General features: G+C 58.3%; 6 protein-coding genes and 1 long non-coding RNA gene across 10 annotated transcripts in view; 4 read left to right on the top strand and 3 right to left on the bottom strand.

Moving 5' to 3' along the window:
• Positions 1-4,556, bottom strand: part of ABCA13 (ATP binding cassette subfamily A member 13) — a 141,273-nt gene extending 136,717 nt beyond the window's left edge. Inside the window, exon 1 of the mRNA XM_054726600.1 lies at positions 4,488-4,556. Within this exon, the coding sequence (XP_054582575.1) occupies positions 4,488-4,556 (69 nt within the window). The remainder of the gene's footprint in view (positions 1-4,487) is intronic.
• Positions 4,557-9,531: 4,975 nt separating this feature from the next.
• On the bottom strand, positions 9,532-22,040 carry UPP1 (uridine phosphorylase 1). Of its 3 annotated transcripts, none has more exons than XM_054726567.1 (8): positions 21,814-22,040; positions 16,673-16,737; positions 13,424-13,541; positions 12,144-12,296; positions 11,667-11,781; positions 11,082-11,291; positions 10,724-10,870; positions 9,532-9,886 (listed from the first exon to the last, which is right to left on the bottom strand). In XM_054726567.1, the coding sequence occupies exons 2-8, from the start codon at positions 16,714-16,716 to the stop codon at positions 9,717-9,719; spliced, it is 957 nt and encodes a 318-aa protein (XP_054582542.1). In that variant the 5' UTR covers positions 16,717-16,737; positions 21,814-22,040; the 3' UTR covers positions 9,532-9,716. The 3 variants fall into 3 exon arrangements, with proteins under 3 accessions (XP_054582542.1, XP_028010017.2, XP_054582543.1); XM_028154216.2 differs by having other exon boundaries at positions 12,138-12,296; positions 21,814-22,033; XM_054726568.1 differs by lacking the exons at positions 12,144-12,296; positions 13,424-13,541; positions 21,814-22,040 and having other exon boundaries at positions 16,673-16,715.
• On the top strand, positions 21,079-23,738 carry LOC129151483 (uncharacterized). 2 transcript variants are annotated; one of them, XR_008558171.1, is made up of 3 exons: positions 21,079-21,366; positions 22,478-22,524; positions 23,539-23,738. It is a non-coding gene; the product is annotated as an uncharacterized LOC129151483 (long non-coding RNA). The 2 variants fall into 2 exon arrangements; XR_008558170.1 differs by lacking the exon at positions 21,079-21,366 and adding an exon at positions 22,032-22,240.
• Positions 23,739-23,835: 97 nt separating this feature from the next.
• Positions 23,836-36,373, bottom strand: C14H7orf57 (chromosome 14 C7orf57 homolog). Its single transcript, XM_028154205.2, has 9 exons — positions 36,315-36,373; positions 35,967-36,182; positions 33,672-33,857; positions 29,824-29,935; positions 29,238-29,391; positions 26,122-26,219; positions 25,519-25,724; positions 25,158-25,172; positions 23,836-23,999 (listed from the first exon to the last, which is right to left on the bottom strand). The coding sequence occupies exons 2-9, from the start codon at positions 36,019-36,021 to the stop codon at positions 23,953-23,955; spliced, it is 873 nt and encodes a 290-aa protein (XP_028010006.2). The 5' UTR covers positions 36,022-36,182; positions 36,315-36,373; the 3' UTR covers positions 23,836-23,952.
• A 3,521-nt stretch (positions 36,374-39,894) lies between these two features.
• SUN3 (Sad1 and UNC84 domain containing 3) lies at positions 39,895-55,582 on the top strand. The gene is made up of 10 exons (XM_054726566.1): positions 39,895-40,152; positions 42,464-42,525; positions 44,346-44,446; positions 45,367-45,407; positions 46,272-46,443; positions 46,862-46,946; positions 48,026-48,141; positions 50,420-50,587; positions 53,029-53,121; positions 55,320-55,582. Exons 1-10 carry the CDS (start codon positions 40,034-40,036, stop codon positions 55,437-55,439), a joined length of 1,077 nt encoding a protein of 358 aa, XP_054582541.1. The 5' UTR covers positions 39,895-40,033; the 3' UTR covers positions 55,440-55,582.
• A 1,071-nt stretch (positions 55,583-56,653) lies between these two features.
• HUS1 (HUS1 checkpoint clamp component) lies at positions 56,654-64,309 on the top strand. Its single transcript, XM_008147108.3, has 8 exons — positions 56,654-56,774; positions 57,814-57,941; positions 58,025-58,201; positions 58,435-58,542; positions 59,431-59,505; positions 61,057-61,156; positions 62,298-62,417; positions 64,030-64,309. Exons 1-8 carry the CDS (start codon positions 56,723-56,725, stop codon positions 64,110-64,112), a joined length of 843 nt encoding a protein of 280 aa, XP_008145330.1. The 5' UTR covers positions 56,654-56,722; the 3' UTR covers positions 64,113-64,309.
• A 7,617-nt stretch (positions 64,310-71,926) lies between these two features.
• Positions 71,927-129,563, top strand: PKD1L1 (polycystin 1 like 1, transient receptor potential channel interacting). Its single transcript, XM_054726599.1, has 50 exons — positions 71,927-72,011; positions 74,612-74,729; positions 75,375-75,495; positions 75,902-76,110; positions 76,507-76,796; positions 78,284-78,457; positions 79,035-79,154; positions 79,489-79,657; positions 80,143-80,382; positions 80,959-81,091; positions 82,895-83,101; positions 83,571-83,752; positions 84,200-84,421; positions 85,158-85,315; positions 87,859-87,924; positions 88,173-88,187; positions 90,658-90,813; positions 91,620-91,697; positions 92,470-92,612; positions 93,088-93,208; positions 93,931-94,042; positions 96,551-96,746; positions 97,728-97,784; positions 98,180-98,392; positions 99,256-99,480; positions 100,562-100,672; positions 100,783-100,940; positions 101,584-101,684; positions 101,851-102,040; positions 103,178-103,261; positions 104,418-104,625; positions 106,826-106,932; positions 107,527-107,746; positions 108,177-108,350; positions 109,500-109,632; positions 110,712-110,850; positions 111,672-111,756; positions 112,083-112,247; positions 113,100-113,218; positions 115,343-115,453; positions 116,675-116,783; positions 118,568-118,651; positions 119,193-119,359; positions 119,878-119,995; positions 121,412-121,516; positions 121,693-121,833; positions 122,869-123,003; positions 125,669-125,830; positions 126,599-126,775; positions 129,387-129,563. Exons 1-50 carry the CDS (start codon positions 71,927-71,929, stop codon positions 129,561-129,563), a joined length of 7,290 nt encoding a protein of 2,429 aa, XP_054582574.1.
• Positions 129,564-132,824: the final 3,261 nt, after the last annotated feature.

Here is a 132,824-nt window from a genome sequence, read left to right as displayed (position 1 = left end):
ATCTGCCGCTGTAACAATCTGTTTTCACATGAAAGGAATTCTGTTTTCTCCGTTGTTAGAGCACTGGCCCACAGACTGCTGGGTTGCGGGTTCAATTCCCAGTCAAGGGCACATACCTTGGTTGCGGGCTCAATCCCCGTTCCCAGTCGGGGTGTGAACAGGAGGCAACTAATCGATGTGTCTCTCTCACATCAATGCTTCTCTCCCTCCACTCTCCCTATTTAAAAAAAAAAAAATGGAAAAAATACTCTTGGGTGAGGATTTAAAAAAAAGACTGTGTTTTCCCCAAATAGTTGAGGAAAACTGAGTGTCAGAAACAAAAATAAGGAGCAATTAGGACACAGACACACACAGGGAAGACCGTGAGAACTCACCGGAGGCTCAGGAGGAACCCAGCCCCCCACCTGGACTGAACTCTCCTCCACGCGGCACTGAGACAGAAGCATGTGCTGAAGGCGGCCTTGGTATTTGTTACCGCCGCGCTGACTGATACCCTCTCCACGGGGGCAGGGGGCTGCCCGCCGACGGCCTTGCCGGGCCGCGGAGAGCCATGTGTTGGCTTACCAGGACTCCCGTGAAAGGTTTTGGTGAACGAGCCTCAGTCACCCCTTTCCGCACCAGATTCCATGTCAGCGACTTCATTTTTAACCTTTTTCAGTATAAAACCACTGACAGGTCATCATTCCTTTAACCCTGCCCCAACGCGTCCAACCCCACTCTGTCATTGCTTAGCCTTCCTGTTTCTCCCTCATGTGAAGCTGTTCTGTTTTTTAAAAATGCACAACTACTGCCCGCTTGGGTCCCTCCCGCAGCAGGGAGCTTTTCTGTAACGGAACTTTGCTTTCGCTCAAAAAAAAACACAACAACAACATACACAACTATAGCATCTCGTCAGCAAACACCCTTCCATCTTTTTCCCAACCTGCCTATCGGAGAGCTCAGGCTCCTGACCTCTGACCCTGGTTCCTGCTCACACCCTTGGACCTTCCTAGCAAATCAAAAACAAATAATTGATGACTTGTGCTGATACAAAACCAGCAAAAATTTACCTCTAAGACCTACACTGCCGGAAACTGATCCGTCAACAACCTTCATGGCTCTGAAAGGTCAGAGCTAGTTCGCTCACTGCTGAGTGGAGACACTGTTGGCTGAAGCAGCCTCCACCTGTTTGTCTCATGTAGATTTCTGTTATTGGCGTTTCCTGCCCAAGGGCTACGGGTGATCCCACAGTCTCAATAAAAGGGATAGCCAGGCCAGAGCAGCGGGTAGTCCTCCCACTGGAGGTGGGCTCCCGCCTGGCCCCCAATATTCCCAAACTAATACTTTTCCAGTCTCTTTTCTTTTTTTTTTTCTTTTTTAAATATATTTTATTTATTTTTTACAGGGAGGAAGGGAGAAGGAGAGTTAGAAACATCAATGGGAGAGACACATCAATCAGCTGCCTCCTGCACACCCCCCACTGGGGATGTACCCACAACCAAGGTACATGCCCTTGACCGGAATCGAACCTGGGACCCTTCAGTCCGCAGGCCGACGCTCTATCCACTGAGCCAAACCAGTTTCGGCTCTAGTCTCTTTTCATTTGTGTGCGGCCTTCTCCAGAACCCGAACCCTGAACCGGAACCCTGAACCACACGGAACGTGAAAGGGGTTCCCACGCTAAACCATTTTTTTTATATATAAGTTACTTAACTTCCGGGGCTGGATATGTCATTTTCTGCAATTTCAGAAAATACAGAAACTGTGAGCAACGTGTTAACTGCCTCCAAAGGAAACTATTCTTTAACATCAAGGTAGGCTTTTAGCACCTGAATCGAGGGGTGGACAAAAACTTCAAAGAAATGTGAGGGTTTGTTTTATAAAAGGAGACACACACACACACACACACACACACACACACACACACACACGTTCTGAGGTGGGAGGTCCTTGGAGCTCAGGCTGAGGATTTTAGAGAAAACAAGTGGCTTCCCAGTCGTGCTGTGAGGACCAGGCCCTGAGGCAGGAGGCAGATACAAAGCCTTCCCTGGGGTTCTCTAACAGGAGGGGGTGTGGCTTGAACTTGGCTTTGTGCTGAGTGGAGAGCCCCCCAGCGTGGAGCCAAGAACCTCTGGGGCTTCCTGGGAGCCAGGGAAGAAGCCCAGGGGAAGGAGAAGCCTAGGGGGTTAGGAGAAGCCCGGGGTTAGGAGAAGCCTAGGGGGTTAGGAGAAGCCCGGGGTTAGGAGAAGCCTAGGGGGGGAGGAGAAGCCCGGGGTTAGGAGAAGCCTGGGGGGAAGGAGAAGCCTGGGGGGAAGGAGAAGCCCGGGGTTAGGAGAAGCCTGGGGGGAAGGAGAAGCCTAGGGGGGAAGGAGAAGCCTAGGGGGGAAGGAGAAGCCTAGGGGGGAAGGAGAAGCCCGGGGTTAGGAGAAGCCTAGGAGGGAAGGAGAAGCCCAGGGGAAGGAGAAGCCTAGGGGGGAAGGAGAAGCCCGGGGTTAGGAGAAGCCCGGGGTTAGGAGAAGCCCAGGGGAAGGAGAAGCCCAGGGGAAGGAGAAGCCTAGGGGGGAAGGAGAAGCCCAGGGGGGGAAGGAGAAGCCCGGGGTTAGGAGAAGCCCAGGGGAAGGAGAAGCCTGGGGTTAGGAGAAGCCTAGGGGGGAGGAGAAGCCTAGGGGGAAAGGAGAAGCCCAGGGGAAGGAGAAGCCTAGGGGGGAAGGAGAAGCCCAGGGGAAGGAGAAGCCCAGGGGAAGGAGAAGCCCAGGATTAGGAGAAGCCTAGGGGGGAAGGAGAAGCCTAGGGGGGAAGGAGAAGCCTGGGGTTAGGAGAAGCCCGGTGAAGGTACCATCATTTGCATCTGTGTCTAAGAGGAAGTGGCCCTGAAAGCAGGAATCCAGTGGTTCGTGTGGAGAGGGACGAGGTGTGAGCAGTGTGTTCCTAGTCAGACTCGGCCAGCAGTGTTTTATTATTCTGTCAGCCCCTCGGACCCACAGTCGGAAGAGGACCACGCATTTTTAGGACAAGACGTCCTTGCATTAAACTCGGCTCCGGCCCCTGCACTGGCCCAAGTCCTCAGACGTTCACCAAACCCAAAGGCCGGCTCCGGGTCTCGTTTGTGGGAGGAGGAATCTGAGCCCGTCTGACGGGGGTGGGGCCAGGGCAGTCACAGGCCAGACGCAGAGCAGACGGGAGAGGTCCCTGCGCCCGGGAACAGTCACCGCTCGGTGCTGTGACGGGCAGGCTGGGGCTGAGCCAGCCGCCGTGGTCAGCTTCTCTCTTCCACATCAAACCCCCAAGACTGCAGAACTAGGAGGACTCTGAGCAGCAGGCATTATTTTATAGTTTCTTTTATGTTATTTCTTGTTATTAATTTGTTAAATTTAAAAATATGCTTTTTATTTTTTCTCTTACGACATTTTTTCTTTTTGTTGTTGTCAGGAAATTGTTCAAACGAGAAAGAACGCGTCAGACTGATGTCCAGTCAGACTGGAATATCAAGGGGATACGCTACGCGTTCCTGCAGACGTAGGGCCGGGGCCCCCCGCCCCCAGCAAACCCTGCCAATGCTGACGAGGTTGCTCAGACACGGCCATGCGGACGCTCCTGGGGGCCCCTCAACGGGCATCGACCTGCCCCGATACAGGTGTCCTCACCTGCCACCAGAAACCAGCTCCAGGAAATCCGTTCCTGAGAAACCGCCCAGGAGAAGGGCACGGTCACCGCAGTAGGACCAGGGGGGCCTCAGGCCGGCCTACGCAAGGCTGTGCGGACCACGCACGGGTCCCTGATGGGCGGGCAGGGAATGGAGCCGGCACCCAGGCCGACCACGGCACCTGCTATATGCTGGGCTTCACCCTGGCTGGTGCGGCTGGATGGTTAGAGTGTCGGCCCGCGGAGGGTCTCGGGTTTGATTCCCAGTCAAGGGCGGGTACCTCAGTTGCAGGCTCCTGGTTGGGGCAGGTGCGGGAGGCAACCTCTCGATGTGTCTCTCTCTGTCTCTCCCCCTCCCTTCCACGTCTAGAAATCCGGGAGGGGAAATATCCTTGGTGAGGAATAGCAAAAACAAGTGCGGCCTGAGCGATCCCATCACCTGGATTCCGTCCCAAAGGAGGCGCGTCCACACTCACGATCCGGCAGGAGCGGGTACCCCCGCCCGCCTGGCGCCCCTCCCGGGACCTGGACGCAGCCTAGAGCTCTGTGGGGAGAGGCAGTGCCCATGGACCAAAGTCCACCTGTCCCTCCGGCCAGAGGCCTCACGGGCTCGGGTTTACAAGAAGCAAAGCCATAGGCGACGCTGACATTCCGCCTTTTTTAAATTTTTTTTATAATTTTAGAGTTCTTCCACGCCACCCTTTTCTGACGAGATGCCGAGGCCCAGGTTCAGCCACTGTGGCCCCGAGGGCAGGTCCCCACTCGCACTGACCGAGCCTCCTGGTTCCCTGCAGGGAGGGGGCAGCCCCACCGGCCCCAGGGCCCCCCCAGGGGACCCGACCCGGGAGCGGGCGGCCCTCACTCACCCGGTGCCTGCACCTGACCAGCCAGTTCTTCCAGACCAGGGCTCCGAGCTGGCGCCCCGCCGGCCACATGCCGCTGTCTGGGCGGGAGGCTCCGTCGTCCTCTGGGCGGGGAGCCCGCAGCCCGGTTTATACCCGCGGGCCCAGCCCAGGCGAGAGCTCATTAGTCAGCATTAGTCAGTGCCAGAAAAGGAGGGTGATGCAAGCGGGATTACTGCCCCCCCAGCTGGCATCGGATGTCCCTCCTGCTGTGCGTCTGTTGAGAAATCTCACCTTCCCCCGCCTTCCCGGGCAGGGACACCTCTCGGGAGGGAGCGCACACTGGGCCGAGCCCCCTCCTTGGGGCTGCCTGGAGGGATCACTCCTCCCAGAAGAGGTGGAAGGGTCTGGCTCTGGAGAACATGGGGGCGATGGTTCAACGTCAGAGGCGCTGCCCCGTCGCACCCTCCCACACCCCGTCCTCACCATTTGCCCCAAAGGCTGGGACCCCCGTGCAGCCGGGAGGTGCGCAGGCGCAGCAGGGCCCTGAGTCGCGCAGCCCAGCCCGGCCCCTCCCTCTGCAGCTCGTGGGGGGAAGGACCAGTGAACCCAGGTGGTTCCCGCCTTTTCATCAGGAGGCGGCTCCGCGCAGCTGTTGCACCACGTCCCAGGCCGGGCGCCTGGGCTGCTGGGGCCCCGCTGGGGTAGGAGGATCCTCGGGCAACCGGAGTGTGTGGTCACCATTTCATAAAGCGCTCCCCCCGCCCTGAGGTCCCGCCATGGCTTTGCCACAGGAAACGGCCCCGGCCTCGCAGAGGGACGGCCGTGTCCTGCAGGCCTGCTTCCAGGCGGGGCTCACCTGCTACTCCACTGCGGCCCCATTTCCCCGCTGGCGCGAGGGCCACGGCCTGGCGGGGGGCCGGGCATGCACGGCGCACAGACTCGGGTTTGCTGTTGCCTGCGCCCCGTCTCCCTGGCCTCACCTCCTCCAGGCCCGTCCTGTCCTCTGAGTGTTGCTACCTGGTTCCCTTTGCAGGTAACACCCAGTCCTTGTCAGGTCACACACCTGGTCCTTGTCAGGTAACATGAACAGCACTTCCCATCACGGGAGACTGTCATTATTTCTAAAAACCAGGATTAGGGAAATCCCCAGTCATGGGGTGCTCCCATTTCGGTCTATACCAGCCAGTTTGCATGCATGTACATGATTGCATCCATCAGAACCAGCTTCAGGACTGTGGGAACGTAGATGTCCTGTTGACCTCCACCTGCAGGCAGGACTGGGTCATGCCCACCCCAGGGACCAATTCTCGCAGCTGACAAAGGAGACCCCAGCTGCTCAGCTGGCCCGTGTGCACCTGCAGGCGAGGCCGACTGGGAGGCTGAGGCTGGGCCTGCACCTTCCCCAGGTCCGGAGGAAACTCGGAGCAGGCAGACAGGTGTTGGTCTGAAAGGATCCTGAGAATGGAACCTCCTGGGGACCCGCTCTGACGCGGAGGCTGCCCCCCAAGGAGAGCTGGTCACTCGACGTCGGGTCCCCGGTGCTCTGTGCCGGGCAGGTGTCAGCACCCCAGACCCTGGCCTGTGCACCAGGACCTCTCCTGTGGGCTTACAGGGATCACAGGACTAGCCCCGCGTCCGCTCCTTGCTGCCCTCCCCACCCCATCCCTTCTCTCCTGCCACTCAACTAGATCCTTTCCATTGAGGTTGGAGTCCGTGGAGAGGTGGCCAGGAGGCCAGCACACAGCGGAGAGAACAGGCTAAATCCAGGACAGCAAGACCTGCCGGCCAGGGTTGCTCAGGGGCTGAATGTCGTCCCATCACCGAGAGGCGGCCAGTTCACTTCCCAGTCAGGGCACATGCCCAGTAGGGGCCCTGCAGGAGGCAGCCCATAGATGTTCCTTTCTCATCAGTGTTTCTGTCTCTCCCTTCCTCTCCCTGAAATCAATTTTAAAAAGAACAGGAAGGGCTGAGGACCTCCGAGTCTCCTTCCCTCCGCACTCATCTAGCCCTGCTTGGACACACCGCTTCAGACCCACCCAACCTGCCGGGTCAGAGCTGACTAGCTCCCCGGATGAGCATGCCCCACCTTGGATGTAGGAGATTAACATACACACACTCGGCTGGTCCCTCTGAAAGGTTATGCTAATGCAGTTTAAAAATTAAAGTGTAAATTATTCAGCAATTTCAGGTAAAATGGCCTCTTTGTCTCTGTTTAAAAGCTTGATTAAAATTAGGGGCAAAAAGCAATTAGAAGTTTTAGAGTTGAAAGAACTTGCATGACCCAAATGTTTCTTATTTAATTGTAATTTAAAAATCCTGAAAAAATAAATAACCTCTTGGGTGATTTAAATAACTCATTTTCTCTGACACTGAAATTCCATCCAGCTAATTTCAATAACTTCTCATGAATCTGAATTAGTCTGTCTCCTCGCTCTAATAGAAAACCATAATTCCAACTTGTAGCAAAAGCGTATTTGTTCCAAAGACAACAAATGGATGGAAACACGAGGTTTCATCTCATACTATCTGGTGCCCTCTGAGCTAAGAAAACTAAAGGAACCCTCATCAGTCCACTGGGAATGTTGAGAGGGAGGTCACCCACACCCGAGTGGGCAGGTAGGAGGGCAGTGAGGAGGGTTCCCGTCTGTCCCTCTGGACAATGAGGCCTAAATCACACTCTCCCACCTTCCATTTGCGCCGAGTTGTATTTCTCCGGGTGAAAACACCTGAACACCTTGCCCCAGTTCCACCTACACCTGGACACCTCGCCCCGGGCCCCCCTCCCCCCGATTACAAGGTGCGAGACAACCATTAGGCTGGGGCGTTCTGGGCACTGCCTTCGCTGCAGGACGGACCGGAGGACAAGGTGCCTGAGACACCACTCAGCTTCCCAGATCCGACCTGACTAGTTCCATCAGAACAAACCCAATATTGTCCCCAATTCTCTCTGGCCCGCCAGGCGGCGAGAGATAGTCACGGTCACCTGACCCTGCTCAGAGGGGCCACTCTCATCACTGGGGAGGGAGGGAGACGGGACCAGGCCAGGACGCCGTGCACTGAGGGACGGGCCCTCTTGGGGGAGGAATCCAGGTAACACGTGTTTGAGGGCGTTTTCAAGGTCACCTCGAGTCACCTTAGTAACCAAACTAAATTCCGAGTCCAGTTGTCAGGGTAGAAGTGTCACTATCCCATCAGAACAAGCTCCTTTGTTCACAGGTGCTCCCTGCGCTGGGCACGGTCCGGCCCCAAGAGGTCATCTCGCAGCCTCACGCCGGACATAACACAGCAGCAGCACCTGGGGGTGACATGCCGTCCCACCCGTGGCCAGCAGAGGGCAGTGCAGGCCGGGCTTCGAGCCTCAGGTCCTCCATGGGGGCCCTGGTCCCCGACCCCGCCCCTCAGGGGGGCCTTAGCTCCAGGTTCTGGGAGGACGCACCTGAGACCCAGCCCTCCGGCTGGGAGCAGCCTCCTTCAGCTTAAATGCTGCCAGCTGCCCAGTGTCTGTGCCCCCTCTGCTGGCCAGGCGTGCTCCCAGGAAGTGGCCAGGTTCCTAGGCCACATGTGCCTGGGCAGGGTGGGAGGGGCCCCCACAGGCCAGGTGAGCCCCCCACCCCTCCCAGGCAAGACAACCCACACAGAAGCGAGCCTGGTCCACGGCACACCGGCTCCGGGGCCACTCTCGACAGGGCTGAGGTCTGACGGGCAACACCCAGCTGAGTGTGGGGCACTTGGGAGTGGGGACAGGTGGGAGAATGGGACAGGAGCCTGGGGCCGAGAGGACAGAGTCCGGGCCCTGCGCCTCGGGCTGGGGTTGGAGGGGACAGGCTCCCCGGGGGCTCTGGACGGCCCCGGCCCTCCAGGGCGCGTCCTCCTGGTCAGCCTCCTGGCCGGGTGCAGCGGAGCCACTGCAGGGAGGCGAGGGAATCCCACTGCTTCTCCACAGCACAGCCTCCCGGCTCGAGGAGGGCGGGGCTCCTCCTCAGAGGGTCCGGGCGGGTGAATCTGACCCTCTGACCCTCGGCTGGGAGTGACTCTGAGCCCCAGGGAAGGGCCTTCTATAGAATCATGGACCACACACACAGCAACACCCATGGGTCTGACACTGCCCTGCTCGCCCCCCCATCACATAGCTGACCGCCAGAGCAGAGCCAGACAAGGCGGGGGAGCAGGACAGGGTGGGGTGAGGGGGCCTCGGGCACAGCCAGGAACCACCCCTCCTCCGGTGCTCACCACAGGACCCAATGCCAGAGTGGCCACTCTGATGTGGATTCCACGAGCCACGGCTGACTCCCCGCGGGGACCATTCCCACCCACAGGCCCAAGGGCCCAGCTCCGTCGGCCGGCGTGTGGAGCAGGCCCCTATGGCAGCGTCGTCAGGCTGACACCCGGTTTCCGGAAACGTGGCTGTGTGCGAGGAGCGAGCTGTGTGTATAGGCAGTGGATGGGAAGCACACCGGTTAGGGGCGCCCACCTCCCGCGCGGTGGACAGTCTCCGTGTAACTACAGCCGGCCCTCCACACAGCCCCCGCCGCCAGTCACCCCCACAATGTGGGTGTGGCCTGCACAGGCCACGGGCTGTGGGCCAAGAAAAAGCCCGCGTCTGGCCCTGGCCGGCTGCTCAGCTGGTTCGAGCGTCACCCCAGCACCCCAAGGTGGCAGGTTCGATCCCCCGTCAGGGAGTGTACTGGAGGCATGTTTCTCTCTAAAACCAACTAAAAACAAAAACACATCCTCAGGTGAGGAGTTCAGAAAGGAAGCGTGAATAAGTGCGTGAATAAGTGGAACAACTCGGAGTTTCTCTCTCTCCCTCTCGATCTCCCTAAAAACCAGTTTTTTAAAAATCCTCTAGAAAAGAAAAACTCCCTGTCTGAGGGGACCTGCGCAGCTCAAACCCATGTCGCTCGGGGTCCGCCTGACACGCGTGTCCGTGTGCTCCTGGGCATTCCCTCCTCAGCCTCCTGGGCTGCCTCTGGGTGTTCGCGGCTCTCGCTACCGCCGGCTGGACAGCTACACCAGGAAGTGAGTGTTCGGGCCCCAGAATCAGACTTGCTTAGCGATGTGAAATCAGACAACCATGAGCGTTTAAAAGTCTGAAGTTTCCCCCCGGAAACATTTCCATTTTCAGGGGAACGTTCGTACAGAAAACCCAAATCAGGCCGATCCGCGTGAGCGCGCGCCCTGGAGCCGGAGGAGGGGACCCGGGGCGCAGCCGCTCCCTCATCGCGCGGCCGCAGACAGCGGACCTCGGTCTCATTGGCATCGTCTCCGGGAGGCAGGGACGGCAGCCCCCGCCAGGCTCTGCTTGATGAAGTGGCCGACCAGCCGCTGCGGCCGCTGCTGGTACTCGGCCAGCACGTCGTGGGGAGCGCAGATCTGGTCCCCCCGCAGGCGGTCGAGGAGGGTGACGCACACCACGGCCGCTGCGGGGAGCAAAGGTCACGTCAGCGGGGAGGGCGGGACTTCCAGCTCAGCCTGCGACACAAGGTGCCGCCCTGCCCTCCCTCAGGGGGACGCACAGGCATGTTGACAGGGGGCGAGCGCAGAGGGCCTGGGGCCTCCTCCTGCCCCGCCCTCTCCTCCTCCCTCCGCCTTCGCTTCCCACCGAGTCCCAGGCACATCCCCGGACTGAGCTGGCCCTGCAGGGTGGCCGGGAACGTGGGGAGGATACACCCCGATGCAGGGTGGCCGGGAACGTGGGGGGAATACACCCCGATGCAGGGTGGCTGGGAACGTGGGGAGGATACACCCCGATGCAGGGTGGCCGGGAACGTGGGGGGGATACACCCCGATGCAGGGTGGCCGGGAACGTGGGGAGCATACACCCCGATGCAGGGTGGCCGGGAACGTGGGGAGGATACACCCCGATGCAGGGTGGCCGGGAACGTGGGGGGGATACACCCCGATGCAGGGTGGCCGGGAACGTGGGGGGGATACACCCCGATGCAGGGTGGCCGGGAACGTGGGGAGCATACTCCCCGATGCAAATCCCAGTCTGAAAGCCAGACCCAGCGCAGGGCTGGTGCTGTCTGTTGCCCGGAAAACCTGAGGGAGCCGGTGGCCACCGTCCTCAGCCCACCTGGTGGCCCGGGACTCCCAGATACTGAGACCCTGCCCTCGGCCACGTGACCGTCACAGCCGGCACCCCGTCCAGCGCAGGCCTCAGGGACAGGGTGGGCGGGAGGCAGACGCTGGGGTGGGGACCCGGGAGGGTGGACCGGGCGGGAGAAGGGAGCGGTGGCGGCTGAGTGCCCGCCTACCTGGGAGGCCGCAGGCGCTGCACATGGCGGCGAAGACGGACGACTCCATCTCGATGTTGCGGACGCCGGCCGCGTGGGCCGCCCGCAGGTACTCCTGCTTGTCCTGCTCCGTGTAGGAGCACAGGGCCCCGTCCAGACGGCCCTGCCCTGCGGACACGAGGAGAGGGCCACGCTGCGGGGGGGGGGGGGGGGGGCTCCCGCCGGGGCGCAGGGATGCTCTGACCCCCCGCCCACCTGCCCTGGAGCCCACACCGCCTCTCCAGCAGGCGTGGCGCCCGACGTGGACAGCACGCCGGTGAGACGGAGACGGGCCCCCCCTCCCTCCATCCCTCCCTCCATCCATCCCTCCCTCCCGCACCTTCGTAGAAGTCCAGCGTGCACATGGTGTTGCCCACGACCGTGGGGAACTCGTCCAGGTCCGCGGAGCACTGCGCCAGCTCCCGCACCAGCCGCGCGTCCAGGCCGGTGCCGCGGACCACCCGCCTCCCCAGCACCAGCTGCTCGAACTCGGGCTTGAAGCAGGCGTCCACCGCCTGCCGGGTGATCACCACGGAGCCGGGCTCCAGACCTGAGGACAGAAGCGGTGTCACCGCCGCTGGGGGGCGGACGGCGCGGCCAAGCACACGCAGGAGACCGGCCCATCGGCACCCCAAACGCTGAGGCACTGGTAACATTCTATTTTTTCTTAAATATATGTTTTCATTGATTTCAGAGAGGACGGGAGAGGGAGGTAGAAACATCCATGATGAGAGAGAATCATGGACCGGCTGCCTCCTGCACGCCCCACACTGGGGATGGAGCCTGCAACCCGGGCCTGTGCCCTGACCGGGAACTGAACCCTGACCTCCTGGGTCATAGGTCGACACTCCACCACTGAACCACACCAGCCGGGCTCACCAGTAACATTCTAAGAACAGGTAAGGCCCGGCCCCCGGCCACTCACCTATGCCGCCCGACGTGCCGATGCGGATGGCGGTGACGCCCGAGCAGCGGGCGTGGTACAGCAGCTTGAGCAGCTCGTGCAGCATGATGGCGATGGAGGGGATGCCCATGCCGTGCTGGGCGGGAGGGAGGGGCGTCAGGCTCCGCGGCCCGTGTGCTGCCGCACCCCCACCCTCACCCCCGGCAGCCACAGAGCACGCACCTCAGCACAGAAACCAAAGGCCGCGCGACTCGGGAGGCGGGAGGCGGCACAGGGCGGTCCCCCGGGACCCACGCCGCCCTGGGCGACAGCCAGCCCCGCACAGCCCGCCCACACCTGCAGGCGTTCCTCCCGCGCCCTGCTCCCGCACCGACCGCCGGCCGCAGCCCACGGCGCCTCCTCGGTCTGTCCCATCCGCCCAGCCCGACAGGCCTGTGGGTGGAGGCCGGGGGCCCGCAGAGCCCAGGACGGCGCCCGGGGACAGGCACTCACGCTGACCGACAGCACGGGCCCCGCCTTGAACATGGCGTAGCGGTCCGTCCCCGCGCAGATGTTGGGGTAGTCCTCGCCCGGCCGGCCCAGGCCCAGCTCCGAGGCCACGTACTTGATGAAGGCACTCATCCGGGAGGGGCTGCCCCCCACACACACGAACTGCGGCAGAGGACAGAGCCGTCGGCGCAGGGCCCGCACCCCCCCACGACCCTGCGCCTCCTGGAACTTGCTAGAAATGCAGCTCCCTGGCCCCAGCGAGCAGACTGCCTGGGCGCCTCCTGGTGACTCGGGGGGCCTGGCTGGGGGGGTCTCACTCAGCAAAGCCACGGCTCGCCGGAGGGGGCCCAGACCTGCTTCTCCGGGGGCGGGTGGGGCCCTGCCTGCGGCCTCTGAGCAGCACGTGGACAGCAGCTCACAGTCTGGGGAGCCGGCTCCTCGCTGAGCGGCCCAGGCCCCACAGCCCATCTGTAAAGTGGGCTTCTGGCCCCGGCCGGCGTGGCTCAGTGGTTGAGCATCGACCTATGAACCAGAGGTCAGGGTTCAATTCCCGGTCAGGGCACAGGCCTGGGTTGTGGGCTCCATCCCCAGTAGGGGGCGTGCAGGAGGCAGCCAGTCAGTGATTCTCTCTCACCATGGATGTTTCTCTCTCTCTCCCTTCCCCTCTCTGACATCAATAAAAACATATTTAAAAAAATGAAAATTAAAAAAAATAACAAAATAAAACGGGCTTCTGTCTACGACCTCTCACCACCACCCAAGCAGCACGTGGCCAACGCGTGGGACGCGCCCGGGGCTGGCGGGGGCACGGGAAGTGGCCATGGAGCGGCGGGACTCGGAGAACTGAAGGCCGTCACCCACGTGTGTAAGAACTCCCTTTTCCTCTTGTTTTACACAAGAAAAGCCAGGAAGCAGGCCAGCTAAGGGGGTTGATGGTCAAGGAACTAAGTCTCTGAAGAGGAAACAGCCACTGAGGCGGGTGAAGGGACGCAGCGCCGTGTGAGCGTGTTCCTTAGGAACCACACGCAGCGCGGTGCTCTGCCTGTCCTGCCCCGGCCACGCCGTGTCCCCTGGCCCCTGAGACGCACTAGGAACCCCCGTGTGGGCCCAGCACACCCCGGATGAGCAAGCAGCGGGGCCAACGGGCCGTCCCGGACCGTTTTCTGCTGCCCGCGGGCTGGTACACACGACAAGGGACAATTCGCAAGAACCCGACAGCCTGTGGCTCGGCGAACGGCCGCGGTGGGGGCGGCTGGCGGAGACGGATCGGGGCGGGCCCCGCGCCTCACCTTCACGTCCCCGAACATGGCCGGCAGGTCGTGCGAGCTGGTGCTGAGGCCGAAGTGGTAGAGGATGTCCTCCTTCATCGTGGCGATGTTCGGGTTGCAGAGCTGGAGGAGGCGGTCGCTGCTCCCCACCAGGAGGGCGGCGGTCAGCCGAGCACCCGGTCCCGTGGCCAGTGCGTGGCCCCTGGGGGGAAGGACAGGCCCCCCCCACGCCAGGCCCCGCCTCCTGCCTACCCTCTCCCCCCCCTCTCTCCCTTCCCCTCCCCACACCCAGGGCCCGGTCTGGAGAGTGGATTCGAAACAACCCAAGGAGCCTAAAGTGGCCAAGATCAAAAGGTCTGCCCGACCAGTGCGGCTCAGTGGTTGAGCATCAACCCATCAACCAGGAGGTCACGGCTGAATTGGTTCGATTCCCGGTCAGGGCACAGGCCCGGGTTGTGGGCTCAATAACCAGTAGGGGGTTGCAGGAGGCGGCCCATTGGTGAATCTCTCTCAATATATCAAAAGGCTCAATCACAGGCCCTGGCCAGTGTGGCTCAGCGGTGGAGCATCAGCCCAGGCACAGAAGGTGGGTGTGATTCCTAGTCGAGGGCACGTCCCTGAGTTGCAGGTTCGACCCCTGGCCCCAGCTGGGTGGGTGTGGGAGACAACCAATCCATGTAACTCTCTCACATCGATGTTTCTCTCTCTCTCTCTCCCTCCTCCCCTCCCTCCCAGTCTCTCTGAAAATCAATGGAAAAATATCCTTGGGTGAGGATTAACAAAATTTAAAAAAAGGCTCAATCACATATAAAAGGTACAGCCAGTTGCTACCCAACTCAAGTTCACGTCACACATAAACTTGACCTTATTTTTAAAATGTTACATTCACCATGGACAGGAGCAGAAGGAAGAAATGGCCAGACACCAAGTGGTTTTGGTCTGCAAGCCGCCTGAGCTCTGCCATCGTCCCACGGCAGGGAGCAGAGGCCACACGGGGACGGAAACCACTGTAAACCACCCTTTACTCAGGGAGTGTGGGTGTTCCGACAGGACCTCACTCACAAAAAGGGGCGCCAGGCCGCCTTACCTGTCCCTGTACCCCGTCCTTCTGCCTCATCCATCACTGTCTCCTCTTGCTCCGTCCTCTACCATCTTACCTGGCCTCCACCTGGCTTGGGCATCAGCCGTCCACAACTGGGCTCCCACCCAAATGCCCCCTCCTCCCATTTCCCTACGATGGCGTCCCAATCAACGCACACCTGAACCTTTCGAAAGGCTGACGCGGGAAAGCCGGACACGGAATGTTAAAGAGACAGGAAGATCTCTCTACAAAAGGGGACGCGCTGGCCGGCTGCCGCGGGCGGGTGTTAGACCTCTGGGCTCCGCTCGGTCACCACAGACCCCCGTCGCCACGGACGCCCAGACCACACCTGTCTGCCGGCCCCGCCCGGTCCCGACCAGGCTCCCTCGGTCTCCAGGCTCAGGGTGAGTCTCGCTCCCCTGGGGCAGGGAGGCCACGCCCCAGGGACCCAGCCCAGGCTTCTGTGGAACCAGGGCCCCCGCCGACCTGAGGGCCAAGCAGACCTCCGGCTTCACACCCGGCATCTGAGCTCCTAGCGCCCCGGGTCCGTGATGAGCCCTCAGGGTGCTGTGCCCGCAGGTGCCCGCAGAAGGCCACTGCCTTCCTTCCGCTCTGGTTCTGGGAGAGGACGCGCACCAGGGCGTCCCTGAGGGCCAGCAATGACTTTAAAACAGACGGAGCGGACAGGCTCCGAGACGGGCTGGACCGTGCTCACACTGGCCTTGAGGGGCTTTACAAGGACACGTCAAGGGCGCGTTGTTGGAAAACGGTGTCTCCAGCCCACGCCCAGGGAAGCGGCTTCACTCTGCTCTGCTCCGTCGCTTCATTCAAGGAACAAGCATGTGCTGATGTGAGGCACGGGCCAGCAGGGAGGGACCGGCCGTGTCAGGGCAGGCGGGACCCGGGGACCCGGGAGCAGGGCTGGGGGAGCTGGGAGGCCTCGGGGACCGCGCTGCGTGTAAGGCCGGCCTCACGGCAGGCCCTGCGCTGCGTGTACGAAACACCGGGCAGTCAGGCGGGAGGCATTCGACTCTGTGGTGAGGAGTCACTAGTCCCGGTACCTAGTCACTCCGTGACCCCCATGCCCAAGGCGCGGGGTCACATCTTCAGCAGAGGCTGCGCATGGGGCCTCGCCAGGCCTGGCCCCTCGACAGACAGGTGGCCATAAGACCGAGGGAGGGTAAGTGAGGGAGGGTAAGTGAGGGAGGGTAAGTGAGGGAGGGTAAGTGAGGGAGGGTAAGTGAGGGAGGGTAAGTGAGGGAGGGTAGGTGAGGGAGGGTAAGTGAGGGAGGGTAAGTGAGGGAGGGTAAGTGAGGGAGGGTAACTGCGGGAGGAGGGAGGGGGGAAGGGGTGACCCTGTGGAGTCACGCACGTGGCACTGGAGCCCGGCTCTCCTTCTGCAACTTCGTTTCAACCACTTCCCCTCCCAGCCCCGGTCCTCACCCAAGGGGGCTCCGAACCCGGGACAGGGCATCCTTGGTTGTCAGCCACCGAAAGCAGCAGGGACTCTACCGTTCAAAAAACCGTCACCTCCGCAGGTAACGCTCACAAGGCCGCCTCCACGTGAAAACGGAGCTGAGCGCCCACAGGGACGGAGGTGGGGCCGGTGTGCGTGTGGAGTTACACCTGGACATGTGACCAGCGTGCGAGGCCTCGGAGTCACAGAGGAGCTCCTGAGAATCCCCCCAAGTGGGGGCTCCCAGAGGCTCAAGGTCAGAGGTCACGGGGACCTGGAGGCCACTGCGGCAGGGCAGGGTCTCCCAGGTCACCCCAGGTCAGCCGGCAGAGGTGGGGCAGTGAGTGTCCAGGAAACAAGAAAAGTTAGTGGACGTGAAGTCCACACGGGAATCGGGACTAACAGAAGAAATCCGTGCTTTTCCAACAAATAAACACAAAAGGTGCCATGAGAACGACCAAGGGAAACTGAAATCAGGAAAGCACTTAAGACTCAGGACCGAGAGGGAGCTGGGAGAACAGGGGCTGAGTTCCAGAAGCGTGTCCAGGTGCCCGGTAAACCCCGCGGGATGCAGAGCTGAGCACTAAACACGGGGTTCGCAGAGCCCAGGCCGGGCCGGACCGCGCCTCCACCCAGCTCTGCGCCCCCATCTCAGTCCCCAGCCCATCCTGAGCGTCCGCCGGCACAGGCCCCTCTGAGTCAGCACCACCCAGAACCCCGCCCAGGGCCTCACCTGTGGGGCTCAGGCTCCTCTGCGCCACCTCCCGGGAGGGCCATCCCGGCAGCCACGGCAGGAACCTGGGGGCGACAGGGAGCCGTGTGAACCGGACACTGAGCCGCAAGAACGCTGTGGGTGTCTGAGCACAGATGAAGTCAACGGGAAGTGGTGCGAGCCCAGCCCCGGGGAGCCTGGGTGGGGACGACAGGGGACGAGAGGGGACGAGAGGGGACGAGAGGGGACGAGAGGAGGCTGGGCGGGGGCTCCTGAGGGGCTCTGCTCCCAGCTGCGGACTGGCTGTCCTTCATGGCCTCATCTGGGGACTTGAGGCACTGCCCGGCTCGGCTTGCTGAGGGCATCAGAGCAGAGCCCCTCAGTCTAGGGGCCCCTGTTGAACTGATTGAACTACAGTGACCCCTGGTAGGGTCCAAGGTCACGGGACCGCCAGTGAAGCCGTGTAACCTGCAGACAGTGACAGGAGGTCTCGACCCAGCAGACCCCGCTGCCTGAGCTCCCAGCACGCTCCCTGTCCTCCTCCGGCCTCAAGCACCGCTCCGAGAGGAAGGGCTGCTCAGGCCCAGCTCCCAGGGACCTGCCCCGGGAGGAGGAGGACTGAGGCTGGTGCGTGGGTCCTCTGCCCCGCCTCCACCCCAAGCCCGGGAGGGAACAACCCCATAGACTTTGGGGCACCAAACATGACCTAGGACAGGTCTCCGCAGGGAGGAGAGCTGAGCCACAGCGCGCAGGGGACTCAGCTGACACGGCAGGTCCCTGAGCACCTGGCCTGGCACCTGGGCGGCTCCAGGTTCCCCCAGCCTGTCGCCTGGCGGGGACACCGAGCTTAGAGCTGAGCGGAGTGAGGCCGGGCCACCCAATGCCCAGGCAGGAAACGGGGTGAGTGGAGTCACCAAGAGCAGCCAGGCCCGTCCAGGCCGGGCAGGTTCCCAACCAGGTATCTCCCCAGACACCTGTCAGAAACCGGGGCCACCTGGCTAACACCCCACAGGTGCCTGTGGAGGAAGGGCTGGGTAACTGTAATTACCAGCTAAACTCGGCCGTCTCAGCCAGTCCTGAAAGCGGAGAAAATGCCGCCAGCTGGGCCTGGAGCTGAGGCTGGGCCTGGAGTTGAGGGGGCCTGGAGCTGAGGGGGTCCTGGAGCTGAGGCTGGGCCTGGAGCTGAGGCTAGGCCTGGAGCTGAGGGGGTCCTGGAGCTGAGGTGGGGCCTGGAGTTGAGGGGGGCCTGGAGCTGAGGGGGTCCTGGAGCTGAGGCTAGGCCTGGAGTTGAGGGGGCCTGGAGCTGAGGGGGTCCTGGAGCTGAGGGGGGCCTGGAGCTGGGTCTGGGTCTGGGCCTGGAGCTGAGGCTTCCCTGTGGTTTCCTCTCCTCCCCTGGCTTGTCCCCCGACATCTACACGACACTTCTCTGCAGACGCCAGCCTCGGGCCCAGTGAAGGGAGCTGAGGAGGCCAGCGAGTCCTGAGGGGCAGCAGCCCGAGCCCCGAGCCCTCACCGGGATTACAAACACACCTGGTCTTCCTCCCATCCCTGACAGAGCTCCTAAGCCCTCACCACGTCCTGTGCTGAGATGGGAACGGTGGTGTTTTTTTTCTTTTATTGATTAAGGTATTACATATGTGTCTTTATCCCCCCATTGCCCCTCCACCTCCACCCCCGCCCCCGCCACTTATGCCCTCACCCCCCTGGTGTCTGTGTCCATTGGTTAGGCTTATATGCATGCATACAAGTCCTCTGGTTGATCTCTCCCCTTTACCCCCACCCTCCCCTACCTTCCCTCTGAGGTTTAATGGTCTGTTGTATGTTTCTCTGTCTCTGGATCTGTTTTTGTTCATCAGTGTACAGTGTTCATTATATTCCACAAATGAGTGAGATCATGTGATATTTATCTTTCTGTGCCTGGCTTATTTCACTTAGCATAATGCTCTCCAGGTCCATCCATGCTGTTGCAAATGTAGGAGATCCTTCCTTTTTACAGCAGCTGAGTATTCCATTGTGTAGATGTTCCACAGTTTTCTAATCCACTCATCTGCTGATGGGCACTCTCATCTGCTGATGGGCACTTAGGCTGTTTCCAGATCTTAGCTATGGTGAATTGTGCTGCTATGAACGGTGTCTTTTGTTATTTGACGAAGTGACCTTAGGACCACACCTGAGGACCCAGCTGGTTGCCAGAACCAAGCAAGTGATGGGAGGACTGGAACCCTCAGCCACCCCCACCTTGGGGAGGGGAGAGGGATTCTAAGTTGAATCAGTGGCCAGAGTTCAACAATCATGCTCGAGCAAGAGTCTCCGCAGAAAGTCAAAAGGACAGGGTTTGGCCCGGACGGCGTGGCTCAGTGGTTGAGCCTCAACCTATGAACCAGGAGGTCACAGTTCGGTGCCCAGTCAGGGCACATGCTCGGGTTGTGGGCTCGTCGCCAGTGTGGGGCATGCAGGAGGCCGCCGATCCCTGATTCTCTCTCATCACTGATGTTTCTCTCTCTCTCCCTCTCCCTTCCTCTCTGAAGTCAATAAAAACGTATTTTTGTAAAGTCTGCTCCGAGAGCACAAGGGCGCTGGCTGCGGCTGAGACACTGGGTGTGCCCTTTGTCCTGAGAGACACCTTCCCGGAGGACTGACAGCTTGGCCCAGGCCCAGCCTCCTGCTCAGCGGGTGAGGCTGGACCCTGGCACCGAGGGCAATGCTGGCTGCAGCAGTTTTAGGGAACATTTCTCCCAACACCGTACACGATGCTCAGACTTCTCGCCGCGGGCAGGATCGCCCGTGTCCTGAGACAGGCCTGCCCTCCGCAGCAGGGCTGGGCTCTCCCTGCAGCAGGAGGGGGTCCCGGACTCCCGGCCAGGATGCCGCGTGCCAGGTTCTGCTCTGAGCCCGGTGGACAGAGGGCCCACATGCCAACCTGACTACCCCTCAGAGACCTAACGTAACCACAGAGGGCGGTCTGACGTTAAAATGTTAGTGAAGAAGCCGTCTGCGGCGGGCAGTCACATCCTAGGCTGGCATCGTCCCTGACACAAATCAACTATGATCTTAACTGAGCCTGTTGTTCTTGCATCTATGGTAACAAAACTCTGGAATGTCTGGGTAACTCGCAACCTCCCTTTTTTGCTAGCGATGGCGTCATAAACCCTTTATTTTAAAAGGGGGAGTTAAACCAGGAGGTCACGGTTCAATTACCAACCAGGGAGGGCACGTGCCCGGGATGCAGGCTTGATCCCCCGTGTGGGGTGTGCAGGAGGCAGCCAATCAATGACTCTCTCTCATCATTGATGTTTCTCTCTCTCTCTCCCTCTCCCTTCCACTCTGAAAGCAATAAAAATAAATTTAAATAAATAAATAAGAAGGGAGTTAACATTTGTTGTGTAACATCGCCCGTTAAAGTACAAGCCAGACAGGCACGCTACTTTGTGTAAGTAGCTCACGTCCGCCGACGGGAGAATGCCCAGCCTGAGAACGAGCCTCCCACGAGTTTAGGAGCCAAACTAAGGACAACTGCCGGGAAGCAGCACCGAGGGCCTGGGAGGCGCTCCGAGGCGGGCAGCTCCAGCGTGTTCTGTACAGAGGCCCGCGCTTCCTTAGGATTACGGTCACGCCATCCTCTGGGGTTGCGTGGCCGCTGAGCTTGTAGGGCCACCAGGCAGGCCTCCCCAGAGCTTGTCAGGTGTACAGGGGCCCCTTTCCATCCACGGTATGCAGATGTTTACAGGATTCTGAATGAACACAGTTCATATTTCAACTGTGGGGGGGCGGGCGAGGGTTCGCCTTCAGGTAGTAGAAGAAGCTGGAGGTGTCACTTTGTTATTTACTATTTTTTTTTTTTACAATGAGTATTAACTTCACAATCAGGAAAGACAAAAACAGTCCACTTGGACAGAAACCACAGTAAAGAAAAATTAATGTATCCGTTTGAACTGAAATGCGCTACATGAACGGGAACCTAGACTATACTCTGTGCCCAATGAGCCGCGCTGAGTGAAAGCCCACAATGGGGCGCACGGAAGGAGGGGGGCGGGTGCCGTAAGGAGGGGAAGTCCGAGAGGAAATCCCTGGAGACTGCCGGGGCCCTGGACCCCCAGAGCGGGGCTCCGGGAGGATGCAGGGCATTGTTTCCATTCGAGGAAATGGCCCATCTCCTCACCAATGAATGGAACCAAAGGTCTCTGGCCGCAGGCAGACAGCAGGACGCGGAGTGTGAGCCAAAGCGCATCCGCGCGGAGGGCGGGGTGCGGCGGGTGGGTGTGTGCGGACTTCCGCACGGGCAGTGGGGCGTGTCCAGGGTCAGGGTCGCCTGAGTCCACCGGAAAACGCAGGGCCGGCGGGAAGCATTTCACACGGGGTTTCTCTGGGAGCGCCCCCGAGGGGCAGGGGCCTGGCGAGGCGCCGACCTCAGGCCAGGGAGGCGGTGGTCCAGGGAGGGGCCGCCGCGGTCCCGGGAGGTACCGGCCCGAGCCGCGCTCCAGGGAGGCCGTGAGTCAGCTGGCCAAGCCCTGACTAGGAAGGAGGACCTGGGGACCCAGTGCCGCCCCCGGGCCCAAGGCCCGCCTCCCGCCGAGGGGAGCTGTGAAAGGACCGCTCCCTCCGCGCAGGGAGCCGCGGGTCCCAGAACCAGGGCCGTCGAGTCTCTGCGCCGCCAGGACTGCACGGGGCCCATCTGCTCACCGGGCGGCGCCTCCCGGAGCCCCTTGGACTCTCAGGTCTGCCAAGCCGCCTTGTCCGAGACGCAACTGCACTCCCCGCGGGAAAGGGGGGGAGGGCGCCTAGGGGTTCCCGAGCCCCTTCCCGCCGGGTTTGGAAAGCGTGGGCTGGGGGAGGGGGACTCTCTGCGGGGGCCACCTGCCGACTCCGCCTCCAACAGGTGGAACCTGGCCGGGGACCCACACCCCGCTGCGCCCCGGGTGCCGAGGGCACGGGAGAGGCCGCTGTGGGTGGACGCGAGCAAGCCCACCCTCCCCGCGGGCCCCTCCCCGCGGGCCCCCCTCCCCGCCGGCCCCCCTCCTGAGCATCCCTTCCGGGCGCCCTCTTTCTCCCCGCCCCGCGCCCCACGCATCCTCCCAGCAAATGGCCGAGGTCTTCGCGAGCCCGAGCCCCCTCCCGGCAAGTCCGTGGCTCCCGAAAGCGGGGCCGGGCCGAGGACCACTCACCGCGCGGAGCTGCTGCACGGGCCGCGCCAGCCTGGAGCGCCGCCGGCGACACACACTCGCGGGGGCGGGGGCACCGGGGGTCTGGGGGGACACGCGGGGCCGGAGGCTGCGCGCCCGACCGGAACCGGGAGGTGACCCGGAGCAAAGGGAATTTCGGATCTGAGTCCGCGGCCCGCCCGCCCCGCCCCCGGGCCGCGCCCCCGGCCTCCCCGCCCTTTCCGCCGCTGGTTTCCTCCCGGAGCGCGGGTGGGACCGGCCCGCCCTCCCGAGTCACCCCGCCACCTGCGGGCCTGCCGGGAGCTGCTCTCCGCCCCGTCCGGCCGGACGCTCTGGGGGAGCTTCCCCGCCGCGGCCACCGCCGGGGCAGGAGCGCAGGGCGGACGGGAGAGGCCCCGCCCCCCGCGGGGAGGACGCGCGGAGGGAAAAGGTGCGGAGCGGCCCCGGCCTGCGTCCCGCCGGGGACCTTCCCAGCCGGGAGCCCCGCTCGGGGCACGGCCGGGGCCGCGGGCGCAGAGGAAGTGACTCAGCCGCCGGCGGGGACGCACCACTGCCGGATCCGGCCACCTGCTCCCCCGCACGTACCCTCCCGGGCCGCGGGGAGGGGCGGGGACGGCGGTGGCCTGGCGCCTCCGGGGCATCTGGACTCGTGTCTTTCATTTCCAAGAGGCTGCCCGGGAACCGGAAAATCTAACACTGAAGACGCCTTGTCAGGTGAGAGCCTGGTCACTGTGGGCCTGGCAGGTGTGGCTCAGTGGAGAGAGCATCGGACTGAAGGGCCCGGGTTCGATTCCCTGCAGGGCCCGTGCCCAGGAGCCGACTCCGATCCCCAGCGGGGCGTGCAGGAGGCAGCCCATCAATGATTCTCTCATCATCGATGTTTCTAGATCTCGCTCCCTCTCCCTTCCTGTCTCTCTAAAAAAAACACACAACACAATAAGAACACTTTTTTTAAATAAAGCCCTTATGTATGAACTTTATGTCCCCAAACCTCCAGCATATGGGTATGAGGTTGACTATTATTTTTTTAAAAGACAGTTGTGTGTTACTGATATCTGTTCCCCAGTAATTTTCTTCGGGTGGGGATGTTTGAGAATGAGGTTGGAACTGAGGGAGAGGGGGGAGGAGGAGGAGGAAGAAAAGAGGGAAAATAGGAGTCTGTTATAATGCTACATTCTTTCTATTCCATCGCACAGCCACCAGCACTCGTATATTCCCCAGGGACATCGGTTTGATCAAACAATGTAGACACATGAGCTCACTTAATATCGCATTTAAAAAACTAATTTGAAGCTTCTAATCAGGTGAGCGAGGGCATGATACATTACTCCAGGAAGGAAGCTAAAATATTTGTGACCTTATTTGTCTTCCTGGCAATCTTTCATTGGGAAATGATTATTTTACTAATGAATGAAATGTACAAAATATAAAAAATGCTCATTACATAAAAACAGCAGCAACATTTATAAAACAAGAGAAGCCAGTCTACTGAAGAATTTTTGCTAAGACTACTAAGTTAAATACTGAAATTAAAGACATTTTTACTTGAAGGACAAAATGTATGTTTAATAGTATAGATCCCAGTTTATTGAAAAATTAGCAAACATTTAAAACTTGCAAATGCTCCAGTGCTTCTACATTAAATGTTTAAAACTTTGAGGTGTAATAAATTAATCCTTTTCTCGATATAAAGTACATCCCAATATTCTGGAATTAATTTTTTAACAGAAAAATGACCTCTGCAGAGATTACAGGAACCAATCAAGGGGGTGTCTGAGTTTCTTCCAGCTAAAGTCTGAACAACAGCCTTCAATGAAAATGTCACCGCCACGGGTACCCACGGCGGGGTGATGTCAGCTGGTGATGGGGAGGAAGTGGGTCCCAGACACTGGGGCTTCCCGGGGTGGCCGGGGGGAGGCATGGCGCCCCAAAGGCCGCCTCCTTAGCATCCCAGAGAAATGCACGGAGCAAAACCCCACCCTCGCGCCGCCTGCACAACAGTGACGTCAAATCCGCTTGAACAAGTTATTTCATGAGAATCTATATTGGTAACGTAGAGCCGGAGCCTTATAAACACAGACGTGACACGGTCAGCTCATATCTAGCCTTCGGAACGTGATCCCCCCACATCCTGGGCTCCGGTTACTTGAGCTCTGTGGGCGTCCCTGTGGCCGGAGGGGAGCCTGGACCTGCAACACAGAGCGCAGCGGTGAGCTGACGGGAAGTGGAACAATGTAGCCAATAATCCTGTATAATAAAGAGGTAATGTGCAAACTGACCCTCACACCCTCACAAGATGGCTGGCCAGCAGGGGGGTTAGTGAGGGACAACCAAACAACTGAACAAGCAGGTTGTGTGGGGTGACCAGGCTGGCGGGGGGATGGAGGGGCAGTTGAAGAGGCGATCAGGCCGGGGGGTGGGGGGGCAGTTAGGGGTGACCAGGAATGCAGGCAGGTGAGCAATTGGGAGCCAGCGGTCCAGGATTGTGAGAGGGATGTCTGACTGCTGGTTTAGGTCCGATCCCTGGGATCGGGCCTAAAACAACAGTCGGACATCCCCCAAGGGGTCCCAGATTGGAGAGGGTGCAGGCTGGGCTGAGGGGACCCCCACCCCCCTGTGCACGAATTTCGTGCACCAGGCCTCTAGTTTTAAATAAAGGAAAGCCAGCCCAGCTGGGGGCTCAGTGGTTGAGCATCGACCTATGAACCAGGAGGTCAGGGTTTGATTCCCATTCAGAGCACATGCCCCGCCCGGGTTGCGGGCTCAATCCCCAGTAGGGGGTATGCAGGAGGCAGCCCATCCATGATTCTCTCTCATCATTGATGTTTCTATCTCTCTCTCCCTCTCCCTTCCTCTTGGACATCAATAAAAAAATTATTTTAAAGAAAGTGTATAAGCTTACACGATGTTAAATGATAGTTCTTGACGAGGTCATATATTTTGTCAGTGACGAAGTAATTCTATATAAACTGTGCACAAAAGTGATGCTAAAACCCTGACTACCCACGCAGGTGAGGCCTGGGCCCCTGCCTTTCCTTATTGCAGCCCTCACGCCTCACGTGGTGTGGGACACAGTGGACATCTCTGAACTAAACTGTGTTTTATTTGTGTGATATGCATAAAAACAAAACAAAATATTCTTGTTGTAATAGTGCACGTGCTTCTTCTCTCGCTGCCCCAAACCACTTGTGTAGGACTTGGATGTTTGGCCAGCGTCGCCCTTGGAGTGCGTGCCAGGTGGGGAGGGACGTCCCGGGCGGCCTCGGCTGCAGGTTGAAGAACTTCCTTGATTTCTGTGCCCAACAGCTGTTGTATTTCTATGCAAACGCCGTTCTACAAACACTCACTTGTTGGAGAAGACTCTGGAATAAAGAAGCACGTTTGTTGTTCAATGTAGTGAAGCAGACCAGTTTTAAAAGAACCAGTGCTTCTAATAATGACTGAAAAACTCGCCGAAGGCTGCATTACTGACAACGATACGGCACAGGAACGACGGCCATTGTAAAGCTCAAAAGTGCACTTTTTACAGCAGCTGGTGGGAACCGCTCACGGACCCACCAGACAGTGGAGAGAGGGTGGGTGGGCAACAGAACTGGCCGGCCACGTGGGGTCCCGTGGGGTCCTGTGGGGCCAGGGCCCGGCGGGCGCCAGGACAACACCCCTTCCTCGGGGGCGGCCCCGGGCACACGGCTGGCTGGGTGCACTCACCTTGAGCCTCCGCAGAGCCTTCCGGAGCCTCTGGGTCCGGGAGCTGCTCGGCATCCTGCCCCTCGGGGTCCTTCGGGGACTCAGGTGCTGGGGGCGGCTGCGGGGTGCTCTTGTCCGCGTCGGCTCGCTGCAGCAGCCACTCATCCCGGTACCCGTTGCTGATGAGTTTGGAGAAGTTGGTGGGGGAGCTGGTTTTGTGACCAGGCCTGCGAGTGGGAGAGGTTAATGGTAATTCTGAGTTCTCGGCAAACATCCGACGATAAATTAGATGCTTATTGTTCCTTAAAACGTCACGGACTCTCTCTCTCTCTCTCTCTCTCTCTCTCTCTCTCTCTCTCTCTCAAGAATTAGACACTGCCCATCAGTTGCAGCACAATTTGAGGGAAGTGAAGAGGCACTTCCTGTGAGGGAAGCGGAGCAGCAGGCAGCAGCCAGGGCTGGGAAGCTGCGGCCTCAGAGCCATGTTCCCCGCGTGGTGGGAGCCGCTGTCCTGGGCCACGGGAGCCAGCGTGTGGCTGCCCCTCAGTCACTGGTCACGTGGACCAATGACCAACCCCCCCCCCCCCCCCCCGAGCCGACAGCGCGGGCCGCCCCAGCACTTACATGGGAGGGAAGGAGAGCCTACTTCCTGCAGGATCTCGGGGGCCCAGCGGGGTCCCCGCTTTGCTGGGGGACCTGGAGGTAATGGCGGGGAGCCTCACCTGGGAGAGAAACACACAAACCCTGGTTCAGTGAAAAGCGCTCAGCAGCCCGGCGCCTAGGGAGAAGGCGGCTCGCAGCAGGCACAGCGTGTCTCCCTCTCTCTCTCTCTCTCTTTCTCTCTCTCTCTCTCTCTCTCTCTCACTCTCTCTCTCACACACACCCACACACACACACACACACACACACACACACGAGCCACAATGCCACGCAGTGCGGCAGCCCCGTCAACACCGCGGTGACCGAGAGCACGGTGCTCACAGCGCTGCTGGAGGGAGACGGGAGCAGCTCACGGCGGGAGGACCGGGCCCTCCAGGGGCTCCGAGAGGGCGGGTCCCAGCTCGGAGGGGGCAGCCCCAGCTGGGGTCCAGGGTCTCCTGGAGCCGTCGAGGGGGAGGCAGAGCGGACCGGGCTGAAGTGGCTCTTCGCCGCCCGGCCAGGGCCAAGAGGGACCTGTTTGTGCGTCACTGCACAGCCCAGCCCCCACGGCACCGAGCACGCGTGGCTGACGGAGAGGACTGGATCCAGCCCAGCAACTCCAGGGCGGCTGTGGCACGGGGAAGGCAGCAGGTGAGGAGCAGGCGGTCCTGGTGGAGCGGAGGTGGGCTCAGAGGAGACACGCTCTCGCGGCAGGACCTGGGCCGAGGACCAGGGCAGCCGGGGCCGAGGAGGGTGGGGCTGACGTTCAGAAATAGGACCAGGGACCCGGCCAGTGACAGGCACGAGGGGCGAGGGGAAGGGTGCTCCCGAAGTAAAAGCTGGGACGTGCTGGGAAGAAGGGCGGCTGCTGGGGGAGGGGGAGGGGAGCTATGACACTTTTAGTCAAAGTCCCAGGGAAAGATCAGACAGAGATGTCATAGATAGAAAGTCAAACATGGAAAACACACATGAATCAGACTTCATCCAAATCAAGAACTTCTGTTCTTCCACAGACAGTGCTAAGAGGAGGAAGAGACACGCCACCGGTGGGGACGAGATGCAGGCCGGGCTCAGGCCTGGGAAAGGGCGTCTCCAGACCACACAGGGCTCTCAGCCTCCATGACACAAGCTTGATCTTAAAACGGCCAAACCGGCCGGTGTGGCTCAGCGGTTGGGCATCGACCTATGAGCCAGGAGGTCACGGTTAGGTTCCGGGTCAGGGCACGTGCCCAGGTTGCGGGCTTGATCCCCAGTGGGGGCGCATGCAGGAGGCAGCCGATCCATAATTCTCTCTCATCGTTGATGTTTCCATCTCTCTCTCCCTTCCTCTCTGAAATCAATTTTTTAAAATTAATTAATTTAATGAATAAGTAAACATTAAAACGGGTGAGATGAGGACAGATGCTTTCCCGACGAAGATGTTGGGGGAGGGGGAGCACAGGAAAAGATGCAGGGGCATCACCAGTCCCAGGAGATGCCATTTAAGCACCGTGGGAGGCACCGCCAGAATGGATCAAACCCAGACAAGGTCAAGGGCGTGAGGCTGTGGAGCACCCAGCTGCCCTTGCCGCGGGGAGTGGGGCCCAGAACATGATGCGGCCGCGGTGGAGGCGACTTCTCGTGAAGGTCAACATGCCCGTGCCATGACCCAGCTGGTTGGTGTTTACCCAACTGACGTGCAGTGAAAACCTGCCTCCACACGGCCCGTCTGCACCCATATGGCCTCCCTGTCCACACAGCCTGTCCATACGGCCTGTCCATACGGCCTGCCCGCATCCACACAGCCTGCTGGTATCCATATGGCCTGCCTGCATCCATATGGCCTGCCTGTGTCCATATGGCCTGCCTGTGTCCATATAGCCTCTGACTGCGTCCATATGGCCTGACTGCGTCCATATGGCCTGCCTGTGTCCATATGGCCTGCCTGTGTCCATATAGCCTCTGACTGCGTCCATATGGCCTGACTGCGTCCATATGGCCTGCCTGTGTCCACACGGCCTGCCTGTGTCCATATGGCCTGCCTGCATCCATATGGCCTGCCTGCGTCCATATGGCCTGACTGCATCCATATAGCTAGCCTGCCCGTGTCCATATGGCCTGCCTCTGTCCATATGGCCTGCCCGCGTCCATATGGCCTGCCCGTGTCCATATGGCCTGCCTGTGTCCATATGGCCTGCCTGTGTCCATATGGCCTGGCTGTGTCCATATGGCCTGCCTGCGTCCATATGGCCTGGCTGTGTCCACACGGCCTGCCCGCGTCCATATAGCCTGCCTGTGTCCATATGGCCTGGCTGTGTCCACACGGCCTGCCCGCGTCCATATAGCCTGCCTGTGTCCATATGGCCTGCCCGCGTCCATATGGCCTGCCCGTGTCCATATGGCCTGCCCGTGTCCATATGGCCTGCCCGTGTCCATATGGCCTGACTGAGTCCATATGGCCTGCCTGTGTCCACACGGCCTGCCCGTGTCCATATGGCCTGCCTGTGTCCACACGGCCTGCCCGCATCCACACAGCCTGCCCGCGTCCACACGGCCTGCCCGTGTCCATATGGCCTGCCTATGTCCATATGTCCTGCCCGCGTCCATATGGCCTGGCTGTGTCCATATGGCCTGGCTGTGTCCATATGGCCTGCCTGTGTCCATATGGCCTGGCTGTGTCCATATGGCCTGCCTGTGTCCACATGGCCTGCCTGTGTCCATATGGCCTGCCCGTGTCCATATGGCCTGCCTGTGTCCACATGGCCTGCCTGTGTCCACACGGCCTGGCTGCGAAGGTTGGCAGTGGCTTCATGACGGTCACCAAGATGGGAAACAAGCGAAAGGCCAGATGAGCCATGAGCGACCAGGGGTCTGCACCGCACCCTGGCTCTCGCTGCCTGTGCCGCAGGGGTGCCGGCTACCAAGCTGACTTCCCGGGAGGAAGAGGTAATGCCGGAAACGCAGTGCCTGCCGAGGGCGGGGCGGCCCCTCGCCCCTCGGGAGGTCCCAGGGTAAAGTTCAGAGCTGTGATGTCACGGACAACAGGGGACGCACCAGCGGCACCAGCCCACCCCTCTTCAGGGGCCACGCCCGCCCGGAGGCATCTGTGAGGGCGCCCTCACCTTTTTCTTCTTGTCCAGCTCCTCGGCCTCTCTCTGCCAGATGGTCTTCACGTCGAAGTCGAACGGCCCCCTTCGGGACTCGTAATTCCCGTTGGCCAGGTCGGGGTTAAACTCTTTGTGAACCATGTAATCGGGCATGTAGGCAGCAAGCCCCCTGCAGAGACCCAGGGAGACCCCGTCAGCTGCCCGCTGCTTCCTGATCTCCCCCTCTTACCTTGTATCTCCCATCCACCCTCCTTCTGCCCCTCCACTTCCCCCCTCCCCCACTCCCTCCCCCTCTCTCCCGCCCCCTCCCACCTCCCCTCCCCGCTCCCCCCCCTCCCCCTCCATCTTCTCTCCCACCTCCCCCTCCCCCTCCATCTGCCCCTCCCCCTCCCTCTGCCTGTCTTCAGGTAGCACCACCCTTTCTCCTTCCCCAGGCCTCCAGCCCTTCCCTCCAGGTTCTGTGAATGAACACATCGCCCTCCTCCAGGGCCGGCTCCCCAGAATCCCGAGGTCAGGCCAGAAATCACAGGTGTTTTCTACAAACCAGTTCAACCCCTTTCTCCTGTGAGGATGAAGGACCGCCCCACATGCAGGTACTCACCGCCTCTGGCTGGCCGCGGGCGGCTGGCTGTGGTGGACGTACCAGTCGGGCATGGAGTAGGCGACGGGCGAGCCCTTCCTGGACCCGGGCGGCACCAAGTGCATCAGCAGATCTCAAAACCAAAGGAGGCACGTGAGCGGCTCCACCCACCGGGCACGCCCACGGCCAGCGGGGCGGGCACCGGGTACTCGGTGCTGACTTCTCCGGTTGTAGGAACCCGGCGGCCTGGTCCTCCGCCCCCTGTGCACATGCTGAGGCGGGCCTGCCTGGTGCTGAGGAGGGACATCCCCATGCTCGCCCCTCCCCCCTCCCCCACCCCCACCCCCGCATCTAAGCAGGCATCTGTGCCGCCAGCACCCACCCCTTCCCGCGGGTGGGTGGTCGCTCCGGGCGGCTATCTGAGTGGGGCAGAACTCCTCAGGCCTCCCCGGGGCTGCTGGTGGCCGCCCGCTCCACTGCCTCCACGCCCTCCCTGCAGCCCGGTCAGTCCGGTCTCCTCGGCCTCTGAGGGGCTGTCCCTGACCCCACAGCAGTTTAGGGAGAAGTCGTCCGGGCCAGGCCATCCCCCTGCCTCCTCTCGGGTTGCTCTGGCCTTCGCTGCCCGTCCTCCCCACCCCCACCCAAGGGCTTTCCCATAGCTGGGGGCCAGGCGGGGTCAAGGGTTGGTTTCAGACAGCAAAGGGGTGGTAAGAACCGGGGAACAAAGGCAGCAGCCAACTCTTACTGACTTCTGACCATCAGTCAGAAAAGTTTAACTTGTGATTTTTAAACATTTCTGACTCTGAGAATAGTTGCAAGAATAGTCTCAGTTCTGCTGTAGGCTTCAGCCAGATCCCCAGCTCACCTTCACCCTCCCTCCTGCCTTCTCCTCTCCCCCTGCTCTGCCAGCATCACACAACCCCACCTGCACCTCCGCCTGCACCTCTCTCTCTAGCTCCACCCCGGCCTCTCTCTCTGTCGGCCTCTCTCTAGCTCATCTCTGTCCCCGTTAGTACCCTCACTGCCATTGCTGGAGATTACGGCGGACATATCCTCTGATCTAATCTCAGACCTCAATCTGATTTGCCGGCTGACCCCTCCTGTCCTCTAACCCGGCCGGAGCGAGGCGGCCTGCGCTGGGTGCTTCCTGCCGATGAACCTGAGGGCTTGCTCTGGCCCTTTAACATCGCAGCCCAGATGCTGTCACTTTGGTTTCCATTCCCCATGACAACCTCCTGGGGGTCGTGGCAGCCAGAAAACGGTGGTCAGCACCCTCAGTGCCGCCTGTGAGGAGGGCAGTGAGGGCAGCCCCCTCCCCCGGTCAGCGACCTCTGTTAGCCAGCCCGGGAGTGCTCTCTCCTGTACATCCCAGCCGGGCTCCCCGGTCCCACTGCTCGGGACAGTGAGGCTCGGGACAAGAGCAACCGCGGGGACGGCTCCGCAGGCCGGTCTGCACGGCCAGGGAACGCTGCCCGGGCGGTTTCCTGAGGCTCTGCCGCTAACCGTGCGACGGCGAATCGGGCAAAGGTGGAGGCAAGTCCCCCAGGGCCGACGCCGGGAAGCCCGATGGAGCCTAACTTCTCAGAGAGCAGCCCGCCCCTGGGGAGAGACACACACCCTTCCCCATTACCTCCATCTCCAACGGCCTGACCCACCCCCACCTGCCCCATGACCTCATCTCCAACGCCTGACCCACCCCCACCTGCCCCATAACCTCCATCTCCAATGCCTGACCCACCCCCACCTGCCCCATAACCTCCATCTCCAACGCCTGACCCACCCCCACCTGCCCCATGACCTCCATCTCCATCGGCCTGCCCCACCCCCACCTGCCCCATAACCTCCATCTCCAACGGCCTGACCCACCCCCACCTGCCCCATAACCTCATCTCCAACGGCCTGACCCACCCCCACCTGCCCCATAACCTCATCTCCAACGGCCTGACCCACCCCACCTGCCCCATAAACTCCATCTCCATCGGACTGACACCCCCCACCTGCCCCATAACCTCCATCTCCAACGGCCTGACCCCCCCCCACCTGCCCCATAACCTCATCTCCAACGCCTGACACCCCCCACCTGCCCCATGACCTCCATCTCCAACGGCCTGACCCACCCCCACCTGCCCCATAACCTCATCTCCATCGGCCTGACCCACCCCCACCTGCCCCATGACCTCCATCTCCAACGGCCTGACCCACCCCCACCTGCCCCATAACCTCCATCTCCAACGCCTGACACACCCCCACCTGCCCCATAACCTCATCTCCAACGGCCTGACCCACCCCCACCTGCCCCATAACCTCATCTCCAATGGCCTGACCCACCCCCACCTTCCCCATAACCTCCATCTCCAACGGCCTGACCCACCCCCACCTGCCCCATAACCTCCATCTCCAACGGCCTGACCCACCCCCACCTGCCCCATAACCTCATCTCCAATGTCTGACCCACCCCCACCTGCCCCATAACCTCATCTCCAACGGCCTGACCCACCCCCACCTGCCCCATAACCTCCATCTCCAACGCCTGACCCACCCCCACCTGCCCCATAACCTCATCTCCAACGCCTGACCCACCCCCACCTGCCCCATAACCTCATCTCCATCGGCCTGACCCACCCCCCCCTTCCCCATAACCTCCATCTCCAACGCCTGACACCCCCCACCTGCCCCATAACCTCCATCTCCAACGCCTGACACCCCCCCACCTGCCCCATAACCTCCATCTCCATCGGCCTGACCCACCCCCACCTGCCCCATAACCTCATCTCCATCGGCCTGACCCACCCCCACCTGCCCCATAACCTCCATCTCCATCGGCCTGACCCACCCCCACCTGCCCCATAACCTCATCTCCATCGGCCTGACCCACCCCCACCTGCCCCATAACCTCCATCTCCAACGGCCTGACCCACCCCCACCTGCCCCATAACCTCATCTCCAACGGCCTGACCTACCCCCACCTGCCCCATAACCTCCATCTCCAACGGCCTGACCTACCCCCACCTGCCCCATAACCTCATCTCCAACGGCCTGCCCCACCCTCACCTGCCCCATAACCTCATCTCCATCGGCCTGACACCCCCCCACCTGCCCCATAACCTCCATCTCCAACGGCCTGCCCCACCCCCACCTGCCCCATAACCTCATCTCCAACGGCCTGACACCCCCCCACCTGCCCCATAACCTCCATCTCCATCGGCCTGACCCACCCCCACCTGCCCCATAACCTCCATCTCCAACGGCCTGACGCACCCCCCACCTGCCCCATGACCTCATCTCCAACGGCCTGACCCACCTCCCACCTGCCCCATAACCTCATCTCCAACGGCCTGACCCACCCCCCACCTGCCCCATAACCTCCATCTCCAACGGCCTGACCCACCCCCACCTGCCCCATTACCTCCATCTCCAACGGCCTGACACCCCCCACCTGCCCCATAACCTCCATCTCCAACGGCCTGACCCACCCCCACCTGCCCCATAACCTCATCTCCAACGGCCTGCCCCACCCCCACCTGCCCCATAACCTCATCTCCATCGGCCTGACCCACCCCCCACCTGCCCCATAACCTCCATCTCCAACGGCCTGACCTACCCCCACCTGCCCCATAACCTCCATCTCCAACGGCCTGACCCACCCCCACCTGCCCCATAACCTCATCTCCAACGGCCTGACCCACCCCCACCTGCCCCATAACCTCCATCTCCAACGGCCTGACCCACCCCCACCTGCCCCATAACCTCATCTCCAACAGCCTGGGCCCAACCAGCTTCGGTCAGGGAGACTTTCACTGGGAGGGATGATGGCAGGCGGCCCCACCGCTGTCCCCACAGGACAGAGAGCCCGAGCTCCGGGTGCTTACCGGGGTGGCCGCCTTGCTTGGCCAGCTTCACGTACTCTGAGTCCGTGTCTTTGATCCAGTACCTCCGAGTCCCAAGCAGGTGCCTGCTGGGGGTGTCCCGGAGCTCGCTGAGGCCTGGGATCTGGGACATGGGCGGGGCGTCCACAGCCTTCTCAGACCGCTTCACAGGAAGGTGGTAATACCAGTCTAGGGAGAGGAGGCGGCTAGGGTGGGTCATGGCGGGAGGTTCAGGTAGGTTTGGTCCCCTGCCTGGAAGAAGGCTATGCCGGGAAGGTCGCATTGTCCCTGGGACCACGGGATGGACATGCTGGGAAGGTGAGAGTGACACTTAGATCTCCAGACTCTGAGAAAAGCAGGTCACCCTCCACATTGTGGGTGGGCCACACCTAATCAGTTCAAGGACGTAGGAGGAAGACTGAGGTCCCAGGAGGATGGAATTCAGCTTCCAGCTCCCTTCAGACCCAGGACTGCAGAATCAGCTCTTTGGGGCCCTGACCCTGCAGGTATCGGACCTGCCTGCTTCACAACTGTGTAAGCTCGTTCTTAAACTCTCTCTCTCTCTCTCTCTCTCTCTCTCTCTTCTCTCTCTCTCTCTCTCTCTCACACTCACACACACACACACACACACACACACACACATTCTGTTGGTTCTGTGGCTCTGGAGAGCCCTGCCTGTACAGGAGGCACACAGGAAAACGGTCTGAACTGACCGATTTGCATCAGCAGACAGGGACTCCATGAGCAAGAAGTCACGGTCCTCCAGTGCAAGGCTCAGACATGCCATTTCTCCTTAGAGCCGGAGCCGGGTTCGCCGCCTGCACGTGAATGTTTAACACGGACGTCTTGCCGATGGCCGAAGGGCAGTAATTAGCTGCCTCGCCACCGCAGCTGTGAAAGGGGGGCCACTGGGGAGGTGTGAGGAGCTGTGGAAAGCTCCCTGGGAACCACACTGAGAATCGCGCTTAGGAGCGTCATACGCACGCAGCTCGTACTCTGGCCGAATCCTTTCTCTCTCAGAGGGAAGGCGCTCAGTTCTTGCTGTATTCTCCCTCTCTGTGTTTTGATTACTAATTAATCCACAGGGAACACGGAGTCCCATTCTTCTCATTACTGGAAGCTGTGGGTCCGCCATTTATAACCGGGTGCAAAGGAGCTCAGGGGGCCAGGGCCCTACCCACTGGGCCCCACGGTCACCACCACACACGACCACAGGGGACAAGAATCATCTTGCAGCTTCTGTCACTCAAAAGTTATGAGTACGTGTATGGCCCCAGGTCACTGACTCTGGTGGGTTTCTATGACCACCTCCTGTACCAGTAAGGAGACCGCCGAGAGAAAGATCGAGAGGACCCACGCCGGCAGCTCTCCCGTCCCCAAGCACAGAGCTGCGTGGCACAGCCACACCCCGCCGGGGCTCCCAGAGACACCGCGGCCCTTGTTTTGGCCAGCAAGGCCTCGGAGAACAGGGGTCAGAGCTGGGCAGAGGGCCCCCTGTGAGGGGTGGGGCCCCCTGTGAGGGGTGCGATCTCCGGCAGCATCCCCAGACTCTGTGCCTCAGTTTCCTCACCTATAAACCAGGTTAATGCTACCGCGTCGTGCTGTTTTGAGGTTAGATGCTAGTGTATTAAAGTGCTTATTTCAGCGCTACTTCGTACAGGCGAGGCTGCTCACGGAGGCCCCAGAGGTCACACGCAGGCTGAGAGCCTGGGGCAGAGAGGGGAGACCCCATGCTTCCTGTACCCCTGCGCCACCCCCCAGGGGTCACAGTCAGAGCTCCAGACTGGAAGGGTTACTAGATCACATGACGGCCAAGCTCTGTCCCACTTCTGAGCAGGAGGCTGGGGCCCGCGGGCCGCCCCACCCTGCCGCTGGCAGCCAGCCCCTGGATCGCCTCCTCCCCCTCTCCAGACCTTCCCGGGATGGGGAGCAACCAAGGAAAGGCAAAACAGCCCTGGGCACCAGGCCTCCGCCTCCCCTCCGCCCAGCTTCAAACCCTGCTCAGTGCAAAGCCACAGCCTGCAGGGGACCCCGTTTCTGGGTCCAGCCACTCCCAGCAGGGGACATAGTGAGCTCGGTTTTCTGTTTCGTTTTGTTTCTGAAAATGAGAAAAAAAGGACTCTCCCGCCCCGCCCCCCACATCTCCCTTTCAGCCTCGCTTTGACACGGGGGCACGGAGCATACATGGTGCCCCTTTCTTTGGGGGTATCACGTGTTCGTCTGTCCACACGCACGCGGGATGCTGGGCGCGGAGCTGTCCAGCAGCAGAGGCTGGCCGCCCGGTGGCTGGGCACTCACCGCAGGGGGCGTAGCGGCTGGTGGCGCCGGGCAGCTCCTTGCTCGCGTTCCTCATGCCGGAGACGCGCCGGGCCGGTGTTGGCGGTGGGCAGGGAAGAAGGGAATCCGGAGACGCGCCGGGCAGGTGTTCGCGATGAGCCGGGAAGCAGAGCACGGCGCCGGGCTGAGCCGCAGAGGCCAGGTCCGCGCCCGCTCTGCCGGTCCGTCCGCCTCCGCCTGACCCACATGCGGGCGTGTCACCGCTCAGGACGGGCGTGCACGTCCCAACAGGTGTACGGCCGAGGACAGCGGGTCCCCAGGTGGCCCCGCCCCGCCCCGCCCAGCCCCCTGGCCGCCCGCCCCGCTCACCTGCTCGCCTCGGGTCCCGGGGGGTACCTCCCGCGGCGCCAAAGGCCAAAGTCCACCGGGCGGGCGGCGCGGCCAATCACGAACTCCCGGCGCGGCGCGGAACCACAACAACTCGCGTCGCCCGGGCAACGGCCGGGTGGCCAACCGGCGGGCGCGGCTGGAGTTCCGACAGCCAATCGGGGCAGCCTGTGGGGCCGCAGCAGGCCAATCAGGGACGGGGGCGGAGCGCGGGCCCTGCCAGTCAACCGCCCGGGACCCGAGTGGGTGGGGCCGCAGAAGGGGGCGGGGCGGGGCCGGTCTCCGAGTCCTCCTCCCACCCGCTACCTGCCCGCCCCGCGTTTCCCCAAAGCGGTCCCGGGAAATTCCCATTTATTTAGTGCATTTGGAAAAGGGGACGGATACAGGGCCTCAGCAAACAGACTGTGCACCAGCTGTAAAATTATCCTGTAAATGACTTTTCTCGAACCTTCATTTTTCACGACTATTTCTGGTCTGTGAGCTGAGACACAAAAAACCTTTGGCCCCGTTTCTACGGAGCAGCGCGAAGGTTTGGCAGGGCGGGACTCGGGGTCCGCGCAGGTAGAGGGCTGGGCGTGCATCCTGCTCCCCAGACCGGACATCATTCATCTCTGCATACGGCGCAGGGCCGCCCAGCGGCCGCCGCAGCCACTGCCGTTTTGTAGGGAGAGCTCCCTCCCGCCCTGGCTCCGACCGGAGAGAAGACCCCGGGTGGGCCTGGCGGGAGCCGGACCAGGTGAGCGCTGGGAGCTGTCGGAGGAGCACAGGAAGAGCTTCGGTCTTGCTGAAAATGGTTTTTAAATCAGCACAGTTTAAGGGCGCTCGCTTGGCAACTTCAGTGGAGCAGGTGTTGCTTTAATTAAACCGGGAAAGCCTAGAAGTCGAGCAGAAGGCAGGGGACCTAGGAACGGTGATGAGAAGAAAACTGTGGCGGGAACTCGCCATAACTCTGTGGTCCACGCAGCTCTCCCAGAATATTACCGTGAATTTTCAGGGTCTACAGCTGGCCCCTCTCGTGGGCAGCCAACACTTCCCACGGCCACGTCCACTGCTTGTCCCGCTGTGGCAGAGCGTTCTTTTGCACAGGTCACAGCATCCTCCACTGGGAGCTGCGCCCTCCGGGGAGGGTCACAGGAGCCGGAGCCCCGGGCTACAGGGTCTCTCTATTCTGAGCCGGGTTCACAGGAGAGCGCAGAGCGAAGCCCGCTGACAACCCCCCTTGCCAATCAAAGTCGAATTCCGAGTTCTAGTAAGAGCACTCCGCCCCTAGGAGAAAGGATGTTTTGACCTTTGGGTATGATTGAAACTCCAAACATTTGCAGATGCCAGATCACATGAGACGCCAGGGAAGGTGCCGGCCAGTGGGGAGGTGAACGAGAACAAGCTATTTAGAACGAGAATAGCTCCGTGTCTTTATGGCCTACATTTTGCCACGTGTGCACTTTCTGTCATGTAACGGTTCTCCGTGTTTAGAAGGGTCCAACGTCTCCTCATGTCTGACCTCACCTTGTGCACAATTTTATTCAGTTTTGTTTGTAGACGTTTCGAAATGTCTTATATGCCTATCTACATGTAGATGTCTATATATACTGTGTACATTTTAGAATATCTGATATATCTATAAGATGTTGATATATAGAGACGTAGCCAGATTATTATGACCACCTGACGTTTGTAGGCAAATTAGCCATACACTGCATCGTATGGGATATGGAAGCCGAAGGCCTGTTCGAACACCTTTGCTGTCTGCAGTCACCAAGATAAAACGTCTCCATTTCGCACAGGAACACAAGGATCGGACAGTCAAGCATTGGGAAAAAGTCATGTGGTCCGATGAATCACGTTTCCAGTTGCATCATGCAGATGGCAGAGTGAGAATTTCGCGGAAACAGCATGAAAGCATGCACCCCACATGCAGGAGTACAACCCTTCAAGCTGGTGGGGGCAGTGTTACAGTTTGGGGCATGTTTTCCTGGCATGATTTGGGCCCTTTAATTCATGTGGAACAATGTCTGAATAGCACAACATACCTAAGTATCGTTGCTGATCAAGTTCATCCTGTCATGTTGATGGCGTATCCCAATGGAGATGGCTTCTTCCAACAAGACAATGCGCCATGCCATGGTGCTCGTATTGTGCAGGAGTGGTTTCAAGAACATGAGGGAGACTTTACCCTGCTTAGGTGGCCCCCACAATCACCAGATCTCAATCCGATTGAGCATTTGTGGGACGAAGTTAAAAGAGCCATCAGGCAGCTGGTTCCACAACCATCCAATCTCACAGAACTGGACAGTGCTATTCATCAGGCCTGGTGTCAGATTCCTCGCATCACCTTTCAACATCTCGTGGAGTCAATGCCAAGAAGAATCGCCGCAGTATTGAAGGCAAAAGGTGACCCAACGAAGTACTGATGGGGTGGTCATAATAATCTGGCCACTCAGTGTATCTTATGTGGATGTCTCCTGTTTGTGACTATTTTGAGAAGAGAAAAAATGTTTTTGAGTAAAATTTCGATTTTTCAGAGCCCTCGACCCTCCCTGCGGCCTAGTCTCTCTCGTGGCCCTGTTGTTGACGGACTTGGATTTATGTAAACCCCCGTCACTTTCTGCTCTGCTCACCCTGTGACACATGCCAACCCAAGCAGCCAAGAGGCCATCACCCCAGGCCCACTCCTTCCCCCACTGGGCACGGAGCCCGCGACCCAGGCATGTGCCCTGACTGGGAACCAAACCCTGACCTCTTGCTTCATAGGTCAACACTCAGCCACTGAGCCACGCTCCTCAGACCCGGCTCTCGCATACCCAAGGGACTTCAACACGTGGTGTTTTCTCTTTGAAATAATCTAAAATACGGGAGGACAAGCTTCCAGTTGGAGAAACGGTTATGGGTGTCGGTACTCTGTAGCCTTTTGGGCTTTCAGCCTCGTAGGGAAAACAAGGCACAGAGGGGGCGGGGTTTCTCTACGTCCCTGCCAACACCGTCTACAGGAAATGTAAGAACCCTGGGCACCACGGGAGGCGATACACACGAGGGGCAGGAGTGGCAGTGGAAGTGGGAGACCCCCCTCAGAGCCAGCCTGCCGCCCGACACCCCAGGCAGCCGAGGACCCCGCCCAGGGAGGACGGTGCCTCACCAGGAAGCGAATGGTTTCCAGGCGGAGTTTTTTTATTTCTTATTTTTAATATACTTTTATAGATTTCAGAGAGGAAGGCGAGGGAGAGAGAAACATCAGTGATGAGAGAGAATCATGGATCGGCATGTGCCCTGACTGGGATTTGAACTGTGACCTCCTGGTTCATAGTCAATGCTCAACCACTGAGCCGCCCCAGCTGGGCAGGAAGAGAAATTATAAAAATCCCATTTTCATTTCACCCTTGTACCCCATCAGGTTCTGGGGCCTTCACAGTATGTGGCAGGTTGGGCAGGTGCTGCAGTAACCCCCCCCCTCAAGGTCGTCAGGGCGTGACAGAGAATGGAGGGAGGCCCTGCACCCCGACAGCCATTGTGACACATCACAGAGGGTGACACAACAGAGGACGCAGGCACCAGGGTCCGCTCACTCCAGTGTCCCCCTCGGCGGAGAAACACTGCGGAGCCTGACAGAGAGCCAGCCCTGCCCACCCTGTGCAGCCTCCCGGCTTCCATGCGATAAGGACAGAAAGCAAGCGGGGCGCTCCCTCCTGCCGGCCGCCTGCCCCGGGATGAGCGGGAGGCCGGAGCCAGCGCAGGGCCTGGCGGGAGAAGCCGGCGGCAGCAGCAGCGGCAGCGCCAGCGTCCAGGCTTTGGTCCAGGGGCGCGAGGGCCCCGCCGCCCGCAGCAGGTGCGTAACTGAGCACAACGAGTCCCACGGGATCGGCATTCCTGGAAAGAACGGAGCTTTTCTCCTTTTCCGAGAAGATCACTTCCAAACGTTGGCTCTCACAGCTTCTCTTGACCACAGACCTCGCTGTGGTGGGCCGTCTGTCTAGGCCAGTGGTCGGCAAACTGCGGCTCGCGAGCCACATGCGGCTCTTTGGCCCCTTGAGTGTGGCTCTTCCACAAAATACCACGGCCTGGGTGAGTCTATGTTGAAGAAGTGGCGTTAGAAGAAGTTTAAGTGTAAAAAATTTGGCTCTCAAAAGAAATTTCAGTCGTCGTACTGTTGGTATTTGGCTCTGTTGACGAATGAGTTTGCCGACCACTGGTCTAGGCCAGACGTCCGGATGGATTACGGCGGCTGGGACGGGGGCTACGGAGGAGAAGGCCCCGTTTAAGAGAAGGAACCTCTTGTCCTTCTCTGACTGGCTCATTTCACTCAGCGTAATAGCAGGACCACAGTCTAGGAACAGACTCCCGGAGAACAGACTGACGCTGTCCGAGGGGAGCGGGTTGGGGCTGCATGAAAAAGGCGAAGGGGTTAAGCAGGCAGGCACCTGGGTGATGGCCGGAGAGCCACAGAAGCCGATGGCAGCCCAGGGAACTCGGTCCCTGACGTGAGATGGTTGTATCGCAAGTCAGCGAGCTGGACAAGACGCCTTAATCAGCCAGTTAGTTAGGAGTCATCTGTATTGCGCGCGGGTTCAGAGCAGATGACCTCTGTCCAATTCTGAACAAACACAGGAGGGAGTGTTTCCTTTTTCTATCCTTCTAGGTCTTTGTGTCAGACAGCTTGCCGCCTTGACTATCATATCTAACAGACACCTGTCATATCTACACAGACAACTTGTCACTTCCAGGGCATATCATATCTCTATAGACACCTGTAACCGTGGATGAACCCACCCGTGGCAGAATATGGGAATTATTATCAGTATCTGTGTATCAGCCCCTTTAGGTGGCTAGCTTGCAAGGTCAGACAGTTAAGTGTACCTTTTCTATTATTCAAGCTAAAAACAAAGTTATTTGACAGTCTAAAAATAGCACAGTCGACCCACAGAACGGGAGACGAAGAATAACAGCGAGTTCAGACAGCAGTTTCTCCAAAGGAGGGACCACTCTGCTTCACGATGGCTGTGGGGCCGGTGGGGTGAAGCAGGCCGCTCTGGAGCCGCGGTTTGCTGCCCTCCTGAAACCGACCGGGACCCACAGTGCATGTGAACGTCACGGAAGGATACACATAGCACCAGCCCCGCGGCCGTGACGAGAGGCCTCTGGCCGCTCACACGCGAGGTCTGCAGTGCTCAGCGGGCGAGCGCGGGACTCCCGACGCGGTGGGGCTTCCCACGTCCCTGCGTGGGACTTGACCGCGCCGTGTTAAAGGCCACAGCTTGAGCCAACAGCTGTGGCTTGGCTCATGGGAGCAGGTGTGCAATCACCTGCCAGGAGGCAGCAGGGGGGCCCTGTGCACCTGGGTGGGCTGGGCCTCCTCCCCGCAGCCCCTCCCCCCACCCGCCCTGTGCTGCTGCTGGGAAAGCCAACACGGGAAAGAACAAAGGAACCACCCCCACCCCCCTCAACCCCACCTCTACCCCCCAACCGCCCCCCCCCAACCCCAAGCCCTGCCAGAAGCGCCTGAAGTCAGAGGAGTGAGTGCTGCCAGCTGCTGTGAGGAGCAGTGTGGGTCACCACCCACGGAGGGAGGCTGAGTCCCCGCAGGGGGGCCCCACGGGGGCTTTGCAAAGCCCAGCCTGCCCAGGGTTTGCTCAGAAACTCAGTGAGCCTCGGCCCAGCCTCGGGGGCTCAGTGGCTGAGCGTCGACCTAGGAACCGGGAGGTCATGGTTCTGCTCCCGGTCAGGGCCCAGGCCCAGGCTGTGGGCTCGATCCCCAGTGGGGGGCGTGCAGGAGGCCAGCGATCAGTGATTCTCTCTCATCATGGATGTTTCATTCTCTCCCTCCCTCTCCCTTCTTCTCTGAAATCAATAAAAATATATTTTTTTTTAAAAAAAGAAGCAGCTTAATGAATCTTTGGTGGCTACGGTCCCGTGGGAATTTTCATCTGACTCAGCCCAGGGGGAGGGCTCTCTGGGCTGCCGTGGCCGTTGGACACCATCCTGGGAACGATTTTCTCTCAATCCCCAAGATAACGGGTCAGGAATTAATTCACAAAGGCAGCCCAGCACGAGTGCCTCTGCTGACGGGTGTGGGTTCAGACACACGCGTGTGGGGTGGGGGGCACCTTGTGGAATTCCTTCTGTTGTGTTTATTCTTCCAGGCTGCCGCAGTCATGGAAGATCGTCCTAAGTGTGGTGTTGGCCTTGACCGTCCTCCTTGTCGGTAAGTCCCCCAAGCCATGATCCTTCAGGCCACTTCAGGGATGTCTGTGTGAGGGGTCGCAGCGGGATGACACGGAAGTCGCCGGAAGTGGCTGCGCATGCCTGACGCTTTATTTTATTTCTAATTGTGGAAGCAGACTTTTCTTTTCTTTAATATATCTTCATTGATTTCAGAGAGGAAGGGAGAGAGAGAGAAACATCAATGATGAGAGAGAATCATCGATCGGCTGCCTCCTGCACGCCCCCTCCTGGGGATCGATCCCAGGTATGTGCCCTTGACCGGAATCGAACCCGAGACCCTTCAATCTGCAGGCCAACGCTCTATCCACTGAGCCAACCCGGCTAGGGCACAGCAGACTTCTTTACTGGAAACTGAGAAAGCACTTTTCCCCCTTAAGATCGTGTTTTAAAAACAGAAGTTGCTTTAACATTTAAACTTAAAGTTTGTGTTGCAGACACATAGCACTGACCTTTTCTAACCCGAGGGACTCAGCTTGGAGGGTTCTGACCCCCAAAGACTCTATCACTTGTCACAGGATTTTGGATGAAATGGCCGAACGAAGGGCGAGCAGTTTCCTGCGTGTCCGTGTCATACACCCCCACCCCCACCCCCCTTCTATCCCACCCACCCCCCCTTCTATCCCACCCCACCCCCCTTCTATCCCACCCCACCCCCCTTCTATCCCACCCACCCCCCCTTCTATCCCACCCACCCCCTTCTATCCCACCCACGCCCCCTTCTATCCCACCCACCCTTCTATCCCACCCCACCCCCCCTTCTATCCCACCCCACCCCCCCTTCTATCCCACCCCACCGCACACACTGGGAACTCGCTCTTCAGTTGATGGACCAGGGGCAGATCGGGTGCCCATGGAAACCGAGGCTTCAGCCCAGTTACGCCAGGAAATGCCCCGGTACCTGGGCAGCACTCGAGTGCTGTTTGCTGGGACTGCCAGCACGGGGGTCTCTGGGGTCTTTTCTGAGCACGCGCATGGCACCCCTTTTCCTTCCCACGCCCTCCGCCTCCTCCCTCCAAGCCCTTGTGTCTGTCTGCCACGGGCCTCCGTCTCTGTCCCCTGCCCGGTGGGCATAGCCAGTTTATGACTCGAAATCTTTCGACAGCCACTGCGGCCTCCCGGGAAGCCATTCTGGACCCAGGGAGTGGGTACAGCAGAGGCCACCTCTGACCGCTGGCCGGGGCACTGCGAGCCCCAGCTCAGTCACCCCGTTTAAGAACAAGGTCTGGCCGGCCGGGTGGCTCAGGGGCTGAGCGTCAGCCTAGGAACCAGGAGGTCAGGGTTGATTCCCGGTCAGGGCACATGTCCGGGCTGCGGGCTCCATCCCCAGTGTGGGGCTGCAGGAGGCAGCCAATTCTCTCTCATCATTGATGGTTCTCTCTCTCCCTCCCCCTCCCTTCCTCTCAAATCAATACAAATATATTTAAAACCAAGCAAAACAAGGTCTGTTACCTGCTGACGCCAGCAGCTGTACCCCGCGGCCCCGGCCGCCACGTGGTGTATGGGAGGAGGCAGGCGGGCGAGCAGAGGCCCTCACGCTCTCCCCAAAGAGAGCCTGCTCTTTCCTCAGTCCTGGGTGCGCCGTGACGTTTGGATTCGACTTCAGAATCCCCAAAGCGTCCATCCTGGTCCCCTTGGCCAGCGTGCGGCTGTTTGCAGGGAGGACCGGCTTTTTCAGCACCTCGTGTTGTCCGTCACCCAAGGTCTGGCTACCCTCTGGACCGAGAGAGAGTCCCGTTAGTGCGTGTAAGCGCCGTGCCCGTGCTCCCCGCACACCCCCACCGCCTTGGTCTTCCCGCCCAGGGTTCCGAAGCCACGTGTGGCCCAGAGGACGCTCTCCCCAGACGCCCCGGCAGCTCTACACCGTGATCGCGGAATACGGCTCCCGGCTCTCCAACTACCAGGTGATGGTGCTTACATCCTGGCGTGCGCTCACTGAGACCGACTTACTGCCAGGAGTGGAGGTGCCATGGCCTCTGTTTGCACGCGCCCAGCTCATGGACCAGCGTTCTGTTCAGTGTCCCCCCCCAGGCCGGTGCCTCTCGGGAGGATGGGTCCCTCTGGCCCGTCACTCCTGAGCGCTGTGGGTGCCCTCCCCCAGGCTGATGCTGGCTGTTTCTATGGACGCTTCATCCATGCAGGCAAAGGCGCCTTTTGTGGCTAGTTTTCACTCAATTGACGGTGGATTGTAAACACGCTCCCTGCCCTTAGGTATTATTTTGTAGCAGCGTTTTATGGCTGACTAATAGCACAATAAATGATGTATTCTGCTCTGGCTAGTGTGGCTGAATGGTTAGATCCGTGGTCGTCAAACGCGGCTCGCAATCCACATGCGGCTCTTTGGCCCCTTGAGTGTGGCTCTTCCACACAATACCACGGCCTGGGCGAGTCTGTGTTGAAGAAGTGGCGTTAGAAGGAGTTTAAGTTTAAAAAATGTGGCTCTCAAGAGAAATTTCAATCGCTGTGCTGTTGATATTTGGCTCTGCTGACGAATGAGTTTGCCGACCGCTCTAACCGCTAAGGGTATTGGCCTGCGCACTGAGGGGTCATGGTTCAATCCCCTGTCAAGGCCGAGCACCTGGGTTGCAGGTTCAATCCCGGCCCTGTTGGGTGCACGCAGGAAGCAACCAGTAGATGTGTGTCTCTCATGTCCACGTCTGTCTCCCTCTCTCTCCCCGTCACCCCGTCCTTCCCACTGTCTCTAAAAATCAATGGGAAAAATACCCTTGGGTGGGGATTAACTAACCAACCAACCAACCAACCAGAGAGAGGCCTGGGCGTTGTGTGAGGAACAGGCAGGGTTCAGATGGGTTTCTCTTCCCAGGCCCAGCGCCGGATGCCAAAGGAGCAGCGGGAGCTCTTCAAGTGAGTGAGGCTCTCGGACCCGTGGGCCGTGTTTTTGTAAAAGTATGAAACGCTCATCATTCCTACGCCCACAGATAATCGTGCCACAATGGGAGGTGCTTTCAGTATCGCTCATGATTCAAACCGTGGGAAGATGAGAAACCCAGCGGGTGGGGGATGTGTGACAGCGCACCCAGACCCAGGAGTCATGGAGCCGTGGGAATCATCTGAAAGAGACGATGACTGGGAGGCACAGTGGGACCCACAATTATAACGCTGGTCTCTCTGTTGTTGCATAGGATAAAATTTGCACGCACACTAAAACGCAACCATGTTTATCTCTCCGAAGGTTTTGTATTTTCCAAATTGCGAACATGGGTTGTTTCACAAATTGGAAAAATAATAGATTTGTGTTTACCTTTTCTCAACAAGAGAAATACTATTGGCTTGACATGACCAGTCATTTTCAGACTAAAGGTAGCAGAACCCCTTTGCTAGAGGAAAACCTGGGCCCTCCGGCACCCCTCGCCTGAGGCTGGCCGAGGCCCCCCGGCTGCGCTGGGCCGCACTCCGTGCCGGTGCTCCGTCGGAGGCGTGGGTGTGGGCACGTTGCCAGCCTCAGGCCAGGGCAACAGAGCTCCCGAGAGACAGGAACGTGCGGTTGGCTGAGCCCACTCCCTGATCCGAGCACCCCAGGCCCTCGGCCCCCCGGGAAAGCCTCCCCAAGTCCTTGCTTGCATGGGTCCTGAGATGCAGTGTCCCCCCGGGCTCCCTCCCCTCGGGTTATCTTTCTGCTCGTTGACCCACCCCCACCCCCGCCCAGCACCCACCGGAAGCCCTCCTCTCCCTCTTCTCACATGGGCGTGGGGGGGTCTCCATTCACAGGAAGGAGAGCCAGACTTTGGAAAGCAACTTGCGTGAAATTCTACTCCTAATGGAACAAATCGATGTTCTGAAGGCGTTGCTGAGAGACACGCGGGCCGGTCTGCACAATTACAGCTGGAGCCCGGACAGCGACCCCGTGGAGGCCCCGGGCCAGGCGGAGGTCATGGACAAGGTGAGCAATTTCTAACGTGAGCAGTGACACACTTTATGTCACTAACTCACCTCCTAAAGGGCTATAGCACGTTCCGGTCTTCATTAGCGAGCAGAGACAGCGGTGAAGGCGGGGCCCAACAGGTCCCACAGACAGTGTCATCTCGCTGGCTGGTCAGGAGGGCCCTGGAGGGGCCTGAGGTCCGGCCGTGCTCTGCGACCTTGGGGAAGGAGGGGGCACAGCTCAGCCGCCTGGGACGCGCTGAGCCGCCGGCTGTGCCGGTGAGACTGTGCAGGGCCCGCCCCCGTGCAGCTGGTCAGCGCGCCCATCGCTGTTCTGCAGGCTAGGGGACTTGGGCCACAGCACAATGAGGAGTCACAGCTTCAGCGGTCTGTCGGCAGGGACTGTTAGCAGAAAACGGTTTTCTAAATTTGCACAGGAAATGTCGAACTTGGTAAATTATGTGCTTAAGAAGCTGAGAGAAGACCAAGTGCAGATGGCGGATTATGCCCTGAAGTCAGCAGGTGAGTGAGCAGGGAAAATACTTCCATCGCGTCTCTGTTCTCTCTCTCTCTCTCTCTCTCTCTCTCTCTCTCTCTCTCTCTCTCTCTCTCATCTCTCTCTCTCTCTCTCTCTCATTTTGTTATTGGTTTCCAAGAGGAAGGGAGAGGGAGAGAGATAGAAACATCAATGATGAGAGAGAATCATTGACCAGCTGCCTCCTGCACGCCCCACACTGGGGCTGGAGCCCACAACCTGGGCATGTGCCCTGACTGGAAATCGAACCCTGACCTCCTGGGTCATAGGTCGACACTCAACCCCTGAGCCACACCAGCAGGACTCTCTCTGTTTCCTTATTAGGAAAACATATGTACGATCTGGTCATGTGGGAGGAAGAGAAATGAACACATCCAGACAAGAAAGGAGGGTAGAAATGGTTGTTGATTGCTCCGAGTTGGTGCAAATCTCAGAGCAAAAGCGGAGTGGCTTCGTTAGTGTGGAACAGGCCGCAGAGAAAGCTGGGTTCCACGGCGCCGCGGGGCAGCGCGCAGGCTCACGTCACGGGCAGCATAACCCTTCACACTTGCTGCACTAAAATCACCAAAAAATCTACTAGCGCTAATCAGTACGGTTAAGTTAAATTCTCTGTATACAATTTTCAGATATTGCTCATAAAAGACTGGAAAAAGAAAAATTAAAAACAGTACTCTTGGGAGGAAGAGGGTAAAGGCGGGGATGGGAGATGTCTGTAATACTGGCAACAGTAAAAAATATTTTTAAAAAGAAAAAACAATACTTTTCACAACAGTTACTAAAAAAAGACACAGCACATAAAATACTTGGGCATAAAGCCTCACCTGCCACGTGAGCTGTTAAAAGGGGGTCTGTGTGGCTGTGGGTGACAGCCAGCCACACAATAGTCCCATCTCTAAAGCCGTGGCCTCGGAGGTCAGTGTTTGATCACAGTAGCAGTTTCCAAAACGTTGTGAAACTACACAATACGCATGGCCCAGCCATCATTTCCCAACGACATTATTAAAACCCACACAAGGTGCTTTGAGTTTTTTAACTTTTTACTTTAAAAACTATTTGATAATTTTAGGAGCCTCCATCATTGAAGCCGGGACCTCGGAAAGTTATAAAAGTGATAAAGCAAAACTGTACTGGCATGGGATCGGGTTCTTAAATTATGAAATGCCTCCAGATAGCATCCTTCAGGTAAGAGCTAGACTACGAGTAACCTGTTCATATTTTAGAATTTTGTTCATATTTTTATCATTAAAACATTAATGTCTAAAATGGGAGCAACTCTGAACTTGTCACAGAACCTGAACCTACCTCCTTGTATATTCATAGTCATCAGATTACATGAATTTGTTCCTATTTATGGTCAGTAAACTATGATTGATTAATTACTAATGTATTATTTGATGATCAGTGAATTAGATTATGTACTTCTCACACAGGGCAGACACAGTCCGCCTCTTTACGTGGCTCCCGTGGCTCCCTTTCCATCAACACGTTCAGTGGCAGCACACTTTTGTTGAGGGTCTGTGCCCCGAAGTGCGGTGCTGACCTACGAGCTTTCAGGCCAGCACATTCTTAGGAAGCCAATAGTAACAGGAGGACTTTCCAGATAGAACTCCACGAACACTTCACTTCCAAAGGCACTAGACAGCAACAGGTGGTAGAGCTCTCTTACGAGAGCATACACACCTGGAGGTAGTTTCCAATACGTAACACTGCAGGGCAAGCCTGTGAGTCTCATCCCAGAACAGTCTAGAGCTAGGAAATGGGACATCTTTTATTTCCCTTACCACCAGGACCAGCACCATTCTCACTATCACCACCATTAACATCTCCATCACCACCACCCTCACCACCACCACCACCACCACCACCACCACCCTCACCATCCCCATCCTCCCCATCCTCACCACCACCACCACCCTCAACACCCTCACCACCATCACCATCACCACCACCACCATCACCATCACCACCACCACCATCACCACCACCACCACCCTCAACACCCTCACCACCCTCACCACCACCACCCTCACCACCACCACCATCACCACCACCACCACCATCACCACCACCCTCACCATCCCCATCCTCCCCATCCTCACCACCACCACCACCCTCAACACCCTCACCACCATCACCATCACCACCACCACCATCACGATCACCACCACCACCCTCAACACCCTCACCACCCTCAACACCACCACCATCACCACCACCACCACCATCACCATCACCACCACCATCACCACCACCACCACCCACCACCACCACCACCACCCTCACCATCCCCATCCTCCCCATCCTCACCACCACCACCACCCTCAACACCCTCACCACCATCACCATCACCACCACCACCATCACGATCACCACCACCACCCTCAACACCCTCACCACCCTCAACACCACCACCATCACCACCACCACCACCATCACCATCACCACCACCATCACCACCACCACCCTCACCACCATCACCACCACCACCACCACCCTCACCATCCCCATCCTCACCACCACCACCACCCTCAACACCCTCACCACCACCACAACCACTACCACCACCACCATCACCACCACCACCCTCACCACCACCACCACCCTCAATACCCTCACCACCACCACAACCACCACCACAACCACCACCCTCACCACCACCACCACCACCCTCACCATCACCATCACTACCCTCACCATCACCATCACCATCACCATCACCATCACCATCACCATCACCATCACCACCCTCACCACCACCACCACCCTCACCACCACTACTACCATCATCACCTCCATAATCACCACCACCATCACCACTACCACCACCACCATCACCACTACCATCACCACCACCACCACCACCCTCACCACTACCACCACCCTCTCCATCACCACTACCACCCTCACCACCACCACCACCCTCTCCATCACCACTACCACCCTCACCACCACCCTCTTCATCACCACCACCACCCTTACCACCACCACCACCACCACCATCATCTCCATAACCACCATAATCACCATCACCTCCATCACCATCACAGTGATCACTACCACCACTATCACTATCTCCTCCACCCTCAGCACCCCAGCACTCCATCACCACTCATACCAACTAACTGCCTTCTAGTAGCTTCTAGTCCAGTTCGAACACTGAAAGAAAAGATTCTCACATAACAAAGGGCTCTAACAGAAGCATAACGTGAGCGGGAAGGACAACCAACCCTGCAGGTGTCCAAAGTTCTCCTGTTTGACACGCATCCCATGCAGGGCCTTTAGAACAGCGGTCGCCAACCTTTTGGACCTCATGGACCACCAGTGGTCCGCAGGCCGCCGGTTGGCGACGGCTGCTGTAGAGTATCGGCGCAAGCGAGACCTGTGGTCAATAGCGATCAGCTGCCAGTCTTGTGGGTGGATTTCTGAACCAGGTAAGAGAGGAGCTCTGTCTTTTTTCCAGCCGGATGTTCACCCCGGAAGGTGCTGGGCCTTTCCCGGTTCCCAGGGCCACGCCCTGATCAAGCTCGCCGGGAAGATCATCCCCACCGCCGTGACCATGGAGCACATCTCCGAGAAGGTGTCTCCCTCGGGAAGCATCTCCAGCGCCCCCAAGGAATTTTCTGTCCACGTGAGACTCTTCTCGAATCTCCGTTCGGAGAGGGCTAGGGTAGAGGCAGGTGGGCCAGGAAGCAGGAGCCGGGTCTGAGCTGTGCAGCTGACCATTTGTATCACTGTGACCAAGTCCCTTCTTTCCCACGCTCCACTTTGTCATCGCAGCGAGAGGGTCGGACCAGGTGGTTTCTGTCACCTAACTTTACTCTCATCAGTCAGACATGTATCATGAAAGCATCGCCATTTCCACGTGTTTATAACAAAGCACAGTGTGTCCTTGTCCCACTTCTTCTGCCCCCGACTTTTACTCTCTGGAAGCTTCCACTTGCAACTGTTTTAGCTGAAAATGATTATTTAGGTTCTTGCCTTCATCTTTGCTTTTACTAATTTCTTGACTTTTCAGGTTTGGTTATTGTCTACTGAGGTTCTCTGATGGGAAATGGTTAACTCTCTTCCATGGCTCCCCAGCCTCAATGTTTGTGTCTTTATTACTGAGACATAATTCACACGCACGTCATTCACCCATTTAAAATGTACACATCAGCGGCTTTTGGTATATGCACAGATGTAGATATCCATCGCCATAATCAATTCAAGCATATTTTTATCACTCCACAAAGAAACCCTGTACCTCATAGCTACAACCTCCCACCACCCCCTCCCTCTGTCCCCCAGCCCTGGGCAGCCACCAATCTACTGTGTCTCCATAGACTGGCCTTCTGGACACGTCATATAAATGGAATCACCTGTGTGGTCTCTTGTGAATGGCTTCTTTCACTTGGTATCATGTTTTCAAGGTTCTCCTATGTCAGTGGTCGGCAAACTGTGGCTCGTGAGCCACATGCGGCTCTTTGGCCCCTTGAGTGCGGCTCTTCCACAAAATACCACGTGTGGGCGCGCACGTACAGTGCGATTGAAACTTCATGGCCCATGCACAGAAGTCGGTTTTCGGCTCTCAAAAGAAATTTCAATCGTCGTACTCTTGACATTCGGCTCTGTTGACTAATGAGTTTGCCGACCACTGACATATCCTACCTAATAAAAGAGTAATATGCAAATTGACCCTAACTCCACTACACCCACAAGCCACGCCCACAAGCCATGCCCACTAGCCAATCAGGAGCAAATATGCAAATAAACCCAACCAAGATGGCTACAGCCACAGAGAGCAGGAGGGAGGCTTGGGTTTCCCCAGTAACAAAGGAAGCCAAGCTTTCCATGTACAGTTGCAGGCCTAAGCCTCCACTCAAGGCTACAAAGTTTCAATTATAGAAGGTAAACAAATCTAAATAGAAATGGCAGCAGCCACTGAGCTGGAAAGTGTGGGAGGCTTGGGTTGCCCCTGGCAATGGAGGAAGCAAAGCTTCTTCAGCCCTGGCTGGCCTAGGCCTCCGCTCCAGGCTACAAAGTTTCAATTATAGAAGATATACACAAACCCCAAAAGAAATGGCTGCCAGGCACAGAGCGAGCAGGAGGCTGGGCTCTGCTCCAGGCTACAAAATTTCAATTGTAGAAGGTAAATAAATTCCAGATACCAGGGCCTTTGCTTGGGTCACCAGGGGGCGTGGCTGGCCTGCAAACCACCACAGGCTGCCCCACACCCCAAGAGAACCCCCACCCTGATCTGGGACATTCTTCAGGGCAAACCAGCCGGCCCCCACCTGTGCACCAGGCCTTTATCCTATCTAATAAAAGAGTAATATGCAGATTGACCATCACTCCAACATACAAGATTGCTGCACCCATGTGGTCAAAGATCCTGCCCCCATGTGGACACAAGATGGCCATCACAAGATGGCCAGCAGGGGAGGGAAGTTAGGAGGGACCAGGCCTGCAAGGAAGGGCAGTTAGGGGTGACCAGGCCTGCAGAGGAGGGAAGTTGGGGGTGACCGGACCTGCAGGGAAGGGCAGTTGGGTGGGACCCAGGCCTGCAGGGGAGAGCAGTTGGGAGGGACCAGGCCTGCAGGGGAGGGCAGTTAGGGGGGACCAGGCCTAAAGGGGAGGGCAGTTAGGGGCAAACACGCTGGCAGGGGAGCAGTTAGGCATCAATCAGGCTGGCAGGGGAGTGGTTAGGGGGTGATCAGGCTGGCAGGCAGAAGCGGTTAGGGGCAATCAGGAAGGCAGGCAGGCGAGCAGTTGGGAGCCAGCAGTCCTGGATTGTGAGAGGGATCCCCTATTGGAGAGGGTGCAGGCTGGCCTGAGGGACACCCCCCCATGCACGAATTTCGTGCACCGGGCCTCTAATGTTATATAACGTGCCAATATTTTGCTTTTAAAATTGCATCTTATTTATCCGTTCATCATTTGATGGGCCTCTGCGCGGTCTCCACGTGTTTGGCTCGTTGCACAGTGCTGTTGGCCCTGGAGAAGGGTTGCTACTTGACCACACAGCTGCTCCGTGTACGGGGATGGAGACTCCACGCCTTGCAGCCTCCGTGTCTGTCCCTCTCTCTGCAGGGCATCTCGGAAGAGTGTGAAGGAGAAGAGATCTCCCTAGGTCGGTTTGTGTATAACAAAACAGGAACCACCGTGCAGACATTCGAGCTGCAGGTAAGGAGCACCCGGATTAGGCTGTATGTGGCTCTGTCCCTGGAAGGGGGGTGGGGGTTGCAGGATGCAAAGTGGTGACAACTGTGACCAAAGCGGGAGGTAAGCAGGCGCACCTGACCTCGGTGCTCAGCTCTAGATGCTTTCGTGCATTGTAATGCAGAAGACAGGCAAATGCCAAACTGGGTTCTAAGCCTACTTCTCCTCATTTGCTACCACTTTAAACACACACACACACACACACACACGCACACGTACACACACACACACACACACACACACACACACACACACACACACACACTAGGGGCCCAGTGCACGAATTCGTGCACATTGAAAGGAACTGTAGGCCGTGAGGCTGTGGTGGGCACAGGGGTGGGTCTCGGCCCATCCTCCACACCCCCCCTGCCCCTCCGGCCATAGCCCCTGGTCCCTTCTCTGCTGGCAGCCCGCTTCCACCGCCACCGCTCCCACCTGCTGATGGTGCTGAGTGATGGGGCCAGCACGGGGCACCAGCATGGGTGCAAGTGGGGCCACTGCTGGCAGCAGGTGCGAGCACTGGGCCGGACCGCAGCACACGGGAGCAAAGAATTTTCAGTAACCACCAGAGGCTCGCCCCAATGACAATGACTGGTGCCCCGCCTTGGTCTGGGGCCCCTGCTCACCTGCTCCACCATCCCACCACGGCTGACACCCGCCATGTTCCACGCTCTGCCGCCTGCTGCTGATGCCCACCATGTTCCACCCACGCCCCCTGGTGGTCAGCGCACGTCATAGTGACCAATTGGTCGGTTGTTTGGTTGTTCTGCCCTTCGGTCTATTTGCATATTAGGGTTTTATGTGTATAGATGTATATCCACCTTCTCCGCCCTTACCTTACCTGTTTGGTTCTCTTGAAACTATTAGGTTAGATAGTCACTGTCTCACCTTCCGTGTGATGTGTTAGAGGCAAAAAGGAAGTCAGAGGGAGAGAGAATAAATACTTAATACCAGATAAGACAGGTAAACTTCTCTTCCTCACCCAATGGGAAAAAATACCAGCTGTTATGCCTGGCCGGCATGGCTCAATGACTGAGTGGTGACCTCTGGAACAGGAGGTCACGGTCTGATTCCTGGTCAGGCACATGCCCGGGTTGTGGGCTAGATCCCCAGTGTGAGGCGTGCAGGAGGCAGCCGATCCATGATTCTCTCTAAACATGGATGTTTCTATCTCTCTCTTTCCTTCTCCCTTCCTCTCTGATATCAATAAAAATATATTTTTAAAAAGAAAGAAAAATACCAGCTGTTAACCTGTAACCCTCCTGAAGGTCTTTAAGGCATCCTATATAATAAAACCCTAACATTGCAAATTGACTGAACAGTGGAAGGACCTGAGGAACGACTGGTCGCTATGATGCCCACTGACCACAAGGGGGCAGATGCTTAACACAGGAGCTGCCCCTAGTGGTTAATGCCCTCAGGCAGGGGGAGCACCACTCAACAGTGGTGGTGGCGGGAGCCTCTCCTGCCTCCACTGCAGGTAGGCAGTAAGGAGCAAGGGGTCTCGGACTGTGAGAGCCCTGGACTGCGAGAGGAATGTCTGACTGCCAGCTTAGGCCCCGGGGATTGGGCCTAAGCTGACAGGCAGACATCTCCTGAGGGGTCCCAGCCTGGGAGAGGGCGCAGGCCGGGCTGAGGCACATCTCCACCAGCCCACCCCCCACCCCCTCCCCCCAGTGCATGAATTTTGTGCACTGGGCCTCTAGTATGAAATAAAATCTCAATGCTTCTCATCAGCCACAGGGAGTAATGAGATGGAGAGGGCATCTCCCACCATATAAAACAAGGTTTTTAGGACACTGCTTGGCCAATGGGGAGGAAGCAACGTTAGAAATGAATGTACCTGTGGAGTTTCATATTTGATTGAATATCTGTGTCTCTCCCTCCCACCGTGGGGTGGCCAGCAGGCAGCACTGTGGGGTGTGACAGTGGCCGTGGCAGTGGGAGCCCGTGGCTGTCCAGGCCACCTTGTCATCTCCTCGCCCTGCACTTGTCCTCTAAGGAGCTCTTTATTCGCAGAGGCTCACTTCTCATCCATTAGAGCCTGTGTGGTTACACTTAAGGCAGGAAGGAGTTCCTTGCTCATTACAACCGGATTCCTTAGGACCCTTTGAGATGGGTTTCTTAATAAGGCATTAATTTTCTCTCTTCTTTTTTTCCAGCATTTAGTTTCTGAGCCCTTATTATGTGTGAAACTTACAATCCTCAGCAACTGGGGACATACGAAGTACACGTGTTTATACAGATTCAGGGTCCACGGCAGCCCTGCGGGCCACAGCTAGAAGGTCAGCCACGACCACGGGTCCGGAATACTCGTGTTCGTCTTCCTTAGACTTACTGCACTTGTAGGAATCGAATAGTGGGTTCACACTTGCCAGTAAAAAATGAAAGAATTTTACTAATAAAAACTGTCAGAGTGGTTCAATCTCCTTGTGATGGTTTAGTTTTTGAGGATGAATCATGTTGGAACATTAACAAATGACTTTGTCTAGAAAAAGATGTATTATTCAATGGTCTTTCTTTTTTTTTTTTTTGTTAATCCTCATCCGAGGATATTTTTCCATTGAATTTTACTTAATTTTTTTCCTCCATAGAATTTCAGAGAGTGGAAGGGAGAGGGGAGAGACAGAGAGGAACATCCATGAGAGAGAGACACATTGATTGGTTGCCTCTCACACACGCCCCAACCAGGGCTGGGGATGAGCCTGCAACCAAGGTACGTGCCCTGGACCAGAATCGAACCCTTCAGTCCACAGGCAAATATTCTATTCCCTGAGCCAAACCCGCTGGGGCTTGTTTTATTTTTAAAGTCTACATCATTTCTATTACTTATGCTGTAAGAATTTTAACAAGATCCAGTGAAATTCATCACGAGACAAATGGCAGAATTATCACTTAACATCACTGTTCTTTAAAATTCTGTGTTTGCCACCCTTGAAATCTTAAATTTAAAACCCTAATCCAGGGTGGCTACAGGGCTGAGTGGGATCTAAAGCTGCCCTGCAACAGATGTGTGCACCTGAGCCTTCTATTGAATCCTTTACAAACGAACCATTGGTTTTATTTTTGACGTTTTAATAAAAGTGTCAATAGGCCCAGCTGGTGTGGCTCGGTAGTTGAGCGTCGACCTAGGAACCAGGAGGTCAGGGTTCCATTCCTGGTCGGGGCACAGGCCCGGGTTGCAGGCTCCATCCCCAGTGCGGGGCGTGCAGGAGGCAGCTGACCCATGATTCTCATCATGGATGTTTCTCTCTCTTCCTCCCTGCCTCCCTGAAGTCAATAAAAACATATTTAAAAAAGAAGTGGCAGTCGGTGTCAACGTTCTTTATCTAAAAAAGAACCACTTCTCACACCTGGGGCTGAGGATCCCGCATTCTAAAGCGGGAGCCCCTCCCCTGGGGCCTGACCCGGCCGGCCTCCCCCAGGGCGGAACCAAGGGGCGCGGGCGGCGTTTCCGGGGGGACGCTGACGGAGGGACGCTGAGGGCCGGAAGCTGAGGGCCGGACGCCGAAGGCGGGATTCCAGTCCGCCGCTGGCCGGTCTCCCAGACCGGTTCTGTCCCGCCATGAAGTTTCGCGCTAAGATTGCGGACGCAGCCTGTCTGAACCACTTCACGCGTGAGCGGGTCGCGGCCGCCCGGGGGTGTGGAGGGAGCGAGGGGAGGGCGGGCCGACGGCGGAGGGGCGCGCGGAGGGCTTCCCTGGAGCTGAGGGGACCGGGGCTGAGGGGGGCACGGGGCTGAGGGGACCGGGGCTGAGGGGGGCACGGGGCTGAGGGGGGCACGGGGCTGAGGGGACCGGGGCTGAGGGGCTGAGGGGCGCGCGGAGGGCTTCCCTGGAGCTGAGAGGCTCGGGGCTGAGGGGACCGGGGCTGAGGGGACCGGGGCTGAGGGGGCCGGGGCTGAGGGGCACCGGGGCTGAGGGGACCGGGGCGGAGGGGGGGCGGGGCTGAGGGGGGCTCGGGGCTGAGGGGGCCGGGGCTGAGGGGGGCCCGGGGCTGGGGAAGGGGGCAGGGGGCGGCCGGGCTGAGGGGGGGTGGGGGCACCGGGGCTGAGGGGACTCGGGGGCTGAGGGGGGACCGGGGGCTGAGGGAGGGCTCGGGGCGTGAGGGGGGCAACGGGCTGAGGGGGGCACCGGGGGCTGAGGTGGCGGGGCTGAGGGGGACCGGGGCTTGAGGGGACGGGTGGGGGACTGGATGGGGACCGAGGCTGGAGGTGGGGCTCGGGCTGAGGGGCGGGGCTGAGGGGCGGGGGCTGAGGGGCTGAGGGGGCGGCCTGGGGCTGAGGGGGACCGGGGCTGAGGGGGACCGGGGCTGAGGGGGCCGGGGGCTGAGGGGGCCGGGGCTGAGGGGGGAGGGGAGGAGGGGGGCTCGGCGCTGAGGGGCGGGGCCGTGGGCAGTGCTGCCCCCAGGGTGGTTTGGGACCCTGACTGCCCCCCCCAGGCGGCCCTAACCCGGCACAGGCGGTTTCTGGAGGCCGAGCTGCTGCCCAGGGGGAGCGAGCGGAGGCTCCACGTGACCCGGGAGCCTGGGTGTCCTCACCCCACACCGCACATGCGCCTGTTGCCCGGTGACCAGGGGGCCGGCCTGACCCAGCGGTCCCCGCGCTGGCCTTCAGGTCCCGCACAGCGACCCGCAGTGACCCGCGCTCCCCCGCAGGCGTCAGCTGCATGGTGGCCAAGCTCGCCCGCACCTGCTCCCTGCGCATCCGCCCGCACACGCTCAACTTCATCCTGGCCGACTCGGCGGCGGGCGGCGGGGTCAGCATGTGGTGCGAGCTGCCCCAGGTGAGCGAGCCGCCCTCCCGCCCCGCCTCCCGCCCAGAGGGCACCGGTGGCCCCCTGACCCCGCGGCCCGTGCCCACCCGCAGGAGAACTTCTTCAGCGAGTTCCAGATGGAAGGGGTCTCCGAGGAGAACAATGAGATTTACGTAGAGCTCACGGCGGAGAACCTCTCTCGGGCCTTGAAAACCGCGCAGAATGCCAGGGCCTTGAAGGTCAAGCTGACCAACAAGCACTTCCCCTGCCTGACGGTCTCCATAGAGCTGGTGAGGGGGGTCCCCAGCCCCGGCGGCAGTGGCTGCAGCAGGGCCTCTGGGGTTGCAGCCCGCGGGAAGGGATGGTTTCATGGCAGCCCAGGGCCAGCCGGGCACGTGTGCCCCTCATGACCTTGAGCACACACTGCGTGTGCGACGGGTTTCCGTGAGGAACTGGGGACGCCCACGTAGACCTGGTGTGTTAGCTTTCTTGTCGCCCGTCAGTTCCGCTTGTTCCTTGGCAGGTGTCTGTGTCGAGCAGCAGTCGCATGGTGACCCACGACATCCCTGTAAAGGTTATTCCCAGGAAACTGTGGAAGAATTTACAGGAACCGACAGTCCCAGACTCTGATGTGAGTGATGTCGCAGTCATTTGAATTCCCCGATTTAGCTACGGGCTTTGCAGTCCGTTTTATTTGAAAGTGATACTCATTTTTGAAGGCTGCTCCAGGAGAATGGAACATGTGCCTTTGGTTGTTTCCGTAAAGACCCTAAAACAGCACGGCATGTGGCAGGGATGCCAAATGCTGCCGGTGGAGAGGGAATGTCCGCCCAGTGACGGCACGTACAGCTAGACTGCACTGAGCAAGCCCTTGGCGTTTCTGTCAGGAGTGGTGGCCTCAGGCACCAGTTTGGGTTTCACAGAGGGGATGTTTCCATGTCGCGTGAGGAGTGATGTCCGGGCTGTGACAGCAGCTGGGAGGCTCCTTCAGCTCCGCTGACGGAGTCCCAGGGCAGGGAAATAGGGTGATGCCCCAGGGTCCTTGGCCTCCTGCTCACAACTTACTGAAGGAGCGATGATGGAAATGGAATTCTACTAGAGGGCGCCCACCCTCCTGGGAAGCAACCAGTGCACCAGGCACGGGGGGAGCCGTCTGACGCTGGTGCCGGCACTTTCCTCCTTGCTTTCTTGAGTGGGAAGGCCTGAGTCTTGGGCATCCCTCAGAGGACCGCCGTTTCCCTGGGCGCATGAGGCCTCTGGCTGCAGGCGGCAGTCCTGGAACCAGAAGTGCCACAGGGACCTGGTCGCCGAGGTAACCAGAGGCAGGAATGAGTTAGTGAAACTCTGATTATTTTTATTTTCATATTTTAAAAAGAACTTTACTCAGACAGTTTAAAAACCCAGGATACTGGCGCTTTTAAGCTTACACGCATTCCAAACCTAGGTAGTGAGCAGGCCACCTGCCAGCACTTGGCTCCACTGACATTCTCATGCTGTGGTTTTCTCATTGGGCTTGTAGGTTAGCATTTATCTGCCGGTCTTGAAGACTATGAAGAGCGTTGTGGAAAAAATGAAAAATATCAGCAATCAACTTGTAAGTAACAACTTCTTTAGACAAGAGCTCTGAAGTGTTTGTGTGGGCTGCATGCCTGCCCTGGCACTCGGCACGCGGGGTCCCCTCATCGCCGGTGGCTGAGAGCTACAGCTTCCCGGGTGCCCTGGGAAACCTGCCCGCGTGCTCTCCAGTGGCTCCCGGGAGAGTGTTCACATCTGCCCTCGGGCCTGTGTTTATACTTAGAGTAAAGTCAGCATGTTCAGCCGCTCTGGCTCCCTTCCCTACGCTAGGAAAGAACATGGCACATCTGCGAATGTCTGTGCGTATGAGGTGCTGATTTTGGCAGTGAGCTGAGTGTCCCGTGAGTCCAGGCCAAACGTTCACTCTAATCACTCTCATGCCAAGTAGGTGGCACGTTGCTGTTCTGTTGGTCTTTGTGGTCCACTGCGGCGGCGGGACTTGGCACCGCGTGGGGCGGCGGGGCATGTGTGGAGGAGCCTCAGTGTCAGCTGGTTCACCAGAGCACCTGTCACATGTCCCTGAAGCTTTAAAACGGCTGTCCACCTAATGAAGCATAAGCTTTTGATCTTCATCCTCTGCCAGTCCTCATCCTTGTCACATGGCCACACCCTCCCTGCAGGACCAGCTCTTTCCCGGTTCTGTCTCCCCATATCGCCCTGGAAAGCACCTTTTCCCGTTGCCAGGAGTCCTTCAGACCCTCCTCTGAGCCGCTCGGTGCTACCCGCTAAGTTCCCTGCTGGTGTCTCAGGACCCTGCTGACCTGCTGGCTCCTGGGAAAGGGAAACAGCGTCTCTGCGTCCAGCCACCTGTGGGACTCACTCAGTGGGCTGTTCACGAGCTGGCCAGGTCCTGGAGTGAAAGTTGGCTTTTAGAGGTCTTTGGAATTGCAGAGGTTTTCTGAAGCCTAGAAAATGCTTATGGACCATTTCATCTACAGTTGTGTCCACTTAAGGGTAATTTTCTCTCATGGCTTAGTCTCAGCTCATTTTAATTTACAGTTGGCTTCGGGCGAAGCAGTGAGAGCCGTGCTGACGTGCTCCCATGCCTGCCTACTGTCCGGCTGTTGTCAGGCTGCAGGCTTCCTCTGGGGACGCCCTGGGGACCTCAGGAGAGCTTCCGAGCCTGAGAGAGGCAGGGCAGCCATCTGAGGACCGATGGTTCTCTGTGTGCAGGGCTGAGCCAGCAGGGCCGGGATAGAGGCCCTGAGCACTCGGAGCCTCCCCTGCGGGACCTCTGAGCCCGCTCCCTCGTTCCCTCCTCTCATAACCCAGTGTGCCGTCCCCTTCAGTGTGGTTTCTCCTGTGAGGGAGCCAGCCTCCCAGGCCTGTTCACCTGTCCCTGCCGAGTTCTCCGCTCTGAGGGCTCCTCCCTACGGGGTTTTCCGAGTCCCGGATCCTCTGGCCTGTCTCCTCTCTGTTGCCAATGTCCCGGTGCTATCTGGAGGAGGGTGCTGGGGTCTGTAGGCTCCCTCGTCACCTGGTATGGAAGCTGATGTTTGTGGTGGATTTTTACTTTATTTTTTTGCTTTCCTTTTCTTTTTTAAGACTTTGTGAAATACTCCACTTGCAGATTATTGAAGCAAACCTCAATGGAGACTTGAACTTGAAAATAGAAACGGAACTAGTGTGCGTTACAACTCATTTTAAAGATCTTGGGAATCCGCCATCAGGTAGGTTTTCTGGTAGATCGTGTTTTGCTTCTGAAAAATTGTTTCACACCTTATCGAGGCCTCTGAATAAATGGGAAGAGTTTAAATTCGGGTAACTTTTATGCTTGGGGACACAGGCGACAGCTTGGCTTACTTGCTGCTGTGATGGACGGTGCATGGAGAGATGGGCCTCCTGGGCATGAGTGTGCCTGGCTGGAGGGTGGGCTCAGGGTCTGGAAACCTGGAGCCATCCCAGCTCTGAAATCCCTGTTTCTGCTACTAAAGATTGCAAGTTCCCACCTGGAGCACAGTTGGAAAGGTAGATGGCATTTCTCCTTTTCTCCTACTTGGGTCTCTCTAACTTACAGAATTAGATTGGCAAATGCAGACTTTCCTCAGGCGCGCGGACTGCCTGTCTCAGGCGAGGTGATAGGGACCGCTGAATCAGTGCAGTGAGGGTGAACAACGGCTGATGCCTGGATTGGAGCCTGTGCTGCAGTCACCATGTGGGTGGGGCGGGTGGAGGGAGAGAGGGCCAAGGACCTGGGGGATGCGTTTGCTAGTGACCTGAAGCCCTTCAGTCACGCATGTGTCCCAAACAGTTATGCTAGGCCCTGCCTCTCTCAGAATGGGCATGTGTCACCCCAGGGTTGCTATGCACATTCTAGCATTGCTGTGGGGCTGGGCCTTCACAGTGGAGGGGTGCTCTGGGGAGAGTGAGGCCCATGTGGTCAACGCTTTGGTAATGCTGAGGGAGAGGACTTTGGTCTGACTCATTTTGTTTGTTTTAATAAACAAGAAAGAGGGTTTTCTTACCGTGATGCTTTTCCATAGTTGAAAGGACTTTCTTCCCATTCTGGAAGGAGAGGCCTTGATTAACCATACGTAAGCGTAGAAAGCATTAACTATACATGTGTACTAAGGGATGTCGTCTCCTTTGACCTAAAGGGGGAGATTGGGTCATGTTTTAAGGCCCTGGAAATGAAGATTTCCTGGAAATTGACATAGTATTTCAGAGTCAGTATTTAATAAATTCTTGCTTAACAAAGGGTCCTATCTCCATCTTGCACACTACTTGTCCAGTACGCTAACATAAGGTAACGCAGCTCATTTATTTAAGCAAACAGTCCTCTTTTACATCTAGACGTTCCTGTCATTTTAGCCTCTGAAAATGAGTCTGAGGACCGCAGCCCAGAGCAGATGGCGGAGGTGCAGGTGGACATCAGGAAGTTCCTGCAGTTCCTTGCTGGACAACAAGTGAACCCCACAAGGGGCGTCTGCAGTGAGTGTGCATGTAATGGTTTCCACATTTCACATGCTCGAGTCACCTGTGGCCTCGCAGCTGGTTTGTGGTCTCGTAAATGCAGGGCAGCTTGGTCACGGGGCCTCTGATTTTCCAGGGCTGGCAGATGATTGGGATTCCCCGGGTTCAGAGGTGACAGAGGTGGGTCTGTGCTGTCTCACTGGGCGTCAGCGTGGTCTCTGCGCCCAGAGAGGGGCTGCAGAAGAATGTGCTGACCGTCCTCTGTTAATCTGACCTGACACCTGACCTGACATATGCGGAGCCCTGACACCATCTGGCTTGATTTAGGTTCCTCTCACGACACCTCTGTTTCTTCCTGTGTCTCAACCTGACGCCTGTGTCCTCTCGACCCCTCCCTTGGCTCTGGTTGGCCCATCCTCAGCAGCACCCTGCCTCAGCAGCATGCTCATTCCCTGTACCTGAGCAGTATGCTCATTCCCTGTACCTGAGCAGCATGCGCATTCCCTGTCCCTGAGCAGCATGCTCATTCCCTGTACCTGAGCAGCATGCGCATTCCCTGTAACGGAGCAGCATGCACATTCCCTGTACCTCAGCAGCATGCTCATTCCCTGTACCTGAGCAGCATGCACATTCCCTGTACCTGAGCAGCATGCGCATTCCCTGTACCTGAGCAGCATGCGCATTCCCTGTACCTGAGCAGCATGCTCATTCCCTGTACCTGAACAGCATGCTCATTCCCTGTACCTGAGCAGCATGCGCATTCCCTGTACCTGAGCAGCATGCGCATTCCCTGTACCTCAGCAGCATGCGCATTCCCTGTACCGGAGCAGCATGCGCATTCCCTGTAACGGAGCAGCATGCGCATTCCCTGTACCTGAGCAGCATGCGCATTCCCTGTACCTGAGCAGCATGCTCATTCCCTGTACCTGAACAGCATGCTCATTCCCTGTACCTGAGCAGCATGCGCATTCCCTGTACCTGAGCAGCATGCGCATTCACTGTACCTGAGCAGCATGCGCATTCCCTGTACCTGAGCAGCATGCGCATTCCCTGTACCTCAGCAGCATGCTCATTCCCTGTACCTGAGCAGCATGCGCATTCCCTGTACCTCAGCAGCATGCGCATTCCCTGTACCTGAACAGCATGCTCATTCCCTGTACCTGAGCAGCATGCGCATTCACTGTACCTGAGCAGCATGCGCATTCCCTGTACCTGAGCAGCATGCGCATTCCCTGTACCTCAGCAGCATGCGCATTCCCTGTACCTGAGCAGCATGCGCATTCCCTGTACCCGAGGAAGGGCTGACTTGTCTCCTTGCTGCTGATAACACAGCCCCTGAAAGGACACGTACCTTGCTTGGAAGTGCTTCTGTCTCCCACGTCTTGTGGTCATGGGTCCTGGCTGCTGGGTTCTGTCGCTCTGCCATCACTCCTTCTCTGGGGCGCTCCATCTGCCTTGTGCCTCTGCGTGGAGTTTGCCCTTCGCCTGGCGGTGCCTGACCTTGCCTTCGTAGACCATCCCTGTGGGGGCTGGGCGTTCCTGGAGCAGACTTCACCTTCAGTAGGTCCAGGATTCAGGGAGCAGCCCTGTGCATGGAGGCTCCATAGTGACAGGTGTCTTCTGTCCCCAGATGTCGTGAGTCACAAGATGGTGCACTTTGACCTGCTCCACGAGGATGTGTCCCTGCAGTACTTCATCCCAGCCATGTCCTAGCACTGCTAACTGCATGGAGCCCGGAGACCATTGCCATGACCCGGAGAGGCACGGGGTGATGTGCTCATCATTTGTCAATGTGTCCTCACAGCAGCACAAATTCTGTACATTTCCCTTATTTTTTCCTCTATGATAGTTTAACTAGAAATTAAATTAATGAAATAGTTGAATAAACATGTTACTTCATATTACTGTAACTGGGCAATCAATGGGTCTTCACTACCTGTCACTACTTGAGCCAATTAAGCAGAGACAGGGTTGAATCATATGTGAGCATTTATTCCAGTACTGCTGACAGTATGGGAGAGCAACAGGTCATCCACAAAAATAGCTCTACCCCCACCATAAGTCAGCTGCTTATATTGGGTAGAAGGATGAAGATTACATGGGGAAGTAGGCAAAAGGGTATGCCAAATGGGCAGTGTACAGGTAATGCAGGCTGGAGGTTTGCAAAGGCCTGCGGGTATGCAAAGGGCTCTGGTTTCTGCAACAGGGCTGTTCATCTTTCCATGATAATAGGCAGCTCTGGGATGGGGAGGATGGGCCGCTTTTCCAGGTGAGCTCCCAGGTACCGAGTGCAACTCCCAGCCAGGTTAGAATGTGCCATCTTTAATCAGAACAAGACAATCACAGTTAACAGAGCATGACTAATATTTCTTAAAATTATAGCTGGTCCCCAGTATTCTATTTCTGTCCCTGTCATTTCCTCACTGCTATTTTTATCATCTCATATCTATGAGATTTGTTTGAGATGAAAAATCTCATCCTGCCAAACTGCATTTGCTTCTGCCTTGATAGCAATTCTTGGGGATGGAATACAGCGAATGCAGGATCTCAAAATAGGAAGAGATTGAATACAGCAATAAGCTATCAGACTACGAAAAATAAACAGGAGAAAAATTTAAGAGAATTCCCACATCCCAGACAGGTTAGGTAGCCAGGAAGTTAGGTTGGTTAAGTCAAATCCATAAAAAACACAAAACCTTGTATTTTACCTTGGAGATGGTTTCCCTAATTTGTTGAATGTTGTTTTCTATCTAGAATTGTCAGAAAGATTAAGACAGCACATTCCTTTAAATTCCTCACAATCATGGTTATGCTGCAACAGTAAGTAATCTATTGCTGCCCGATTCTCTAGAACTGTGTCCCTCACCTGGCTCAGCTCTTGATTTATCCCATGTGTAGCCCTGGAAGTGGCATTCAGAGCTTTCACCAGGCTACAAGCCAGTCAGGTCACTTCTGCATTAAGGGGGCCTACCATTACTGGCATAACAAAGATGGTTAAAGCAATATAGTCAGCAGGGCTCCACGGGGGAGATGGTCGTTGCAGTCTGGTGCCACGGCGTGAGAAAGTCTCGTCTGGTTTGGACCCTGTTATGTTTCTGGGGCATGAAGACTGTCAGTCGTGCTAAGGAACAAGGCCCCTTGGTGTTGTTGGCAGGGATATATGAATAAATAGTTCCCCACATACCAGAAACCAACAGGCCAGCAGCTTAGTATGTCCCTTTCTATAAGGGAGAGTGAAATTATCAGAGCAATTATATTGTAGTTATTAGATACTGAAAGACAATAACTAGAACACCCAGTAAAAGACATTCCACACAGGAAGCCACTGCAACTTTTAAAGAAAGCATCCCTGCATCCTATTCCCAGACAGTGGGTCCCAACGTATAAAAGTCCCCATATGTGACTTTCTTCCCAAAATGAATAGAATAATTTTTACATATTAGCAGTAGTTGTCCCACTAGGCTAAATGTAAAGGTCCATTCTGCATAGGTTCCTCCACTGTCAGCGTCAGAGCAGTTGGAGTAGTGAGAAGCTTGTTTCATGGTCCCGTCCATTTCTCCTTTGGTTGGCCCATCGTCCTTGCTCTGCTCATGTCTGTCTAACTGCCTACCAATCTTCCCCTCAAGGATCTTGGCTCTGAATTCTTTCATGGAAAAGGGGCATAGGGTCTCTCCTGAAACTGCTTCATGCTGAGGAGGGACAAAGTTTTCTTTCAGGAGATCCTTGCTCTCTGTCAGAGGGACAGTGAGGCCTGGGCACAAAAAGAGGTGGCAGTGGTGTCTAGAGGTGGTTTCCTTGAGTACATGTAGGGCTTGTAATCTGGTGGAGATGAACTGGGTTATAAAATTTAGTATTATTGGGCAAAAGTTAGAATAGCAAGAATTACAACAAATAGTCTTGTGAAAGGAAAAAACATTTCAGTTCTAATAATTACCCATTGAAACACATTTTTTCACCCTAAAGTCACCCTCATTTTTATTAAAGAGCTAAATTAAGACCAATTTATTTACTGTATTAAGTCTAGTTACAATTTAGCTTGATTGTTTGCATGAACACAGTAAAAATAACTATTGATCATATAGACTTAAAAAAAAAAAATGCTTTGTTGGAATCTCATGATCAAGCTTAGCCCTAAAAGGCAAAGAAGCTGAGCCACCTAGCTGCCATCAGTTTTGCCTGCAGTACCTGTGGACTTGGGTGGATTCCTCAAGTTGAGGTCTCAGGAAAGCAACCTTTGTTCTTACCTGGAAAGACTGCCGTGAACCAGGTGACCAAGCAAGGGACCAAGCTTTCTCCAAGGGCTCTTACTAGCTTCATTCCTTAAAGCTTTCTGGGGACATCCAGAGTCCAGGCATGTTAGATATGACATTTCAAAGTCTTTGTTAATAAAACCACAATTGGAAACTGGTCTTATTGAATTCATGCAAAGAAACGTATTGCTATGGCTTACTCATTAAGAATTGCCAAATTCTGTAGGGATAAGGTAGGGAGAAAAATATATAATTTACCAAATTGTTTTCAAAATGCTTCCTTATATCTGAAACACAAATTTAAGAATCAGCAATACTTTCAACAAAAGTTACAAAAACTATATAATTATTTTTAGTTCATTCAGTCCCATAATCAATTTTTCTTTCTCCTGATTTTTATTGCCAGTACTTCTGTAAATCCAGATATGCTATAGAGCAAGCAAAGTATATCAGTAACCAAAGTTACAGATAGACAAGAACCCTCACTAGCTAAGAGTTTCCAGCGGCTGATGCCTTGAGAGGGAGAGCAAGGAGGGTCCCCAAGGTTAAGAACTCTCAGCAGCTGCTGGGAAGTTCCTGTAATCCTTGCCATGGGTTCAGCCTGCCACAAGCAGCTGGGCCCCCCCAGAGTGGGCTGTGTCCCATCTTTAAACAAACCAAACAACAAAAGACACAAAACAGCAATCAACAGAGACACTGTTATGTACAATATTAGGTGCACCGGTTAATAAGGTGGATTTTTTTCAATAGATGGAGCTACACATATGTTTATATATGCGATTTGATATGTATGCTATTTTGTATTGACAACAAGCTTCAAAACTTCATATGTCAAATTTGCTGATGGTGTTAACATCATAGATATTTTTACACTTAAAAATGTCAAATTTCGTGCCAAAAAAAGAGATTTGCGGGAAGTTTTAATTCATTACTTTATTTTGAAGAAAAGTGCTACTGAATACTTCGGGAAGCTTATGGTGAACATGCTCCATCTCAAGATACCTGTGAATGCTGGTTTAAACGCTTTAAAAGTGATGATTTCGATGTGAAAGACAAAGAATGTCCAGGTCAACCAAAAAAGTTTGAAGACCAACAATGACAAGCATTATTGGATGAAGATGCATGTCAAACTAAAAAGCAACTTGCAGAAAGATTAAACGTTGCTCAGCAAACAATTTCCGATCGTTTACAAGCAATGGGAAAGATTTTAAAGGAAGGAAAATGGGTGCCACATCAACTGAACAAAAGACAAATGGAAAACCGACAGGTCATCAGTAAAACGTTGCTTCAACAGCACGAAAGAAAGTCTTCTTTGCATCGAATTGTGACTGGCGATGAAAAGTGGATTTATTTTGAGAATCCCAAATGCACAAAATCATGGATTGATCCAGGTCAACCATCAACATCGAATTGCAAGGCCAAATGGCTTTGGAAAGAAGACAATGCTCTGCATTTGGTGGGATCAGGAATGTGTGGTGTATTATGAGCTTCTAAAACCAGGTGAAACCCTTAATACTGATCACTACCAACAACAAATAATCAATTTGAACCACACTTTGATCGTGAAACGACCAGAATGTTCCAGAAGACATGGCAAAGCAATTTTGCTTCATGATGACGCATCATCACACACTTCAAAACCAGTTAAAGACACGTTAAAAGATCTTGCCTGGGAAGTATGAACCCACCCGCCGTATTCACCAGACCTTGCTCCTTCAGATGATCACTTGTTCCGATCGATGGCACACGCACTTTCTGAGCAATACTTCAAAACATATAAAGAAGTGGAAAATTGGGTCTCTGAATGGTTTGCCTCAAAAGAAGAAAAGTTCTATTGGGATGGTATCCACAAATTACCTGAAAGATGGGGGGAATGTGTAGCTAGTGATGGACATTACTTTGAATAAAGCACTTTTGATGTTTCTCTTGAAATTATCGTGTTTTCTTTGATTACAAAATCCGCCATTATTAACCGGCGCATCTAGTATTTACAGGCGTGCACAACCTACAGACAAGAGCTTCACACCATGCTCCTTGTCTGTCCAGCCACAGACACCTCAGGATGCCCTGCATAAAAACAACCACTGAAGCAGAGCAATGTCTCTCATCCCAGAGTGGATCAGACTAAGGGCTCGGAGACCAGGCAAGGACCACTGGAGGTCTCTTGCCACACAGCTGATCAGGCTCGCCCAGACGAGAAGCAGTAAAATGCCTTCGGCACCATACACAGTGCATACTTCCTTACAAAGAAGCCCAGAGAGGGGCAGAAAATACTTCTGCTGTACAAACACGCTTGATTCCTCCTCCTGTCATACAAAAACGCTTGATCCAATTTAGGTCTCAGGTGATTGCTGAGGCTGCGGCTGGGACTCAAACAGGACAATTCCTGGCAGCACTGCAAATAAGAGTCCAGGCCTCAGCCCCAGGAACCCCCAGTCCAGGCAGCAAGCGGGATCCCCAGTACTCACCCCAGAGGAGTCCCTTGCTTATGTCCCTTCGTGGTTGCCAGAATATGTAACCAGACAATCAATGGATCCACACTGCCTGTCAAGACTTGAGCCAATTCAGCAGAGACAGGGTTGAGTCATAGGAGCGTTTATCCCAATCCTGCTGGCAGAGGGAGAGCAGCAGGTCACCCACACACATCTGCTCTGCCCCCACAGAAGCCAGCTGCTTGTATTGGGTAGAAGGACGAAGATTACACGGAGAAGCAGGCAAAAGGTATGCCAAATGGGCAGTGTGCAGGTAATGCAGGCTGGGGATTTGCAAAGGTCTGCGGGTATGCAAAGGGCTGTCTGGCTCTAGTTTCTGCAACAAGGTTGTTCATCTTTCCATGATAACAGGCAGCTCCCAGATGAGGCAGATGGGCCGCATTTCCAGGTGAGCTCCCAGGTACCGAGTGCAACTCCCAGCAGGTTAGAATGTGCCCTCTTTAATCAGAATAAAACTACCACGGTTAACGGAGCATGGCTAATACTTCTTACAATTATAGCTGGTCCCCAGTGTTCAATTTCTGCCCCTATCATTACTTCTTTGTTCTCATGTCTGTTTTGTTTTGTTGTTAAGAAATTGAAAGGGAATTATTCATCCAGACTTTACACAGGCCTTTTACTGGAGCTGTGAGCCCTCCTGTACTTAGAATTGCTGACATGGCGCTTCTTCCCCAGGTATCGTCTCCAGCTCAGTGAGGTGTGGCCACAGGCCCTGCAGGACCAACCTGGAGCACTTCTGCGCCTGGGCTCACCTGTCTGCTGGCCTCTGTCCCTGGGAGCCCATGGCGGCCCTCTGCCCCAGGTTGCTGCCTAAGGTGCGTTAACAGTGGGAGAGCCCCTGTTCACCTGCATCACACAGAGCGGCCCTTCTGGTCTTCCCTCGAGAACTAACGTGTCTCCGTCCACTGCCGTCCCGAGGAGGACAGGCAGGCAGCGCAGCCTCTCGGGGTTTGCCCTGTGGCTCCTTTACTTGGCTAGTCCGTTAAGGGACATGCCCGGCCAGTGGCAGGGATGGGATTAGAACCCAGAATTCTGTCTCATTTATAGCCCTTTCTCGCACTGTGGCTAAGTGGCCGAGATAATGAGTAATACATGTCAAAGTTAACATCCACCAATCATTTTAGGAACCTGGAAAGAGCGTCTTAGTTTCAAATCTGTTGTGGTGAAGTTAGTTTCCATGCAATTTTTACAACGTCGTAAGCCAGCTGTAATTCCCCTCCACTCCGCATGCTGTCGACTAAGTGATACCCATCTTGGGATCTCAGGGATGGCAGCCCAGAGGTGGGCAGGAGGAGCAGCAGGAGGTGATGGCTGTGCCTGGCTCCCCACCCTATGTGCCCCCCCCTCACCCCCCCCGCCAGCCCTGGTGCCACTGCGCCAGCATCTACAGCACACGGTCCTGTGAGTCAGGAATGTGAGGTCAGTGTCTGGTGACTCTCCTCCTTGAGGACATGGGACCCTCCATTTTGGATTTGTGGGACCCAGGGGTGGCTCCAGCTTGGCCCTGAGGGTGTCGAGGGGCCATCTGTGGACGCAGGCTGGTCTTGAACCCCACACAGCAGACACTGTGTTGGACTCACATCACGTGGTCGAGATGACCCAGATGGCAAAGACTTCCAGAGGGACCTGTCCTAGTTCATGACATCAGGTATTGCTACTGAATAATGTTTGTTTTTTAAAATATATTTTTATTGATTTCATAGAGAAAGGAAGAAGGAGGAAGAGATAGAAACATCAATGATGAGAGAGAATCATTGATTGGTTGCCTCCTACATGCCCCCCACCGGGGATGAAGCCCGCAACGCAGGCATGTGCCTCAACCAGGAATTAAACCGTGACCTCCTGTTTTATAGCTCAACACTCAGCCACTGAGCCACGCTGGCTGGGCTGAATAATGTTTTTATCCCCTGTGGCTTTAGGGGAACGTGCTCCCAAGAAGAGGACGAAGGATGAGAGCCAGGCTGGAGTGGGTGAGCTGGGGCTGAGGTGACACAGATGAGCAGACACTAAAAACTTCTCCCTGAGTGTGCGTCATGCTCCCTGCACTTTGCACTGGGACGAGGTAAGGGCAGCAGCGCTCACGGCGATTTCCTATCCCTGACACGTCAGGGAAATCAGATGGTCACTAGACCCTGCAGTGCTGAGAGTGGTTGGTGCTGGGACGGTCACTGTCCCTTCGGTGGAATCGCAACAGGTGTCTTTGCAGAGAGAGGGGGAGAGGCACGGAGGAGCAGGTAGGGGTCAGAAGTCATCCCTTCACTCCCAGGGACCAAAGGACCAGGCGCCCTTGGGGACCACCGTCAGGGTGTTTGAACACAGAGCTATGGGTGTTCCATTTTATTCTGAAGCCAGTGGGGAGCTGGGGGCTTTAGAGGACCTGATGCATGTGTTAATTCAACAGCTGTGAGTGCACCAGACAGAGGGCTCCTCAGAGTCCCGGGGCAGCAGGTGTGTGTGTCCTCCACCTCGGACACTGGCCTAGGCGTCCTGTGATGGACAGAGCACCGGCCGTGTCACCCGCTGTGTCACAGTCACCCGGGGGAGAGCAGGTTGACTTTAGCGCAGCTGTGCTGAGCCCCATGGAGGGAGGACTCACTAACACCCTCAGGACACTTTGATCTGAAGGAAGCAGCCCCGCTGGTGGGTGGTGGGGGGTGGTGAGGAGTGTTTCTGAGGGGACTCGCAGTTGGCTGATTGTCCGCAGGTGCTGACCAGGGGGAGGGTCAAGCCTTTAAGTGCCCTGGCCTCACAGCTTCGCCTGGGCTGTGACGGGGCAGCAGGAGCCATGGGGCCGGAGAGCAGGCTGCTGGTCCCAGCCCTGGCGCTGCTCTGCTTCCTGCCTCCTGGGCCTGGGAGCCGTGCAGAGGGAGGTACGTGCACTCTCACCAGGATCTGGCAATTGTCTCTTGATTTTGCCTGAGTCCAACTAGTGACCAAACTGTGCCTGGGCACTGTGCAGCTCTGCGTGCTGGCTGGGGAGGCTGGGTGCTGGGAGGGCTGGGTGCCGGGAGGGCTGGGTGCTAGGAGGGCTGGGTGCTGGGGAGGACTGGGTGCCAGGAGGGCTGGGTGCCGGGAGGACTGGGTGCCGGGAGGGCTGGGTGCTGGGAGGGCTGGGTGCTGGGGAGGCTGGGTGCTGGGAGGGCTGGGTGCCGGGAGGGCTGGGTGCTAGGAGGGCTGGGTGCTGGGGAGGACTGGGTGCCGGGAGGGCTGGGTGCTGGGGAGGCTGGGTGCCGGGAGAGCTGGGTGCTGGGGAGGACTGGGTGCCGGGAGGGCTGGGTGCTGGGAGGCCTGGGTGCTGGGGAGGCTGGGTGCCGGGAGGGCTGGGTGCTGGGGAGAACTGGGTGCTGGGGAGGACTGGGTGCCGGGAAGGCTGGGTACTGGGAGGCCTGGGTGCTGGGGAGGCTGGGTGCCTAGGAGGGCTCTTATCGCTCGTAGGTAGCAATTTTCTTCTTGATTGGTGTCCCTTAAGTACTGTGTCCTGTGGAGTCAGGAGGAACAGAACCAAACACTGGTCATTAAATCTGAAATACAGAATTTGTGGTTAAAAAATCCAAATAGGCTTTTGTTCATCAACTTAGTGGAGACAAAGGACAGTGGGTAGCCGGGCGCATGCTTTGCTTCCGAGGCTCCGGGCTTCTGCCCTGCACGATGGCCCCCACCCCCTTAATCCAGGCCTCAGGGACCCCACCCATCATGCCCTGGTGAGTCTGTGCTTCCTAAGGAGGAGCTGGGGTGGGGATTTCCTAAAAGGAGCCATTCTCCAAGCCATTTAACTAATTGCATCAGGAATATTTGTCCGGGAAGTAGCGTTGGAAACTCCAGGTGATGCTGTCCAGCTTCGGGGCAGCTCATGGTCCTGCTGTGCTGATGACCATGGGGTCAGGCCCCAGGTGGGGACAACAGGTCGCCCTCAGCCCCGCCCACCCAGAGCCAGCCACCAGGACACTCCATGGTGATAGTCATTCTGTGTCCGGACACTGAGCCCTGGACATGTGGCCAATGTGATGGAGAAACTAACCCTAACCTCTTACCCTTATTGTGTTTTACTATATTTTTATTGGTTTCAGAGAGGAAGGGAGAGGGAGAGAGAGAGAAACATCAGTGATGAGAGGGAGTCATTGATCGGCTGCCCCACCACATGGGGGACTGAGCCTGAACCTGGCCGCGCGCCCTGGCCGGGAACCATACTGTGGCCTCCCGGTTCATAGGCTGATGCTCAGCCACTGAGCCGCGCCGGCGGGGCTTAACCTTATTCACTTTGAATTAAGCTCAGGCAGCTCTGTGGCTGTGGCCAGCATGTGGGGCAGACACACAGGGACAGTTCTTTCTCAGTCATAGCACCTCTTCTCCTTGTCATCTCGGGTTAACTGTGTGGCCTTACACACTTTACTCCTGGGCCGTGTCGAGTATGTCCGGACCCCCCGGGGAGGAAAGGGCGGAGCAGGGTGTCATCCTGGTCCCTCTGACCTGTGGGGTGGGTGCCAGCTCCGTGGGCAGGTGGCTCGAACAGTGGGCAGGCACTCGGTACCTGGGAGCTCACCTGGAAATGCAGCCCGTCCTCCTCATCTGGGAGCTGCCTGTTGGCATGCGAAGATGAACCACCAGAGCCGACAGCCCTTTGCATACCCGCAGGCCTTTGCAAATCTCCAGCCCGCGTTACCTGTGAACTGCCCATTTGGCATGCCCTTTCGCCTACTTCCCCATGTAATCTTCTGACTACGTAATGCCCTCCTCCAGCTCAGAGGACACCGCAGGCTTCAGAGGGCACTCTGTCTGCAGTGGTCCTCCGGTAGGCACAGGACAGGGACAGGAAAGCACACATCCCTGAAGGGGCTGGGGTTTACCCCCAGCAGACACAGTGCGAAGGAGCCAGCGGGCGGGGGCTGTGAGGGGCCAGGTGGCTGCGGGAGGCCCCCGTCAGCCCAGCGCAGACCTTGAACTCTGCAGGGCCCGAGCCTGTCAGGGTTCTGGGGACAGCAAGTTCTGGGACAGAGTTCACAGAAACGTGCCTGGGCCTGCAACCCGCAGTCCTCAGCCACCCTCCCTGGACCTTCCAAGTCCCCCCACCCCACCCCACCCTGGGAGCCCGCCTGCGCCCCCAAACACCCTGTCTTCTTGGTCCCTCCCTTCTCCGGGTAAACACTAATCCACACACAGTCCTGAGGCAGAGAGTGGTCGGTGCCACACCAAACGAAACGAAGAGCTGGGAGTGGGGTGGGCACAGCGAGCATGCCCGCAGCCGTCCCCCGAGTCCTTGTCCACAGTGATCTGACCTCGGCAATCCTGCAGTGCCCGGAGAGATGGCCTGCTTGGGCAGACACGCGGCCCCTGCGTAAAGCACGCTTGCTAAGACGAGCTTCTGAGGACGGGAGAATGTGTTTCTGATTAGGAGGGTGTCGCGGGGCGTCCTTCTGTCCGCGGTGTGAGGCGTGTCCTGACCTCAGAGCTGCTCCCTTTCCCCGTCTCCTAGGGGATTTTGGAGGAAGCCGGCCGGCTGGCCACCGCCCCTGTGACCGACCCACCCCAGGGAAGACCTCAGTGCCCACGGCCCGGGAGCCGACCACAGGAGTTCCCGGTGACCAGGAGAGGTGAGCTGCCTGTTCTCAGGGGACTTACAGGCTGTTTCCAAGTATGAGTCCAGTATTTCTTTCCAAAGGAATATTCCACCTTCATGTCAGTGGAGGGAAAAAGGATTTTTGCAGGAGTTGCTGGGTTAAAGGACCATTCACAGACTGAGCTTCAACCAGCTGCTGTTTTAGGTGACATGGTGACGAGGAGACCCTGGTCTGAACCTCCTTGCCTGGCCTGTGCTGTAGCAAAGACGGATCCAGACACTGAGCTCACACCCCACATTGGCCACCGTGTCCCCTCTGCTGCCACAAGGGGTGTGAGCGCTACAGTGGCCGTGTGGTGTCTATGAACTCAGACGGTCACTGCTGCAGCAGCCGGCACCTGGAGGGCCTTCGCGTTTATTGGGCCCTGGGCTGGCTCTGGGGGGGAAGTGGCGGCTCCTGGGTCTCGGGCAGTGTCCCCGCTGACACCTGAGGGCGCAGGGGCAGGGCCCTGCGAGTGACCTCTGCTTGTGGAGTCCGTGCTGAGAGGGGTGTGGCCTGAGGCATTCGAGGGGTCCTTGTGGGCTGCTGAGCTCTGAGCTGTGCCCTTCACTCTCCCGGCAGCAGCCGAGGGCAGCACCAGGGAGGGGGACAGACAGGCTTCCTCTCCCTCCTGTTCAGAGGCCCCCAGGATCCTTCCGTGGAAATCGCAGGCTGCGGGAGCGGCGGAGGCCCGGGCTGCCACCTCCGACCGACGTGTGCCGTTGGGGAATCGGATGGCGTCTTCTGGGAGCTGGTCCAGGTGGGTGTCTGGGGGCGCAGGTGACCCTCGGGCCTGTTGGGACCCGTATTTTGAACTTCCGGTCCTTTGGACACGGCTGCCGACTTGGGTTTACAGCTGATGTAAAAGTGCTCACTTCCACCCGCCTGGCCGGGGTGCAGCGTGGACATCGGACATAACTGTGCCCAGTTCTGATGAACGAGGCTCGGGGTGAGAGCGGGCTCAGGAGCGCTCCTGGCTGCCCTGGAGGGTAGGAATGCCCGCCTCTTCCTGGACGGCACCAGCGCTGGAGCCACCGAGCTCAGGAGCCGGGCTGTGCGAGCCCTGCTGGCTGCTGGCTGCTGGCTGCTGGCTGCTGGCTGAGGACATGCACCAGCGCAGACACCACCGCCCATCTGACCCTCACTGGTGTTACCCTAAATTCCAGTGCGCCTGTCCCACGGGCCCCTGCAGCCTGAAGGTGGAGGTCCCCTCCTGTGCCGTGGGGCCACTGCGCTCTGCAGAGGACCTGGCCCCTGAGCTGCTTCCCGGGACGGATGCCACATTAGCCACTGTCACCACGGGGGCCCCCATCCAGGCGGCCGCATCTGCTCAGACCAGCATCCCGACTTCACCGTCTGCCGTGTTGCCCAGAAGGTAGGGTGAGGGGTGTGGAGGCCAGTGTCCCTCCTAGGGGCTCTCTCCTCCAGGAGCTCGCCCAGTGAGCCATGCGCTCACGCTGCCTTGTGCACGTCAGGGGCAGCGGCAGCCCTGGCCACGGCTTCAAGGCACAGGCTCTGGGCCACCAGGTGGCGCAGTTTCCTACTAGCGCCCCTGAGAAGCTGGCACCGTTTCCCGGCCTTGAAAGTGTTCTCTTGCTGCTGGAGGTTCCGTCTTAGGTCATGGTGCGCTGGGACCCCACTTTGAGAACAGTGACCGTGAGCCCGCGTTCAGGCCCCACAGACCTTACTTGCGGCTGCTCCCTGCTGCGTCCCGTTCCTCCCGGTAATGTGTCACTGTCCTGGGATCTGAGGCTCTGCCCTCTCCCCACAGCCCCCACGGCCTTCCTCCCGGACCTCCCTGCACCCTCAGCCTCTCCACACCCCGGCCTGGGCACCAGCAGCTCTGGCCCCACGCTCAGTGTCACGCCGCGGATCCTGTCGCCCATCGCTTTCCACAAGCTGATGCTCAGGCCCTTCCGAGTCTGGGGTTCCGGGTTCAAGTCACTTCCGAAGATGCTCTGTGTCTGGTGATGGACTTCGGGGATGGTTCTGGGGTTCAGATGAGGACCCACCGTGCTACTGGGCACATGGCTGTCACCACCTTCCACCGGTACAGGAGAGGTACGTGCTCAGGAGCATGGGCGGGGGACATGCTGAGGAGAGGAAGACCTAAGGCATGGTGCTGGGACACGGCCAAAGAGACGCTGGGCGGTCAGACCTCCACATTCTAACAACAAAGACCAGGAGCTGCGCTCTGCCCGCCCTTCCCGCACTTTCTCTCCCTAACCCTCCTCCCAGTCCCGGGGAGACCGCCTGCCCTCCACTCGCAGGGACAGGAGGCCAGAGGGGCGGGGCCTTGTCCTGAGGTCGGGTGGCTAAGGCTCAGGCCTTGCTTCCTGCAGGGCAGAGTGGAGCCAGTTGAAAGTGTTGCTAAAACCCGTGGGCTTCGGCTTTCCCCGCTGCAAACCTTGGTTGGTTTGGTGAATGTGCTGAGGTCTGGGGACAGGGCAGACGGCAGTGTGGGGGCTGGAGTGGGAGGCCCAGCCAGGTTCTGTGGTTAAGCCCCAGGCAGTCATGGGGGTGTGGGGGGGGGCTGCAAGGAGAGAAAAGGTGGCTCAGGGGGCAGGTTAGTGGCAGGAAGTGGAGTCCAGCTGTGTGGGGTGAGGACTCGGGTGTGCCTTGGGGCCCCTCAGGTGTGCATGGGGGCTGGGTGGCAGGTGGGACCTGCTCAGGGCTTCATCCTGGGACCCATCAGAAGTCGCCTAACATGTTAAAGCTGGGAGTCAAATGAGCAACTGAAAACCCACGGGTGGGGTTGGGATTAGGGAAGGAAAGTGCTGACGGTCATTACCTGCCGCTGTGTGACAACCGCCCACAGCCCGTACAGCACAGGCGTGCGCTCGCACTGGGAGCTCCTCGTCTCACACGGTCCCCGTCAGAGGGCGGCCCTGGAGGTGGGCCGGCTGCCACCAGGATGATGGGGACGTCAGTCATGGGTCTGTGTTACTCAGCGGACTAGCCAGCTTCTTCACACGAACACAAGCAGATGAGAGCCACCCACGTGCAGGCACCTGCCAAAGTCCAGCACCAGTTCACGGGGCAGAGACGGCGGCCACTGAATGGGCGGCCTGCAGGGTCACATGGGGTCGTGCCATCCGGTGGGAAGCCAGGAAGCATGGGGCCACTCTGTAACCTGCCGTGGGGGTTCTACAGTTATTCCCACTGGACGGTTTACTGAAGTGTATTCTCGCCTGGCTGTGGGATGCCAACATCTGTTTTCATTCTTGCGACTTTTCCACGCACAGAATTAGCTACGTAATCCTCCGGGTCCAGGGCAGAATGAAAATGCCACCCGCTTGTTAAAACCTTACGAAGAGTTTTGAGACAGCAGAGTGTTAACCCATATGCTGCGCCCTGTGGAGTGTGGGGGCTGAGCCACAGCAGGGGTGCGAGCCCACGAGATGGCCCTGTTCCCACAGGAGAAAGGAACAGCGTGGCCGGTGTGCCATGTGATTTCACATGCTGGTCGCCCCCCCCGGCCAGGCCACAGTGTTAGCTGCTGTGCGTGCTTTTCACACTCCCCAAGCGACCACCCTTCTTCTCTGCAGAAGGTGTCTACGCGCTCCGGGCGGTCCTTCACAGCGAGTCCCACGGAGCTGAGGTGCGGCTTGGGCCTTACTACGTGGAACTGGGCCCCGAGGCTCCGTCCGTGTTCCTGAATGCCAGCAGTGTCCTCAGGGACCACGTGCTTGCCTTCGGGGGCTCCCCCACGGATCCGAGAAGTAAGCCGGGCACCCAGCCCCGCGCTCTGGGCGTCCACATCCTCACAAGTCCCCATGCAACACGACAGCACCGTGTGTGCCTCCCACACAGAAGCAAACCATTTCAAAGGCACCGACACAGCGACCAGGCAGGGCTCTCTCCAGAGAGAAAACACTTAGCTTTTTAAAAAATATATGTTTTCAGTGATTTCAGGGAGAAAGGGAGAGGGAAAGAGAGATAGAAACATGAATGATGAGAGAGAATCATTGACCGGCTGCCTCTTGCATGCCCCCCACTGGGGATCGAGCCCACAACCCAGGCATGTGCCCTGACCGGGAATCGAACTGTGACCTCTTGGTTCATAGGTTGATGCTTAACCACTGAACAACACTGCCCGGGCAACACTTAACATTTTACTGAGAGAAATTTTGTGACAAAGTTCATGTTTCCCAGGCCTGTCTGTTTCCAAAGCACAAACTTTGAATTTTGAATGTATTGCAATGGAAGGAGAGAAGATGGAGGGATGGGGACAAGGGCATGTGTGACAAGGGAAGCAGCTCTGAGACGGTCTCCCTCTGCCTTTCACTTTCCTTCCAGGCACCATCGTTTCCCACCATTTTCCACCCGTTTCCTCCTATAACGTGTCCTTCGCCTTGCAGACCCATGTGGGGGGCAAGTGGGCCTGGTCCAGCGTGGCCGTGCGATATCGGATGCAGCGTACGTTTCTATTCTAACTCGGGGTCTAATGAACCCTCTGCAGTCAGTTGGGGTTACGACCACGTCAGCACCAGGTCTGTGGTTCGCTCTGCCAGGGCCCCGCTCACCATGAACCGCAGACCTGGAGGGATGAGCAGGTGGGCGGTTCCATGCGGAGTCAGCAGAGTGGCCGGGTCCCCTGATGAGCTCGGGCCAAGTGCCCCCAGGTGCCCACCACTGCTCCGTGTGCAGTCCGGCGTCCAGATAGCCGTGACCACACGGGAAGGTGGGGACACGACTTTACTGGCAGATCCCAGCCTCCCGGCTGAGGTACCCCATGCCCCCTCTGTTGCAGCCGTCTTTGTCTACACCAATGGAACTGTGTTTGCCACTGACACCGACATCACTTTTGTGGCCGTTACCAAGGAAACCACTCCCCTGGAGTTCACGTGGTTCTTCGGAGAAGACCTGCCCGTGAGGACAAGACGCAGGAGCATCCAGAGAAGGCTCAGCGCCCCCCAGTGGTGCGTAGTGGTCCTCACCACGGGCAGCTGTGGCAGGGGCAGCGCAGTTTGCAGATGCCGAGCTGGCGCTGACATGATGTAGTGTCACCCTCGCACGGAGGGCTGCCCTGTGATTCGGTCACACACGTAGATCTGAAGGCCGTGGCAGAGGGTGGGGCCTTGGGACCAGGCAGTCCAGGCGCAGGTGCCATTCCGCCCCATCATGGCCTAAGCGTGTTCCTTAGCCATGACAGTGCTCTCCCATGGCCGTGCTCTCTCATGGCCGTGACTGGTGTGCTCCATGATAAAGAGGGAGGTCAATGCGTCACCCCTCAGCCCAGTGAGGCACAGCCACCGGGTGCTCCCTTCATTCCTGCAGATGACTGCTAGCTCCCGCCTTTCCTGGGAGAACGATAGAGTTCCCCCCCACACACACTCTCTCTCTCTCTCTCTCTCTCTCTCTCTCTCTGGTCTGGTCACCACCTGACCTTCCTGTCCCCCCACAGGTACCGTGTGGTGGTCCAGGCTTCCAATGGCATGGGCAGCGTGGCCTCGGAGCCCCGCCGTGTCCAGGCTCAGAGGAGAGTGGTGGCCAGCGGGCTCGTGGCCACTGCCTCGGCTCTGGTGAACGCCCCCGTGACCTTCCAGTGCAGAATCAGCTTCGGCACCGACGTGGCTTACCGCTGGGACTTCGGGGACGGCACTGGCGGCCTGGGGAGTAGCTCCGCCAGCCATGTCTACAGCAGGTGAGCGCGCCGTGTGCAGGACCCGCCTTCTCATGCTCCGGGACCTCCATGCGCGACCCCACCGTCCTGAGTGCCTGCCCACGGGCATCGTTCGCAGAACAAACATGCGTTTCCTCAGGAAGCACAACCGGCTTGGCCAGGAACTAACTGCCACACCCTTCCCGGTCTTGCCTCTCCCCCAGCTGGCCCCTCCGCCCCCCGGCCGGCCTCGCCTCCAGGCGGTGGGCTGTCACCTCCGGGACAGGAAACAGCACACAAAGGTCCAGAGGTCCCCAGTCCCAGGTCCGGGTGCCCACCCCCCGGGGACCTGAGTGTGTCCCTGAGGGGTACAGAGGGGCTAGCCATGCTGTGGGGTGGGGCTCCTAGGAGGGAGGCAGCATGTCCCCTGTGGGTGCTTGCTCCTCGCACAGAAGGTGCCATCAGTGGGGTTCGGTGCCTGTCCCGCCCTGAGCTGGATTGGGCACTGGTGCCTCTGGGATGGCCTCCTGCCCGTGAGTACATGGACCTGCTGGGTGTGACGACGAAGGCCGCCGGCCAGGGGATCCATGTCTCAGTGTCTGTGCTTGTCTCCTCCAGGGAAGGAGAGTTCACGGTTGAGGTCGTCGCCTTCAATGCCGTCAGCGCCGTCTCCCTGAGGAAGCGCCTTTTCGTTGTGCGCAGGCCCTGCCAGCCGCCCCCTGTGAAGAACATGGGGCCAGGGAAGGTGCAGGTAAGCCTGTAGGCACTGACCAACGTCAGCCTTTCTCCCAGGGGAGCCCGAGTAGGGACGCTTCCTCCAGGTCAGCCCCCTGCGTTGGTCTTGAGGGCGCCTGGGAGGGCTCCCGAGGTCCCGGAGTCGACCGACCCCAGGGAGGGGCACGCCTGCCTCAGGCCTTTGAGCCTGCCCTCCATTCCCCTGTTACTCTGGGTTTGGCTCGGTGCACCTTGACAAGCTTGTTATAAACCCTGTGCTAGGAACTGGAGTGTGTTCAGGAGATGGAAAGCAAGGAGATGGTCAGTTGCTTGGTGAGCACCTACTGTGGGCTACAGAAATAGAGTTGCTTTCTATTCCTTTTACCCCTGGAGGCTTCTGACTTGGAGCAACTTGTCCTTTTTAGGGTAAGAGTGCCCATGGCAGATGCACGTGAACCCCGTGACTTGGCTACATTTGCCAGGAGCTCTGTGGCTTTCTAGCCCCGAGGTCGGTCGCTGGGCCTGAGTCTCAGGTCGGGCACCTCCCGCCCTGATGTGGCCGTGGAGAGGAGGGAGCACAGAGAAGCCCAGGGCCAGGCCAGGCCTGTGGCCTTTCCATGGGGTCCTCCCTCCAGGTCCTGAGCCCCAGAACCTCACAGCTTCCTGGGGCCTGGTGAAGCCTGGCCCACATGTCAGCCTCCAGAGCCGACTCCCGCCCCCAGGCATTTCATAGTTTTGTCTGTTATTATCACTGGGTTAAGAATTAGCATCTCAGTGTTAGGTGCCCATAAATCTGTGCTGTTAAGTGACAAATGCTGGGATGCATTCATGTTCAGGACAGAAACAATAGGCACGATTGTAAAGTAATTTAAATAAGGACTAAAGTCACTTAAAGAAAGCCAAAGGTAAGATCGTTTGCAACAAATACCAATGTGTTTAAAGTCCTGCTTCCCAGTTCCTAGACGGGGTCCAGGAGAGCTTCATTAGCAGTCCTCTAGGGGGCGCCCCGCACCTGTGGCCAGCTTGGGAGTTCTTCCCACTGGGCAAGAGCTGCACGTGCACTCCACCTGAAGGACAATCCTCGTGAATGTGTGGTTCCATTGTTCCACGGGCTGTAGACATTGTCTAAATGCTCCAGCCCAGGTCTCTGAAAGCTTCTGCCGCCCTGAAGGCCCGTCAGCTCTGCAAGTATTTATCAGCCTTTATCTACTCAGTATGGGAAGTACTTCTGGAGTAACAATGCCAGTGGTACCACCAGAAATAACACTTCTTACTGAGCTTTCAGATTTGTCTGAAGTTCTTGTTGCCCTTAAACTAGAGCAAGCATGTCAAACTCGCAGCCCGGGGGCCGCATGCCTCGTTTACTTGGCCCGTGTCAGCCTTTGCGTTTGACATGCTTGGACTAGAGCCTCAAAATGCTGTATATTAAGGTCACTTAAAACACATCTTTATTCTATTACTTGTTTGAAATACAGTTACTTTCTTTTGTTTCCAATGATCAGTTGCTTGGTTTTCTGTTGGAGACTTTGAAATTTTTCTATTGATTTTAAATATTAACCCTGCATATATTTTGCAAGTGACTTTCCTTTTTCTCTGATGGCTTTTTAAAATATTTTTATATTCAAAAGTTTAAAATTTTTATGTAATCAAATTTATTGACCCTTTCCTTTGATATTTCCCCATTAATTTATGCTTATAAGGGTTTTTCTCATTGAGCGTATAAGTCTTTATTCTCACTGACTGTGATCACACAGACACAGAGTTGAAGTCCTGTGTCTTGAACCATGTCCTCTGGAATAGGCAGACGCATTTCTAACGAGACATCTTTCTCCACACGCAGGTGTGGCGGTCCCAGCCTGTGACACTGGGAGTGACCTTCGAAGCCGCCATTCTCTGTGACATCTCCCAAGGCCTCTCCTACACCTGGAGCCTCACCAACTCCGTAGGGTCGCCAGTGCCTCTGCCTCCTGCCGTCAGCACCCACAGGCAGACCTTCACTGTCCCCCACTACTTCCTGGAGCCCGGGAACTACACTGCGCTGGCCCAGGTGGGCGGCGGCTGGCCGTGGCGCCTGCCCAAGCTCATGCTCCCTTCCCATCAGCCTCAGAGACCCGGGGACCTGGACTGGTCTGTCCCAGAGGAGGGATCTCTTAAATCCCTGGCATTCCTTTAGGCCATGATGTGTTTGGGGTTTAGAGAGGGAGCTTAAGCAAGGGTACGCTAAACAAAATCCAACACATGGGAAAATTTACTGTCGGCAGAGCAGGTTACAAGCCAGGAATGGTTGGGGTGTTCTTATGTCCCCAGACCCAGAACCCCAGCTTCATGTTAACACAGACATGGAGAGGAAAATGCTCCTGCTCCTGTCACCCAGCCCCTCTGTCCCCAGTGGGCCTCCTCCTCCCAGAATCCAGCCTCTGTCCCCAGTGGGCCTCCTGCTCCTGTCACCCAGCCCCTCTGTCTCCAGTGGGCACCCTGCCTGCCTCACTGACGCCCCCTTGTCACCCACGTTCCAGGTGCAGGTGCGAGGCAGTCCCGTGCACAGCAACTACTGCGTGGGAGTGGAGGTGCGTGCCCGGGCGCCTGTCAGCGTGATCTCCGAGGGCACGCACCTGTTCATCCCCAGGACCCCCTCGTCTACCATGGTCCTCAGGGGGTCCCTGTCCTACGACCCCGACAGGCCCGGGGCCACTCTCAGGTGAGCACTGGGGCTGTGGGGCCCCTCTTCTCGTCCCAGCCTTTCTCCTCCTCTGCCCTCTCCACACTCAACTCAGGGGCGCTGAGCCATAATCTACACAGTTGTAAGGATTTATACTTTTATTAATCAAAGTGGTGTTTCATTTGGGATCACAATATAAGGGAACTTTGGAAAGGGGCAGAAATAAACACGAGCCTCTATGTAGTGGGTCCCTGGGCTGAAGCCTTCATCTCCACCCACTCCCATCCCCGGGTGCCTGACCCAGTGTCCCGCCATGGACACTGTCCACACTGTTAGCCCTGAGCACAGACCCTCCACGGACACCGTCCCTGTCGGTAAGCTGGGACCTGCATCCATGAGAACCAGCTGCTGCTCCCGGCAGGCCCCCAGGAAAGCCACTTGGTGACACCGTGGTCGCTAACTGGCCCCTCCATCGCTTCCCCACAGGTATCACTGGGCATGCGCCCCAGCCAGTGCCCCCGGGCGCCCCTGCTTCGCTGGGCCCTCTGCACGCCGTCTGGAGGCCGGGGCGCCCACCCTGTCCTTCGCAGCGGACTCTCTCAGCAGTGGCTACGACCAGTTTCTTGTGACACTGATGGTGTCCAGCCATGGCCGGAACTCTTCCGAGGCGCAGGTGTTCCTGTCCACCCTCCCCGACATGGCGCTCAGGTGCCAGCTGCCCTGCTGTCCCCACAATGCCCATCTGGGTGCCCCAGGCCAGGCTGGGGGTGGGAGCCAGCAAAGAAACCCACTGTGCACGTGGGAGGTGGGTTCAGACACCGACCAGTTGTGCTGACAGTGGGGCTCCGAGGGGGAGGTGCCCTCACATCCCAGCAGCTGCCCGGAGACGGGGGTTAGCTCCAGGGCCCAGGGCCGAGGGCGCGAAGAGGCTGAGTGTGTCAGGGCCTCTGCCCTGGCCTCCAGGCGCCACTGGGCACCATGGACCCACGCGGGGAGGCACCTGTCAGCTGAGTGTGACTGCAGGGCAGAGAGAGCTCAGAGCTCTGCAGCATGGAGGCCACGGGCACCGAGGGCCACGCCCAGCCCCAGCCCCTGAATGCAGGTCGGCGTGTGCCACGGCTGCCCTGGCCTCCTGGTGGGCGGGGGAGGTGGGAGGGTGCCACCTCATGCCCTCACTCCTCAGGACACCTGGCAGGGTGGCTTCCGTCACTGGACCCTGCAGGGGTCTGGGCAGTGACTTGTGTGAAAACACCTCGTGGTCACAGCCTGGGCTGGGCGAGCTCCAGAGGGCTTCTGGGAGGAAGCGCTCAGCCTCCCTGAGCTCGGTGGGGTGAGGGTGCATCTGCTGCCTGGGACCAGGTGATCTGAGCAAACCTGACCTGGAAGATGCGGCCAGAGCATCTCGGCCTGTTTTCTGTAACTCCGACCCGATTGCACATTGCAGGCGCGTGCACATCTCCTGGGGGACATTCCGGGGCGTCCCTGTGAACTGGAACGAGGAGCTTTCGCTGCGGGCGGCCTGTGAAGACTGCGGGGAGGCGGCCCTCTCTTACTCCTGGGACCTCTTTTTGGTCAACGCGACAGGAAGGGACAGAGAGGAAGGTACAGACTGCATAGCTTTGTTTTTATTTTACTTTTTTAGAGAGAGAGTGGAAGGGAGAGGGAGAGACAGAGAGAAACATGGATGTGAGAGGCACATCAACTGGTTGCCTCCTGCACACACCTGACCTGGGCTGGGGATTGAGCCTGCAACCGAGGTATGTGCCCTTGACCAGAATCAAACCCGGACCCCTTCAGTCCACGGGCCGATGCTCTATCCGCTGAGCTGAGCCAGCCAGGGCACGTGATGCGTGGCTTTGTCAGCTGAGCGGTTATTTGAGATTGCTAAAAATGTGTGAGATCTCATTTGTTTGACCCAGCGTGTCTGGTCTTGGCCATGAGCTATTCGTCCCCAGTCCCTCCTGGCTTCACACTTGGGTGGGCAGTGGTGACAGCCGAGACGACGAGCCTCAGATGCTGCTCTCAGCCTGGGGCAGCCAGCGCTGCGCCGTACCCGCTGGGGCAGCTCTCCTGGTTTACAAACGCACTGAGCGCTCTGAAATAGCATGCGCCCCGGCCACTCTGCTGGGGCCATTGTCCCTCCCCTCCTGCAGTCCTCAGGGCTGCACGTGGGACCAGCAGAGGAGCCTGGACGGTGGGCCTCGCTCCGCACACCGGCTGTGATGGGAGCCCTGCTCTGACACTGTTTTCTTGGGTGGAAAATGTTGGTCCTAAGACTTTGCAAGGAGGTGAAGTCCCGAGAAGTCACATGTGGGAACACAGCCCTGGAGGCGGGCGTGGCCTGTGGGTGGCGGGATCCTGGCTTTGGGCCTGGGGTGATGTCGTGGCAGGGCCACGTGGACCGGACAACAGAGGGGCTATGTCCCGAGCTGGCTGCGTGGCCCTCAGCAGGGCTGTGCCTCCCACACTCCTCGCATGTTTATGTTTCCTCGGCTCCACGGGCCACGAGAAGCTCACATACTGGGAGTGGCCCCCGTGCTGAAGGGACAGGAAGACACGGAGGGTCACGTGCCATCTGGCCGGTGACTGTGTGGGTCTGAAGCCACGCCTGTGTTCAGTGTCCCAGGGCGCGGGGGTCACCGCGTGGCTGCACTGTCTACAGGGCGGGCGCTCGTCCTCACGGGGGTGGCCCAGCCCTGTTCTCACAGAATCTGACTCACGTGGCGACAGGGAGCGCTGACGTCGCTGTGGGCTCTGCTTTCCCGTCCTTGCAAAGCCGTTCCTTGTTCTTGATCCTGTTTTGTAAGTCCTGCCAGCACTCTGTGGCATGAGACGCTGATTGACAGGTGAATGTGGGTTAGGAGAGGCTCCATGTGCCCAGAAGTTTCTAGAATCCTTGTGAACACCCCAGTGGGTGCAGAGTGTGTGGCGGGACCCTCTCGGTGGCCCTCTTGTTAGCCCGGGTCTGCGGGAGGTGAACCGCAGGGGAAACGGACGGGCCAGCCTCCCAGCAGCCGGTCTGCCCATGACACCTGTAAGTGCAGTTTTCACGTGGTGGCGGGTTGTTTAGGACAGAACGTGCTCATGGAGTCTGCACACTTAGAGAAGCCAAATGTCTTCTTTGTTCAAGTTCCCTTTTGCAGAGCCGTGGGGCTGCTGGGCTCCTCAGGATTGGGGTCTGGGTCGAAGCTTTCTGAGTCCTACCCACTGTCCCCGGGGCCACGCAGGGCAGAGCCCCACGTCACGCCTGTGCCGTTCACACGGAAGCCGTGGCCCTGGACCCTGGGCCGGGCTGACCTCTCAGCCATGGGGAGAGCCTCTGCGGAGTCCACGGTCCCTGCACCCCAAGTTCCCACTGCTGTTGACCCTGCGGCCCCAGAAGGGGATCCCTGGGACGAGGGGTCCCCAGGGAGCCCGACCCCTCACCCCCCTGGTAAGTGCTGTCCCCTCACTGGTACCTGCCCTTGCCCTGGAGGTGCCCTCCAGGCCTGGTGTTCCTCTCTAACGGGACCCGGGATAGTTGGCTGAGCCATCGCTCTGCCCACACCACCCCTTCATCCTCCCTAATGACCACGGGTGCCCTGTGTCCCCGCTTTCAGGTGGGACAGGAACTATTTTGGTGCCTAGAAGCTGAGAGACTTTCGTTGTCAGTGATCCAGGCTCTGGCCCAGCACTCACCTGCCCCTCCTGTCCCTCCCTGACGCCATCCAACGTGGCCGCTCAGGGTCATGGTCCTGTGCCCTGGCAAAGGCTTGTACCCCAGAGTCCCAGCCTCGGGATCGTTTGTGGGAGAGCCTCCATGAACCCCTCAAATGTAGGAGGGAAGTGCCTGGGGACAGCAAGGTGACAGTGGCAGCCGGACACTCCTGTCGGTGTCTCCCGTGTGAGACAAGAGTGAGGCCCCAGGAGGACAGTTCTGGGCCTCGGCATCCCCCCAACCAACCACATGGAGCCCTACCTGCTGGGGGGGCGGGACTGACTGCCTCCCCACTGTTATCATGTGCTGGGCCTGGCCTCTGGGGGTTTTGTACCCACAGAGCAGAGGCCCTGAGGTGGCCCAGGGCGATGTGTGTGCTCCCTCGGGGTCCTGTGCATTTCCGGGGAGTCTGGTTCACGTGAAACGCTCTTATCTGTCCTTCACGCAGACTTTGAAGCCTATTACAGTGACGTCCAAGAAGCGGTGCCCTCGAGAGGAAGGCAGCCGGCTGCCTGTGAGTCTGCTCTCCCTCCTGCTGGCCCCTCCTCTCCTCTGAAACCCAGGTCCATGCGCCCTCCCTGTGCTCCGAGGCCGAGGGGAGTCTGCGCTCCTGTGGGTGACACGGTCTGGCCCTGTTTCTAGCTCACATGCTGGGGAGCCCAGGCCCAGACACTGCCCCCCCTCCCCCCCCAATCCTCAGACATGGGCTGGCACCTGCCAACATGCCTCCCTGGGCGCCCTTCCCAAGTCCTTGCCTCACAGCTTCCTCCTTCCTGGGTCGGCTCTGATTCCTCTCTGGGAGGCCCCTCTCCCCATCCCACTGTCCCTGGGCTCTTTCTGTCTCTCTACTCTGCTCCCCAGGCAACTTTCTTGTTTTAAAATAATTTTTATTTTCAATTTTAGTTGACAGAGGATGTGACATTAATTTCAGGTGTACACCACAGTGATTAGACATTTATATATTTTACTAAGTGGTCCCCCTGATATTTCCAGTACCCACCCGGCACCATTCATAGCTATTACAATATTATTGACTATATTTCCTATGCTGTACTTCACAGCCCTGTGACTACTTTGTAGCAGCCCATCTGTGCTTCTCTTTTAAAAAAATATATTTTTATTGATTTCAGAGAGGAAGAGAAAGGGAGAGAGAGATAGAAACATCAATGATGAGAGAGAATCATTGATCGGCCTCCTACATGCCCCCACTGGGGATCGAGCCCGCAACCTGGGCATGTGCCCTTGACCGGAATCAAACCTGGAACCCTTAAGTCCACAGGCTGATGCTCTATCCACTGAGCCACACCGGCCAGGGCCAATCTGTGCTTCTCAATCCCTTCGCCTTCTTTAGCCATCCCCCAACCACTCTCCTCTGGCAACCACCAGTCTGTTCTCTGTGAGTCTTTCTGTTCATTTATTTTGCTTTTTAGATTCCACATATAGTTGAAATTATATGGTATTTATCTTTCTCTGTCTGACTTATTTCACTCCACACAGTACCCTGTAGGTCCCTCCATGCTGTCACACGTGACAAGACTTCACCCTTTCCTACGGCGGAGTCATAGTCCATCCATATGCTCGTCTGCTGCTGGGCACTCAGGTTGCTTGCCTGCCTTGGCTACTGTAAATAGCACTGCAGTGGCCACAGGGGCGTACATGTCGTTTAGAATAGTGTTTAGAGTTTCTTCAGAGAAGCACCCAGAAGTAGGCTTGCTGGTCCTTCTTTATCTCTTGGGCCTTCACTTTAAATGTCCTGATATAGTTACTGCTGCCCCACTTTTTAAGTTCCCATTTCCATGAAATATCTTTTCCACCCTGGACTCCCAGCCTGCACCTTTGGATCTGAGTGGGTCTCTTGTAGGCAGCACATGTAAGGGTCTTGCTTTCTTATCTATTCACCATCCTACATCTTTTGGTCAGAGCATTTGATCCATGTACACCTAGTGATTGCTGACAGACATGTAATTGTCGCCATTTTATTATTTATAGTTTTGATCTTTTTTTCCTTCTTCTTTTAAAGAAGTCCCTTTAAGTTTCTTGTAATCCCAGTTTGTTGGTGATGAACTCCTTTAGCTCTTTCTTGTCTGGGAAGGGAAGGTTTCCAAGGCAGCTGCACACTTGTATTGGCCTCAGCGAGCATGTTCTCGTGACAGTGAATGAGCAGGAGGGAGGGTTCATCCAGCCCATGTACAGATGCTTCATGATGCACCACAGTGAACAGTGGGTTTGTTGAATGAATAATGAGTGAGTGAGAGCGACTTGTCTACCGCATGACCAGATGGGTGGCCAGTGAGCACTTTGTTTATGACTCACTGTGCTGTGCTCTTTGGCTGTCCCCCTGATCTGCCTGGATGCTGGTTCCTCCGGCCACCTCACGCTCCTTCTGCACCCCCAGGGCTGTGAGGGCTCGCTTCACACTCCCAGCAGGCACTTCATAGATAACGTTGAGTGAGGAAAAGGCCTGCATTCACAAGTCACTCCTGATGGTTCAGTCCTTTATCCCCAACATGGATCCACTTTATCATTTCACCTTGTTTAACGACATTTGTTTGGAGTCTGAAGTCGGCGTTTCCTGAGCAAGCCCAGCACCCTCCCCCGCTGGACATGCAGACACTGTCTCTCTGCCCAGCCCCGCGGCCCGGTCACCTCACACACCCAGCCCAGCACATCCCGCCGGCCTGCCTCCCAGGGCCCACACAGGGGACGACGGAGGGAGCTGAGGTCTCATCTCCTCCTCCCCGCTCCCCCTTCAGCCACACCCAGACCCTCCCTGAGCAGCTTTTCCCAAAGCCCATTCCCTTCTGTCTGGGCCTCTCCCCCGGGCCTGCCCACCCGGCCCTAGAACAGCCCGTCCCAGCCCCTCTGTGCGCCTGCTCTGTCTTCCCCAGGGCACTCGCGTCACTGGCCACGTTCTGCTCATCGGTGTGTTTCCTCGAGTGTTTCCCGACACCCTCACCTAGACGTCCACGTGGCAGGGCCCGCTCTGTCTGCCGTGGTGTTCCCGTAGACTCACTCCTGGGCTCTGAGAGCATGAGCTGAGTAAATGCCACGGAGCCACTGATCGTGCGGGACGACATTCGTCCTATGTGCAGTCGGAGACGTTTAGACAAGCGGGTCGGGTCCAGAGAGAGTGGACAGCACTGACCTCAGCCTTGAGCCATTAGCACTTTAAGGAGACCATGGCCACCTTGGTCTCAGCCACCCCTGACCTGGCGTGTCTTCCTAGGGACCAGCATGCACCTCTCAGCGTCGGGACCCGGTGCCAGTGAGGACGAGAGCCGTGGGGATGGGGACAACCTGGTGGGCCCCTTCCTCCCTACCGCCAGTGCCTGGCCCACACTCCTGGTCGACTGGCCCAAGTCCCCCGTGAGCCGAGCTGTTTTCCAGGGCTACACCGCGTCCGGTATCAGCGCCCCTCCGCCTGGAACCTTAGCAGTTGCAGCCTCCCCTCCCCCATTTCTCCCGTGCCTTCCCCTTGGACTAGAGACAGACGGGAGGTCACGATGCCTCTTTAGTTGTACTCGTCCCTCAGTGGCCACAGGCCCAGGCTCCAGCCTGCAGGTGTCTCCACCCCTCCCCCACCCTTTGCAAAGTAAGGGGAAGAGGCTGCTGAGCAGGCACAGACGCAGAGGACAGTGCCGCCCCCCTCGTGCACGCATCCTGTATGCGTGCCGGGGGGTGTGCGCACCTCCCAGGGTGTGGGCGCGCCTGCTGGGGTGTGGGCGCCCGGTCTGCAGACTGAGTGCAGGACGCTGCCCGAGAAGTGTGGCGGCGGCTGAGTGAGCCTCTCTCTTTGAGATCTCAGGCCCCAGGGTCAGCAGTCTCACTCGGGTCCAGGAGTCCCTCCCGGGGGCCCCTGCAGACACTAGGAGGTTGTTTGAAAGGGATACACTCGGTTTAGGGATGCCTCAAAATACATGGACAGCGTTCTTCCCAGAGTCCTCTCCTTGTCTGGGAGGCGAGGGCCTTTCTGACCGGCCCTGGACCGGGCTCAGTTTGACTCTGTTGAGCAGGAGCAGAGATGAGCTTTGTGCTCTGTAACAAGGGGGCTGGGGTAACGAACAAACATGGCATTTCCAGGTGGGACAGGCGGGGTTGGTGGGACCTCTTTGACTGCCTCCTTCAGCCGCAGTGGCCGAGGAAGGGTGTGTCTGACCTGCTGCCCTCCGGGCGCCCTGACGAGTGGTCCCTGCCCCTCCTTTTCCGTAGGGATCACGGGACAGACGGTGACAGTGAAGCCGTACTCACTGCGCCCTGGAGAGACGTACGTCCTACAAGCAGTGGTGGGTAGGTGGCACCTGGGCCTGGCGGGGAGCTGAGCAGCGTGCCTACTCTTAGGATGAGGGTCAGCGTCCTCAAAGTGTTACACAATTTAACACATGTAGCTCGTGCCTGTAATTTATCTCAAGAAAAAGACATCGAAAGTAAAAGACAACTTCCTGCCTGAGAAGGATCATTTCAGGGTGGTTAACAATAGCAGAAAATGGAAGGTGAAATGTTTAGTCATCGGGAAGCAGCAGTTAGTTGTGCATTTTAGGGAATATTTATTTACGACATTGATTTTGGATGCTGTGTGGCATCACAGGAAATACTTACAGTATCAGTGCAGCTAATAGAAGCCAAATGGAAACCCTGTCAGTGCTGGAGAGTCAGCAGCCACACTTGCATGTTCCCGGACGAGGCCGCACGCAAGCGGGAGTGGAGGGGTCTGGTGTGCTGGGTGTGGGTTCTGCCGGCGAGGCTGTTGTCTGGCTCCCAGGTCTCGTCCGTCCACTGCTCTCTCGGGGCCTCGGGCACGGCTGCCCCAGCGAGCGGGCACCCGACAAATGGTGCTGCATCAGTGGGTGCCGCATGGCAGGGGTCCCGGGCCCAGCGTCCCCCGAGGCAGGCGCTGACACAGATCGCTGGCCCCTCAGGGTCTGACCCAGCAGGTTGGGGTGCCCCAGAATCACGGTTCTGTCAAGGTCACAGCAACGCCAACGCCTCAGGTCTGCTCTTTGGGAACCTCCGGGGCTGCCTTTAGTTCCCAGCATGCAGGTGTCGCCCCCTCTCTCTGCAGCTTCGGGGCACAGCTTTCTAGGGAAGGCTCAGCTGTATGTGACCGTCAACCGTGCTCCGCAGGACGTGGCCTGCCAGGTGCAGCCCCACCGGGGCCTCGAGGCAGACACCATCTTCAGCGTCTTCTGCACGTCGGGGAGACCGGTGAGCACGCAGACCCCGTCTGTCCTGAAGGACGAGGTTGCCAGCTCTCTGATGAAACACTGGGGGTGCAAGCATCCTGGGACCGGGGACCAGGCCGTCAGTGTGGACAGCCCCCCTACTCCTGCCCCATGTTGTGTTGGACCCCCCCTGTGCGTCTTTAGAGGCCCTGACCCTGGCTCTCACTGCAGCCCCGCTCTGAGGCTGATTCCCACAAATGCCCTGTCCCATCGCCCACGTGCTGTGCCCCAGAGGGGAGCAGAGGTGCAGCCTCATCCCGCCCCCCACTCTGTGTGTCTGTGACTGTCCCAGGTCCCGGCAGGAGGGCCCACGACCCCGAGTGACAGACAGCCGCTTGTACCTGCCCCAGCCCATCGGTACCTGACCTCGGGTGGAGTGAGGACGGGTGTGAGTACTTACTGGGGCAAACCCTGTTTGCTCATCTGTGCTCTCTCCTTCATTATGGGACGGATCGCAGGACTTCCGCTATGAGTTTGGTTACCGGATAGGAAACGCCTCCAAGTACACCCTGTACCGGGGGACAGATGCCCAGCACTACTTTGCACTGCCAGCTGGGGAGCCCGTGGACGGTTATCAAGGTGAGTCCTGGACAGACAGACGGATGGTGAGCAGGACTCAGCTCCGCCTCCCCTGCAGGGCTCCCACCACAAACCCTGGTCCTGTCACAGGAAGGAGTTCCCGCGTCCCCAAAAAGCTGCTTCCTGCCATGCCCGTGTCTGTGCATAAACGACTTCAGTGGGGTTCTCCACGCCTTCGTCTGGACCTGCCACAGCCCTGCCCTCCCTCGGCCCTGGTTCCAGCAGTACCAGCCTGGACTTGCACCTCGGGGTCTGCGGACCCCTCCCGGCCTTACCCGTTCTGGCACTCGTCACGTTTTTAACCTGACTATAGATAGTCCTGAGCAGGCAGGGAGGTAGAGACACGGGCGGTCCTGGTCACCATGGCATCTTGCTGCCGCGGGCACGCAGTACAGGCCTAGTGACAGTGAGTGAGAGAGTGTGAGCCATGACTCATTCCGGACCCTCCGCACGACGCCTGCCTGCCCCCACCATTCTGCGGGCTGCTTCCCTCCTGGCTCTGCACGCACCCCCTGCCCTGCCCTGTTTGGTGTGGAGTGTGGTCTCCCCACAGCGATGGGGAGTCGCCTCAGCTCTGCCCCCTGGAGCTCCCGTCACCGCCCAGCACACAGGTGGGCTAGCAGTGTCGGGACTGGTCCTCTGGGCTCCCGTCTCTCCGTTGCCATTGCACTCGAAGTCTCTCTGCCGACACAGGCCGCTGACCTCTGCCATGTCCCTTCCAGTCCTGGTGTCCACTGTGATCACCGATGGCGACGGCTCCCAGACGCAGCCCTGCGCCGTGGCTGTGACTGTGCTGCCCCGTCTCCACGGGGACCGCTGCCCCGGCGAGGATGTGTGAGTGAGGCTCTGTGTCCCCACCGCCTCAGTGGAGTACTTGGTGGCGCCTGGGCCTGCAGCCCAGTCCCCGACGTCTGCACGGGCTCCCGCTTGCGCTCTGGGGCTGTACCGCACGTCGTCTTTCTTCGCACAGCTCACGCTTTATGGGGTGTCACTGAGATACCATGGGGTTCGCTTGTCTGCAGTGCACACATCCTTGGGTTTCCTACACTTAGAGTTGTCAGCTGAGGACATTTCATCGATCCCACAGTCCTTGTTCTCAGTGGTCCCATCCCTGCCCCCACCCAGCTTCCTCCCTCCAGCCCCAGCCCTGGATCTCATCCGAGAGCCCACTTCTGTCCCCAGATTTGCTGATTTGGACATTTTATGTCAATGGGGTGATGCCCCAGGTGTCTCCTGTGACTGGCTTCCCGGACTCACTCCCTTTACGTGTCTGAGGGGCATCCTTGTGGCCAGACCTCACTCCTCTTTGTGCTGAATAACAGTTTGTCGTGGATGTGCCACGGTTTGTTGCTCCATCAGCTGACGGCTGGTACCAACAGTGCTGTTGTGGGTGTAGATGTGGACGTGTTTTCATGTCTCACGCGCGGATTCCTGGCGTGGTTGCTGGGTCTCACTGTGACTGTGTTGACCATGGTGAGGTCCTGCCAGACTGTTTTCCCAAGCGCTGCTCGTGTACCTGTGGGTCCCGCGTCGTGTCCACCAAGCTTGCTCTGTCTCCTCTCACCAGCCCAGAGCCTGCCCGGTGCACTGTGCCTGGCCCTGGTGACGGACGGTATTGGCCTCTGTCCACGGGCTTTGAGTCATCGCTGTCTGTCCCCACACCGTGGTCTTCACCGGGCTGTCTCCCCACGACTGAGGCTGAGAGTCCCTCGTGTTCTGGCGACGTCCCTCGTCAGGGAAGTGACTTGCACGTGTTTCTCCCCCGTGGCTGGGTTTTCTCTTCCATGTGGTGTCACTGAGCACAAACGTTTTAAGTTTGATGAAGTCCAGCCTGTTCTTTTGCTGCTGGTGCTTGTGGTGCATCTGAGAAATGACCACCCACCCAAGGCCAGGACGGTCACTCCTGCTCTTCTCAGAGCCTCGCGGTCTCACTCACGGACTGAGCCTTGGAGCTGGGGGGTGTGGTGCGAGGTCAGGCTCCAGGCCTGCGCTTCTGCCCGTAGCCACGCAGTGTCCCAGCACCACAGGCCGGAAAGATCACTGCCCCCGACCTGTCTCCGTCCCTTTGTCAGGAATCAGTGGGCCAAGCGTTAGTGTCTGTTCCTGGGCTGTCACGCTATTCCATTGCCCTTCGAGTCTCTTTACACCAGAACCACACTGTCCGACTACTTCGCTGCGAAGTGACCTTTGGAATGGGAAGCAGGAACCCGCTAGCGTGGTCTGCCGCCTTCAGGTGGTCCTGGTTCCTCTGAGCCTCCTGGGTAACAGTTGGTCAGTTTCTACGAACAAGCCCCTGGCACGTTGATGGGTTTTCCTGAGCCCGGAGGTCACCTTGGGAACACTGCCGACTAACCAGGAAGTTTCCCATGTGCTTAGATCTTTGCTTTCTTCAGTCACATCTTACAGTTTTCAGGGTACACGCGTTGAACTTCTTGTTAAATTGGTCATAGGTATTTTATTCTTTTTGATGTTATTACAAATGTTTTCATGATTACTTGGAGTTTTCCGTAGTGTGCACTGATAATTACTTACATATGGGTCGTGCATCCTGCAGCCTTCCACTCACTCCCTAGCTCTGGCAGGCTTTAGCGCTCCTTGGGATTATTGTGACTAAGACGTGCCCCCTGTGACGAGAGAGGCTGCCACTCTCCCTCTCAGGCTGCGCACTCTTGCTTCTTTCTCCTGCTGAGCAGACGTGGCAGAGGCGGAGAGCCTGGTCTTGCCCCAGGCCTGGGCAGGAGGCAGTCAGCCCTCAGCCTCTCTGTGTGTGACATTGACGTAGGTTCTCCACAGACGCCCTCTAGCAGGTGGGAGAAGTCCCTTCCTTCGTAGGTTTGGGAGATTTTATCACGCAAGGCCGTTGGATTTTGTCAGTGCTTCTGCTAGACCCATTGAGATGACCATGAGGCTTGTCCTTCCGTCTGTTGACACGGTGTATTTCATGGATTGGTTTCTCCTGAAGCACTCCTATTCCTGGCCTAACCACACGGGGCCATGGTGCATCACCCCGTGTAAGGCAGGTGCCTCTCTTTGGGTCTGGGTGCTGCTCATCGCCTCTGCCTATGGGACCACCAGCCCCTGCAGCTTGGGGTCTCCTTGTCCGGCTTGGCACTAACTCCCTTCACCTGCCATGTGTCTGTCCCTCTGTGTGGCTTCTTGGACCTGTTCAGCTCTGATAAAGGTGGTTCATAGGATTTGATATGGCTCCTCCCTGTGTCTCTTCCGTTTCCTCTGCACAGGCCCGCCCCAAAGTGTTTCTGTAGTGGATACCACACTTGGGGTGGTGGGCCGGAGCGTTTTGAACGTGTTGGACGATCATGGTAACTGCTCTGTGTCCTTCAGGTACAATGCTAGCCTGAGGAACCTCTCCACCCTCCAACGGATGGGGAGTGACACGGAAGTCAGGAACTATGTTGCCGTGACCACCAGGGTCCTGAGTCGCTGGGCTAGGGAGGGCAGGAGCCCCTCCTGTGGCCAGTGGTCTCGAATCCAGGACGCGTTCATTTCTTCAGTATGCAGATTAGCTCCCCAGGACCAGGTACGGCCCAGAGTGTCTGTAGGTCTGTCTGTTCAGCAGGACTAAGACTGGTCGGCTCGCTAGCAAGTGGTCGTGCTGTGAGGTACCATCAATCATGAGACTGGTGGGCTGGCCCGCACACTGACGCGGGGCTGTGGCTCTCGCCTGCGCACACGTCTCACAGACCAGTGGGCTGGTTACTGAGACCCACGTCAGCCACGTCCCCGCAGATGGGCCCATGTCCCCACAGATGGGCCCACGTGGACGTAGGAGAAAATGATGTAAACCCAACCTGATCCCTCTGGTAACAACGGCACAGCAGTGAGGCTTATGATTCTGTGCGGCTTCCAGGGCAGTGACCACATACTGCTGTGGCACTGTCCTTGCCAGCACAGCTGTGCCTCCGTCCTGCCACTGTCACAGAGGACAGTCGCATCTACTCCATCGTCACCATGGCATCACCATGGCAACAATAGCCACATCTAAGGGCATGCTCCATTGTCACCATGCCAACAATAGCCACATCTAAGGGCATGCTCCATTGTCACCACGGCAACAACAACCACATCTAAGGGCATGCTCCATTGTCACCATGGCAACAATAGCCACATCTAAGGGCATACTCCATTGTTACCATGGCAACAACAGCCACATCTAAGGGCATACTCCATTGTCACCATGGCAACAACAGCCACATCTAAGGGCACACTCCATTGTCACCATGGGGCTCAGGGACCAGTTCCCCCTGCTGCCCTCCTGGTCCCTGAGCTCTCGGGTCCCCTCCTGATGGAGTGGGGGTAGCCAGCGGGCGCAGGGCAGGAGGGCCACACAAGTGGGAAAACGTGGGACCCAGGTGACGGTCTCTCCCATGTCAGCTTCCCTTGGTCTCTGATCCCAAACATGCGGGGTCTGCTCCGTCCCGCGCAGCGAGCTGTTACGCGGCTGTGACTGACGGCTGACTCCCTGCCTTGTCTTCTTGTCGTTTCCGTTTCTCCTGGTCAGGAGGAAGCGACCGACTCTGTCCTCCTGCTGAGGGACCTGCTGCGCTTCCCCAACAAGGTGAGTCCCTCGGTCCGGGTGTGTTCCCGCTGCTGCCCTCCCACGGACCTCGGGCAGTTCCGGGGTCCTGCGAGGGCTCCTTGAGCACCGCAGGCGGGTTCAGTTCAGGCAGAAGGCACTGTTTCGATGTGGAGTCACCTCCGCAAACAACAACGGCCTCAGCCACGTTTCCTGGGACTCGATTAACTTGCAGAGGCCGCTTATTCTTCTCTGGTCATTTTACGGGTCTGGGGACGGACTCTGAGGGTGAGCTGTCACTTGTGAAACTGGCACCGACCCAGACCCGGGCCTGGCCCCGTCCTCCCCACCTGGCGCATGGTGTCCCTCCCGGAGGGGCGGGCGAGGCGGCGTGTGCGCCATTGAGGGGTGCTCTACCCCTGCCTGTTTCCATGCAGTTGAGCCTCGCAAGCGCTCTTCTCATCCTCCACTGCGCGCACACGCTGCTGGCCCCCAGCCGGCCCCCCGCAGGCTGCGTGGTGGATGCGGGCCAGGTGCGGGAGCTCATCCTTCTCGTGTCCCGGGTCCTGGAGGCCACCGACCACGGTCACTCAAGGAGCTCGGGCCGCCTGCTGGAGGAAGGTGCTCAGGCCATCGCGGACGCGCTGCTGGTACGGTCCTCCTCCTCCTTGGGTAACGGCTGTTCCTCCCTAGGACAGTAACCGGCTTAGTAATTGCTCTCAAAACCCACAATGCACTTGGTTCCTGGGGTCCAATGGCTACGATGCTGGTGGCATTGGTCTTGGGGATGTTCCTGGTGAGGGCTGTGTTTCGTGGGTATTGGAATGTGCGGTGGCTGTCACTCCTGTCCCATCCCAGGTCTGGTGGGTTTCCCTGTGGGACGTGGGGGCCTGTCCCCGAGGGACACAGGGAGGGATGTGGGTGGTGGTGATGTGGGAAGCAGCCCCGACGGACCTGGCCGCCAGGACGCCAGGTCATTTCACGTGCTCCTGCTGCAGTGACCACAGCACAGTGTCTCAGGATTGATTGGGTTCCTTCCAGAAGCTTCCATGTCTCCTCGGTCCCTGTTTATCCTCCCTCCTGCCCAGACCTGCTGGTCATGTAACTGATACTTGGTGTGATGCGGGGAGATGAGGGAACGGGTGTCCGATGTGAGCCCAGTGACCGCAGCCGAGCACAGTCGGCACATTTAGAAGGCATGTCCCGCCTGCACGCCTGGCGCCCTCCCTGCTCTGCGCCCAAGGCGCTGCGCTCGTGGCCCTGGCAGCCCCAGCACTGCAGGAGTCAAGGACTTGGCTCCCCGGGGCCTGAGGAACCCACGGAGCCAGCTGTGGTCACAAGTGAGCGGAGCGTCTCAGGAAGACGCATCTAAAAAGCAAGCAGCTCGCGTCCATCACAGGGCTGCCCCAGCCTGGTGTCCAGTCCTGGCTCGGGCCTTCCCAGGTGTTTCCGCTTCTCGGGTCTGATCCGGAAGGTGATCCCGCCCGTCATTGTCTGACGCGTGCTGTTCCAGGGTTGCCTGTCCTCACGCGGCGAGCACCAGGTCCACGTGAGCGCTGGGCAGACGGAGGCCCATGCGCGGCTGCATCACCGCCTGCAGAGCTCCGTGCAGAGCCTGGGCCCCGTCCGGGTGCGCCTCCCTGCAGACCTGGCCGGGCGGGAGCCCAGCCCGTGCTACGTGAGCCAGCTCCTGCTCTTCAGGACGAGCCCCTTTCTGCAGGGACGCGCTCCCGGCCAGGTGAGCACTTCCTGTGCAGCCGCTTGGACCCACCATCAAAGCCAGAGGCGGAGTGGGCCGGGGTGCATCACAGCAAGGCTGGCCACTGGGTCCCGGGAGGTTGAGCCAAGAGGGGACCAGTCAGAGGGCGCGTGCCAGTGGGGACGCGAGGAGGAAGGTGCCAGTGGGGACGCGGGGAGGAAGGTGCCAGTGGGGACGCGGGGAGGAAGGTGCCAGTGTTTCTGGGCTCTGGGAACATGGGCTTCACGTCTGCTTTCGTCCCGGGTCGCGGGGGTTGGGGCCGGGCCCAAGCGCCATGTTCCTGTTTCTGTGTGCAGACTCTCGCTCGAGGGCCTGGCTCCCTGGGCCCCGATAATGTCTGATGGACGAGTGTACATGAATGACAAACTCATCGTTTTGTTCAAAGACGTTCACTTTAAACAGCAGTCACACACCTCCTTTTAGGGAAATAGACATGAAAATAATCCCAACTAACAAGCAATAAAGAAATAGAGATTAAAGTGAGTGTTTTCACCCTAAAAAGTGCAGTTGTGTAGAGACATACCCTGTGGAGGTGGAGCGAGCAGGTGTCCATCTGGGAGGCGCTTCGTCCAGGCGCCCGGGGCTCCAGAAGCACCGGACCCGTTGTTTCCTTCCCCCACCCCCCAGGAAACAGGAACAGATTTCCTCAGAGCGAGAAGTTTCATGTGTTTATTCAGAACAATGGCACACAGCCAGCCCACTGGTTGTGGGAATGAATTAGGAGGACCCATAGGAGCTAACAGGCTGTGTCAACCAGGGAGTTGTAGTGACTTTGGAAGACTTCACCAAAAAGAACAGGAGGACATCTGCTGTCCGCCCAGGCGGGCGTTCTCGGTGCTGGGGCCCTCTGCGCCTCTGCCCATCGTCACTCGGCAGCTGTGGCTTTCGTATGAGCTTTTAGAGGAAAAGATAAAATACTCTGACAAACTCTAAGAAGTAGTGCAAATGAAGCCATCCCCCCACCCAGTCCTGCCGCTCTGGCCAGTGACCCCTGTGCTCCCTGATGATGTAGCCGCCGCCTGGCTGGCGTCACCCACTGCGAGGCGCTCTGTGTCCCCAGGTTGGCGCTCTGCTGGCCCTGTCCCTGCACTGCTGCTCCAGCCGAAGGCCCCTGCACAGGCCACGGCTGAGGATGCCTGTGACCGTGGAGTTTGGGGAGGAAGATGGCCCGGTGAGGACAGCCCCGCCCGGTCCCCTCAGCTGCGTTTGGGCTGCCCTGGTGACATGGGACATCTTCACTTTTTCGAAAGCCAATTCTGCTCGTTGTCCACATGCTGACAGGGTGACAGGAGAAACGAAACGACCTTCGTGCTGCTGCGGGAGAGAGTGAACGTCCACCGCTTCGCCGGGCTCTCTGCGACCAGCCCGGAGTCCCTGCAGATCCGAGTGGCGTTCTCCCCGCCGACCACCAGGGCGTTCCCCGTCATGTTGCTGGTGAGGTGCGTGGCTGACGCTGCGGGTAATGGGGTCAGGGCAGGAGCCGCGCCCTGAGAACTCCTGTGAGTGAGGTTGCACTCTGCAGCGGGTGTGAGGCGGTTGTTGAAGAGAAGGAGTGACAGGCCTGCTCAGGGAGGAGGTGTCGCTGCCTCAGACGGACCAGCCTGCCGTTTGCAGGGGAGACGGGACGTGGGTGAGCGCACAGGTGCCTGTCCAGGACTCTCAGTGCACGCCTGGGCAGGACTCAATCTTTTATTGATAAAAACTATTTTTATTGATGTCAGAGAGGAAGGAAGTGGGAGAGGGAGATAGAAACATCCATGATGAGAGAGAATCATGGATCGGCTGCCTCCTGCACGCCCCACACTGGGGATCGAGCCTAAAACCTGGGCATGTGCCCTGACCAGGAATCGAACCTATGACCTCCTGGTTCATAGGTCGGCACTCAACCACTGAGCCATGCCGGCCGGGCTGGTGTTTATTCTTTAGTGGAGCAGGGAGTGTCACGTAGTCCCAGTGGCCATGTGGTGGCCTGGGGCCCAGCCCGCCTCACTGGTGAGAGGGTGTCTGCACAAAAGCCTTGGCAAAGGCCTGGAGAGGAGACACCGAGACCAGACTGTGCTCAGGGCTCTGTGCTCGTCCCAGGTTCTCCGAGAAGCCGACTCCTGCTGACTTCCTGCTGCGGCAGCTGCACCTCTGGGAGGGGCTCACGGCGCACGTCTCCGTGCCGGCGGCTGTGCTGGAAGGTCGGTGGACGGGACGCCGTGGCCCTCCGTTCTGTCCCGTGATGACGCCCCTGCTGTGGCGTGGGTGTCGCAGTGCTGCTGTCCGTCCGCCTCTCGTCGGCTGCAGGAACAGGCGCGCCTTTTCCCAAACCCCAGGTGGATTCTTAATTTACATTTTCTCTTCCAGGCCACACCCATGGCTACCTGTCCCTGTTGGATGCGGACTACGACAGGGAACCTCCCAACACGTACTTGGCCGAGGCCGTGAGCTACGTGGTGCGTTTCCAGGGGGTCCACTGCCTGCTCTGGGGCCCGCAGCGGGAGCCGGAGAGTCTCCCCGCGCAGCCGGCAGCTTCCCCCGGGAAGGTGAACTGCAGGTGAGGCGGTGCTGCGGGATCGGAGGTTTGCAGGCACTGCTCCCTCCTGCATCTGGCCTGCACGCGGCAGCCCCAGGGGAGCTCACTGCCCCCCCCCCCCCGCCCCGGATGTGGGGTGGTGCTCAGCAAACATCCGGTGGACGGAGGAGTCGGTGGGTGGATGAGACCCGTGTGGATTGCTGTGTCCTGCTCATGCTGATGACCCCCCCTCGGGTGGGGCCTCTGCTCTCCCCGCCCCACCCTGTGACCCCGCGCCTGCCCCTCTGCATAGTCGTGAGGGTGAACTTTACGATAGGACATGCGTCGCTACACCGACTGTGCAGCAGCCCAGGAATTTCCGGGAGCATCGGGCGTGCCCCTCGGTCAGCAAGTCTTTATCCAGATGCAGAGCTGGCTGTTCTGTCAGAGGCCGTGGCTGTGTTTGGTTATAGTAGAAACACCTCGTAGGCACATTAGAAATCATCGTTACCTTAAGAAAAGGTGAATCACAAGGCTATCTCCTAGCCGCCTGGGAGGAGGCAGTGTGTCCAGACCACCCGTGTGTGGTGCCTGGTCGCCATCCGTGGCTTCTCATGTCCACTCCGCCGTGCACAGCGCCGATGCTGGGAGCTCGCTCAGGCTGGCGGTCAGGCTCAGTGTTTCCTGGGATGGTCATGTGTTCGTTTCCACATTAATGCAGCTGTTCACTCTCTGCTGCATGGCTCTGTGCTGGCGCCTCGGAGCCAGGGCACAGAATCAGTGCAGCAGGCCTGCTCACGGAGCAGTGAGGGGCACGGGTTTACTTTGGGAGAGTCCGTCTTCAGCAGGTGCTCGTGACGGGCACAGCGCACAGTCTGTCCCTGGGCTGAGGCTGGACTGGGGCGGAGGGGGGGAGGGGGGGCGTTGTCATGGAGATGTCAGCACTCTGGTCCCCTGGCCTCACAAAGATGTCTGCAATGCGCCCAGGTCCACGCTGAGGACAGTAGTGTCCCGGCCTTGGAAGCCACACAGACGCAGATGGCCGAGCCCCACGTCTGACTCACTAGCTGACCCTTCACACTGGGTCTGAGTGTAACCCGTAACGGGAACCACCTTCCCCACCTTCCCCCGAGGCGGGTGCCCGTGAACACTCGCGCACTAACCGCATCTCCCTCCCAGCTACGACCTCCTCGCCGCCTACTCCATCGCAAGGAGAAGCCTGAACGCCAGCTTTGAATCAAGAGACGTTTCCCAGTTCCGGGGGTGAGTCCCGCCTTCTAGACCAGGCCCATTTGATCTGCCCGGCCACTGGCTGCCCCGGGGTCCGCAGCAGAGCATGGACCTGCTACTTGGGATCGTTTTGCTTTTCAGAACCCGCCTGCTAACAGGTGATTGCTATTCACTATTGCCTAGTTGTCCATGTCCATCTGTCTGCTCACACTTGCTGGCAGGAGAGAGATGGACACACGGAAGTCAGTGTGAATCTGGGCGGTTGTGACTGACCAGTGGGTCGGCGTCCACAGTGGTGACACGGCCGGACCCGCGGTTGCTGCTCTCTTGTGGTCCCAGTCCCCTTGCTCCTCAGCAGGGCCCGTTTCAGGGCAAATCTGAAATGCCCCTGCCTGTCGCACTGTGTGGATAGCTCAGTGTACTCAGGCTGAAATGTGGGCAAGCAGAATGCGAGCTGGGGCGGCAGGATCTCGGCTGCCTCGTCCATCTGTCTGTCCATCTCCCACATGAGGCACCAGGCTGCCAAAGCCGTACGGGGTCAGTGCCTCATTCGTGGGGTCAGAGTCTGCATTCCCTGGTGCTGGGTGTCATTCTCCTCCTCACATGTATGCTTAGGGACTCCACCTGGCTATTTCATCAGCCAAGAGTGGATTCCTGGGTAGATGAGTGAGTGGGTCCCATAGTTGGTAACACGCTAGTTACTGATGCTGCCGATGCTGGTGGTGTGAGGTCACCAGGAGGCAGGGACTAGGACGCAGGGGACAGCAGATTCCACTGTGCTTTCAGACACCACTGGGCCGGGGGATCCCTTTCTCTGTGTGTGTGCACGTGTGTTAGGCAGTACGCACGTGTGAACATGTGTTTGCCCTGTGTGCACATGTACTTGTTAATTAGCTGGTGTGCATGTGTATGCACATGTGTGTTAGCCAGTGCATGAGTGTGCCTGTGTAAGCCCTGTGTGTGTGCACGTGCATTAGCCCTGTGTGAATGTGTGCACGTGTCAGCCCTGTGTGTGCATGTGAATTCGCCAGTGTGTGTGTGTGTGTGTGTGTGTGTGCACGTGTTAGCCCTGTGTGTCTGCACCTGTGTTAGCCCTGTGTGTGTGCACATGCGTTAGCCCTGTGTGGGGAACATCGGCTGGTCTCGGACTACATGTTTATCTTTACTCTCTGTGCCCCTTTATTTACAGATGCCCGGAAAACCTGCTCCCCAGCATTTTTATTGTGGCCATCACAATTCTGTATGCACTTTTGGTCACTAAAAGCAAACGTGTGGATCGTCGTGAGGAAAAGAAAACGGGTCACATTTTCCTGCAAGACAGTGCCCCGCCCAGTCACCAGCTGTACGCGGTCGTCGTGGACACGGGCTTCCGGGCTCCAGCCCGCTTCACTGCAAAGGTGCCTGGGCATGCGGGAGACACGTGTGGGTGTGGACGGTGTGTGTGCAGGTGTGGGTGCATGGCTCCGATGTGGCCATCTGTCTGTCCATCTGTCCTGGAAACTCCAGGGAGGACAACAGGACACGAACAAAACAAGAATCTAAGGTTTGGAAGGAGAGAAAATTAGTTCCTGGCAGGTGATCTGATGTCTGCATAGAAAATGTAAGAGGCTCTTCAGTCAAATAATTAGAATCAATATGAACGTTTAACAAAATTGCTGGATTACATGGTTCAGTGAATGTAAGAGGAAGGCGAGCCCTGATCCAGGGGTCCTGGTAGGACACGGAGAGCACCCGGAGCCCGGCAGCAGGCAGTGTCTCTCCTCCTGCAGGAGGCACCTGGTCCGGGAGCCGCGCACCGAGAGCTGCTTGTGTCCCTGACGCACCTGACCTGCCCTCACTCTTGATTGGAGCGCAGGCGCACAGTCTTGTGCGATTGGCTAATTCACAGGGAGGGGCTGGCCTTTGCTGTTTCAAGATGGCGGCCCCCAGGGAGCTGCAAGCCCTGCGGCCAACATGGCGGCTGCCAGTCACGTGGCCAACATGGCAGCCGCCTAAACTGTTCTCTGACAGAAAAGATGACTTGTTTATTCTCACAGTAAAAACCCTCAAAGGCATTTTCATGCAACAACAAGGACCACATAGGACCCATAACTAAGACCACATGTTCCCATCACGGCCACACTGGGCACCCACAAGACCATCACGGCACAATATGCATAAAAAACCCTATATAATAAAAGGCTAATATGCAGATCGACCATACGGCAGAATGACCCGTCCCTATGATGCACACAGACCATCAGGGGGCAGACACTCAATGCAGGAGCTGCCCCCTGGTGGTCAGTGCACTCCCACAGGGGGAGCACCACTCAGCCAGAAGCCGGGGTCATGGCTGCAAGCACAGCGGTGGTGGCAGGAGCCTCTCCCGCCTCCGGAGCAGCACTAAGGAGCAGCGAGGCGGGCGGTAAGGAGCGAGGGCTCCTGGGCTGCAAGAGGGAACAGGCTGGGCTGAGCCCCCACCCCCCCCACGTGCATGAATATCGTGCACCGGGCTCTAGTGTAAATAGACAGTAATATTTATTCATGGACAGGAAAGCCAGTTTTCCTTGTCATTTCTCCCACATTAACCTTTAACATTAATAACAGTGATAACACCAGCTAACAGGAACAAGGACTTTACTATGTCGGGTTTTTTTACTCCCCCCAAACCTCAAAACACTTTGGAAAGAGTTCTATTAATACACCCATTTTACAGGTGAAAAACCAGGCAGAAAGAGGTTAAAGTCCATGCAATCCAACCAAAACTTCAGGACAGATTTTGTGGAGCTTGAAAAGCTGATTCTAACGTTTACCTGGAAGAAAACACAAGAATATCAGAGACTTAGAGGGTAGTGTCACCAGCAGAGGTAGCAGGCCGGCTCTGAGGGGCCCCAGGCCAGCTGGAGTGGGACGGCTAGGACAGTGTTGCATGTCAGGAGACAGACAGACAGGTGCACGGGACAGACTACAGACCAGGCATGTTGGGGCCGTGCAGCCCAGAGGGGAGCAGGGGTCACGCCGTGAGGTGCTCAGGGACGGTGCTTCCGTGTGGAAAAGCAACGTGAAACCTTCACGTCACACTGTGCCCAGAAATGCACTCCGAAGGCTAGAGACTTAAAGGTGAAACACTCAGAAGTCACTCCAAGGTCATGCACACCTTGCGGCGGGGAAGGATTTAAAAGAACAGAACCAATAGGGGTTTTCCCAAGTGCGAGATGGGCAGGTGGCGCTGCATCAGAATCGTACATTTCTGTGCCACAGAAGCCACCCAGCTGGGAACCGTGAGCCCAGCTGCTGGGAACACGCCCCGTGTGTCCATGGTGCCCTCACCCACCCAGTCCACGGAGTGGAGGGAGGAGGGCGGGCCCACGCGTGAGACAGCCACGGGGCCCACACGTGAGCTAGCCATGTGCCCAGTGACCCGAGGGGGCGTCTGGTCTTTCCTGCCCCACCCTGGCAGGGACTGTGCCGGGCCAGGTCCCAGGTCCACATGGGGCACTGGCTTCCTGGATGGGGGTCTGGGGGGAAGGCTGGGAGGAGGGTGCAGGGGGCCCTGCCCAGCACTGGTTAGGGTCACGGGTTCGGTAACTGAACTCTGACCTGTGTCTGTGTTTTGAGGTCTACATTGTTCTATGTGGTGAAGATGGACTGTCAGAACCCAGAGAGCTCTGCTGCCCAGAGAAGCCGCTGTTTGAACGGAACTCCAGGCATACCTTCGTCTTCAGGTGTCAGACTGTCGCCCGCAGAGTCTGGGAAACAGCCGTGAGGGCTGTTGTGGCCGTCAGGCCAGCTCTCCAGAGGGACCAGCGGTTCCATGGGGACAGGCTTACAGTGTCTTCACCGTGTATCTGAGGTTGACTGATAGCATGTCCATGTGAGGGACAGACGGAAGGACAGAGGGCCGACTGACTTACATGCTAGGAAATGCGTAACCATGCGTTTTCTGTCACTAAACCTGCGTAAAGGAGTTCGTTTCACCCCAAACGAGGGTGACGAGGGCACGAGGCATGCAGAGCCGGGTGGGTGAAGTGGTTTGCCAGGAGGACAGCCAGGGCGGGCAGGAAGTGGGTGGCTGCCCTTCCCCTGGACATCCACGCTCAGGGTCGGGCTGTGTCCTCGCTGAAATAGGTCAGCTGTGGACGCTCCTCGTGGACAGACCCATGAGGTTAGAGACTGGATCTGAGGGAGCTCCGCAGGGTCACCGCCCCATGCGGCCTGTTCCCGAGGGGCCTCCTGGGTCACTGCTTGTAGATGGGTCCTTCCCGCCCCGAGGGTGAGAGTGGGCCGTGCCGCTGGCTGACGCCATGCTGTGTCCGCAGCACTCCGGCCGCGCTGGGCCCGCTCCGGAAGGTCCGCCTGTGGCACGACAGCGGCGGGGCCCATCCCGCCTGGTACGTCAGCCACGTGATGGTGAAGGAGCTGCACGAGGGACGGGGGCGCTGGTTCTTCCCCGCCGAGTGCTGGCTGGCCGCAGGCAGGCGGGACGGCCGCGTGGAGCGGGAGCTGGCCTGTCTGCATGGGGGCCTCGGCTTCTGGAAAGTAGGTGCCATCGTGTCCCCAGGTGACCCCCCAGCCACGGCAGACACAGGGCGGGGGGTGAGGAGAGCTGGCCTTTCTCCCGTGCGTTCAGCTGCGCTGGGAGGGGCCGAGTGTGAGGGGTTCAGAGCTATGGGACCAGCAAGGAGGGACGCGATCGGTGTGCGCGGCGAGGGTCTGTAAAGGAGGCTCTAGAGAAGGGCGTGAAGACACTTGAGGGAGACACGGGCGAGGCGGGGACAGGGTCCCAGAGCTCCAGGCCCGGTGGAGAGGCCAGCACGCCCAGTGTGCCGGAGTGTGGAGCAGATCCTGTGGCTGAGGGCTGTGCACAGGCTGGGCCACAGAAGCAGGAGCCGCTGCCTCTCAGACCCCGGCCGCGGCCATGCTGTTGGTGCCAGCGCCCGGTGCGGCGAGGTCTTGCGTTCCGTTTCAGCTCCTGCGCTCCAGGTTCACAGAGCAGCTGGAGGACCTCCACGTGTGGGCCTCGGTGCACAGCCGGCCGGCGGGCCGGGGCCTCCTGCACACGCCGCGCCTCAGCGTGGCCTTCGCCCTGCTGTGTGCCTACGCCTGCCTGGCGGCCCTGGTCACCGCCACAGGACACGGGCAGGTGGGACACTTTCCTTAAGAGGCCCCGCGTCCCAGGCCTGCAGAGTGACACCTTCCTGACTCATGTTAGCGACGTTCCCGGTTCTCCGAGGGGCTTACCGCAGGGAAGGGGCCCGGTGCTCAAGGCCAGGGGTGACGTGGGCCTGGTGGGACCCAGGGGTGTCTGTGGGCAGCTGCCGTGTCTCCGCTGACTGGCCGTGAGGGAGCCCCGTGCCACCCTCAGCCCGGTGCTCAGGGGACAGCAGCCTGGAGGGTCCTGTGAGAACCCCCGACTTGTTTCAGGTTGGCAAGTAGTTCAAATTCCCTCTGACGGAAAAGCAGAATTCCGATGGCCATGCCTGGCTGCAGGATGCTGGTTTGCAGTGGCAGCTCTGGTCTGTGTCCCCACGAGACAGAGGCGATCTCTGATTCGGGGCAGGCAGTTAGTGCAGTGACCCTGCTGTGGAGGGACAGCAGTCACATTTGCTTCCGTGACAACCTCACGGCCGTTCTCAGCACTGCGGCGGGAAGGTGGTGTGGGTCTCTCACGGGGGGAGGGGCGGGAGCGTCCACAGAGGGCACCGGGGCTCAGGGGTCACTGTCACGGTGGCGGGTCAGCAGCTTATTCTTGGAAAAGAGCGAGTGTGTGGGATGTGAGAAGGTGGTCGGAAGTCTCACTGAGCAGCGAGGGGACAGCTGTGTCCACCCACCGGGTGAGATGGCCACGCCCAGAACCTAAGGTTGGCTCCTCCTCCAAGGCCGACAGCTGTCTGATCTTCTCTGCTGTTCTGCTGGGGACATGTTGGGATGGCCGGCTTCCTGTCAGATTGTAGCGAGGATTCAACCAGCTTTGCTTGTGGTGCCTGGCGCCAAGCGAGCGCTCAGCAAACGTTCGTTGCATCCAGGGTTGTGCAGGAGAAAAGCAGGATTTCCGGCGATTTCTTTTTCACTCCCAAGTGGGAGTCCAAGGTTCAGGGAGAGAGAACTTCGTGAAGCACGATGCATGTATTCACATGGACTGCCCGTGTGATTACACACGATGCACATGCTCACATGGACTGCCTTGTGATTACACACGATGCACATGCTCACATGGACTGCATTGTGATGACAAATGACCGCACCTCTGGGCCGCACTGATTAGGGCGACATTTCTCTGTTGCCCCTGCAGCTCCCGCCGAGTGTCGGCCCGGCCAGCGTCCCCCTCGGGTCCTTCTGGACGGGCTTCCTGTGCACCCTGCTGGCTTCTCCAGGGGCGCAGCTCTTGTCGCTGCTCTTCAGGCTCAGCCAGGTGCCCGGGTCCCGTCTGCGCAGCCCTGTCCTGGGCAGGCCCTGGGCGCCATCCTGAACCGTGTCCTCACCCTGCAGGATGCCTGCGGCCCCACCCAGCGCAGCCCCGCCTGCCCCTGAGCCACAGACGGCCAGGCCCAGGGTGGGAAGGGGATGAGGAGCCCAGGAGGACATATGGGTCCTGTGGGGGACAGGCCCCAGGCCCCAGTGCAGGGCGGGGGCGGGGTGGGCAGGTCCGTGGGAGAGATGCGGGGCAGCGGAGGGAGTGCGGGGACATGAGGCGCTGCCTGTGCTGGGCGCCGCCATCCCAGGCCTCAGTCACGGTGGCTTCAGTGGGCTCTTGTCCTGGCAGCGTGTGGGTGTGGCTCCTGTGCTCTCTGGACTCTACGTCCTTGCTCAGAGCCCGTCCCTGAGCATGGCACTCGTCCCCAGGCCTGTGTTCCTGGCTGCTCTTGCCTCCACTGCCCTGTCCCCACACCAGGCTGGCTCCCCGCCCTTCTGCCCGAACCCCACCCCCTGCCCCAGGTCACGTGGCCACCTAGGGGCAGGTGTGCACTCACTCTCAGCTACACGGAGCCTGTTAGTAGTTAGTGTCCCGTCATCACCCGGGGCTGCCCTGCGTCTCCCTAGAATCCATCCCAGCCTGAGGCATGATGAGGTCGGCCAGGCCATACCTTCCCGAGAGGCTCACAAGGGAGCTGCTGTGGAGGGTACCACGTTCCCGGGGCACAACCTCACCCTGACCTGGTCTTTTCTAGCAAAGTGCACCGGCCGTTCTCTGTGGGGGAGCCCAGGCCCAGAGCGCAGCCAGTGGCGATGCAGCCACCCAGCCGCCCCCTGAGCTGGAGGCATGCAGGGCTGAGCTTGGCCAGCGGGCTCCGAGGGAGAAGAGAGACTGCATTCTCGGTTTACAAGGTGACGTGGGTGGTGGGTGTGCCATGCCTGGGCCCGTCCCGCCCCGTCCTGCATTGGCCGTTGGGAGAGTTGGGGTGTGGCACGGGAGCTGGGGCACCCTGTGAGCCAGTCAGGAGATACAAAATCAGTGACCAAAAAGTGATGAGGTCTGTTCACACGCTTGTCGTCTCTTCCTTAGCCCCCAGCCGTGCGTTCGAAGGACTCGTCACAACCCCGTGGCCAAGGGCGCCGCGGCCGTGGTTGCGCTCTGCAGCGTGGGCCATTTGTGGGATGGTCTCCGTGGCCTGTGGTGTGGGGACAGTATTTCTAGGATACAGGTGAGCTGTGAGACACTCTCAGGTCTTTGGACGGCAAGTCTACTGTCTACAAGGAAACTCCTGGGTTTGGGGAACTTGTAAGGTGGGGCCCAGAAGTCTACTGTCCCAGCCCTCACTGCTCCCCCATCGCCCGGGGCGAAGAGCGTCCTGTGCAAACCCCAGAGGGTGGCTGGGCCCGCTGCTCCCGTGTTAGGAGCGGTCACAGGACCCACCCCCAAGGTGGAGGGAACTGGCTGTGAGCTCCGACAGGGCGAAGAGCATGCCCTTAACAGTCACCTGGCGATGGAGAAAGCGCACACCTGGGAGAGGAAGCCGAGCATGTGTCATAGGCGGCGATGCTGTGCGACCCACACCTGCTCGGCTGGTCCCCGGCAGCTCGGCCCATCGCCTGCAGCCCCAGGGTCATTCATCATGGCGCCAAGGGCCCACGTCCTAAACTGCGAGTCCCAGCGGATGGTGCCTGCTCGGGGCTTAGGGCAGCAGTGGCGGTCCTCAGCGACCCTGTTAGCTCAGGGCTGAGCCTGCTCCGCTCAGCAGATGTGAAGTTGTTATTACTGTTATTGTCCCCCCCCCCCCCCCCCCCACATCTCCATCTCCATCTCTGCCTGAGGATCTCCTTTCTCTCTCCCGCTGAGCAGCTTCAGGGTGGCTGGCGACCCCTCTGAGCAGGAGGAGACCTCACTCCCCTTCATTGGGCAGAAGAACAAGCCCACCCACTGCCCCTTGCCCAGCACCCCACCTTCATCAGTCACCTGTCATGGGGGGACAGTCCAGGCAGGCCCTGAGTGCAGACAGGAGATGACGGCGTGTCTCCCGGGCAGGTTCAGCCCCACGCAGTGTGGGCAGTGGCTGTGCCTGCTGACCGTCTCCGTGACCTGCTGCGTCTTCGTCACCCAGCCCTTTATGGTGAGCAGCCTTCCGCATGGGAGTCGCGTCCACCATCGGGCCAGGAGGGACTGGTGCCTGCGTGTGGGGACAAGGCCCTACCGTGTCACAGCCTGATGAGAGGCGGGAGGCAGGGCTGACTGTGGGGCTGTCGGCCTCACACGGCCCTCGGCGCCCATTGCTCCGGAGGATATCGGCCTTAGAGAGGCCGTGCTGGGAGCAGGCGGGCGGGAGTGAAGGCAGGTGGCCTGTGCATCTGAACTGGGCCCTGGGGTCCTGACCAGGGCGCAGGCGGCTCCGTGGGGCCCAGACGGGCGCCATGACTGCGCTGTCCCTTGTCCTTGCAGGTGGGCCTGATGGCTCTGGGCTTCGCTTGGAAAAGGAGAGACGACGAGAGCTTCTTCACTGAGTCTTTACAGGAGGCCACCGAGGGCCTGGCGGGGCTCTCCCCCACCCACGCGCCCCACGCACCCTGCGGCAGCGATCCCCACGGCCCGGGCGTGGTTGAGAGGGTGAGGACGGGTGTGGGCCTGCAGGGTCACTGAGCTGAGAGAGCTTGCTGTGGCCTCGGCCTGCGTGTCTGAATCACATTCTGAATCCACGTTTGGCTGCACCTTTAGAGACCCGCGGGCGTTCCAGTTCTTAGCGCCTTTGTACCACGTGACAGGTGAACTCCTAGGACCCACTCCCTTACCTTCGCCCGATCCCGAAGGAGCCGGACCCCGAGAACACAGCTCATTTACAACACTGACGCAGAGGAGGTCTGATTCTGGGGGTGACTTCGGAGATGTGGAGGCCTTTTCACGGCAATGGGCTCACAGAAACCTCCTCCCTCCCTCCTGCTTCCTTCCATAGCAGTTGCTCCCGACGTGTGCAGCATTATCCTGGTCTCATGGATGACAAAAATGAGAGAGAGAGAGAAACATCCATGATGAGAGAGAATCATAGATGGGCTGCCTCCTGCACGTTCCCCACTGGGGATCGAGCCCACAACCTGGGCCTGTGCCCTGACTGGGAATCGAACCCTGACCTGGTTCATAGGTTGACGTTCAACCACTGAGCCACGCCGGCTGGGCATGAGCGCACTTTGAAATGGCTTTCCCCACTTTGAGGCTCTGGAAGCGAACTGCCCCGCACCCGGATGTGACCGAGACTGTCAGGGCCCCATCAGTGTGGCCATGGCGACGGGACAGAGTGAGAACAGTCTCCTGCCACTCCGGACAGCTGCTCAACAGCCTGGCTTGTGGGACCAAACCCCAGGCCAAGTGCAAAGGCGGTGACCCTATCCTCCTGGGCTTGGCGGGCACCTAAGCCTCACTCCCTTGCTCTGCAGCCCCAGGCCCACGGCCCTCTCCTCCTCACAGGTCTTGGCTGAGCGACAGCGAGCTCGCCGCCTGCGCAGGGCGCGTCCACCGTCCACAGCGTGGCTCAGGGCCACGCGGGAGAGGATGCGGAGACAGACGCGCACCCGAGCGGTGCTGAGGTGGGTGGAGGTCCCGCGCTCTGTCCAGAGCAGCCTGCCAGCATCTGGGAGGGGGAGCGAGGGGGGACTCCTTGCTGGCCCAGAGCCACTGCCGTGCGCCCCAGTCCACGGGATGCTGAGAAGCTGGAGTAACCTGGGCTCTGCAGGGACCGGTGGTGAGCAGGGGTGACACCGCGGGTGCTGGAGCCCAAAGATAAACACCTCTGCCTGGGATTCGAATGGAGCCGGGGGGGTGAGGGGGGGCGGGCAGTGTTCTCAAACCTCTTACTGTTAAAATATGTGGTGGAGCTCAGCACAACATTGACATGATGCTTTTTAGATAAAACCCAAAAGTTAGGAAGTGCGTGTGCCTGGTAAGCCTCCCCAGTGTGGACTCAGACACCTTTCTCTGGATGACACCCCCACCTGGTCGTGGGTGGGGCTGGACGGCTGTGGGGAGCCTCGTGCACTTGGCCGCGGATCTTTCTCTGACTTCCGGGCGTCGCCTGCTCTTCCTCTCATCTTGCCATTTGTGAAGCATGTGGGAATCCCTGACACCCACGCGCTGGAGGGGCAGCCAGGAGGGCACCGGGTGCCACCCTTGGGACCAGTGTTAGCAAACGCAATGGAGGCTCAGCCGTCTTTCCATGGACTCCAGGCCTGGGGAGTGGCGGCAGACTTAATGGCCCTTTTTCCCTCTGGACCTGCCACAGCCCCTACAGGAAGTGACAGAGCCCCCACTGACCATGGGCAGCCTGTGATGAATTCATGGGTCTAAACATCGATCATCACAGCGACCAACATAAAGGAAGAAAAAGAAGGACCAGATGTCAAGCGTCTCCTGACGGCAAACACGTCCCCTGTGGGGTGACCTCCCCACTCAGCCGGGTCCTAATGTGGTCAAGTCTGTGCCCACCCTTGGTTCCCAGGGACAGCACCCAGCGTGCCTCGGGGAGGGCGGGAGAGCCCGTGGCACAGAGACCAATGGAGACAGATGTGCGACCTGTGGTGAGAGACACACGAGAAGAAGGAGTTAACGTGGTTCACCGTCTGAACAGATCCAACAAGACAAGTCACGTGAGCATCTCAAGAGACGCACAGGAAAAGCATTTGACACAATCGACGTTCCTTCATGAAAACAAAAAGTCTCTTCGCAGAGTAGGACTAGAAGGGAATGTCCCCACACTCAGGGCATCTGTGACCCCAACTGAACCGCACACTTGCTGGGACAGTGAGTGCTTGTTCAGGTAGAAATCTGGCTCCTACTGCCCCTCCCAGGAAGTCCCGGCCATGCCACAGGCAAGGAAAACAGAGGAAAGCTTCTAGATTTTGAAAGGAAGAAATAAAACAGCCTGTTGGCAGGTGACATGCATAGCCTACACAGAAAACCCCAAATGATCCCGAGAAAGGCTCTTGGGATTCACTACAAGGGAATCCGAAGGGTCACGGGATCAAGTCGGGGTGAGCCAGGCGGGTTCCCCTCATCCACGGGCAGTTGGAACCGAGGTTGAAACAGCAGAGCCATTTACACAGCACTCAGAGGAACGAAGCGCTCAGCCCCAGGGCGAAGAGAGTGCGGGGTGTGGATGCTGAAAACCACGAGACCTGAGAGAGGAGTTCAGCGCTCGGAAGCAACGGAGAGACACCGTGTTCGTGACCGGAGGCGCGGTGTGGTCCCGTGTCAGTTCTTTCCAGTGTAGGGTCAGTGCAATCTCAACCCAAGCCCGCAAGCTGAGCCTATCGATGCCGACAGACTGCTTCCAAACTGTGTGCGGGAACAAGGGGCTGGCCTGGCCAGAGCAGTCCTGGAAAAGGACAGTCAGAGCCTGGCAGTCCCCGACCTCAGGGCCTGGCATAAAGCCCTGGACCCGAGACACTGGTGGTGCAGGCACGCAGACCAGGGGCAGGACAGAGAGCCCGGAAATAGACCCACACAGATGCCCAGCCGGTTCTTGGACAAAAGCACAGAGGCAAGTCATTCCGAGGATGGTGCTAGGAAACCTGGATGCCAATATGCAGAAAAATGAGCCTCATCACAGACCTCATCCCTGATACCAACGTGTCCGCCCGGGATGTAGAAGCCACTGCCACTGGAAACGGTCGGCGGGGCCTGCGAAAATGCCATTCCAACTGTCTTTCTTACAGGGACACCTGCATGTCCGTCCTCATGCTGCTTCTACACCTGCTTATAACCCACGCGACATCCTCCTGGGATGAACACTCTCTCAACCATGCCATCCGGAACACCTTCACCAGGTAGGACCTGAGCCGTGTTCACCATCAGTTATGGACAGTTCTGGCCAGCAGGTGGCGCCATGTGCTCAACAAAGTGATCATTTGGGTGGTCTCTCTGGACCTGGGAAGCTCAGCCCGGGGCCTCCAGCCTGCTCACGTGGGCACACAGCTGGCCAGGAGCCGTGCAGTGGGGAGGGTGGCAGAGGGGGCCTGGGCTCTGGAAACGCAGGAAGCTAAGAGCGGTGAAGGCCATGATCGGGAGGGAGGTGACCCACCCTTCCCTCTCCGAGTCCACACATTGGTGACATGTCACTGACCTGCCACGAGCTCCATGTTGCTCTGTCTCCTGTCCTCACATGTGGCCCGGGTTTGTCACGATGGCCAGGCTCTGCTTAGCGGGTGTCTCGGCTGAGCTGATGGGTTTCATTGTCTGAGACGCTTAGTGTCTTGGAGTCAGCTCCCTGGGGGAGGGGCAGCAGACCGCTACCTCACGGGTCAGTAGGTTCACTGGAAGGCAGCACACTACGTCTGTTGACTCCCCACTACGTGCTGTGTGCGCCTGGCCTGTGCACCTCATCTGACCTCAGCCCTCAGAGCTGGGTCTGCTGCTCTGGTTTGCAGGTGGGAGGGCGGAGAAGCCATGGCCAGCGGGTGGCGGTGCAGAGAGCACTGTGTCTCTATCTGCAGGTCCCATGCTGGCTTAGCACCAGTTCAGCAGCCTCCATGCCCTCCCGTTACCCCCTGGCACATGCCCATCCAGGCCTGTGCCTCTGTCCCCTCAGACGTCCCTGTGGGCCCCTCCATCGTCCTCAGTCTCTGCTGCAACGTCTCGGCGTGCTGAGTTTCCCGGCCACTTAAACTAAGATTCCACTGTCCACTGCCAACGCCGGTGTCTCTCCCTGTTTTCTCTCCCTGATGTTTGTCACTGACATGTTTGGCTTATGTGTTTGTGACGAGGGATTTGACAGGCCAGGGATCTGATTGTCCGTGTCCCAGCGCCCAGAAGAGGGCTGGACAGGCGGTGGTCTTCCCCAGTGGCCCAGGTTCAGAGGGTGACTGAGCCGGTGAGCCACCAAGAACGAGTCCACTGTCCTGTCCTGTCCTCTCGCCGCCGCTCAGGGGCCAGGCGCTCCAAGGCCCTGTACCTCGCGCTGCAGATGGCTTCCGCTTAATTCCCGCAGACCAGACTGCCTGCCATTTATGTTACAGAGAGTGACCTTTTGTTTCTCCTCTTGTGTTTAGAGGTGCCAGGAGCTTCTCTGGCAGCCTGAACAGCGTGGATGCCTGGTGGGACTGGAGCCTGACCACACTGCTGGACGGCCTGTACCGGGTCGGCGTGCCTGGCGCTCAGGTAGGCTTCCCTCTGCTCCACCACCACAGTAGGCGGGGCCGTGGCAACAATGCATAGGTCCAGAATGATGCTGCTGGGTGATGGTGCTAGGCTCACAGCGCGGCTGTGCTGGGTGAGGGGCACAGGCTCACAGCGCGGCTGTGCTGGGTGAGGGTGTGCAGGCTCACAGCGCGGCTGTGCTGGGTGAGGGGCGCAGGCTCACAGTGTAGCTGTGCTGGGTGAGGGTGTGCAGGCTCACAGTGCGGCTGTGCTGGGTGAGGGGTGCAGGCTCACAGTGCGGCTGTGCTGGGTGAGGGTGTGCAGGCTCACAGTGTGGCTGTGCTGGGTGAGGGGCACAGGCTCACAGTGTAGCTGTGCTGGGTGAGGGGCACAGGCTCACAGTGCGGCTGTGCTGGGTGAGGGGCACAGGCTCACAGTGCGGCTGTGCTGGGTGAGGGGCACAGGCTCACAGCGCGGCTGTGCTGGGTGAGGGGCACAGGCTCACAGTGCGGCTGTGCTGGGTGAGGGGCACAGGCTCACAGTGCGGCTGTGCTGGGTGAGGGGCACAGGCTCACAGTGCGGCTGTGCTGGGTGAGGGGTGCAGGCTCACAGTGCGGCTGTGCTGGGTGAGGGTGTGCAGGCTCACAGTGTGGCTGTGCTGGGTGAGGGGCACAGGCTCACAGTGTAGCTGTGCTGGGTGAGGGGCACAGGCTCACAGCGCGGCTGTGCTGGGTGAGGGTGTGCAGGCTCACAGTGTGGCTGTGCTGGGTGAGGGGCACAGGCTCACAGTGTGGCTGTGCTGGGTGAGGGTGTGCAGGCTCACAGTGTGGCTGTGCTGGGTGAGGGGCACAGGCTCACAGCGCGGCTGTGCTGGGTGAGGGGCGCAGGCTCACAGCGCGGCTGTGCTGGGTGAGGGTGTGCAGGCTCACAGTGTGGCTGTGCTGGGTGAGGGGCACAGGCTCACAGTGTGGCTGTGCTGGGTGAGGGTGTGCAGGCTCACAGCGCGGTTGTGCTGGGTGAGGGGCACAGGCTCACAGCGCGGCTGTGCTGGGTGAGGGGTGCAGGCTCACAGCGCGGCTGTGCTGGGTGAGGGTGTGCAGGCTCACAGCGCGGCTGTGCTGGGTGAGGGGCGCAGGCTCACAGTGTAGCTGTGCTGGGTGAGGGGTGCAGGCTCACAGTGCGGCTGTGCTGGGTGAGGGGTGCAGGCTCACAGTGCGGCTGTGCTGGGTGAGGGGTGCAGGCTCACAGCGCGGCTGTGCTGGGTGAGGGGCGCAGGCTCACAGTGCGGCTGTGCTGGGTGAGGGTGTGCAGGCTCACAGTGCGGCTGTGCTGGGTGAGGGGCACAGGCTCACAGCGCGGCTGTGCTGGGTGAGGGTGTGCAGGCTCACAGTGCGGCTGTGCTGGGTGAGGGTGTGCAGGCTCACAGCGCGGCTGTGCTGGGTGAGGGGCGCAGGCTCACAGTGCGGCTGTGCTGGGTGAGGGGCACAGGCTCACAGTGTAGCTGTGCTGGGTGAGGGGCACAGGCTCACAGTGTAGCTGTGCTGGGTGAGGGGCACAGGCTCACAGTGCGGCTGTGCTGGGTGAGGGTGTGCAGGCTCACAGTGCGGCTGTGCTGGGTGAGGGGTGCAGGCTCACAGTGCGGCTGTGCTGGGTGAGGGTGTGCAGGCTCACAGCGCGGCTGTGCTGGGTGAGGGTGTGCAGGCTCACAGCGCGGCTGTGCTGGGTGAGGGGCACAGGCTCACAGTGTAGCTGTGCTGGGTGAGGGTGTGCAGGCTCACAGTGCACCTGTGTCCTCCCTCCCGCAGCCCGGAGCTCTCGGAGGCACATGCTACCTCATAGGCCCGGCAGTCCTTAAGCAGCTAAAACTTTCTCCTGGCCCTTCGTGTGAGGTAAGAAGCGATGAGGTCAGATGCCCCATTATTTTTTACTTCTACAAACACATGGAATGTGGAAAGTCTGAGCAACCCATGGGCAGGAAACCCAGGCCCTTGGCGCCATCTCTGGCCGTGAGGAATCATGGGCACTGGGCTGGGGGCAGGGCTGACCGCCCTCACCTCCCTCTCCTCCGGTCCGACTCCTCCCCGAGTGCGCCTCCATCCTGGCTCTGCAAACCCAGGCGCTCCCATCTCAGACTGGAATGTCACATACCTTGTCCTGACGGGAGCGGGGTGAGGATGGCCCGTCCCCTGCATCATCGGTGATGGAAACTCTCTGACATCCCAGCTCAGACTGGGGTCACTCCAGGTGCAGCCTTTCCTGAGGGGTCGGGTGCTGGGCTCAGGCGGGAGCCCGGGACCATGCAGGGGACTGAGGGGCTGGGGCCATGTTTTAGGTCAGCATGTGCCCGCACGGCCCAGCCAGACACCCCAGGGTGCAGGGCAGACGTGGAAGCGCCTCTGACTCCTGCTCTGGTTCTGGTTGGTCCTACAGCTTCCCAGGCCACTCTCAGTGCTTCCCGAAGACTCTCTACCTACGTGTCACCCTGAAGTTGGAGGCTCTGAACCCCGCTCTGTGACCAATGCAGAGACCCAAAGAGTGGCCCCGAGTGACTCCACAGCCTGCAGGGAGCTCTGTGAGCTCAGCCTGGGCAGGACAAGGTCAGTGTGATTGGGGGTCCAGGTCATCCACACGTGCCCGTCCATCGCTCCCACGGCCTGGGGAAGAGATGGGATCTCTCCAAGTGGGACCCTGGGATGGAAGGCTGCCCTTCTCCAGGGTCTCCTCAGCCTGGGGTCCCTCCCAGGCAACGAGAGGGGGGCAGTGGGCAGTGAGGAGTCCGAGGACACAGACGGCCACCTGTGCAGTCTGTGAATACAGGACCACGGCAGGGGTCATAGGGCCACGGCAGGGGTCAGCAGAGGTTGGCCGGGCCATGGCAGGGGTTGGCAGGGCCACGGCAGGGGTCAGCAGGGGTCGGCAGGGGTCAGCAGGGGTCAGCAGGGCCTGGGCTGGAAGCCTCCCTACACGGCATTCCCCCTCTGACTTGCACGCTTTCCAGGCCCGCAGCCCACGCAGTGCTGACTGGCCTCAGGGCTCGCCGCTGGGTGGACCAGCACACCAGGGCCGTGTCCGTGCACTTCGTCCTCTACAACCCTCCCACCCGCCTCTTCTCCAGCGTGTCCCTGCGTGCTGAGCTGCTCCCGGCCGGGGGCCTCACCCCTTCCTTCCTCGTGGAGTCGGTCCCCATCTTCCACAGCGACTCAGCCCCGAGGTACCACCTGCTGATTCCCCAGGTGAGCTCACCGGCCACTCGGCCTCCACGTGCCCTCCACCAGACCCCTGCCATGCCCGCTGGGTGTGGGCACAGGACAGGAAGACCCCCAGGGGGAACCAGCCAGTCTGAGTGGCTGGTGCAAATGCAGAGCTCTCGGGGTACAGATGCCATGTGGGGGGCTTGGGACTGAGACTCAGGCCCTGTCCAGGGCTCACTCAGGCTGCCATGACCTGTGCCTCACACAGGCTTCAACTCAGACACTGGCGTCCCTCACCCTGTGGGAACCGAAGATTAGTATTTGAAGCGTGGCTGTGGGTTACCAAATGCTGTCCACACACACTCCATCCTTCTGTGACGTGGCTGCTACTGATCTCATTCTTGTCCTGGGCCCAGCACCTGATCTGTGGTGGCAGCACGCTCCCTGGTCCCCAAAGGGAGGGAGGGTCCCAAAAGAGGCGATTTTAGCTTTAACGTGTTCACTGGAAGGTGCACAGGGCCCTACAAGGCCACGTGGCTCAGACAGGCCAGGGCCACTGCTGCTCTCAGTGTGGGAGGGAGTGAGGGCATGAGAGAGTGAGGGAAGGAGTGAGGGAGTGAATGAGGGAGTGAGGGAGTGAGGGAGGGAGTGAGGGAGTGAGGGAGTGAGGGAGGGAGTGAGGGAGGGAGTGAGGGAATGAGGGAGTGAGGGAGTGAGTGAGGGCATGAGGGAGTGAGTGAGGGAGTGAGGGAGTGAGGGAGTGAGGGAGTGAGGGAGGGAGTGAGGGAGTGAGGGCATGAGGGAGTGAGGGAGTGAGGGAGTGAGTGAGGGAGTGAGGGAGTGAGGGAGGGAGTGAGGGAGTAAGGGAGTGAGGGAGTGAGGGAGTAAGGGAGTGAGGGAGGGAGGGAATGAGGGAAGGAGTGAGGGAGTGAGGGAGGGAGGGATTGAGGGCGTGAGGCAGTGAATAAATGAGGGTGTGAGGGAGTGAATGAAGTCCTGGTGGACAGGAAATCATCAAGGTGAGATTACCATAGACAGAACCTTAAGAAATTTCTTAAGGGCAGGATCTTTCAAAGGTTTTACTTGGCCAAGGAAACTGTTAATACATTTCATGTTTTCCAAATTCATGAGCACTCTTTCTCTTGATCATCATGAGGAAGGCCTGGGGGTGGGCAGGGTGGGCAGGAGACCCCCTGGGTGCTGGGCCGTTCACACAGGCAGGGATCCATGAGGGCACTCATCTTGAGCTCCCGTGCACCCCTGTCGCCCGCGGCAGGCTCTGAGGCTGGTGGGTGGAGAGGTGTAAATGCCCTGGGGCCTGCGGCAACCACGTGTGTCTCAGAGCTCCAAGCGGCCAGGAACAAGCTCGGATCGAGTCCACTCCTGAGGGTGGGTGGGAGTTTCAGGCTTCCCACACAATTCATGGGACTTCTGTCGTCTCATTTCACGCTCCTCCAGCTGGCCTTCCTGGCGCTCACACTGACCCACCTGTGTCTCCAGCTCTTCCGCCTGGCCGAGGAGGGCGTCTGTGGCTACTGGCAAAAACCAGGGACCTGGCTGGAGGTAGGCCCTGTGTCCCTCACACTCATAGCAGACATAGCTATGCCGGGCCTGCCTGCACATCAGCTAAGCCAGCACAGGCCATCCCCATGGCATAAGAGCTTGAAGGCACTGAGGCAGGTGTCCTTCCCTGCACCCCAGACTGCAGCCCGTCTGACGGTTTCTCTCTGCCCCCGCAGCTGCCCATCGCTGGGGCCATCCTGGCCTGGTACGCAGCCTCTGGCCACCTGCTCTCTCTGGCCGGGGAGGTGGCCGACCAATTCCACATGGGATTCCTGCAGGGTTTTGTGGACCTCAGTCCCATGGCGTCATGGAACCAGGTAGGACAAGCATTGGGGCCACACAGGTGGGCCCTGGGGGCCTGCTGTTGTTCAGCCAGGCGGCTCTTGTTCTGTCATCTCCTTCCCTGGAGCCCCAGGCTCCGTCAGTAGAAAATGGGGCACTTCTAGTCCTATCTAATAAAAGAGTAATATGCAAATTGACCACCACTCCAACACACAAGGTGCCTGCCCCCATGTGGTCAAAGATCCTGCCCCCATGTGGACACAAGATGGCCACCACAAGATGGCCTGCAGGGGAGAGCAGTTGGAGGGGACCAGGCCTGAAGGGGAGGGCAGTTAGGGGTGACCAGGCCTGCATGGGAGGGCAGTTAGGGGCAAGCAGGCTGACAGGGGAGCAGTTAGGCATCAATCAGGCTGGCAGGAGAGTGGTTAGGGGGTGATCAGGCTGGCAGGCAGAAGCAGTTAGGGGCAATCAGGAAGGCAGGCAGGCAAGCAGTTGGGAGCCAGCAGTCCTGGATTGTGAGAGGGATGTCCGACTTCCCGTTTAGGTGGGATTGGGCCTAAACGGGCAATCTGACATCCCTCGAGGGGTCCCAGATTGGAGAGAGTGCAGGCTGGGCTGAGGGACACACACCCCCGTGCATGAATTTCATGCACTGGGCCTATAGTTTTAAGATAAAATTTTACAAATGTGCATGAGAAATGTTGTCAATCAGGAGCTCGTTCCCACACGAAGGCGAGGGAGTGTGGGCACTGAGTTCTCCATGTGCCCGTGTGGAGGTGGCCTTTCCCCACTCGGGCCCCCGAGGCTGCGATGCGCAGTGCCAGGCCTGAGCGGGCCTGACCTCTATGGAGCCGCAAGGTCAGACTTGGAGCCGGCCCTTCCGAAAAGCTGTAACTCTAGTTGATCCTCCCTGGTGCCTTCCCTCTGCGGACGCCTGGCACGTGCACCCTCTCACATCGTGGCTGTGGCTCCTCACACCGGGGCATGCCTCCCTGTGCCCACCCGCAGGGGTGACGACGCTGTGCGCCCTGTAACAGGGTGACACGTGGCTGCTGTGTTCTCTGCCGCAGAGGGCGAGGTGGCTCCAGGGAACCCTGTCGTTCCTCCTGACCCTGAAGTGCCTCCGTCTGCTTGGCTCTCACAGCACAATGGCGTCCTGCACCTTCGCCACACGCCGCTCACTCGCGGGCGTCATCGCACCAGGGGTGAGACCTCCTCTCAGGTTATCGTTAGGGCATGTACCCGCTCTGCTCCGACCCTCCCTGGCGTGTTATTGTTAGGATGTATGTGGTCAGTACCACCTCCTTGGTGCTTGCTCGGTGCCAGGAGCGGTGCGTGGGCCTTCTCGCCTCCCTCGCTTCGTGCCTGTGTGGGTGGATGGGGGAGCAACGTATGTCCTGGGCCAAGAGCCTGGCCTGTTACCACAGACAACGAGGCTTCACCTGAGCTACTCTCCGCACACGATCGCTCTCCCTGTCCTTCCCTCAGCGGCTTGTTTTACTGAGCCCTCAAGGGGCACCAGGAGCAGAGGCCGTGAGACAGGTGCCCCTGGCAGCAGGCAAGGCCTCCAGCAGCTGGGGTGCAGATGGCAAGGAGGAGGGGCGCTGGTGGGAGGAGGACCAGGGGAGAAGGGCGCCTGGGCTGAGCGCCTGGGACGAGTGGGGTGGAGCCGGCGCAGGAGGCCCGGAGAGGGGCCGAGGTCTTACACCCGATGATGTGATCAACATCCAAAAGCGGCTCCTCCAAGCTTTTCCTTATTTTAACGCATTTAGAAGCTCTCGGCAGATTCTGGGGCTCCCGTGACCCCGTGCTCAGAAGGTCCATGTGGCGGTTTTCCCCTGCAGCTGGCGGGGGTCCTGGTGCTGGCCGCCCACGCCCACCTGCGTGGGATTCTGCTCCTTACCATGGCTCCTCCATCGGGCATCTTCGCAGACGCCTCCCACCGTTTTCCAGGAAGCAGCCAGAGAGACACGTTGCCGGGCCTCTCCCAGTCTGCGGGGCGGGCCACGGCTGGGTGCTGCACAGCCCTCCTGGCAGCAGTGACCGCTCTGTGCATAGGAATGGTACGTGCCAGCCCGGACTCTGAGGGCAGGGTGAGCAGATGTCTCATCCTCTGCCGGCCACATGTCACGGTCATGACGCCCTGAGGCTCACCGCTCCTGCGTTGGGCAGGGCTGAACCTGGTCCAGTCGGCTAGACAGTTTCAACAAGATGACCAATCACTCCAGGATGCTGCCTCCTCCAGGGAGCCTCCCAGCCTGAGCCACACCCCTTCTCTCCCACCTGATTTCGGGCAGTCTCTCACTGCGGCCGTGCATGCTGCCCCTTGTCCTGTTCCCTTGATCTTCCCATCACCTGAAGTGTCTCCCATCAGCCAGCTGTGCAGAGCATGTTCTCTGGGCTCGGGGCTGAGTTAGGAATGGGGCTCCCTGCGTCCCACCCTCCCGCTGACCTGCCACATGCAAACCTATTCTTGTCACACACACCACGTGCACACGCACATGCATACACATATGTACACACACACATGCCTGCACACACACAGCCTCTGGCTTAAACTCCTTCAACGGTCCCCATGACCTTCCCTGCCGCCCCTACTTGGGGCTGACTTACAAGTAAAAATACAAGACATCCAGCTGATAGTCTGTCTCATCAACATAAATGCTTCTTTAGCAGCACTCTGCCCCTGCAGTGGCTCAGCTCGCCTGCATTTAACCATTTCTCTTTGCTCACCTGAAGGGAAGACGTAGATAGGCCTCCTGCTATCGCCACCCTGCCCTGCCCACCCTCCCCTCCCCACCCCGCCCCCGCTGCCTGCTCTGGCTCCCAGGTCTGCGGGTTCTCAGCCGGGCCCTCCCTAGTCCCTCCCCAGGTTTGCTGTCTCCTTTCCCAGCGGTGGGGCCCAGCACCCCAATTTTCAGAAACTTCTCCAGGTGTTCCTTTGAAGACAGTGCTGGGAACCTGCTCTGTGTCCAACCAGGCACAGTGCCCCTGGGAGCCTGAGGGAACGTGGGCCACACCCCTCACCTCCCTGCCTCCCTGTAGCCCCGCCCCTCCACCCACCAAGTGTAAATCCTCAGAAGACAGCGTTCCGTGGGGGGTCACCCTAGGAGCTTCCCTGGCTGTCCCGCCCGCCCCCACATTTGTGTGTGGCGCCGTGGTGACAGGTTGACTTGTGCCTACGTCCCTCACACCTTGAGACACCCAGGGCTGTGTCGTGGGGACGGGGAGGGCAGTCTTGGGGAGGGTTTTGTATTTGGGAAGTTGCCCGGCAACACGCGGGAAGTCTCCAGGTCGGAGAGCTCCCAAGGGCAGCAGCATTGGGGGCTTATACCTGCAGGGCCCCGCCTTTCCAGGGGTGACAGCTGTCTGTGAGGTTTTGTGGGACACAAAGAGGCTCCCCAGGGCTAAAACTCTGCTGGTCAGGGCTCTGTACACGGTCCAGTGTGCACGCCGGCTTTTGAGCTCGCAGGCCTCAGCCTGCGGTGGGAGACAGACAACCCGGCCCATTTGCAGGGACCTTCGCTGGCTTGTTCGGGTGAGGGGCAAGCTGAGTCCCTCTGATGGCCCGTTCTGTCTCCAGGCAGGAGCGCTGGAGGGGCGGGGCCCGCACTGCCCACGGGGCCCGCCAGGGGGAGTCAAAACGCAGACTCGGATTTTGCCTGTGGAAACACAGGTCCAGTTCAGAGTTTGCTGCAATTGAGCTCAGTTCCTGAGAGAGTTGCCTGACTTTTTTGCTACACAACTGCTGCCTTACGGACAGGACATAAAACACCATCAGATATGATCTCCATTTACAGTTGAACAAACTCACACAGCTATTTTTTCTTAATAACATGAAATTTGTCTTTATTTTTTCTTTTTTCCCAGCTCAGAGGTTCCCTTATGGCTTTTGTTCCCAAACGAAAATCTTCCCAAAGCCAGTCTCTTGTGAGCCTTGGAGACGTGATGGCCTACGTGTGGGGGGAGACCTGCTCTGCGCTGGGGCTGGCGAGGCGGCCGCCGGAGGAGGCTGAGCCGGCCACGAGTCACGTAAGCTGCGGGCTTGCCTCAGTGAGCCTGTCCAAGGCGCCGGTTTCGATGCAGAATTTAGCTTTTAGTTTTCAAAGCGAGACTGTGATTCTGCACCGATATCCCTGCCAAGCCACAGAACTTCACTTACAGCTCTAACAGCTTTCCGTTCACCACGTCCATGCTCCCCACTAACTCCTCTATCCTCGGAATGACCCTGTAGGGTTGGCAAGGGGATGCGTTAGGATTCTCCCCAACACACACGCCCTATTCTGTCCTTTAGCCACTTGAGGGTCGTCACCCCGATCTGAGTCAAACAGATCAGAGCGGGTGCGCACCCTGGGCCCAGCTGCTGCGAGGGCTGGCGTTCAGGCGCCCCCGGGCAGCTCTGGGCCCTCCCTAGTTCCTCCCCAGGTTTACTGTCTCCTTTCCCAGCGGTGGGCCCAGCACGCGTGGTGCCGTGGGCGTGTGTGTGCTTCCCTGCTTGTCCTACTTCCCGTAGACACTGCCTCCACGTCCACGTAACAGCCCTTCCCGCCGGCGTCTGAGCCTCAGCACGAGATGCACAGCTGTGCGGTGTGCTGAACGAGGGACAGGTGTGCACGCTTCGTACAGCGTGCGGGTCCGTGCACACCTGTGCACCACGCAGTGCGCGAGGGAACTGAGATGTGGGTCCCGTGTGCTCCCTAACACGGCACATGCCCCCTAGCGTCAGTGCCGTGGAACGCTTCAGAGGACGAGGGGGAACGGGGCTCCTGGAGGCCGTACCAGTCTCTTTCCCTCCCCCAGAACCCCTCCCTGGAGGAGTTTGCGGACCTGCTGGATGAACTGCTGCTGAAGATCGACAGTCTGTCTGCCCGCCTCCCACTCCCTCTCCCAGCGCAGCCGCCCCGGGACGCGCCGCAGGCTGGGGCCGGGGCAGAAGGAAGCCCCTCGGTGGGGGCTTCTGGTGACCACGCCGCGGGGGTAAGCACGTGAGATGTGTTTTGTCAGTTCTCTTTACTGTTTAAGTCGGAGGAAGTTTGAGATAGTCGCCGTTCCACAGCCCGTGTGCATACCTGTCCCGTGAGCATGGGTGACAGCCGCGGAGAGAGGCGCTGCGGCGGGAACTGCGGGGCGGTGTCACGTGTGCGATGGGACTTCCAGCTCCACGTGGGGTCAGGAGTGTCTGCTCCCTGGCGTCTGACTAACGCTGGAATCCGCAGGAGACTGCGGACAGGAGTGGGCTCCATTCTCGGAGGCCCTGAGAAATAGTTGTACAGACCCAGAACGTGAGCGGGACCCGCTGGCGGCCAGCAGTGAAAATCAGGCCAAGGCAGAGAGGACACGCCACGTCCAGGGCCGCACGGAGGGCCACGGAGACCCTGGTCTGGAAGAAGAGGGACTAGAACAAAACAGAGTGAACGGAACCTGCCTGGGCCCCACACCACAGAGCCCGGACCAGGCTGGAAGGAACGCCGTCTTTGTCCACAGCTGCTGCCGTGGCAGCGGGGGGAGGGGCTGTTGGTGGCTCACACCTGGAGCCACCCCAGGTGCACACGGGGCAGGAAGGAGCTGGGCCACGTGCTGACACCCCGGGTGGCTTCCCGGGAAGAGCTGTCATGGCGCACGCCCGGTGGCTGTGCATGTCTCCCCGGGAAGCGCCTGCTCTCAGACACGTCCTAGCCTCTCCTGGGAAGGGCCCCCTCATGCACAGGTGGGGCCCTGGGGTAGAAGTGGCCGCGGGAGGGACGCATGTCGTCGCCAGGCCTGTGCAAACGCGCTGCGGGGCAGGGTCGTCACCAGCTGCCGCGGAGAAGGATGTGAAGGTCGGACCGGGGACAGGTCGGCTGGGACCTGCTGGTCCCACACCAAGTGAGCTCGCGGGAAAAGCCCAGAGGAAAGAGCTAAGCGATGCGAGAAGGAGAGCGAGAGACAGAGAGCTGAGGTCGGAAATGGGGACGGAAAGGGGAAGCGACAAAAGGAGTCAGAGACTCACAGAAGAGGTGAGGGTGTGGGCGGCAGCTCCAGGAGATCGGAAAGATGAGCTGAGAGAAGAATGAAACCGACTGTGGGAGGCAACCACGCGGAGGTCAGCCAGGACACGCCTGGCCAGTGTCCCCCTCAGAGAGCCAGGAACAGGGAACAGGGAAGTATTGGAAGATGTAACTTAAGAGAACATTCCTGGATTAAAGACATAGATTTATATATTTAAAAATAAATCATATCCAGGAAAGAAATGGATTCGAATCCATTAAAAGCAGAACAAGTCCCGTAGATGATGGATGAAGACACAGAGGTGGTCCTACTGGGACCCGACACCTCCTGGTCCCCATCAGCCACCTCCGCGTGAGTGAAAACCATTCAGTTACTTCCAAGCTACTTACCAATTGTCATTTACATTGTTAAAAACTTATATGAGCACATCAGTAGCAAACTGAGCAAAACATCGTTTTATAGACGAGGTAATATAATGACCAACTGTAAAAGAGTACAAAGAGAAAGGATATAGGTAAAGAAAAAGGATAGGGTGCTTCTTATGTTTGTAACATGAAAACAGCAGACGAGCATGCACTTACCTTCACACCATACGGTTCATGCTGGTGCTTCTGGTTACAGGGTTAAAACAAGGACAGGCTGATTGCTGAACTAGTGCTTCAGGGAAAATCTGTGGTGTATGTTATGGGGCAGCAGCCAAAGACAGTAAACTTGTATGTACTCAAGCAGGCAGGAAAAATGCATACACGCACATGTGCATCACACATGCACATGCCTGCACCCACACGTGCCTGCACATGCAAACTAAGAGCACGAGGAAGGAATTTGCAAAGCTGAGTGTCTAATTTAATTAAATCAACAGCAAAGATGAATTAACCCAAGCGATGACCCTATGAACCAATAAAAGTGAGTACAATAAAGGTATGAAATATAAGTGAGAAAGGGCAAATAACCTTAAGGAAATGGGATGGATTCAGAGCATTTGGGAAGAGAGATCAGCTATTGAGACTCCCGTGTACCAGGCATGGATCTGATGTGCACAGTGTCTCAAGAGCTAACCCCTGAGAGCCCCCTCGCCCAGGGTGCCCCATGAAACACGCGATTCCTGGGAACGTGGGAGTGCCCCCTCTCAGGCAGTTCCAGAGCTCGGGGTGGGGAAAAGCTTCCAGAGGCGTTTTTATGAAATAAAGCAGCAAGTGGGTGTCAGAGCCGGACAGAGGCCCGGATGTGAAAAGGCAGAGCCTCAGGCCAGTCCTTGGGTTTACTGCCGAGGCATCCACACCAGCACCAGGCGGAGGGTCACATGCCTCAAGGAGATCGAGTCAGGAGCAGACACGGCTTCTCATCAGAAAACACGTGAGCAGCCTTCACCCCATGAGGGGACATGTCTGCTCTCCTCCCGGACTGCACCTGAATAATTCAACGTCTAATTTTTAAAACACATCGTAGTATCGCTTCTCAGTCTTTGGCTAAGATCAAGTGTAAAGCATATCATAATAAGAAAGGAAAAAACAAGAAAGGAGCTGATAAAATTAAACCATAGGAATCGCCTCAAGTTAAAGCCAGAGCTGCCACCTGCAAGCCCTCCCCTCGCATCCAGGAGGAAAGGAGACGTTGGTTCAAGCCCCTGATCATGCTTCTGGGCGGGTCCCTGTCCCTCCTGAGCGCGCCTCTGCTGCAGGGAGACTGGAGGGCGCTGCACCCGACCCCCACCAGGGGGCAGTCTGCTACGCGCGGCACAGGCCCCGTGCTCGCTGAGACCCCTGTCGAGGCCTAGGAGACGCTCAGGTGACGTGGCTGCAGCTGGCACCTCCGCCCCCACCTGTTCTCAGCGAGGAGGGGGGCCGGCCGCAGGACTACCTCTAACCCGCATTCTCTTCCGGGGAGCACAGTCTCCAGGCGGCTGCTCTGAGGCCTCGCCCCGGGTCCCACAGAAGCGGCACCACCAGCCAGGCCGGGCCTCACCTGGCAGCAGGTGCGCAGGGCGTGGGGCCCACGGCGGTGTCGCTGGCAACACAGTGGCTGACTCGGGACAGGCCTGCCTTTGTGTGCTGTGGTCTCAGGAAACAACCCCGTTTGAGTGTCTAACTTGGGGGCATTGCTTCTCGCCTGCACCCTCACAATGAAGATGGCATCTCTGGGGGGGTGAGGACCGGCCCCTGCGGCTGTGCATACCCACCTGTGGTCCCATTGTCCCCTGGTTCCCGAGTGACTCATGCAGCGAAAGGCCAGCTGCCAGTCTCCTCGCCCGGGGTTTCCTGGGCTCTCCTCCGCCCTCCCCCTCGGGTCTTTGCTGGGCTCCTCTGCCAGTCCTCCTCTGGCCTCCTCCTGCTCCTCTCCTGGTCCCAGTTCCCACGGGAGAGGAGCTGCAAGTGGCCTTCTACCGGCTACTCTGGGTGGCCCCCCTCCCCAACACCAGTGCCCAGCTCTGCCAGGGCTGCAGGCCTCGGAGAGCGCCCATACACGTTGGCAGTGCCCGGTGGGGTTTCCACATTGTTCCTCCTGACTCGCTCTGATGATGCACAGACAGGTCAAGTAATTTGTCCCAGGTCACACAGCTGTGCGGGGGGTGGGGGGAGGGGGCGGGGAGCGAGGATGGGCACTAGGCTGTCCTGGGGCAGGTGCACAGGGTCTCCCACCTGAGTGTGCGCGTGCCCCCACGGCTTCTGCCCCACGGCTTCTATGCCCGGACGCCCATGGGGCCCTCCCCTCCCAATGGCAGGGGCTCTGATTGCTCTTCCTTCTACCGCTCACACAGGTTGATGTGGAATCTGTTTCCTTTCAGCCCTCAGGCATCGAGAATCCGCTGCGGCCTGGGCTGTGCTGAGGTGCTTACAACACGGGTCTCCTCACGCATGAGGAATGCCAGGCCCCCGGAGATGCCGCTGGGCCAGCTCCCACGCGCAGTGAGAAGAAGCCACGTGGAACCAGGTTTACGTGTCAGACTTGTCCGTCCGGGTTTGGGGCGGGTGCGACCCACCTTGGCTCTGTCCCGGCTCCTCTGCCAGGCGCCCTGGAGCTGCGAGTGGGAGACTCTCGTTTGTGCGTTTGCCTAACTGACTGACTCGGTATCAAAGGCTAAAATCTTATTTTGCGGAATTTCTATTCTGTCTATTGAGTCTGATCATACACGTTATCTCAGAAATCTAATAAATGCAATGAAATGGGCCAGGATGGAAGTCAGATCGTTAAATAAGATTTTGAAATGAAGTCCTCATTTTGTAAAGTTAACAATTGAGTCTTGCAGACTAATAGCTCTCATTTTTCCTAACTCCCTTTCAACATGAAATGGTTATGCAGACGGACACTCGAGTTTGGCTGGGCTGATGTTTGAAACTGTAAAGACCTGCAGGCTCAGATCAGAATTTGCTAAGCTGGTTATTGAATTTGGAGCATATGCTCCTATTTTTGGATTCAAAATAGGTTCAAAATGCCTGTTTGGAGTGTGGGAGAAGGGGCGTGAGAGCAGGCGGGGTGTGGACACGGCTCCAGAGTCTTGGGGTCTGGGCTGCGATGGGGCAAGGCTGGGCCAGGCCCCCTGGGAGGGTCAGGGGTGTCTGGCTCAGGCAGATCCTTGGGCAAGGTGCCTGCCCGCCTGAAAGCAGAGTCCAGTGACACCTGCGGGCAGTTTCACCAGAATCGGGATGATCCACGTGGATGCGGGGCGCAGGCCTGGCAGCCAGCACCGGCCTCCTCGGAGCACGTGCTTTAGTCTCCGTGCACACTGATGCCTCTGGGAACACGGAGGTCTCCTCTGGGAGGGGAGTCAAGTGCGTGGTTGGCAGGCTGGGGATTGGGCCCCATTTTACATCTCTGAGCTGTGACAGGGCGTCCAGACGGGAGATCCGTGCTTGAGCCGCATGGCCTATGGTTCGCACGATGCCTGTTGGGCACCAGAGAGCACCTGCCTCCCGGCAAAGTCACAGATGCGGAGAATACATCCTCACTGAACCTTGTTGTTTCCTCCCATGGGCTCTGGAGTGGCTGGCTGTTCTCACGACTCGTTCATCCAGAGCATCCATTGAGTGCACATGTTTCCAGAGCATCTGTCCTGGCAGGGGAGGCGGCAGGAGGGGCCGGACTGCCCCTGGGCTGGGGTCCGTGTGCTGCAGGCCTGGGGTCTCGCTGTGGGCTCCTCTCTTGTCCGTTGGAGTCAGTGTTGGTGACAGTGTGGGACGAGGTCCAGTTTGCTTCTTCAGCAGGTGCGTGTCCAGTCTTCCCAACACGTTTGTGAGGAGGCTGTTCCCTCCCGCTGTGTGCTCCCTCCCAGGGCCCCTGTCAGAGGCAGTCGACAGTAGGTGTGTGGCCTTATTCCTGGGCTCTCTATTCTGTCCCATTGTCTCTGTCTGTTTTTATGCCAGGACCATACTGTTTGGAGGACTATAGCTTTGCAATAGAGTCTGACATAAGGAAGTGTTTTGTGTTTTATCTCAAGATTGCTTTGACTATTCAGGGTCTTTTGTGGTTCCATACTCATTTTAGGATTGGTTATTGTTGTGAAAAAAGATGCCGTTGGCGTTTGGGTAGAGACTGTATTAAACGTATGGATCCCTTGTGTACTGAGGACGTGCTCACAATGTCAGTTCTTCCGATCCAAGAACAGGGCGCATGTTTCCATTCAGCTGAGTCATCATCAGTTTCTTTCTCCAGTGTCTTACGGTTTTCAGCGTAAAGCCTTTCACCTCCTCCGTTAAACTTATTCCTAAGTATTTTACCCTTCTTGATGCTATTGCAAATGGAATTCTTTTCTTATTTAAAACTTTAAAAATGTCACCTGTGTAAACAATCCCCCTCTCACTCTGACAAGAAAGCTCAGAGTGAGAGGGGGATTGTTAACGCGTAGAACTGACAAAGAATCGTATGCAGGACGTGAGAAAACGCCTCCACTTCAACACGCAAAGGCAAATCCATCCAACAGGCAAAGCATGACAAGGCAAAGAAGGAAGAGGAAGCTGCATGGTTGATATGCAAATGGGAAGCTGCCCAAACCATCAGCAACCAGGAAACACAGGAAAATCACCCTCATTGTCACCCCATG

The sequence above is a fragment of the Eptesicus fuscus genome, chromosome 14 (assembly GCF_027574615.1).
Source record: "Eptesicus fuscus isolate TK198812 chromosome 14, DD_ASM_mEF_20220401, whole genome shotgun sequence".
NCBI lineage: Eukaryota > Metazoa > Chordata > Mammalia > Chiroptera > Vespertilionidae > Eptesicus > Eptesicus fuscus.
This window is presented reverse-complemented; position numbering and strand designations above follow the sequence as displayed.

Bases quoted from the DNA above. Each gene is read 5' to 3' on its own strand.
- PKD1L1 (XM_054726599.1), top strand. From the start codon at position 71,927: ATGGGGCCGGAGAGCAGGCTGCTGGTCCCAGCCCTGGCGCTGCTCTGC. The intron at 83,753-84,199 runs GTGAGCACTGGG...GCTTCCCCACAG, and splicing joins AGGCCCGGGGCCACTCTCAG to GTATCACTGGGCATGCGCCC. The intron at 102,041-103,177 runs GTGAGGCGGTGC...TCTCCCTCCCAG, and splicing joins CCCGGGAAGGTGAACTGCAG to CTACGACCTCCTCGCCGCCT.
- UPP1 (XM_028154216.2), bottom strand. From the start codon at position 16,716: ATGGCCCTCCCGGGAGGTGGCGCAGAGGAGCCTGAGCCCCACAG. The intron at 13,542-16,672 runs GTGAGGCCCTGG...GGTGGGGAGCAG, and splicing joins GAGGAGCCTGAGCCCCACAG to CGACCGCCTCCTCCAGCTCT. The intron at 10,871-11,081 runs GTGCGGGAGGGA...TCGTGTCCGCAG, and splicing joins CACGCTGGACTTCTACGAAG to GGCAGGGCCGTCTGGACGGG.
- C14H7orf57 (XM_028154205.2), bottom strand. From the start codon at position 36,021: ATGAGGAACGCGAGCAAGGAGCTGCCCGGCGCCACCAGCCGCTACGCC. The intron at 33,858-35,966 runs GTGAGTGCCCAG...TCCTCTCCCTAG, and splicing joins CAGCCGCTACGCCCCCTGCG to ACTGGTATTACCACCTTCCT. The intron at 26,220-29,237 runs GTGAGGGCGCCC...TTTCTCTCCCAG, and splicing joins AGCTGGACAAGAAGAAAAAG to GTGAGGCTCCCCGCCATTAC.
- HUS1 (XM_008147108.3), top strand. From the start codon at position 56,723: ATGAAGTTTCGCGCTAAGATTGCGGACGCAGCCTGTCTGAACCACTTC. The intron at 56,775-57,813 runs GTGAGCGGGTCG...GCTCCCCCGCAG, and splicing joins CTGTCTGAACCACTTCACGC to GCGTCAGCTGCATGGTGGCC. The intron at 57,942-58,024 runs GTGAGCGAGCCG...GCCCACCCGCAG, and splicing joins TGTGGTGCGAGCTGCCCCAG to GAGAACTTCTTCAGCGAGTT.
- SUN3 (XM_054726566.1), top strand. From the start codon at position 40,034: ATGAGCGGGAGGCCGGAGCCAGCGCAGGGCCTGGCGGGAGAAGCCGGC. The intron at 42,526-44,345 runs GTAAGTCCCCCA...CTTCCCGCCCAG, and splicing joins CTTGACCGTCCTCCTTGTCG to GGTTCCGAAGCCACGTGTGG. The intron at 45,408-46,271 runs GTGAGTGAGGCT...CTCCATTCACAG, and splicing joins GAGCAGCGGGAGCTCTTCAA to GAAGGAGAGCCAGACTTTGG.